The sequence below is a fragment of the Thunnus maccoyii genome, chromosome 16, assembly GCF_910596095.1.
Source record: "Thunnus maccoyii chromosome 16, fThuMac1.1, whole genome shotgun sequence".
Lineage (NCBI taxonomy): Eukaryota > Metazoa > Chordata > Actinopteri > Scombriformes > Scombridae > Thunnus > Thunnus maccoyii.
The window spans coordinates 27441352-27585530 of record NC_056548.1 but is presented as its reverse complement, the minus strand read 5'-3'; the positions used below and the strand labels follow the sequence as shown (position 1 = coordinate 27585530).

The following is a 144179-nucleotide window of genomic DNA, read 5'->3' as shown; positions in this document are numbered from 1 at the left end:
CCAGGGAAGCTCTGATCTTCCTCTTCTGCTGCTGCTGAGGTGTCCCTGTTCATTCACCGGTTCAAGTATGTGAGCCGCTTTGTTTATCCATTCAATTCATAAGTTTAAACATCGTTTCAGACTGAGGTTCCTGTGTGCTTTGTACTTTGTACATGTTAAATGTGCCCCCGTTAAAGACTTGCAGGTATGACAGCAGGTGGGGGGAAAGCATTGTTACATTTTCTGCTTGGTTTAATCACTGATGTAAAGTGAATATTATGCATTATATTACGCCGTGTAATAAACTGACTGTGGGAGTGTTTTGTGCAGCCAACGTACCCTCTCTTAATTTTCTGTTGACATAGTATAGAAATATTTTGCAGCCACTGCAACAAAGGGATTTGTTTTTCCTTTAGTATAGATATTGCCACTGTTGCTTAGCATTTTCTTTATAAGTGCTTTGTTTCTAGGTAGTTATCACTGCTTTGCCTTGCCTTTTTGATTTGCTACTATCACACATTTTGCCTCTGTTAGGAATTCTATTGCATATTGAGGTTCCATTTGAAATGTTTTGCACTGTTAGACTGCTTTTGTCTGAATTGTATCTATATTGTTACTGGTAGAATCCCTCTTGTTTTGAGGCAGAGAAATGAAGTCTGAGCTCAGCGTACTTAGTGAGTCTATATATTCTTGTTCAGCCTGGTATCACCAAATGTTGTATGAATAACATGTCAGTCTCTTAAGTCATTTTGCGTGTCATCACTACGCATTTTTTGCTTTTCGCGTGTCATTTCACATCATTTAGTCTCTACTGACTTATATTGTGCAGAGGCGACGTGTCCTTTTACACTCAAATCTCACAGAGATAAAACTCCATGTGTTTGGTTTTCTCCGACAAATTACACAAAAACACCAAAGTGTCCGTGATAACTCAACAATACGATAGCTTAATGTTAAGGCCATCAGTTTTCATTATTTCTCCTTTGATTCTGAGAAATAAAGGGTTTTTTTTGTTAGTTTTTGAGTGTGGTAGGCTATACAGAGATCATTAAAAGAAAACCTTAATACAGTGACAGTGAGATCCTCCTGTCAGCCAATCACAAAGCTTCAAATTCTGGACCTTATATTAAATTTTATTGAAAGAACATGATCAAACAGTTTCGTAAAATGACACAAATAACAGCCAGCTCAAATAACTACACAATGCAAAGACAATGATTCCAACAACATATAACTCTGTGGTGTCAGTGATAGTAGCGTCCAAAGCAACCACCATAGCAACGATATACAGCCTGAAAAAGCATCATATACATTCACTGAATGAAGATTATGAAAATAAAATGCATATTTCTCGCTAGAAATGTTATCAAAATACATTTTAATGCCGCAACTATCTTAAAATATTGCATTTTCCACTGAGAATAGAGAGAATGTCAGGCATTTTTTTAGTTTTCACTGAAAAAAAACTTCACGTGACGTGGACTGCCATGATACTGTGCTGAAATGGAAGTCTGCGGGGACTAAACAGTGTTAAATGACATGCAAATAGCTTCAAATGTGTAGACATGACACACAAGTGGTGTGCTACTTATAAGCCATCCCATGAGATCACGTCATTTGTCAGTGAAACTAGGCAGTATTGCCCTCACCCCCTACAGTAAGTTTCTTAACATCTTAGTCACTGTTGACATTTTATATTTAACAACCATGAAACTTTATATGACTGTTTATAATTGCCTCAAGTTTAGGATAGCTCAGATGTTCTGACATGTAGTAATATGAGTTACTCGCAGAAGTTATTCTTGAATCCTTGTAATGTGTATTAGCTAAGTGATGTAACAGAGCACAGACTGGATGTGTGTGTATGATCAAAAAAAACAAAAGAAAAACATTTTCATTGCTACTGATTTCATATGCTGCATGTAGATATCTTGGAGCTCCGGGTTGTTCAACACTAATTGGTGAGTGTTGTTACTGGTTAATGAGGCTTCATATTGGCTGCAATTGGCTGTTAGACATTCTTTACCGTGCTCTAAGGAGGAAGAGGAGGTAGCAAAAGAAAAAGCGTCTTTGCAAAGCAGCCGATCAGCAGCTGATACCTCATGGCTCAAATGTCTAACTCTTTATTTTCTACAGTAGCATATTTGTGTTGGTTGAAAGCCAGCAAAGGATCTCATCCTTGTCACCACACGAGTGACTCCTAACAGGGAAGCTTATCACTGGCAGGTGGAGAGAAATGGCTGATGACATCATGTGTCCCTGTCCTCTCCTACACAGCACAGCAGTGGAGTTAACAGTGACAAGGACTGCAGTGGTGGAAGAAATATTCAGACCCATTACCTCAGTTTCTCTGTGCTCACGTTAAATCTCTGTGTCACACGTGTGCCTATGAACATGATTTGTGACATCACAACTAGTTTGGAAGCCAATCGTGGTCCAGTATGCAGCTTACACAAGTGTTATGTGGAAACTTGAAGCCTCCAGTGCACAAACACTGAGAATGAACTTCACAGTGAAGTAGGAGACATCTTTTGTCGGACAGGAAATGTTTTGAAGTGAACAGTATTTGCATATTCATAGAGAGAGAGGAGTAGATGTCATTTAAAGAATTCCTAATGGGGTAAAACAAACGTTTTTGTGGAAAAACATATAAGACAGAAATAATTATTCAAAGAGTCTCTTTCAAAGAGTCTTTTTTATGTCTTAAAACATGACTGGAGGGGATCTTTAAATATTTCATATACTGGTGGGTTTAGTTTAATCTACTGTTTCTCACCTGGGGCTTTGTAGATCAATAGTGGTCCATGGCAGGATTGCAGTGGGTTTGTGAGGACTTCTGAGGTAAAAGTGCGCATATATTAATTTTTGCTAATTGAAACCATTCTTTTCCTCATTAAAATTACTATCATTAATTTTTAGATCACAAAATTCAGACACATTATATAAGTCTGGTGCTAAACCTACATGTCGTCTACACAGGCCATGTAGTGAAAGAAGCACAACAGCAAGCAGCTGGAGTCCTCCGTCAGCCATGGTACCGCTGAGTACTCACAGCACTCACAGTCCCAACACAAACAGTTTAGTTACCTGTGTAAGTTGGAAGAAAATAGACTTGAAAAGCACACTTTGGGTTGCAGTTCTTCACATAAAACATTACGTGGCCAATATAAACAAGATGATTGTATTGTTTAAGACTGAAGCACATCTGTTCGATCAGACGTAATTCTGCTCTGACTTTATCAATAAACAACATATTCCATCGTTTTAGAGCAAGATTGAAGAAACACAACTGGCTGTCTTCTGAATGACTTGATTGTGGCTCTGTGTCTGTCCATTAATGTGATTGTTTTAAGTAGTTTGAGTGCGTATGATGATTATTTTGTGACTGTGATGTGAATGAACCGTCTTATTGTGATCCTGTGGATATGTAACCTGTTCTCAGGTCTCTCTCGCAAAAGAGATTCTCAGTGAGAATCCCTGAATAATTAAATAAAGCTAATGTACAGACGGAGATGGAATGTCTGTCGTTTCCGTCTGGGAGAGGATCACTGAGGTGTCAGCTCATCATAAGGAGTCAAGAACTCACCACTGGTCTATATATATTAATCTATTATGATACATAATTTCATAAAGTGACGTGTTTGTATGTAAAATTTTGATAATGCAGAGTTTTTAGTAACTACATCTGTCAAATAACTGTAGTGTAAAAAGTGCAATTTTTCCTTCTGAAATGTAGTGGAGAAGAAGTATAATGTAGCATCAAATGGATGTATAGTAGAAGTGAGGGGTGTGCCCAAATACAAATACAAATAATTTTGCTGCCTCAACAAATACAGATACAAATACAAATACTGGGCTCTCTGCACATCCCTAGTAGAAGTACCTCAAAACTGTACTTAAGCACAACTAGGGGAGTGGAGCCAGTTTCAAAAGGATATTTTAGACTGATCAGTATTGTTAGGCCAGTCTTAACTTTGCTCTTAGATGAGTCTAATGCAAGTTAGACACTGTCACAAAAAATAATAATAATTATGTTTCCATGGCAACAATCAGTTACACATGCTGACCAGTGGTTCCAACAAAAAAGAGCAAAACATGGCTCATAATTTTTGGTTTGCTAACAATTTGTGATGCAAACAATAAGAAGGGCAAGAGCTTTAAAGAGCACAGTAACCTGTTGGAAATGTTGACGCTACAATGATTAGTTGATTAATCAATACGTTGATTGACAGAAAATTAATTGGTAATGTTTACTTGTTTTAGTCATTTCTAAAGTAAAAATGACAAGCAACAACATTCCCCAGTTCCAGCCAGTCATGTGTGAGGATTTGCTGCTTTTCTTAGTCTTACATCGTAGTAAATTCAATATTTTTGGATTTTGGACTGGTGGTTGAACAAAACAATACAATACAAAACAATTTCAGGACATCACCTTGGCTTTTAGGAAACTGTGATGGACATTTCTCACTGTTTTCTGATATTTTATAGAACAAACAAGACTCCATGCCACTTGAAGTGTTTTTGTGTTGTTAAACTCTTTTCTGAATTTTCCCAGTAAAATGTCTTTGTAACTGTTGAATTCTTTTATTTTTTTTCTGCTGGAGTGAAGTGAGCTTAATTTACCAAGGATGCATAGCAAAGTAGTCCTCAGGATAGACCACTTTGTGCAACAAATTTAAATGTTTATCTGAGCTCTATCAGTTCGATTTTCTTTTTTAAACCAACCTCATACAGGCGTTGACAAAGCTGACAAAGCTGTCTAGTTTTTTATATCTATTTCCAACAGGTTACTGCACTCTCTAAAGGCTCTTTCCCATGATTTTGCTCTTTTGTGTTGTACCACTGGTTATTTTTTTGTGAGACTGCCATTCGATTAATCTAAAAGCAGAGTTAAGACTGGTCTAACACTAACAGACCATCCTAAAATATCTTTGTGAAACTGGCCCCATGAAGTCTGACTATTAGTTCGATCTAATCCATAGTGAGAGTCTATCTTTGTAAAATCAGTCCCGTGGGCATTCCAAACTGGAAGAACATTGAGTAAACAATTCCATCCATGCATCAGTCTATGGATCCTGTAAATGGAGATATACACACGTGACCTGTGTATTGGCTATGAGGTAAATGTAGAGAGTTGTGCATATCCATGCCTCTTGCACATTAGTGCCACTCCAGGTCCTCCTCCCAGCCTGATGAACATGTTTAATAGATGGGGCACTTGAGATGAGACAAAGACACTCTGATTGGACAAGCAGAGGTAAATAATAATTCCATTTCAGAGCTCTCAGGAGCTGAGGAGACTGTAGATGTGCTTTGTCTCCATCAGTGTGCAAATGTTCCATATTGACTACACCCTTCTGTCTCCACATTAACACTATTCTTTTATATTATCAAAGCAATTAAGGCCACAGGCATAGTTTTCACTTAATGTAAGGACCTTGTAAGACATCATCATCAAATAATGACATCTTTGCTCTAACACTGCAGACAATAAAACCCTCCACAAAGAATGCAAGGCTGAAAAAGGAATCCAAGAGTGGAGTTTGATAGCCCTCATAATCTATCTAATCCAGCCAACTTTAGTGAGTCAAAAAAGGGCAGGGGATTAATTTAAACGATGGCTATTGATTGAGGCATTAGACCTTCAAACTGTTTGAAAGGAATTAAACTGTTTGGAAGAGTGCCTAAAATACCAAGTGGGTCTCTGCAGTGGGATGTGGAGAGGGAGGGAAGGAGGGCGGTGGTGGTACTTTACCGTCTCGGCAAGGTAAAGTGAGCCTCCAATTGGACGCCTGAAGCGATGCCACGGCTCACGGCTCACACAGCAGCCTCAGTAGCTAAATCACAAGCAAAAACAGCCAGAGGAGAGGTGAGGAGCTGTTACTACTGGGAGACACACAGGAGGCTTTGATGTAGGATGTATGTTTGATGTCAAGGACGTGCTCCTGTTCTTGCATGCTGTTGTCAGCATTGATATGATAACAGCAGCAGAGTATAGAATCCTGTATGTGACAGTATAACTGAGCAGGCTGTTATCGAAAGAGACTGAAGAAAAACTGTTTGGTAAAGTGTTTATATGGCATTATTTTAATTTTAAGTGAATTTTATGTAGTAAATATTCACACATCCGCTGTGAATGTTATCACTCGATTGAATCGACGTTATCAGTGGTTATCAGCCTCATAGATATGGGTTAGAAGGGGCTTGCTACACCGACTAGTAGGTTCAGGAGGGCGTTATCATCGATTGATAAGGTGGAGGTCACCTTTGAGTTACAGACGCTATCTAGGGGCCGTAGTAATTATGACCTGGAAAAGTGACATACTTCAGATGACGTCAATATAAGATGACTTGATAAGATGATTTTTTTCTCTTGCTAGGGGGAGGCGGGTTGGGTGGATGGCTAGAAAGTTAGAGACGAGGCAAGTAAGAGACGAATTTTACGTATTTTACTGCTGTTAAATCTTTTACTGCGTTCATAATCGACAGTCGCCAAATTTAACCATATTTCAAGAGATCATTTTAACTCAAACCATGATCTTTAACCCTAACCAAGTGGTTTTTGCACCAAAACCTAACCTGACCTTAACCACAGTGTTGTCACATCATAAAACATCATTATTTTGTAGCATGATGTAACATAGCGGCATATTACCTACTGGTAGATGCCACGGTCCTATATTAATGGGTTGATATGCACCTTCTATTGGGTGTAGCAAGCCCCTTTGAGGCTGATAACCACTGATAACACCCATTCAATCATGTGATAACATCAGTAATGGGTGTATTCACATCATATTGTAATATATGTGACATGGCAGAGTTTGCATTGCAACACACTTTAAGAATAAAACATTTAACTTGTTGGAAAGGAGGCCATGGCATACAGAATGAATGAGCCCTGGTACTCTGACATCACCCGTATAAACCGTCAGAGTTATAACTTGTCTGTCTGATGTGTGTAGAGGTGTGTGTGGTTATCTTATTCTTCCATTCCTCTTTCTTCACATCTCTCCTCTCATTGTAATCCCTCCCACTGAAGATGCAAGTGAGGGAAACAATGAGATAATTAAAGGAACTAAGACGCAGCCATTGTTTCCTGGGGTGCATCTCGATTCCCTAAATTGCATCCACATTTCCCTCACTTGCATCTTAGTCCCTCTCTGTGAAGACATAAGGAGATATATCAGGGAAGACTTTTGATGATTTGGACTTAACATTTGCACAGATAATGTGATGTACAGTCCAAATAATAATAAGGGTGCACAGTTACCACCAACAGCTTTTTTAAAAATTATATTTCCCTCCTCTCTGCATGTCTCCTTTAAAGTAAAATGTTTAACAAGCATCGACACATTATTTAAAAACTACGTTAAGTAGCTTAATTATATTTTCCAGCCCACAGAACACTCAAACCACAGTGTGACCTCACTGCTGCTATTTTTACTGGCAGCAATGTGTTGTTTAAATGTACGAATCAATTAGTGTCTGCATTTTTTAATATTCTGTTTCTGTAAATTCATTATTTAATAATCCAAGTTATTAAAAAAAAAGATTTATTAGCTTATTAAAGTATTTTCCACTAGACACATAGAAACTTTCAGGCTGTCAGTGTGATAGGGAAAAAAAATAATAATTTGTGTGCACAATTAAATCATTTGTTCTTTCCAATTATCATCATTTTTGGTGATACATATCTCACAATAAGTAAGAGGAAGCCACAAAACCACTCTGATGAAAAATATGCATACATTAGCTGTACAGTTTAACTTGGCTTCTTCCTCACGCAGGATAATGTCTGAATATGTCAGATGATTATGTCCTGAGATTGCTCCACACATTTTACAGAGAGCCTAAAAGCCATAATTTGTGTGGCTTTAGTAGACAGAGATGCACACACAGACCTCTACAAAATCACAAAGCACCTTTTCATGTATATTTAGCCTCTTTCACTTTGCTACAGTTTTGGCCATCATACAGCAGCAGGCATGATACAAGTGTCTCCAAACTGAAAGCGGGGCTGTCTGCACTTTAATACACGTGCCACAGCAGCAGAATTTCATTAATTATTTAAAATTATTAAATAATTATCCCATCGTGGTGACAGAATCAGTCAGGATAAATGACATTCTGTATCAGACAGATATGCTCTAAGTTTATCCAGTCAAATCTTTAAAGCAGCTGTGTTTATTGCTGAACTGGACTCTCCTCCTCTCCCTGACTAACCATGACACAGATTAAAGGGTGGTTCTTTTGTTAATCAGATAACACTGATCCATATGTTTTAACTGGAGTCAGACAACAAAAAAAAATTAAATGAAAGAATAAATGAAAATAATACACTTGAATTGAATCCATTATGTGTCCCTGTATAAAAACTGCAGTCATGTTTTGATGTGGTTGCAGAGCAGTCTGATCAGCTGCAGCATCCAGGCACTAACTGATTTCCAATAAATGGGTGTGTCTGTTAGATAAAAGACTTCTGCAAAGGCTGCTCTAATGTATCCTCATTCATGCCTCCTTAGGGATCCTCTCACTTCTCCAGAACGATTTCCGGGTCAAGCGAGGAATGATCAGATAAGGGAATTAGGATGTCCCCCTTGTCTGACCCCCAGTCAATAACTTGTATTACCACTTAAACACCTGGGCCTGTATTGTTAAAGAAACAGAACAAATCAGTGATTTATGTTAGTCCCTTTGTATGTCTGTTTTGTATCAAGTCTCTTTTTTTTTTCAAAACTACTTGCACATCTGGTTCAGGTAAGCTTTCCAGGGGTCCGTTTTGAATCAGCCTCAATGTCCAGATGATTACACTAATTATTGTGTATGCACTGCTGAATGGACCAAAATACTGCTCAATCAAACATGAAATTCACAAATCCCTGCATCATCTGAAATGGTATTCTGAAAATGACCAGCAGCATTAGAGCTGAAAGATGACCATGTCTGATAAAGTCTACATCTACCACTTGAAAAGAGGGAAAAATTCCACACATTATGGGTTTGTTTAAATATTAAGAGGCACCATAAGGGGCTTGTGATAATAGAAAACTCAACATCAAAGTGTAGCAAAGCTTTTGGGGCTAAAGGCTACCTGGGGAAAAAAAAGATATCCAGTGAACAGTATGATTACCATGTCATACAAGCTCTTGTGGGTCAACTCAGCATCGACCAAGCGCTTTCCTGTGTCAAAATCCCACCGCATGCATACATTCATGCTTCCCCTTGCATGCATAACAGTCATTTCAATGCCGCCCTGACCTTTGGGTTTCCCCGCACCCCGCAGGGGAAGTGCCAAAAAGGCAAAACCTGCAGATTAATCACAATGCCTCCCTGACACTGAGCTTTGATTTCAGCCAGAATGGGGGAAAAAAAGCAGAATAGAGGAGTTTTCCTGCAGTACTACCAATCGGATTAAGTTTCCTCCTGTCCCTGAAATGTGCAGATTGAAGATCAAAGTGTGAAGATTGTCAAAGCTCAGTTCTGCAGCTCTGCTTCAGCACAGCTTCCTGCTGTCTCCCTGATAAAAACGTCTCTCCCATCTGCTCAATGTCCTGTATGTGTTATTGAGGCTTTTTTTTTCTTCTTTGATTGCACAGAAAGTCAATACCTTCAAGAACATTCCATGACGCCACTAGGAATGATGTTAAAATTACATTTTCCTAAGATGACATTTCTTTAATTCAGCATGCCAGTCATGGCTCCAGCTACAATATTCCAACACAGCCATGTCAGAACATAACAGTGTGTCTGGGCCAAAGCCTGTGGCCTCACACTGCTCAGCTCATTTACATGGAGTGAAGGTCAGCTGCAGGCTCGTCTTGCTAGACAGAGCCTCTGTGGAAGATTTTAATTATTTACACTTCATTCCCCGCTCGCGTGCAACCTGATCTCACAGACATACATGAAATGACCACAAACTCTTCACACTATATTACGTGGTGGTGACACGTAATGTGTTAAAAAAAAAAAAAAAACTGCTTTAAGAGGTTGTAGACATTTCACATCTGTGAGATCAGGCTGCATTTGTCTGTGCTTTCCAAAACTGTTACAAATCACTTTTAAAAAATAATGATGTGCTATGATATGAAAACTTTGTGGTTACGGTCTGGTTAGGTTTAGGCATAAAAACCATTTGGTTAGGGTTAGGGAAAGATCATGGTTTGGGTTAAAATGATGTGGTTATACTCATGTTATACTATCACAGTAGCGCCCCCTTTGGGTAGAATTATATCAAATGTTACACACTTGTGCAGTGTGGTTGTATGTACAATATTCCCAAATTTGGTTGCAATCGAATTTAGCATTTAAGAGTTATGGCTCGTTATGTGCATCAGGCCACACTTTCAAAGGTTTGGTAACCAGTTACAAACTAACAGTAAATGATACCCAGAAACAAACTCATAAGTTTTATTCAGTGTCATCTAAATATGGTAATTATGAACTTTTGTGAAGATTAGATGAAATATGTGCCAACAAAAGCAAAAAAATATGTTTACCAAAAAATCAAAAATGGCTGCAAAGTTTTCTTGGAAAAAAGGGTGTGGCCTATATCTGTCGAATCGGCATTGTCCAAGGAACACACTGTGCAAATATTGTTTAGATTGGCCTTATGGTTCATGAGTAATTAGCCAAAACGTAAAACACATTGAGATATCAACTTTCAAACATTTGTCCCCTAAACCTTCCATTATAAATTAATTAAATTAATATTTTAAAAAATATATATAATCATTAGAATATGCTACAGAGAAGAAAAGTAATAGCATTAATTTCCCTAAATTAATGTCTTTATCTGAATGATTTCTGTGATTGAAAGTTTGCAGAAATAGTTAGCAACTGAAAAACATACAGAAGAGGAAAACAAAAGTCTGAATGCTTGTCAGCATCCACACTAATAAAGAGTGAAGATAACTACACAATTAGCTTTGATGGAAAAATAGAATAGTTGACACAAAGCTATTGTTAAAACTACAAATTGGGAAAGTCTGGCTGAATGCAGCCACTCTTCATTTAGAGTATGGAGTAGAGATGTCTAAACTCTCATGCCTAAACAAAAAGTTTTGCTTGCTGGAATACAAATGTGCTCCTTTCTGAGTTTGACCTGGTGTACGTCATTAACTACAGACTGTCTAACATTACAATGATGATGACATAAACATTTAATTCTCCACAGAAATCCCTACATGAGGTGTGTTTATTCACATTACTTGAGTGAAAAGGAAACTCAAATATGTTAAAAGCACAAACCAACTTTACATTCTGCAGATTCATTTAGTGTGGGGGAAAAACACATTTCTTGGATATTTGATTCTGATTTATCAGCAGTTCCCATTACTCATCATCCTATGTACTAAACTTTAATAATTTTCCATTTTCTCTTTTAATTTTCCACTCTCTTTTTTTTTATTTCATTTTCATTTCCCACCCTGAAAGTCCTGAGACTGAACAGAAGCTGCTCACTGACAGAGATCAGTGAGTGACAGGGATTGAGGCATTGCTTTAAATTGATCTGTACAACTCTTTCATTCTGCTGCTCTGTTTGGAGCTTCAGAAATGACTGATTGCCTTGAGCTCAAAGACAATGTCACATAAGGTCTGGGATCAAAATCGACTGATGTCACCAGCCGCAGAAAGTTACTCTGTACCATTCCATCAAGATGGCTCAGACAGCATCAAGAGCACACCTGGAAAGTGTTGCAGAAAGTTGATTCCCTTATTTAAGAAGTTTTATACATGTAGCAGCTTGCCATCAATCTAAACATTATTAGCCTTTTTACTGAATCTTGCATTGTGAGCCCCAGCTTGGATGACTGCTACTCTGCCTGTAGAAGTACACCAATGGTTGCTAACGTATTTCTAAAGCCAGGGTCTTAATGTAATGATGCTGAAGATTTTACAGATTTCAGCCATTCTGAAGGCATGGATGTGTGGATGGCAATGTCACTTGATTGGTCAGGCCACTTCTGTCCAGACTGAAATATCTCAACAACTGTTTTAAATATTTCATAGACATATTCCCCAGAGGATGAATCGTAATGACTTTGGTGATCCTCTGACTTTTACTCTAGTGTCACCATGACAAGTCCTCCACATTAAACGACAAATATGTCGTTTGACCATGTGACTCCAGAACAGTACATATGAGTGTTTTCTAATCTGGCTCCCCTATCAGCAGTAATCAGCAGCACAACATCATTTGTCTTTGCTTTCCAAAACTGTTACATATCACTGTTAAAAAATAATGATGTTTTATGATGTGACAACGATGTGGTTAAAGTCTGGTTAAGGTTTGGCACAAAAACGACTTGGTTAGGTTTAGGGAAAGATCATGGTTTGGGCTTAATTTCATTGGGTTAGGGTTAGGGGTTAGTGTGTGGGTTAAAGTTACTACTTCCTTAGGTTAGGCCACCTTGGTCATCATGGCTACAATACAAAACCACAGGGCTCAGGCATGATCGTAGTTACGGATTTTCAAAAAACTGTCCCGATTCATAGTTGGAACTGTGACATTCAGGGTTGGCGAGAGGAAACGAATAGCAGTCTCTTGTGGCAAAGTGGCACAGTTTGGGTTATACCTTCCACCTAACCCGCCACCTCCACATGAGGAAATCTGTCAGCTTATATATACAGTATGTCATCTTAACTGTGCCATTGCTCCGGGTCATAATTACTATGGATGCATTTGTCACTCAAATGTAACTATGTGTCGTTTTCTGGTGATTGAATCATGACCTATTAGGGGTGAGTGAGTACACCATTATCTGTATCTGTTCAACTATCTAAATTATCTGTATCTGTATCCCTACTCGGAACGGGGGGCGGGGGTTAAACCAGAAGTGGGCGAGCCAAGCCAAAAGTTGGTATTTTAAGCCTGAAATGGATAGGAGTTGAAGCAGTGAGAGTTGAGAGCTGTTAATCCCTGTGGACAGAGAGGCTGTGACGATGGCAAGATTGTGTTGTGTGGTGCAGCAGCAGTGAACTTTCTATAGGCTCTGTGTAGGGGAGGAGCTCTGTGTGTGGCTGCCTGGCCTATCATGGAACGATGTGGACACAGCTATCCAATGAGGATTTTCCTTCATCATGAGTATGGATGTTGACACAAACGGACACGAGTGATATTCGTGTTCATAAAAAGTACATTATCCATACCAGATACCTGTTTGATCCAAGTATTCAGCTCAACCCTACAACCTATTGTGTTGTTTTTCTTGGGAGGGCAGTCTCCACCATGAGGTTGACATATTTGCTTTTGAGTACAGTAAAATCAGTTTTACCAATTATTCTCCACAAGTATTGGATGGGTTGCCATGGAATTTGGTATAGACATTCATGTTCCCTTCACGTTGAATTGGAATAACGTTGGTGATCTCCTGACTTTTCATCTAGCGTCATAATCTGGTCTAAATTCCATTTTGTCAGGCACTTTGGTTTATGATATAATAATATAATAAATTTATCTGCAAAACTAATGACTACGTCCAATCAGCCTTAGTTGCACTTTTTGTTTAGTGCATAGGAAGTGTTAGCATACTAACAAGTTAAGCTAAGATAGTGAACATAGCAAAATGTTACCTTTAAAAAATCAGCTTGTTAGAACTGTCATTGTAAGCATGTTAGCATTTAGCTCAAAGCACCACTCTGCCTGAGCTGTAAATGCTTGTTTTTGTTAAATGTGTTAATCTGCATGGAGGAGTACTGTTAGACATTAACTGTGCTACATATTCAGCCTTTTGCGTGACAATACTAATTAAGTCTAACTACAGTCTAAACTCAAACTAATGCATCTGCACACAAAGAGACGTAAACGTAAGTTAGTGTGAAATTACTTTTATATCTCAAAATCTACCTCATCCCATGCTACTTTACTGTGTCATTTTATTACTTTGGTAAATTACTGAGGACATTACCTGTCAGTTTATCAGGGATGTAACAAGGATTTTAGAAACACTAACGTCATGAGTCCAAATATCGCAGTTGTGGCCGTACGCACAGACTTTTGTTTGAAATTTTCTTGACTAGGTAACAAACAACAACATCTACCAGAATCAGTCTTCAAGCCCCATAAACATCCAGTCAGTCACCAACGAGAGGCTCTGAATGGTCTGCCATATTTGTTGTAGTTAATGTTCCTCTCACCACCAACATGTAGACAGTTACTCATTTCAGATTTAATGATCCTGTTATATTGGTCATTCTTGACCCTGTGATACGATAATGTGATATTGATGTTTATATTGATGGCTCCAGTACATTTACTACCTGGACCTTGAGGTGATTGTTTTTTCATCTTCAGTTCAATTCGGTCTTTTGGTTTGTTTTCACTTTTTGCACTTTTTTCTTTCATTATGTAAGCCACTTACTTGTAAAACAACCTCCCATAAAATGAATTTATCTATTTAATGAGTGACATTGCTCAGTTCAACATCACTGCATTGCCTTTAGAGAACAGGAACAAAACGTCTGAGGTAGACTAAGCGAGCTAATTGCTCCCATCGAAATATTATGCATCTCCAACACCATTAGCATGTGGCTAGGGGGTACTCAGACATAATAAATAAAAAGCTTTGTCTTTGTGGAGTACATTTCAAATAAATCTTGTCCATACCAAGATTATCTGAGTGAACACAGAGAGAGAAAACACACAAGGTAAGTGTGAAGCCCACAGAGATCAAACAGAGCAGAAACAGCAGTGAGAAAGTCATCTGAAGGTAGACGTGCTCCCTGCTCTCTGTTTCTATTTAATTTCTGATTATCGCACAGATATGTGGTGTGATCATTACAGAGCGACGCCAAATGCCTATCGGCCTGTTTGCTCAGGGCTCCTTTCCTTGGCAAGGCAATTGCTGATGAATATTTAAAGCTCTCGTTAACAGAAATAGATTGTCAGGGTCATATGAGGCGTCTGGACAAAGTGTCCCCCCCATCCTGTTTCGGTGCCCACAGTCAAGGACTCTTAAAAGCTCATCAGAGCTCTGATGGTCGACGTGCTGATCTGAGGCCAGGTCTAACGGGAAGCAAACATCTTTCACAGCTATAGCTATAACACTCTGAGCAACATGATCAACAAGTCTGTTGATGTTCATTTATTTCCCTAGAGTTACGTGACCAAGATGCTCAGCAAGGTGTGGATGGGTTAGGGTTAGGGTTAGGGATAGGGTTAGCCTGACAACTTTCCTTAAAAATGATGTTAATTTTGTTAATGAAAACTATGACCAAATATGTTTGTTGAACTTTGTTTCCATGACTAAGATGAGGTGAAGACGAGACAGCCCTGACGTCATTAAACACTAACTGTGACAATATCAACATGCAATATTGTTGACGAAAAAAGTAGAGACTAAAATGTAGTTTTAAAAAAATTTACCAAAATCTCTCTTTATTTCTGTAGACAAAAAACAGGAGACAAAATATTATAATAATAATAGACTCAGAAGAGTTGTAGCTTGAGCAGCATGTTAGCTGAGCAGCAGCAGCAGTGACCGCTCCGTCTGTGTGTCTACATGGGAGGCGTTCAGGTGCAGTGTTGAGTGTAGGTCACCCACATTTTGGAAGCGCTCAGAGCCTAATAAACAATGACTGCAGTGACACACATAAAACAGAGATAAATAGACTTCAGGGCATGTTTATGTGTATATAGTGTGAGTGAAATGCGAGCCATTATACGGCCCCTGTAGACAGCTGTATTGATTAAAAGAACAGTGTCCTTTATCATGGTTGTTGTTATTCTAGCAAACCTTGCCTTATTTAACCTTTAATATGCCATGTGAACTAGCTTGCTAGACAACAATTTTGTTGACCTTGTGTTGACCATTATTAAGTCCATGAGACACAAGTTTTTTTTGTATGTTTGTTTGTTTGTTTGTTTGTTTGTTTGTTTGTTTTTAATGCAAGCAGATTACAGTTGGTGTGTGTAGAGTATTCTTTTCAATTTGATTAGGCTAACTACTTTTATTTCGGTTGTTCAGAACAGAAAGGTAAATTTTGTATTTACAACCAAACAACTGGTTTCAGAACGTTTGTAACGTCTGTACAGCTCTTTCATGTTTTATAATAGTTTTAAAGGGAGTATTGGGCCCCAGTTGTTGAATCATGTTTGTTCAAAATAAATATGCAAATCAGAACATGTTCCATGTCTGGATGTATTCCTTAAATTGATAGCATCAGACCAGACACTTCCTGCAAAGCTGCATTCAAATCTTATGTGAAATAAATTGGACTAAAATGACAAAAAATCTTGGTTGAAAAGTCCAATATAATCTGATAGCTGAAAAAGACTAAACTGTCAACAGTTTTCATTGACTAAAACTAAACTAAAGTAGTTATGGTTTCTTTGACTAAGACGAGACTAAAATGTCCAGACTTTTGGTCAACTAAAACTTGACTAAAAAAAATGATGAGTTTGACTAAATATGAAAAAAACTAACAAGGGCATCTGACACAGAACCAAGGCTAAATAAAAAAATAGCTGACAAAATTAACACTACTTAAAAACTAACATGCAATGTTTATTAAGTTGTTGATATTTATACTCATAAGGAAATAATAGTACAGTAAAGGGCAACATAAATGTACAGTTGGAATATATTTATGTAACACATTTACTCTGTTTCAGTTTTCCAGTTTGTTCGGTTAGACTGGACGAAATTCAGTGAAGAGTAAAAAGAACATTGCAGCCTTAGGTCTTTATTGGACGACATGTCTAGTCTGATACTGGAATGTTTTTATACATTGGCTTTTGTGTGCAACAAAGAAGATATTGTGTGTTATTTGAGGAATGTAGAGGTGCCAGAGGTGAATTTTGTTACCTTTGGTCAGAGCCAGGCTACCTGTTTCCCCGTTTCCAGTCTTTATACTAAGCTAAACTAACCATCTGTTGCCTGTAGTTTCATATTCAGGGTAAAAACATGAGCAGTATCCATATTCTCATCTAACTCTGGACAAGACAGCAAATAATATTTTTACTTGTATATAAGAGTATTTCCCAACTATTCCTTTAATGGACATGTGATCTCAAGTAGACGTGTGAATTCTGACTGTTATCTGTCAGGAACAACAAAGAAGTAGTGTGACTCTGTTGTAGAGCCACAAAACCTCTTAGCATGTGACATTGACCAATGTTCATTTTCCCGTTTCTTACAAACAGTTAACATTGGTTTCTGGCAACCATGACTACAACCTTTCCCCAACCAAATTGTTTTCTGGCTCAACCTTAAAATACCTTAACCATAGAGCTGGCGGATCAGGAAATGATCATATAAATCATTGAGATGGTAATTTGCAGCAGTTTTGGAACACACTGGCAAACATCCTGCTACCGATAGGGCATCAGATCAGAAAACACCATCAGACTAAAGGTCAAAGGAAATAAATTAAGTTAATACTGTATACTACTAATTTGTTTGTGTGTGTTTGTGTGCATTTATGTGATGCACATGAATGGAAGTAAGGTGGTGGGGCTGGATGGTACTGATGGAAGTACAAAGTGCAGGACATTGACACCTGATACTGTACAGTCAGTATCAACATTTTGCCAGATTCAATAATGAATATTGTGTCCTTATGATGTTGACAGAAAACATAAACAACAACAAACAAAACAACATGGCTTTAGGTTTACTACAAAATTTAATCGATGTTGCGTATTAGTTCTATATAAATGTAATTTCCAGAGGACAGGGTTTCTTACATCCTCTGTACAGTGGACAAGCCTCTGTGGCACTGGAGAGACACTTCTGTCATTGCATTATGAGAAATGGTTTTAGAGCTTGACCTACACTAAGGACTAAACGTCAGGATGTCAACCTCTGCTCCCCTGATCATGACCATACTTTTTTTTATTCTGTCTCTTGAGAGTTCTATACTTTATGGAACTGCAATCCTAAATTGCTCACCCTGAAGTGAGTTTGAGAAATCCTTGAGAAGTGTTGATTGCTGATCATAAAACCTGTAAACTTAGAGCTATATATCCAAAGTTTCCCCGTGCACTGTCAAAAATATACAGGCGAAAGCCCAGTTAGATGGCGGCTGTTGGGTTACAATAGCATTTTGCTAAAAACTTACTAGTATGTTTTGTCTGATATTATTGCTTAAAACTATACATTAAGAAGCAAAAACCAAATAAAAACATGACACCTCATAGCCACAGACAAATATATCGATGTGATCTCAGCATCTCACACATTCACTCGGAGAAGAGAAACCATCCACCAAGTTGTGAACACATCTGAAGGCTTAGCTTACAAGCTGTCAAACAACCGCGGGAGAAGCGATTGCATCACCTTGACAACAGAGGGTCTTTATCGCTGCTTTTCTAAGCAACTTAAACAGGCATCGTGCTGGTGCTGCCCACTCTGTCTGAGGATAAATCAGGTTAGCAGTGGATTAGGCTGAGGCACCTTGTTTGTGTAATGTACTTTATTTTCCTCAGAAAGCCTTCACCAGTGTCAGGAGGCATTAGTGTAAAATTGTCAATCTTCCTCCCTCTCCTGCAGCGGCTATAGCTCGCTTTCTCCCTGTCAGACTTTCTCCTTGGAGATTTGGTGAGGCTGCAGGATGATAGTTACTTCAAGTGTATGTCTGAGCTTCTGAGAGCTGATATGGGTAGAAATGAACACTGCAACGGGGAGAGACTTTGATCTACTTAGGGTGTCATAATCCCGGCTGTAAGGTCCTGGCTCGAGCAAGTGACAAATTGTCAGCTGCTAATCATGTCATCGGGGCAGCGTAATGGAAAAGCAGCTCTTTTCACCTTGAGCATGTTGTCTGCATTCCACAGACAACATTTTTTTTGATATTTTTCAGAGCCTCAGAGAACTGGAAGACAAAGCAATGAATCCACAAATGACATGTAGGACGCTGTGTGATTTGCCCGCCCTTTCATTTGAGAAGCTTTTAATAATTTTTCATTTCTCCGTTTTTTTGGGGGAGAATGTGTTGATGTGAAGCCATTCCAAAACTGGAACAGATGTAAATTGAGAGTGTGCTGGCTCAGACACTGTTTATCTAATGAATTCATGTAATGCAAAAATGATCCTTTCCCTGCCAAAGCAACTGTTGCTGTATGCCAACACAACCATAAAGTAACTTTCCTTAAAATCCCGATCCAGCATCATCTGGTTATTTGCACAGAGATGTTTGCTTTTGTCAGAAATAGCTGTGAAATCATCTGCAATTATGCCGCATAATCTGTGTTGAAATGGCTGGATAAGAGAAATCCATTCACTCTTCCTCTTCATTCAGTTACTTTCAAGTCATTCACAGTACTGACTGGAGCAACATGTCTGTATATTTGGGGGGGGGGGATTTACACTCATTGCTGTGGTGTTTCTGCATTGCATTTTCCTGAATGTCAATGTATCTGTAACTGTGATTTCTTTTTCCTTAGATTTTCTGATGATGAGGTTGTGTAGATAGCACTCTTTGTGTCTGTACAGCTACCCGGTGTGTATTGCATTTACACATGAATTTAAATAAATCACAGACGCTGATACATCAGTTTCTGTGCACCACATGATTTTTCCCAAGGCAGACCACTATCCCAGTCCTATTGCAGGGGAAATTTAGTAGGAAAGGCAGTTTATTTCCATGAGTATGTCCCGATTTTCATGAGTGGACCGTATAATGGTGAGTGTGCTTAAGCCAAAGTGCTTGTCAAATGGTCAGTGTCTGAACCCCCCTCCCCCCATACCTTTCCGATGTCAGAGTCTGCGTCTGACATTTTTTTGTGCCTTTCTGAAACCAATCCAATCCTAAAGAGCTCCCACATCACACACATTAGCCAGGTGTGTGAAGGATGAGAAGGGTTTGAACTTCTCTCTCAAGCTTTGTTTTTGTGGTTCTTTACACAAGTTCTTTTCTCACTTCCCTATGTACAAACACTGTGAATGCCCTCGGGGCGGGAGAAAGACTGTTTGTAAGTTTGCGCTGTTCCTCATATGTAAATTTCATTGCGTCTCATCCCTCTCCATGATGGCAGACTTCCCTCCAGCCTTTCAGTGTGGCCTTTCAGAACACCTTCAAACATTTTTGTCTTCCAACATGGTCAGATGACACTCTAGCGTGTCACACTTTTTAACAGTCACTTTTTTTTGTGTGTTTTTGTCTTCCGTAGCAGTGCTTCTACTACCTAGGGATTGGGACCCCCAATGGATCACTGTGTTTGTATGCATCTAAGTAACCAGATTACAGTCAGCTTTCTGCAGTAATCTGATTATGCCAACGTAAAGTGATAGAGAAACCCAGTTTCAGTAATTTGGGAAGGGGATTAGACAAGATTCCCCCCATCTAGATGTCTCCTAAAGAAAGCTGCATTCTTGTAGACATAACCTGGTTTCTAATTGGTAGATGTGCAGATATAAAGATTTCAGTCAAGGAAATTCAAAATAATTCCTTTCAAAGGCTTCCTAAAATTGACACCTGCCAGGTTTCTTGTGTGCACAAATGAATTACATTAATTCATTTCCTAAATTACTAAACTACTTACTCCTCTTTGAATTGACTCCCACACATGATTATGAGCACAACTTTGGTATTTCTGCAAAGTGGTGACACAACACGGTCATCTGTTCGCTGAAGGACTGGATATAGCTATGCTGAATAAATGAAATGAGTTCTGACCTGCAGTGAATACAGGGTACATTGGAGTTGATGTCCAGGCAGGACGAGAGGCAATGTCATGAGACAGTTTGACAGCTTCTTGGCATCAGAGTTGTGGTCGACGTATGAATCGAGAAGAGAAGAGAAGAGAGGGAATGTTAAGTATTTTGCTGTTCATACTGATGGAGAGGGGGGGTAACCATGTCTGAAGTATGCACGTACCAACTTCATGAGCCATGTTAGCTCATTATTTATTAAAAGAGATGAATTATATTACAACAAGATTACAAGTTTTAGTCACATTAGCGATATTGGTGAGAATGATGTTCATTACACACCAGGAAACAAAATAGTTGGATGTAAAATGGAGAAGCTACTTCATAGACGGCCAGTAAGCGGGGCAAAGAATGTCAAGTTTGGCCTGAAGGTGGCTCCAGCTTTCATTAGTTCAACCTGTGCTCTGTTAGTGTCAGCTCTGCAGTTAGGCTAAATTTATATTTGAGATTAAAGCCCAAACGTATTTTTTATAAACAACAGGACAAATGTATACAATGTGAGAAGTGTCACTCATAGTGGCAAAGTCACAGAGAATTATCCCACAGCTCTGTGTCTGCTGGATATGTTAACATGCAATAGTTCGCTAACACTTCACATCACAACACTTCACCTCAACTTAACAAGGCCAGAATATGTTAAAGGTGTGTAATTTTAGCTTGTTGTGGCCAAAACAGACTGATTAATGAAGCTTTAACATTGCAAATGGTATACTATGTCAGTATTAAAGAATAATTGAGTCTGGGTTGTATTTTTGTCGTTTTGGTCGCCATTTCTATTGGTGATAAGAAAACTGAACTTCATTTCTGAGATCTAGGAACACAGAAACATTGCTACAAAGAGTCCGATGGGGTAAGAAACACGAGTAGATCAGACGCGCTGTAAACAAAACCTCATGTTAGCCAAAGTTATTTTGAAGAGTAAAATTTGTAGTAGAAGTAGTTGTGGTTGGACACAGTTTTCCTTTGCCATGAGGGATCATTACTGACTGGATAATCTAAAAAATCTAATGCAGGCCTATCAAGTAGCTGTCAATGATGCAAGAAAAGGCTTTCTTGCAAATGTAGTTGCAGACCACTGTCATAACCCCAGGGTGTTATTGGGTACCATTAATCATACTGTGAAATCCTTCTTCACATTTTACCCCCACTAAATATGAAGAATGTCTTGCAGACTTAAATAAGAAGATCTCAGACATCAGAGCCTATTTCAGTCCACTGGTGCAGTCTACTTCTGTTATATCCGCAAATGTGGCTATTTTTTTTTTACCAATTTTGAACTAATTTCAGCCATGAATTTAAAGGAAATAGTAAGAGATAACACCTTGTGTTCTAGATGTTCTCTCAACACTTTCTCTTAAGCTCTTCTCAGACATAGAATATGTAACATTGCTGACTTAATCTGTCTGTTAAGGTGATGGCTTTTTGTCTTTCAGACATGTAAGGACATATAGTACTGAAAGAGACAAGGCTTGCATGATGTTTGGCACCAGGTGCACAAGAGGGAGCAGAGAGAGAAAAAAAATATGATACAGTTGCAAGGAAAGTGACTCTTTTTGTCCTTCAACAGCAAAAACATATTTTTCTGTTGAAGCCTTCATTATTGACCGTCGGGAGTGAAAAGGACAGTTTCCCTGCTCCTCACAGTGAATCCACCATAACAGCTACTGTCGACTTCACCATCTAATGTCGTTAGAGAGCAAACTCTCCAGCCTGTTTTATAAATCACTGAATGACAAGATGTAGAGTTGCTACTCTTTAATTCCTATTTCATCATATGTACAGTGTGTATGTAACATGTTTCACTGGATATTTATTCAACAGTTTGCATGAATGGAAAATTGTGCTGGCCTGATTATTACAGTTGTACCAGGGTTTTTAAAGTGCAAGGGGGAAATTAGTTTTTACAGATCTGATATGAGAGGAGCAATCCCCTCAACGCCTTGCAATTGGCACAGTGTTTCCCAGTTTATTAAACCAATTTTGTGCATAAGAGATGATGATTAAGATATTACATTTATTATAGTGATGTTAGAAGGTGAAACAAGATGCAGATTTCTCTCTCTCTCTCTCTGTACACGTTTTTCTTGTGCTGCTACAGCCTTTACATTAACCTTACAACTTAAAATTCAGAGTTGTGTTGTGTTGAAAGTGATACAGAAATATCCCACTGAGTAAGACTGCTGCTGTGACTTTTACACAAGGGGAGGGAAGGGAAATATAAAGAAGGAATTTTGTACTGAGATGGAAGATTCCCACTTCATTTGACTGATTCAGACTTGATGCCTCATTTTAAAATGAACTTAATGTATTTTTGCACAGAGAGAGGACTGTGGGTTTGTCCCTCATCACTTACATTAGAAGTGCATTAGGAAGAGGATCTTTTATAGCCCTCGTATGCCAGTATGAACAGCGGGAATGATTACAGCGAGGAAAACCTCTTTCACTGTTCATTTAGGCACCTGACAGTCTTGAAAAATTGTGAGCATGTCCTTTAAGTTCAAAAGTACAATTGGGCAATGATCATTCATAAAAAAATCAATGATTTTGAGTGTGTTTTTGCGGTTTGACTGTACTCATAATATGAAGCCACTGAAGTTAACACCAAACTCCAGAAACTTCTGAAACTGGCCTTGTACTGTATTAAAACTTGCCACCCATAAACCATTAACATGATTTAAGATTTTTGATTATACTGACAACACTGTTTCTCTGCAGCGGCCAACTCAAGGCAACACAAGGTAACAAACATGATTGATGTTTTCAATCAAGCTATGGTGGATTCTTTTTTGGCTGTTGGCAATGATGCTGTCAAGAGGAAGGAGGACGTGTTTGCGAGGCCTCTGGAGGCTGAGGATGCTGGCTGCTTGACAAGTACAGGGGAGGGCTCACTGGAGAGTGCACAGGAAATGAAATATGGATCGAGCAAATCTATTTACTGTCAGTACACTTTAACAAAGTAAGATATCAACACAGCGGGGTACCTCCTAATGGTCGTCCTCCTCAAGAACACGGCGTTCAGAATGGCTGTTGTCGCAGGTCATGACGCAGAAAGATTCTTCACTGGTCTCAAGGCTTTGAGTGTATTGATGGGTGTTAAATAGTGGGGCTCACTGAATGAGGAGGTGGGTGGGAGTTGACAGAGCGTGAAGCGATCAAGCATTGATCTGTTTGCCTTTCACAAACTCATTGTCCTCTGGTGTTCATGGGTGGCCAAGTAGAGAGTTGACTTTGTCCACTACTCTGTGTGCCAGTAACTGAAAACTATTGAGACTTTTTGTTTGACCTGAGCTCTGTTCACAGGGGACCAGGAGATGTTGAGTGATTCGTAGGAAGCGAAAATGTGATGGAAAGAAGAAGAAAAAGAAATTCAAGGCAGATGACCCACTGAGCACCATCGATTTGATGTTGATGAAGTAATAGTCTGAATAGCTTTTAGATGTCTGGGCTAAAATAAGGTGATATAGTGTTTTATTTACATGTGACATCACATAAGGTGGTTTCTTTAAAATTGCGTAACTAGGGAAACTGCACAGGTCTGTCAAATAATAACATTAGCCAACACTTTTCATTATTTACAGCTTGCTGTACAGTACATACCTTTCAGCTGTACTTGTTTAGTGTTGCATGAACAATTTCTATGATCCTCATCTAATGAGAAAAATGAGACTGAAGTGGAGTCTACAGGGGGAGGTTTTGATGAATTTTCATGACAAACTTCACACTTTCCTTTGAAAGGTTAGGAACTAACAAATTGTAACACCTTAACTTAAATTTACCGTCTAGCAGATATTGTATCCACGAGTTCGTCACAAAGTGGTGGTAATCAAGGCTGGTATACAGGGGTCCCAAACATGGAGGCGGCCCTGAGTTAAAATCTAGTTTTAAGGCCTTTATTATTTCATTTAATACTGTGCTTGCATGATGATTATTCCTAAATAAAGTTGTACTTAATCAAACAACCAAAACAAATTAAAATGCATTAAAGATTCCCTTCAGTCATGTATTAATTGTTCATTTTAAAATTTGAACTGCTGGAGATAAGATGTCTCTTGCTTCACTGCTCGTATGCCTGCCCCTTAAACTCACAGATTCAATAAACACAGAGAAACTTTCCTCCTTCAGCAGCTGAATGTGGAAATGCCTCTGCACATACATCATCCTGCACAAACATCCAACTGAAGGAACAAAAGAAAAACACATTTTGGAGTGGGGGGGGGGGGGTTAAGTAACACACTCACAATTCACAGATAGTGGCAGAAATGGTTGGTCAATAGGGGTCGGTCCCATAGAGGTTAGATGCAGCCTTGGTGGGTGTATAATATCATAGAGCTTTTGTTAAAGCATCTGATTGATGTTTATCAGCTACTGGTATAATAAGCTCATGAATATGCCTGCAAGGGGATATACACAATAGCTAAAAAAGTCTCTTTGAAGTCCAGCTTTCATTCATTCTAAATGTTGCAGGTTACAAATAACCTGCAGTGGAGGAACTTTTATTTCCTTTCAGTATAACTGACAGTTTTGTGGATTAGACGCTTTTGTGTGCTTTAGCTTCCCTTCATTATGCAACAGGACGCGAGTTGGAACGCGAGACAGCCAAGACATTGGCATGCCAGACCGCTCGTTGCTCATCTTCTGGCTGACCCCCCCTCTGCATATCAGTATATTTCCACAGCACATTGGTATGCTTTTGGCTCACAGCACCAATTGGGCATAATCGTCGCCTCATTCTCATAATGGCGTGTGCACAGTTCTCTCCCCTGTGATGCCAAAGCCCTGCCCAGCAGCAAAGCTATGAAACATTTTCCTTTGAGAAACCTTGAAAATCTTGGAGTTCTAAGGTCAAATCCTTCGTTTTGATATGTAAATCGAAATGTTCAACATAAGTTCTTATGAGGGAAAAAGCAGTCCCACAAATAAAATGATATATAAGTAGTCAAGAGAGAGAGAGAGAAAATTCCTCTGCTTGACAGAGGCAGCGCTGAAGTTCATGGCCTGTAATTATACTATTCCTTACTGCAGAGGAATGGCCTGAATTCCTTTCAGAATTGTTGATCTTGTGAGTTGTCACCACAAAGTTAATTTCCCCTGGGAGTGCCATATAAATTGCATGCCACTGAACAGAGGTAATAGCTGTGGTCTTGGAGATATGTTTGGCAGCAACTTCCAAGAGGCACGCAGAGGCACAGTATCTGCAGAGAGTTGTACTGATTTTTTTTGTTGTTCACAGCACCACTGTAGTTCCTGCTCATTATTTAGCAATTGGGAACAAGTGTTTTGGCAACATCTTTGTATATTGCCTTGTGGTCTCTCAGCAATTTGTTGTTATTATGTTCATATTTTTAAGAGGTGAGGTAAATTTTGTGGTAATCGAAGCTGATAAAACAGTTCGGAGTACATCTGTTGACTGGTGACTGAGGGGTTTGGAGAGTTGGAACCTGCAGTACTGCCACACAAGCTAATTGTTGTCAAGTTTATACAGGTAGTTTACAGCAGCTGCCCCCACAGAATCCTTACAACAGTACAAAGTAAATAGATTCAGCCTCAGTTGAATTATTTATACAATCCATCATGGAAAGTAGGTTAGGGAAATATTTTAGCACATGCTACTGTGAGATAGTGTACAGACTTAGTATGGGAACCATGTAATAACCACATATGTCTTTCTCTCCCTTGGTACAGATTGACTCTGGCTCTCTGCTGAAACCAGTACCAATTAAAACCACTTCTTAAGTCAAGGGGTTCATACATCCTTCTCAGGCTTATGCCAATTTTAATGTTATTGCTCTGGAGGGTTTATGAAATTGTATTTTTGTAAAGCACCAACGTCATACTGATAGACAGCATCATAATCATCATCAAGTTCAACTTCTTTAGTACATGTAGCAGCACTGGGATTGCTGGTGTTGTGTGACATTAGAGCTGAAATTAGAACTGAGCTGTTGTGATTTCTGAGGAATCTAAGGTATTGTTGACACTTCCTGTGTCACGGTAAACTGAAAAAATAATTAAGTTATTCAGTGTGGATCGGTCAAGCCTGGCTCGGATTGGCTTATTTGCCTGATGAGGTCAGTATTAAAGCTTCTAAATTCAACAGATCAGATTGCAGCCTATTACTTGCAAGTTTCAGAAAGATTTTCCAATATAAAATCAGCCTCATAGATATGGGTTAGAAGGGGCTTACTACACCTATTAATAGGTGCATATCAACCCATTGGAATAGGACAGTGGCACCTACCAGTGGGCAATATGCTGCTACGTTACGCTACAAAATAATGATGTTTTATGATGTGACAACACTGTGGTTAAGGTCCGGTTAGGTTTAGGCACAAAATCCACTTGGTTAGGGTTAGGTAAAGATCATGCTTTGCGTTAAAATGATCTCTTGAAACATGGTTAAATGTGGCAACTGTCAGTTAAATGCAGTAAAATGTGGTGAGAATGTCTTGATGGCGGCGAACGGTTGTCTATTGCTTGCCTCATCTCTTACTATCTAGCCATCTACCCAACCCGCCTCCTCCTAACAAGGGAAAAATTGTCTTATCAAGTCATCTTATATTGACATCATCTGAACTATGTCACTTTTCCGGGTCATAATTACTGTAGTCGCTAGATGGCATCTGTAACTCCACCTGTGACCTCGACCTTACCAACAGATGATAACACCCTCCTGAACCTACTAGTAGGTGTAGCAAGCCTCTTCTAACCCATATCTATGAGGCTGATAACCACTGATAACGTCTATTAGGTCAAGTGATAACATTCGAAACGGGTGTCCATGGAATGTCCCGCTATCCATTCTCTGTTTTTCCTTGATACCTCATGATGTTTCTTTGAGTCCATGCAGCCTTAAATTGGGAAGCCATACGGAAAAATGCTTTTCCTCAGTTTACTAATTATATATTTATCCATATATTTTATGTAATTTGTTAACTGGTTGACAGTTCATATGTGCCCTGTGGGTGTAATTAGAACATGTATGCACATATCTTATGACTGCTCATATAATCTATAGACTATATTATTTCTATTCTGCATAAAACCCTTAAGCTTGGAGCTTGCATGCCCAGCCTTCCTACCTCTTTTATATACATATATATGTGTGTGTATATATATATATATATATATATATATATATATATGCATATTTAACCACTTCTAAATTAATCATAATAATAATTGCAATTATTAATAGTAAAGTTTTTCAGCGTAACATTTTCATAACGATAATTGATTTACATGTGGAAATGACGATGCAATCAAAAAATTTCATTTTCATCACAAACATGCTATTAAAATTTCAATTTAACTAAATTATTTAATTTTAATTTTGGCAGTCATGGACTTCCTTATCAATGTGTCATTATTGCATAACAAATTTTCTTTACTGCCTATTGTAACTATTTTAGAAAACTAGATCAAATATTTTGATAGAATGATATTGATAAATGGTCTATTTACAAGCTTTTCCCTGAGCTTTTTCAACCACACCTCATGGTTTCAGTGGGTTGGTTTGATCTGATGTTCAAACAATGACACAATATTATTCACAAAAAACACAGAAATGTTTATTTCATGTCTGCAGAATGTTAAACAGTTCTAAGCAGACAAATAAATTCATGGTTTGAATCTGACGTGCGCGTACGTGTCGTCATGGTGTTCCTTAATAATGCAAAATAGCAAATTGGATTTTTCTTGACTTTCACATAATTAGAGCGTTGAGGAGGGAAAGGCGACCCATATGGTGTCATTCATAATTCATGGCCTTTTGATAGAAGTGGCCCTCATGTGATGCTGTAATGTGCAGTGTGAAATGAATCAATCAAGATGGTCTTGTTTGGGTTTATCCGCCTAAATATTGTATTTTTGGAATGGGCAGACATAACACCTTGTATACTAATAGGTTATCATAAACTTGCTGAATGTTCCATAACCAGGAATTGTATCTAAATTTTGTTGGCAACAATTAATCATGGTGGGCATTAAAGGAACTTTTCACGTAGGTGATATATTTGATTTTACACATCGTAATTGTGGATGCCGATTTATGAGCAAAGCTTGTAACCTTTTTAAATATGAGCATGAAGATGTGTCATTAATCCTGAAGGTTAACCACAACAGCTGTGTGACGGATATCTGATTGTGTTCATATGGCTCTGTGATGGCACATGTGCCCTACTGAGACCAATGACTGCTTTATGCTTTGGCTGCACAATAATTCACCATACAGACTGAAGTGCGTCATCCATCAAAGAGCTCACTAATTTCCCCCTGGATGTAATAAGGCTTCTTTTATGAAAGTAACAACTTTCCTCTCTCATTCTACTTCACCCTGTGTTCTCTGTCTGACTTTGTTGTTTATGTCTCATGTCCACAAGCAGACACACATCTAGTGGAACACACCTACACACATCTGGACCCATATTTATCAAGCAACTCAGAACAGGAAATCAGTCCTGACTGGCCAGAAATTCACAGAGACTATTTAGTCCTACTTTCAGGACAAGGAGTAAAATCACTTTTGAGTCCTATCTGTGCTGATGTTAAGGAGAGTTCCAGAGGTGTCCTAACCTGTAAGGAGCTGCTGGCTTGCACACATCTGTGGAAAAAGAGATATTGTAACTATCCTTGTAGGCTTATAATAAAATTCAGCTTCACAACAGTAATTATATGAGTCTGTCAGAACCTACAGTTACTGCAGTGAATGATCACTTAGTTCCTCAGATAATGCACAAATTCATTCATTCCCCCACCACTCAGTATTAAATCATAGAAAAATAAATTAAAATTAGACAAATCTTGGGTTTGTTTGTTTTTTTAGTTATTGATGGCATGAAGATACTACATATATATTCATATTGTTACGATGTGTTTCCCAACACTGGGTGACATTACAGACATAACTCATTTTGCCCACCTGTGTAGTTAATAAGAAATGTGCCAGTGTCTCCTTTATCTATGAATTATTGGTAAATATTATGAGATTAAAAGTTATAATATTTAAGATTTCAGTCCTGGTTGACCTGTGATCACGGGTGGCAACTTCAAGTGTGGCTTAATACTACAGAAGACACTCTTAGAGCAGATACTTCTTAACAGAAGAGCAACAAGTGTATCTGTTTACAGTGCAGCCAAACAAACCTGTGTTGTAGGTAGGCGTAGTTAGACAATTTTAATCTAGTCAGTCTGTTTAAGATGCATGCCAGATAACTGCAACATCTGCTGTTCAGATCCAGTCACAGACCTCTGTGCCATGTCATGGCCCTATCTCTACCCGTTTTCTCTCTGTGCTTTATCTGAAAAGTGAAGGCAAAAAATGCCAACACATAAAGAAGGAAAGTAATTAAAAATATAAGTAATTAATGGTAATTGCTTAAAAATGCTAACAATAAAGAGTATAAACAGGGTTTGATTTATTGAAAATGTTTAGGATCATAACTTTAAGTTCTTAATTAAGCATACATTTTTTTCATGGAAAAGTATAAATAACTACTCAAAAGTTCTAGACCAGCTACTGCTGTGCCCTGTTTTTATTGTTTTCTCATTATATTTTTATATATTATCTAGATAACTTATATTTCTTATATTTGTGCATTATTTTGTTATTCCTTACATTCTATGATGCATGTAAACATCATTAGTGATGTAACCTGGCTGTTTTGGGTCTTTTCAACAATCATACACCCTCACACAGGCGACCCAGCCAGAGTTGATCAGACCCTAGCTTGTGTCCAAGTGACCTTGGTAGTCCACGGATTCCTACTCTTGATCCTCGGTGGTGTTTTTGATGGCTTTGTTACTGTGCAGCAATGTGATACAAAGGAGCTTGAGGACCTCAACAGGGACACATTGTGCCCACCAACCCTGCTTCCATCCCTCATATTTGTCCCTCTTCCTTTCGTAGGCCCCCTCTAGCCGGTCTTGTCAGGGGACTGTCAACTCCTGAAGGACTATTTGCCTTGATGTTTCAGACATTAGAAACATGTCTGGCATCAGTGTGGTCACTCTGATGGTTTCTGGAAACTTGAGTTGCTTCCCCAGGTTGACTTTCAGCTGCCAGTCCTGTGCGGTGACGAGGAGTCTGTCCAACACCCTTACCTGAGCCTGTGGTTCCTCCCCTGCCTTGGCAAACGCAATGGCCTGTTTTGCTTGGTGCTGTTGTTTGGCTTGGCTGATCCCCTGGTAGATGGCATCAGTTACTGCCTTCAAGACCTGGTTGTGATGTCAGTGATAGCATCCCTCTCCCAGAGCCTTCGGGCAACAGCTGAGGATGTGTTCGAGGGATCCTCTTCTCTAACACAGGAGTCCATCCCCCCAGCAATACTGGTTGGTTGGGATGGAACGAACGTCTTACACCAACTAGGCTAGACCAAAAAGTTGATCCTGAGCAGCTCTGCCTTCCAGAGCTCTGGTCACATGGTCTTTCTTTCCAAATATTACTAGTCTGCACATGAAAAAGTGGTAAAAATTTCCACATTTAAAATTTTGCCATTGTCTGCTACAAATTGCAAATGTCATCATCAATTGAATCAGTAGAAGAAATGATGATGATTTCCTGACAAGAACAATTAAACACTGGTAAAATTTGAAATCCAGAAAATAATATTTATGTGTTAGCATTCTTATGTGTACAAGCGTGACTAAGCAGGTTATATCTGCAAAAATATGGTGCCAAAATGAATACACCTCACAATTTACCAATTAACTATTTGCAGTAGGCTGTCAGTAAATACAGGCAAGCTACTTGCAACAATAAACATACATATGTACATACACAGTAGATTATTGACTTAATAGAAATAATAGATTATTATTAATAGATTATTAGTTCCTATCCAACCACATTATTTTATAATACCTAATGATAGTGCCACATCATGCATGTATTGTGCAGTATTGCACACGCAGTGATGATGTTGAAAACCTTCTGTGAGCTGTGGTCACCTCTACATGGAGAACATGAATCTTGTCCTCCTACAGCTCCTGTCCACTTATGTGGCCTTATATTATAGAAATATTAGCGCATTTACTTTCTCCAGCAAAATACGACACCTCTCCTGGAACTGCATGTCCTGCACAGGAGAAATCCCTCTCAGATGGTGTCAATGAGGCCTGTACACACAGGTATGTGTTTGAAAGTGCAGACGATATGGGGAGGCTGCCCCAATTCCCCCACCACCAGGGTACAGGGCCCTGTCCTGATGGAATTGAAGGCAATCTTTTGTAGATCTCAATCTCTTTCTGGACCTGTTTGGCAATGGAAAGGGCACTGCTTTTAGTGGTCATTACCTGAAGAAGCTCTCAGCCCTCATTCTCAAACAGCTCCTCAAGGGATGACTTCTTGGCACACTTCTTGTGAGATGGAGGCTGAAAAATACATAAAAGTAGTGTTTAGACAAACATGCCTCAAAAAATGCTTTCTCCAACCTGTCCCAGGTATCAGCAACAGCACATCTAAGTTTGCCTTTGGAGCGAGGGTCCATCAAAGTGGCTCCTGGAGGAAATTCTTAATGTCTTCACCCTGTAATGAAAACATTACAAACTATTTAGCGTCTAACATTGAAATTTATGTGGTTTTCCCTCTTTCTTTGTAGGCTTTAAATGGAAATGAAAAATAGATTTCCAGATTTCCACAGACCTCTACACACTGGATACACAGAGGGCTGTTTATCCAGTGAACATAACTTCATTATGTTAACAAACTCCTCTGCTTTCTGGAAGTTGTCATCTGTGAGCCTTACCAGTCGGGAAAAAAAGAAGATATGAAGATAGAATAAAATATCAACTATTATGTTGTTCCTCATTGTTTAACAACTGATCTCCTTGTCCATCACCCGTCTTTCTCCGTTGACTTCCTAAGTTGTTGGTCAAGTGATGCTGCCTGGATGGCTGCGTAATGCTCCATAAACCTCTCTACCATCAGGAAAAGGGAGTTCCTCCATGTTCTGACATCCAGAATCATGTTGTATACAATGTTGTATGCAATCTACATTGCTGAAGATGTTTGAAACAAACATAACTGTCTGAGATTTATAAGGCTACGCTACTTACTGAGAAGTCGCTGCCTCTCCCGCAGGACGGTTTTGGCCATGGTGGACTGTTGTATCAGATTGTTGAAGGAAAATATACCAGATCAAAAAACTATCTTTTGAAAATAAAAAGGGAGTCAGAGGTCCAAGCAGCAAAGTGTTCTTTAATGCCGGCAAAAAAGGGGAGCAAATTAGCACTTTTACAACGAACAAAATCGCCCCGAAGGTTTTTCCTTTTATACCCTTGGGTCGGCATAGGTCACACCTATCGTACACCCTCCCGAATTTTTGGCCAATTATTCTGTTATCTTTATCTCCGTCACTCGTTGTTGGTCAAAACTCTTCAAAACAGGTTTTGAGTTGTTTGAGGATATGTACTGGCATATTCAATTCTACCTGGTTATATCCAATTTTTTTATATAAGTATTGGGAATCATTTTACATCATTATTGCCAAGTTGTCTTCTGGCCTTTTATTTTTTTATAAGTTATTCTAGTCATTTTACACCCTTATTTCTTGATCTCCTCCAGAGAGTATTTTTTTAAAAAAAGGTGAAGACTTTAATGCAGACCCAAGCAAAGTGACATGTAATACAAACACACTCAAATTTCTCCAATGTATGATTATGATTCTTCTACCGTGCCTCTATACGTACATTGTGATTAAATATGGTTCATGAGGTTATAACTACACCAATACAAATTGAATCACACTAGCCCTTATTGCTTGTAAACTTATAAAATCAATCTGCATAGCTTAATATTGTCTTTAAGCACACCAATGACATTTAATGAAAATACACCACAGGACCTCTTCAGCCACACCATGACAGCTCCAAGTCTGGCACACCACTTTGTAATGGCACTGATGCTGTAAACCTTAGTGTATGGGCGAAACACCCAACCTTTAAAAACTTCAGATTCTTCAGTGCAATATCCATATTGCTGGTGTTGTCTACTGTGGCAGCTACAACTTTACTGTTTATCTGGAATTCCTCCAGAGTGTCATTTATCTCATCTGCCACCACCAGGACTATCTGTGACTCATACACAGCTTTGATGTTTAGCACCTTCTGCTTAATGTGGTCATAAATGGTGTAGTGCACAGTTACTGTTAAATAGTGGTTCTATGCCCCTATTAAATACATTTGAGGATATTTATTACTCTTTTTGACTGCTTTTGACAAATTGTCTTAATGGCACAGTTTCAAGTAAATGAATATTGTTTTCACATCACTGTGGAGATTCCACAGTGGAAAAAAAATGCAGTCCCTTTACCAAAAATTTGGTCACATCGCACATCCCAGTGTTGGAATCCTCTCTGGTGAAATACAGCCACACTTTAGACTGTTACGTGCTGACATCAGAGCAAATGTGACATTAACTAGCGAAGGCATGTTTGGTGTGTGATGCTTCTGTTGCCTGTAACGTCTGTTTCTGAGCACCGGAGGACAATATTCGACCAACATGAGACACAGAAATCTGCGTTGTGATTTGGTCCAGTAGGTACTAGTCGTATAGGAACTGGTGCGATATTGGCACTGGGTTTCAGTACTCAACCCTAATAAATACTTTACTAATGTAATCAGAATGTAATTGTTATCATCAGCTTATCAGCTATGATACAGTTTATAATTTATAAACTTATATTACACAAATTAATGATAAAATAACATAAATTATAGCATTATTCATAATTAGTAAACATTATGAATTGGGGAGGGGGAGCATTGCTGTGTGAGGCAGGAGTGTAGGAGTTGGTCAGTGACATATAATGACAATAATAATAATGATAATAATAATGAGAGGAAGACAAACAGTGCAACGACATTTAAACCAGCCAGAAGTCAGAGCTGGCAGCCGCAAAAACAACAGAAATCTAACATCTCGCCCTGCAGCTCTTTAACTCTCCAGCTGTCTGTTTCCTATGGGTAATACTCTCCCCTAATCACATGCACACAATCGCACACTGAAATTTGCATGTACATAGCTGGCCCCCCATCAAACTGGTTAGCCGGCTTCTAGCCAGAGAGATGAGGTGCCCGTGGCAGACAGGTTCAGTTGACAGACAGGACAGACAGTTTTGGCAGAGCTCCACGATTTAACATTTTAAAACAAGATTTTACCAACTGATAACTGCAGGAACAGACAGTCGGAGTGTTGAAGAGCTGCAGGACGAGATGTGAAGAGAATTTCTGTTGTTTTTGTGGCTGCCAGAGAGACCCCCTCCAGCAGGCCAGCACCACTGTAGCTGCCGTTAGCTCCTGAAGCTAAAACTGCCTCTTCATCAGCATATATTTGAAAATGAGCGAAGGGCTGGCGGAGGTGGGTGTTATCATTCTACCATTTATATAAATGTATATAAATGATGTAAAGAACTCCCAAATGGTCGACTGTACATCAGCATTGGCCCCACTTTTTCAGGGCCAATTTTAAACAGCAGATGACAGGTTGAGCCATTTTCAAACCATGAAATGACGATTTTTTTTTTATAAATTTGGTGTCAATGTCAATATTAACACCAGCATGATGTGCTTCATTACAATACAGTCATATAATTTAGTTTACAGTGTGCAGTACCTCTTAACCCTTAACTATCAATTTACTATTTTTTAATGAGAGTTATTGTAAAGTGTCACTGCTGTACTGACTAACATAGAAACATACTGTACTGTCAGACACATGTGAGACAGACGACTCAATACACGTGGCTGAAATGTTATTTGCTGAGGTGCCTTATTACAGCTGACGGTGGTGACAATCATCACTGCGTCAAAGCTGTATTTTCCCTGTTGCTATAAGGGTCTGAGGACTTTGGTTTTGGTAGAGAGAGAATATGCTTTCTTATACTTCCCACTTGAGGTCAGTCACAAAAGTTATTCAATCTTTGAAACAGGTTAGGACTCCTATGGAGCCTTGCTACTTGGCAGAGATAGGAGTCATTGCCTAACTTAAGAGAGCTGATAAAATGCTTCTATTTCTAAAGGTAAGACCAATTATGCTGGAATGTTTGGCAAGTTATAGAGCTGATTTCCTACTCTGAGATGCTTGTTAAAAGTGAGTCCATTCAAGGCCTCTTTCACCACAAGACATTGTTATGGAAGCCATTTTGCCACTGTGCATACAAACTCCCCGCCAGTCTTTCTGCAGTCTTCGGTAGAAACACAAAAGGCTGAGATTCATAGCTTGTCCTGGGCTGCGTGGCATGTACACAAATCTTTTAAATTAAAGCTTTGTTACTGTCCAGGCTGGCCTACTTCTCCTCTCAGATGCATGCTGCCCTTTAGCGTGGGGCTAAATAAAGATCCAGCTTGATTAGGACATTTTTAGTCTTGTTTGTCTTGTATACATGATGGAGCGAGAAAACTCTGAATCACTGATGAACATCAGTAAACAGGTTTTTATTGTTTTTTACTGTGAAAGCAATAGAAGAAACATCAGCAGATCTCATCTAAAGTGATAGTCTCCCTGAAGGTCACACAGCTGATTTTTATAAGCTATTAAGATTTTTATGGTTGATAGAAATCTTCCTCAGAGATTATGGAGGATTCCTGTGGGGACCTTTTAGAGCCAGCTGATCACTATCTTGGCCTCTGAGCACACAGAACCTCCATCATGCTCGAGCTGGGATCAAATAAAAGTTTCCTCCTCATTTTAACTTCTGTACAAAGTTGGATAGAGGCCAGGGACAAGGGAACATTCTGTGAAGTGACGGTTTGAGGAGCATTAAGCACACACTATTGACAAGTCACTGACTGATCAGGGGAACCCAGTCAGTGTGATTCATGCTCACTGGCCACAGCAGCCAATCAGATTTCAAGAGCAAGTTACACCTACTGTTCCAAGTGTAAAATGGAAGTTCTTTCCAGGTTTTAAAAGCTTCCACTTCCTTGCATGTTTTATTCAAGCAGCAACCTCTGAGGCTGTAAAATGAAGCCAATGCGGAAGTGCCAAGAAACTGCAGTTCCTTGAATGACCACTTGAGGCTCCAAAAGCGAGTCATTCCCCTTAGACCCCCATGTTAAAATGCCCAACTTTACAGCAGACACAGCAGTTTTGGTCTCTGTAGCTAATTTCCCCTTCCATGACAACTGTACGAGGGGTGAATTTTTTTATAATTCACCCGTTTAAGTTTTATTAAGCTGTAAAGTTATGCATAATGAAGGACATGGCTGCTTTGAGTGACAGATCAATCAGCCGCTAGGTGGCTTGTTTCAGCCATTCGGCCCGCCTCTTTGCCCATTTTTGATTGGCTGGGAGTTAGGCAGCATCACGCACTGCCAAGATGGCGACGGCCGGAGCGGCTCACTTTGAGCTTCAAAACCGCTCTTCAGTAACCAACGGGTGACGTCACGGTAACTACGTTCGTATTTTTATACAGTCTATGGTTTTATTCCATGGACATAATGAGTAAACCTCACAAAACTGATGTTTGGAAGATGGTTGCAAACATGAATGTTTTGAAATATAATTAACAAAACAATGTTATGAACCATGATGTCTGTAGTAGAACTGGAAAAACATAACTCAATACAACGTTTTCTTACTTGCAAGTGGATTGCCTTTCCATGCGATGCTAACATTACATTGTGCAACACATAAAAAGCTCACCATAATGTTTGCTTAGGCCTGATTTCATGTGTGTAAATGTTGAAAAAAAGAGAGATACTGAAATGTACACTTCATTTTTATTTGTGACCAAACACAGAACTCACTGGATGTGCTGTAAATAGTGAGAACACAGTCTGTTAGTAAGGCTCATAGTATTGAAAGGTATTTTGAGGAAAAAAAAAAAAATCAATCCCCACTATTAACTCTTAGAGAGACAGAAATACTAAAGCTGTGAAAAACTTTATAGCTGCACTCCACCACATAGATGCAATCAGATCGTCTCTCACCACCCACCATGTGTCAGAATGGAGCGATCCATCAGCCTCTCTGCTCACACTGTGAACACGGGGGAAGAGCTAAAGATCCAGGGACAGGTGCAACAGCACCACTCTCGGATTCAGCAGAAAGTTTGAAAACTTAATTGTAAATGGGTCTGAAATCTAATTGTGGGATTTACTTCTCCTGTCTGTGTGAAAGCCCACACATCCTCGGATGCCCAGAGGAACCTCCCTGATTGGATGCTTTACCCCTGCAGGGCTGCATCCGCCTGACCCCTGGGCTCTGTGATTGGTGTGTTTGCTAATCAGAAGTGGCAGCCTGATTACACGGGTGGTCTGGGGAATAAAAAGCCACACAGGAACCTTGGAGTCACCTTCCACCATATGAGTCCGCTGGAAAAAAAAAAAAAAAAAAAAAAAGCTTGGTGTCAAGTTGGATGTATCCCTGTCACTTTATGCCTACACATACACCTGAGATAATCACTGCAAGCCCGAGAGTGTGGATGGTACAAGGGAATCATGGTGCAGTCTCTGTTTCATTAAGAGATGGAGTCGATGAATCAACAAGCTATTTCCAGCTGGAGGAGCATTTAATGAGTTCAGGTTTGCATCGCAGAGATATGAATATAATTGTAACTGACATTTTCCTTCATGTGTAAATTAGATTTGCTCACAGTGATGCAATGCCCAGCAAGAGTTCTCATGGCACGAGTGGAGAAGTGAATTCATGAACAATGAGTTCCTCTGACTGTAAACAAATTATGCTACAAAGTTGAGGAAATGTCAGACCTCTATTACACTCTCACTTACCACACAGATGGAGTGACAGACAGCCATAACCTCAGAATCCAGAGATGACTGATAAGGAGAATATTAAGCACATTCAGCTCATTATTTTTTCCTTTGAACAAACCCTTAGCATCATAACTTTTTCGTATTCACAGCTGCTGTTTGCAGTGACTGAACGCAGCATTTCAGACAAATCCTTTTCATAGTGGGACTGCCAAATATAAAGGAATAGTACATTATTCTGGGAAATATATAATTTCTACATGAGATGATTGATATAAATCTCAATTTGTGTATTAAAAGGTTCAATGTGTAAGAATTGGCCACCTGATCCAAACAAATAGGCAGCATATCACCAACCCCCCACCTCCCAAACACATCACCCCACCACCATTATCACTCACTGAATATAGTGTAAAGCTTACTGTTTACAAGTGTTGTCAAGATGTCAAAATGCTACAGAGACATTAGAGCCAACGGTTCATTACAAACCAGCTGCACAGATCAGAAAGCGGTTGCACCACAGAGATAAGTTACAACATAACTCGAAGTAACAACTAAATATTTACACACATGCCCCTAGGGTAGGTGTAAATCATAAAATGTCACAGAACTCACTAATGGTAAATCAGCAGTTTTTCTCCCACACAGCATCATTTGGCATAAATTGCTGCCATTTTACAACACAGTAATCCAGTATTAATTTATTGATATGATATTTCAATATCAATACAGCTTACTGCGATGTTCTAAGATGTCAAATGCCCAGCTTAAACGTAGCTGGTGCAACCCAGTGCAGTTCGTCGTATCAGCTCACATGACCAGCTGATGTCTCCACGCCAGTGACAACGTAGGTACAACCTTCCAAATAGGTGTTATTTGAATAAACTGACCACATATTGGGAATCCATATGGTCACTGTCTCACCTGAAAGAATATTAAAACTTCTTAAAATGACATATTAACAGTCCTACAACAAAAATTAACAGCCTGGCTCCACAATTGCTGCCAGTTGCTCTGGGCAGCACTACTTCTTCTTCCTGTCATGTTGGACTGAGGGTAGCCTGGACACTACAGTGACTCACCATCACCCCTGCGGTACAAAGTGGTATTACGTGACAGTACACGCTGGACCGGGCCGGAGCTAGTTAGTTAGATATCTCTGCAACACAATGTATATAGGTCTTTGACATAACATCACATTTTATTGATAATTTTATTTAATTTTTGAATGTTTTAAACTAAAATTCTGGCCTATTCTTACGCATTGAACCAGCTGGAGTCAGGATGTGGTTAGCCTAGCTTAGCATAAAGATGGGATGCAGGGGGAAACATCTAGCCTGATGCTGTCTAAAGTGGAAATGAAAGCAAATACCAACACCTCTAACATATCAGCTCACTTATAAAAATGTACCTTATTTGCTGGAGTTATGTGCCAGAATTATTCCCGGCTATCACAAGTGAACATACTGTGGCGAGCAGCATAGAATAAGAGACAGGAAGCAGCTCTCAGTAATGACAACGACACAGGGTACAGGAACTCAAAAACATAGTAGCAAAATACAGCTGGGGTCAAGAAATTTAGCCGCCACCTCACTCGTGGTTAAAGCTATAAACCATTTATTTTTTTGCAAACAGATCACTGCAGATGGTCTATAGCTGTGACTTGTTAGCTGGAAATCACAATGGGACCACAGCATGGAGCCTTACCTAGTCCAAGTTCAAATTTAATAACAATACCACAGAAAATGAATATTGTACATGTTTTTCTAAGGGTATGTCTAGGTGTGGGTCAGTGGGTCATAAGTGATGACTGAGAGGGATTACTTTTGTATGAGTCCATACATTATTTTGTTTTTTCAGGAAAATCTGCCATAGCATACCTTTAAAGATTTACCATCTGAAGTGAATGCTATTTGAACACTGTAAAAACACTACCATAATTCATAAATAATGATTACAAGTTGCAATGCCTTAGAAATACAAGAAAACCTGCTTTTACAATAAAGATTGAAATTGTGGCAGCAAAACAAGCTAGTCTGATAACTAATAATGTTTAACTGTGATTTATTACAAAGTTAGAGACTGTCAATTTGAAGTCAGGTCAACTTGAATAGTCCATTTATCACCTTCTTAAGTTAAACAGTTAAGTATTGTTAGCTAATTAGCATACACTTCCCAGCATGCTTTGTAATTGGGTTAAAACTCTCCAGAAAGCCAATTCTTTTTTAATTTGAAGTCACATAATGAAGGTTTGTTTTGTGTCTTTCTATACATGTGTCTCTAACTATGCAAACATGATGAAGAAAGGTGCATGCACTAAAGACAGTCACTTGCCAAAAGTTGAAAATAAACTGACTCAAAATTTTAGGAAACTTTGTTGCCAGGTTGTTTGCTTGTTTTTAATTGCCTTCAATTATAGGCTCATGGCAGAGTCATTATGCGTCAACCAGGCTGCCATATATTGCTTTTTTCAGGATAAGTTAGGTTAATAAGAGATGTCATCATTTTGCATGTGAGTATACTTTTTATGGAAAAAAAACAAAACTGTCGATTTTTTATTTATTTATTTATTACATTCATACATGAATGGATGGAATCACATGGTTTTAAGGGATGGATTGTGGTGCAGGACACTTGAAAGGATCTTGTTGGCACAGTTGAAATATCGTTTAGCATATATTTTTTTTATTCAATTATGATACATCATACATAAACAGAAAAATACACTGTTTACTGTATTTTATTTGTTTGATTTATTTTATTTTGGCATTTTAAATCTTCCATATAAGGGTTCCAGTCAACACTTAAAAATGACATTAGTTTCCTAATTGAAAAATCAGCTCTCATCAATTTGTTGTATACTGCTTTGTAGAACATGTCAGATAAGCCACCACTGACAGTGTACATGAAGAGATGTTTCCTCTCAAAGGCCTGTATCTCTGCTGTAATAAGCTAACCATCCACTCACAATAGTGTAATCTACAGCTTGACTGCTCTCAAGGGATCACAGAACCGTTAACAGTTTATTACCAGACCTTTGAGGCCACAGTGATGAATTCCGTTTCATCAGCTCGTGCTTTAACACTTTGGCTCCCTGATGTCTTTTTAAAAGGCACTGCTCAATAGAGAGTATATGAGGTGCGTCCGCATATAAAATGTCACTATTAAAAACGCCCATAAAGAGATCGTCTCCCATGGTCCCTTGCAGCTGACGTCTCTCCTTCTTCATCTCTACATCTCTGAGGCTGGCAGACCTTTCATACTTTTTTTTTTTCCCTCTCATGCCTGAGTGAGGTGAAAAATGAAAGGCAATAGTGTCTTGCTCCCGGGATGGCAGAAAGGAGTGAAGTGGAGCGGAGCCGTGAAACTCCCTATGAGGCCGACTGATTGGCTGATGAGGCTATGCAAAAGCTCCTGGGAAGAGATGAGGAGCGTTAAAAGTAACTCTTTGCTGCACGCCACTGCGTAAAAGAGACATGGTGTTTAGATAAGCGTGATTGCAGCAATTTAGATTCCAGCAAAGGAGACGAGGGACTTGAGGTCACTGAGGAGGCTCAGCTGGTTATGCACATATCATATATTTACATCCTTACAGGGAGGAATCCAGAACATAATCTTTAATACTTGTCATAAACTCTCTGTGTTATGTGTATTATTACTGTAGTGCCGGGCAAGAAAAAAAAAAGTAAAACTAATAATTTTCAGCTTGATATGTATTGAGTCTGCAGCTTCCAGCCTCCACCTCTAACTGAAAGAAGCTTTTCTGGCCTCCTATGGAAGTTTAATATCGTACATATCATATGAACGTTAATTTCCTCCACCATCTTTGATTGAATGTTATCATCTCATTATCTCATCTTAATCATTCACCCTGCAGTGAAATTATTATTCCTATTTTTTATTTTATTTTATTTAACCAGGAAAAGTCTCACTGAGATTAAAAATCTCTTTTATAAGCGTGTCCTAGCCAAGACAGGCAGCAGTACAATTAACAGGGTTGCAGACATGAAAAACACAATGAAAACAAAGAATAAATTACAGAATCGTAAAATATTAAAATATTCATCAGTAGTCGTTTAAGTCATCAACATCAGGGTTCAATGAGAGGCAATATGAGTCAGTCAAAACATCTACAGCCAGATTTGCCTCCAAGTCATTTAGAGTCACTTTAAATGCATCCAGTGAGACCAGCTCCTGAAGATTCAGGTAGCACAGACATAAAGGTGGCAGCAGCAAGTCTGCTTTTGACCTCGAAGGAAAACCCGATTTCAACTTCACTTGAGATTGTGTTTGGTATTACTATTGGTATTATTATTATTGATGTTATTACAACAAAGGTAATAATTGTAATGATGATAATCACAACAACAACTGCAGTGATAATCATGAGTGCGTAATTGATTGATTGATACTGCTTATTTTGTCAGAGCTTGCCTTTGTGTGTGTGTGTGTGTGTGTGTGTCGTCTGGTGATGGATCCTTTCAATACGTTGTACTGTATGTATGTCACGTCAGTCTGGAATGATTACAGGAATGTATGTGTTGACTGTTGTATCATCATTGTCTGTGTCACTGTGGGTTGTTACCAGTGATGTTCATTTGTTTTGTCACTGAGTGTTAAATAGGAATAATAGCTGGTGTGATGCAGCAGCTAATGAGGATTCAGATAAACATGCTGTGACCTCAGTGTGGTGTAAACAAACTCTATATATATATCATTTTAGTTTATAATGAATGTAATATTGCCATTTGTATCGCATGGCAGTGACAATAAATATTACTAATGAGGATGATATTGTGATTGATTATGTTAACATATCTTTATCTTCACTAGTTGTCTGTACATGGGGCAGACTGTTATCCTCCATGTATATTCCTTGTATTTGGCAGTACTGGTGCAACAAGCCTAATAGATGTAATGTTTAAAAACACACGTTATAACACACAAAGAATGATATTGTACATGATAAACATCAGTGTTGGAAAGTAATTATGTACATTTACTCAAGTACTGTAGTTAAGTACAATTTTGAGGTCCTTGTACTTTACTTGAGTATTTCCATGTGATGCTACTTTCTACATTTCAGAGGGAAATATTGTACTTTCTACTCCACTACATTTATTTGACAGCTTTAGTTACTTTTCAGATGAAGATTTGACACAATGGATAATATAACAAGCTTTTAAAATACAACACATTGTTAAAGATAAAACCAGTGGTTTCCAACCTTTTTGGCTTTTGACGTCTTACAAAAAGCAGTGTGTAGTCGGGGTCACATTTCACGTCTATGAGTTGTTAACAGCTCCACCAAATAGTGATTTTTCCCTCTAAACTTCTCACATGCTTTCATTTCAATAAATGATCAAATAAACTTTGTTTTTCCTTCTTTCCTCTCCCATTAATCATCTCAAGTTACCCTTTGGAGGGGCCCGAGCCCTTGGTTGGGAACCATTGGACTAAACTAGCTATTTGTATTTAAAGTAGTGTAAACTAGCTCCACCTCCAGCAGCTACAACAGTAACATGCTGCTCTAACACTGATGCTTCACTATTAATAATCTAATGATGTCATATATAATAATATATCAGTCAGAGGGACCAAACCACTACTTTTACTGCAATACTTTAACTACATCAAGCTCATAATACTTATGTACTTCTCTTAAGTTCAAATTTTCATTCGTTATTTGATGGACTACTTGCAATGGAGTATTTTTACTTCAACACAATTCAATTTTATTTATATAACACCAAATCATAGCAAAAGTTATCTCAGGGCACTTTTCACATAGAGCAGGTCAAGACCGTACTCTTTACATTTATATTGCTGTATTGGTACTTAAACTTAAGTCAAGGATCTGGATACTTCTTCCACCACTAATAGAAATCCCCGAAGGGTGTGTACCGCCACATGAACATGACTGAGAGGAGAGCAACTGAGAGTGTGTGGAAAAAAAAATCAATATTGCCAACCAATCAGGTGACACCTACCACTCTGCTGTTTTCTACCAAAGTAATGCCTTCACATTTTCATTGTAGTGTAACACTGACATGTTCAAATGTGATGCATATTTATGGATAGGAGCTGTATAGGTGAGCTACTGTATATAAGAAAGACAACTCTGAAGACACCTGCAGTATCTCACCAGGTACACCTGCTGGTAATAATTTTGATTGACATTCATAAAAAAGATTCCATATTAAAGCTAAAAAAGCTACAAGGATGAATGAATTAAAGGACCATTCTGCTAGATTTTTTTGTACTTACGACACTATAGAAACATAAATGTAAAAAGGGCGTTAATGCAACTAGGAACTGCATTATTCCTCTAAAATGTAATGCTGGAACAGGTGTAATGATAACTGTTTGAGATAGTGAATGCTATGTGAAAAGAAAAAAAATAAGTTTATTCATAGTAAATGCTGTTATCTCCTCCGGGTATTTGACACAGTTTGAAAGTAAACGCTGAAAATCACTCAGCTGGCTAGTCAATTGAAATAGATTGCAATGCTTAACACTGGGCCATTATGAGAAGACAAATAACAGAATAAAATGCAAATGACTCCGAAGCAGCCTAATGCATTAGTGCTTTGAAGTTATTTGTGTTGACTCACCCTTTCATCTGTTCATAATGAGCCAGTAAGAAAATCTGCTTTTACATAATAGTTTGGCAGTAAAATTATATTTATGAAGCTGATTAACATGCAGTCACAAATCTTCAAGCTGCTTTTAAGATTGAAGATGATCCCATTTTTATTATCATCCACGATGAGTTTGCTTTGCAATTCTAATTGTGTTCAAGTTGTTGCAGTGTGCAGATAATGGTTGGATAGCGGCATGATAATTCAGTAATTATGTTGTAGATCTTTTTTTTTCACTGCAGTATTAATTCTATAATTTACTGTTGCTGTTCCTCAAAGTACTGTGGGTGATGGTCAGAAAAGACTGTTTCCATGGATTGTGTTAGAGTGCTTCTTTAGCTGTTGTCAAGGGTCCACACTTCATGAACAATGTATTTTCATTCTCAAATAATGGCCAGAGTAGTTAGAAAACCAGGTCTTAATATGAATTAGACTTATATTAAAACACTTTCATTACCCTATTGTTTAAGTATATTTAGCCATATTTTAGTAAGACATGTCCACATTAAATTGGCTGTTAATGCAAACTCAGCTTCCTTCATGTTTATCTGTTTGTCTTGATAAATTCAGTATAACGTCCACAGCTCCAAATCTACAACAGCAGAGTTATGACCAGCTCAAAGGATATAATCCAGACTTTTAATGTGAAACATCTGCAGGAAGTGTGGAGGAGCTTAACAGCAATAGTAAAAAAAACCTGTAAAAGTAGACTTGATTGGCATGGGTGGTGCCAGAGCTTTTTTCTTGCTGGGGCTAATTATTTACTGGTAGGGCTTTGGAGTTTGTGGTATTTACATGAATCAACAAGCAGAATACCAGAAAAAATATTGCGATTTTAGCGCATTAGTCATCACGCTGTTGTCCCGTGTTCAATCGATGCCAGCTTGTCCAGGGCGAAGTCACAGCGGCAAGGTGAGAACATCAGACACCCCCGGACCAGAACTGATGATCAGACAGAAGTCAGCCACCTTGTGTGCTGCCGACTCTTCTGTGGATTTCAGCTTCCATTTGCCAGTGTCCCTCAGCTCAGCAAAGCATCTGTCTCAATCAATGAGGCCAATAACCACAGGCTCCAGGCAGCTTGTCTGTCTGCCACTGTGTTGTCTCTGACATTCACTCTGCCTCACCGTCTGAAGTTACCAGCCGCTGAAAGCTCCCACTCAGCAGCGGGTCAGCCAGCAGAAATCATTATTAAAGGCTGCGGGCCGATTGCATCTCCACACAATGCAATTATGTGTAGCAAACACATGCTCTCGTCTCGCAGGGATAGTAGATCAAAAACAAGTACGTGTGTGTCAGGATGTGTGTGCATCTGCATTGGGTGGATCTCACTTGAAGCAGAATGATGACTTGACACTGCCTTGTGCACAGTTACAGGAATGATAATGAAGATTGTCTCAGTAGAGTAGCATGTGTCTAATCCTTCACATAATTAAACAGTACAGTAGAGAAAAAAAAAAACAAAGGCAGAAATTCATGTTTACCTGAAGGATTATGGGTCCACTCTGAAATTCCCCAAACAGCAAAGAGGTAATTAATTCTTTTATCCTGAATAAAGAAAGGTGGGACTGATGGGAATGAGGACGTAAGACCTGAAAAAGCCAGTCTGACAGCGATTTGTGATTAAACAAAACGCAGAGAGAGAAAGGTTGTCAGCTCGCAGGGCGGGCATGGAACAGACTCAGCTTTGAAGCAGATGCCAGCTTTTGGAGCCCGCGAAATCCATCAGGCAGACAGGATGGAAGACGGTAAGCTGCTGAGAGGAAGTGAGCACAGCAAAGATAAATGCCTCCATGCTGGCTTTTGGCTCACATAGGCCCTCCCATTGCTTCTGCAGCGGTGGCTGCACAGCTGGGGAAGGAGCGGGACAGAGGTGTGGAGAAATCAATGTGAGTACATCTTCTCCCAGTTGAGGTGGAGTAAATGATTAGTTTAAAGGTGAACCCCACCGAATTCCCACATCTGTGTGTTTCCAGGTGTTGGGGAGTACTACTGCATATGTGTAAAAAGTAGTGTAAAGCCTTTTGTGTCTCCAGAGGGAGATTTGTGAAATCTGATGTATTGCCTCATGTGATATCACTTGAGTCAGTGTTGGGGCTGAAGACTACAGGTTTGAAAATGAGACAAAGCTGAGTGTGTGGAGTTAGAAAGAAGCCCCTCATCTCTAGCTAGCAGCTCCAGACTACATTACTAGCATAACACACCACAATCTCTGACTGAACTGTCTGTGGTTGAGTTGCATTGTGGGTAATGTAGGTGCCTGGTTTTGACAAGGAAGAGGAATGTGTGGAATAAATAAAGTGTTGTGTTACAGGAGTGCAATGCTAAATCGGTGGAGTACTCTTTTAAGAATAGAATGTATGATCAGTTAAATGTCAGATTATGTCTAGCTGTGGTAACACCCTTAACAATACATTTTTAAGGTCATCATCATGAATCAATGTGCAGTGGAAACTAGTAAATAGTAAACTAGATAATAAAAATATTCCCATTTTCATAGCTACACTTTGATTTTCTCACTAAAATCTCTCTAAACAGGGTCTGACTGTCCAGCTGCTAACATCCAGCTGAGAGAAGAGAGGAGTTGATAAAAAAGGTTGATTCCTTCAATTATTGTCATGAGCTCACTTTAAGCTTAAGCTTATAGCTTTTTTCACCTTCATCTCTCAGACTACATACAGGCTGCCCTCCAAGATTGCTGGTAAAAAAAAAAAAAAACCTTATGAATCTATATTTTGTTTTACAATTCACGCATACTAATATTGAACATCAGTCAAAGATAAGGCAGTAAAGGACAGTTCTCTTTAAAATACTACACTCAGAATAACAGCTTTTCAAAAACATTCTCCAGAGTACAGCATTTTTTCATCGTGTAGCAGAAGAAGAGAATATTTTGCCTCCAATTCTCTCTGCCCTCACTCATCTACATACAGTATATATGAACATACTTACATTTTCATTTTTTGCTGACATTGTCAGAAAGGTGATAATTATACTTCATGTTGATTATTGAGTTGTTAGTGGGTGGTGGTGTACTGGAGTACATTATATTGAAAAGTCTTCTTAATATGTTGACAAAAAAAGGGTTGAACAAAATATTAGGAAAACATTTCAATATAATGCACTCCAGTACACCACCACCCACTACCACCTCAGTAATCAACATGAAGTATAATTATCACCTTTCTGACAATGTCAACAGAAAATGAAAATGTATAAGCTAAGAATTTATGGCAGAGCTGTTGTATTGGGTTGCATTAGATTACACAGGTGTTCCTAATGAAGTGCTCAGTGAGTGTATATACAGTACAACACCTGGTGGCCAATTACAATCAGTTGCATCATCAACAAGTCAAAAGTTCTAAATAACAAATAAACACATCCCATCTTGTGCTTCAGTTGGTGTTGACTCATTCAGTATGTACATAAGAACATATAGTGAACAGTTTGCAGATACATTCAATATAAACATTTCCTAATTATAATAATGATGAAAATATACTAACCAGCATTATATTTCTTACAAGAAGTTAACGCAGGAGGCAGGAAAATAGGAGACAAGGCTGAATTTTCTTGAGGCAATAAAGTTTGTTTCTCTGTTTTAAAATTATTCTTGATCCACTGGTGTGTAGTTATTAGATTTAAAAGTAAGCTGTACATACTCCTTTAAATAAATAGCAGCAAAATAAATAGCAGAGAGTAGTAAAGCTGGGGAGAGGTCAGCTTCTCACTGAGGCAATTAGCTAAGTGCAAAATAAGGCCGCCCGGGCACTCTGGGCTGTTGGACGCTGGATGAAAGGAAACACTCTCACCTAACATCCTGATCGATATGTGTGTTCTCTGGTTGGCCGTGTCCCACAGCAATTATCACACGCGCGCACACACACACACACACTCGCACACATACACGAACACACACAGGGCGACATCACCGTTTAGGTCGAAGTACATTTGACCCACACCCCCTGCAAAGTCAAATAAAAGATCCACTCCAGCTTCATCTGCTCTCACCGCAGTGTGCTGACACACACACACATAGCACAGCTGTTCATGTGATGACTCACACTCATGGATTAACCAATTACTGTAACAGCAGATTGGAGGTAATAATGTAATCACCAAATCAGTGCAACAAAGGTTGTATTCATTGATTGTGACCTTTTTAATACAAATTTTCCTGTCAATTTTAACATGAAAGTTAAAAAAACATCGTTTTTACAGTTTATATCAGTGCTTCACAATGACTCAGTTAAAATATGCTTTTTAGTAAATGAAGCTGACAAATCAGCACATACACAGGAGAGAGCTGATGCAGCAAAACTAACCGTCAGCTTCATATTAGAAAATCTATAGAAATAATAAATAATAGACTTCAGAAGAGCCAAGGGAGAGAACAGCTAATTTCTTAACATTCTCTGCTGTTGTTTAAGGAATATTTAAATATTTTGGGAAATACACAAATTCACTTTGTTTATAAGGATGATAATATCTAGTTCATGTCTCTGGGTTAACTACAGAGCTGGAGTCAGGACATGGTTAGCCTAGCTCAGCATACAGACTGGAAGCAGGGGAAAGTCTTCAAATATTCACCTACCAGCACCTCTAAAGTTAGTTAGATAATAATTCAGATGAACCCAAATACTAACGGATAAAAAAATGTCAGGTTATGCTTAGGAAGAGTTACGCGTTGGAGTCATTTTTTAGTGTACAACAACTGATATCCAGTTACTGTGAAACCAGTACCTCAATGTTACTGCTAAGCTAGGCTAACAACATCCTAGCTTCAGTTCCATACTTAAAGGGGAACTCCACTGATTTTACATATCAAAGTGTGTTTCTGGATGTTGGAGAGTACTTCTGCATATGTGAAAAAGTAGTATAAAGCCTTTTGTGTCTTTAGAGCTGTGTGAAATCTGATAAATTGCCTCAAGTGATGTGACTTGAGTCAGCGTCGGTTGGAGATGAAGATGTTTGAAAAGTTTGATAAAAAAATCTGGGGGTGTGGAGTAAGAAAGAAGTGAGGTTACCAGACCTCTGTAGCCCACTCCACATCTCTGCTGGAGGCTAGCAACGGTCAAATGAATCAGGTCTACTTGCATTGTGGGCAATGTAGGCACCACGTTTTGACAAGGAAGATGAAATTAAAAGACAATAGTTCTTGTTCTGCTGCATCGATTTGTATCCTTTTTCTTACTTTGTGAGTGCAACAGTGTTATAAGTGTAATTTTAAATCTGTGCAGGGCTCTTTTAAGGCACAAATAGTGTGTTATTATGATATTGTGAGATGGAAGGCAGTATTTCCCTTAGGTTGACTGCTTTGGGGCAGCAGCCCCGGAGAGCTTCAACAGCCAGACATTTCTCCGTTATTGTTTAGGAGCAGCTGAGATTGACACACTAAAATGAGAATAGCTGGTCCAACTTAAAGGTCAGTCCACCTTAAGTGAGCCTGGTCAGGTTAGGCTAACCCATTGCTGCTAACTTCAGGGCTAACCCCCTTCCCAGCAGTTGGGGAAACAACAGACAAGACTTTTCTTAGTCTTGAGAAGCTGCAGCATTTATTAATTGACACACTGTCGTCTGTACTGTACATTTACTGCCAGACTGACAACTTACTGCTAACCTTTTCCTCTGCTCCACTCACATTCACCATCACTTTTCTGCCACTCGCTCAACTACACACACATTACACACTGCTCTATTCCTTAAAAGAGCTACACCACTCTTATAACAGTACTTTTCACGTTGATGTCCTTTTATAGAATGAAGAGAGAGAGGATTCTGGGATTTGATGCACTAGTCGATGAGTCAAAACAATTCCATGGTAACGTAGGGCGTTATCGTGCTTACACAGTGCATTTGTGAGAATCATTAGCAGCCCACTGATATTAATGATTGTGTGAAATTTTAGCAGTGGTGCTCATGAAGGTGGTTGCTTTAACTGCCGTAGCCTATCAACTCCTTGGCAAAGATGCACAGAGAACATTTGACTTCTACTTAAGACGAGTCAGTGAAGAATCTACTTGGTAAGTTTAATGACTTTGACGAATGCTGTTAATGCTGAGTTACTATTATTATGATAATAGTTGCAAAACTCCATTTAACAATCACCTTCGAAATGAGGGCTTCTAATGTGTGTGTGTGTGTGTGTGTGTGTGTGTGTGTGGTAGAAGCCTAAGCATGTCTGTTTCCAAGGTGAGGACACAGTGTGCTGTGTTCATCAATCATGCTTTTAGAAACCATTACAGTCTGTCTCCGTAACCTCATGGGAACATGTAGGATAGGAGAGTCAGACACTCAAGGCTGAACATCCAACTTCACCTCACTGTGTTGTGTGTGTGTGTGTGTGTGTGTGTTTAGCAGTGTATCTACACAGAATAGAAATGTCTCTGTTTCCTGGGTGACAGGTGCATCCATCGGTTGGCTGCAAAACAAATATCCATTTTTGACTAAATGAAAATGGATTAAAGCTTTATAAACCAAACAAAATACATTGGATCATACTTGAGAGGCGATGCGATGCTTTGACTTTTTCTGCATTTTGTGGTTTTGCAGCCAGAACTCACCACTGAAAACAAAATCCTCCATGATCACGAAGTTTTAAAAGGCTTTATTTCCTGAAGGATAAATACATTAGTCAAATTTAGTAAAATTATGCTTGATTCTATGAAGACATTCTGTATTTTCTTGCTACAGCTGCTGGATATCAAGGGAGGGCAGTTTACTCATCACCAGATGGACAATGCACTTTCACATGACTAGCCTCAGAATCCTCAGAAAAACAACAGAATGGGTTGTTTGTTCATACACGAGTATTTCAACATTTTGGAAAAGATGATTATTTTCTTCATGGATATCAATCTCATGTCTGTGTGTTAGGTACGGAGCATAAATCCGGATGTGGTTGACCTAGCTTAGCATAAAGACTAGAAGTAGAGAGAAAGAGCAAGCCTGGCTCTGTCCAAAGTTCAAAAATAATTTAATCCATACACAAACAGAAAAAAATAGGAATTACATGCTGGAACTATTTTTGACAAACGACAGCTGGGCGTAGTGACTGTAAGCATCTTCCTGGAGTCCTGTCGTCAGTAAGGTTGCCAGGTTTGGTACAGTACCATTGTGCCTGTACAGAGACCAAAACCAAAATGTGCTCTCAGATCTGGGACGCTATGCTATCACTAGGGAGGTTGCACAGAAATGAAATGGTGGTTGGACAAAATGTTGCTGCACAAATCAGACTTGTCAATTATACTTCAACATTGTGCCTGTTTATTCAGAAGATGATGGCTCACCAGAGCTCATTATTTCTGAGTGTCATAGAATCCTCTCCTAAGGCAAAAGTGGTCTGTCATGTTCTACACTTGAAGTATTCTGTACACTTTAATTAGATGACTGTATTACAAAATAAAAAGAACATCACGGAATGACATGATCAGACTTTAAATATCTCCACAAATATAGAAAATAGTACAAGCCACCATCTGGTGCTGTCTCTTGTCATGCCCCACCCCGAGACCAGTAATCTGACTGGCTGACTAATGTATTTATTGATCACCACATCTATCTGTATTCCTCCTCTCCCGGTCCTTGTGCACTCTGCACTGTTGCATCTACAAGTAGCACAATAGCAGGTGGAGACAGTGGAGATGGTCCGTGCACCCCAGACCTACCACTTTGCACTGGTCATTCAACCTGATATCATGCCAGCGCATTTAATACACCGCCAATCCACTAGAGGGTACCGTGTCAGTGTTGTGTTTTGCCTCGCCTAGGCATGAAAAGTACACGAGTGTGTGAAGGTGCAGCACCAGCTGAATATGGAAATTTGTCACCTTATATAGACGTCATCTGAACTGTGTCACTTTTCTGGCCATTAGAGTTGTTGGCATTGAGTAAATTATACACGTGTAACTTTCACACCTAGGCAAGGCAAAACGTGACACTGACACAGGATCCTCTTGTGGATCAGCAGGTGTATTATACGCTCTGGCATGATACTGGGCTGAGTCATTGTGGTTGCGCCCTTAAAATAAAGGACCCCATGTTGTCCAGATGAAAAGGGCATCAGATCAGAAAAACGCTTATGTAGGTCGTTACGGAATACAAAGACAAATGACTTGTAATGTTTTTTGCTTGGATGTCTTCATTTGTGTAGCTCAACGCAGTTCAACAGGTGCACAAAAGACACACAGATATAGTTTCAATATATCAATAATTTATCTGTTTGAATATGATATGAGGTGAAAACATTCATCTGCTGCCTGATGCTGTTACTTTATGTAATGGTTTAAGTTGGTGTTTTAAAAGCTTACATATATAGCTGATAGACCTTTAAAGCTGAAATACAGAATTTAATTAAAAGTAAAGTAAACAATTTCCATTAATGAAACTCATTCCTCTACTGCCTAAAGAGAAATAAAAGAAATTTAACTCACCGCTTAGAGAGAAATTCAGGCCGGCATGTTTTTACATAAATAATTTGTCAATGTGTTGGAAAAAAAATCACTACAGGAGGACTCACTTCTACATCTATTCTTTTTTTCCTGTCTGAATAAAGCAGAAAGCTGCTTCACAAAGGTGTGTGATCAGGAGGGCAAGCAAAGCTTTCATTGCATGCTGACAGACAGAGGGGATACTGAGCTTTAACACACTGCAGATATGATAAGAGAGGATCTGATATAAACCACACATGATGATTGGTTTATCAATCATATAACTCACATTATTGACAGATAAAGGCAGACGCACTGATCAGGGCAGAGCTGCACGGATAGACACGACAGCACACTGGATTTTATTTATTTATTATATCATTGATTGAATAACAAGAATGAGACATCCGGGGCACATATATACTGGTCAATAAACAACATAGGCAATAACTAGAACTCAATACAAAAAAATCATGATCCCCCTTCAAACTTGAAATTTTCTTGCTTCCGGAGGGAGCTCAGGTCTCTCCTGCGGGAGCTAAGACCCCCTGTCTCCTCTGTGGTTCGAACACTGGTTTAAGTGTAAAATGAGACACCTTTCAGGGAAATGTACCATTGTACCAGGGAGGGGCATATTATCTGTTTAATATGCTCTCTCTTTCTCTCTCTCTCTGTCTCTCTCTCTCTCTCTCTCTCTCTGTGTTGAAAAAGAGCAAAAAAAAAAAACAGGATCACAGTGAAACTACCTGGTGAAATCAGGATAAATTGAAACTAATAAGAAAATGACATTTCTAAAAGCAGCAGTGTTGTTAGTGAAAGCACATTTCTAATGAACATGCTGCTGACTGACTCATTTGGAGATGCAGTATGATCTTAGTTAACATATACAGATGCAAGTGGGTTTTTTTTTTTCCTTTGTTTTTTGGATTCCTTATGTTCACTTGGTATTTTGTATATTTTTTTTTGTCTCTCTTGCATTGTTTTCAGCTTTTATGTTGTGCTCACATCTTCACATCCCTGCATCTGTTGAGGAAAAGCGTCTGAGAGGAAGCCTGTGGGCTGTGACCTAGAATTTAAATCAAGAGAAGACCATATCTGCAACAATCAATATTGTTTCTGTAGCACGGTCTTTGTTCTTTTTGCGACAGCACATTGGCAGTTGAAACCAGCCGGCTTTACATAAACGTGGGTTCTATGGTCTGAGAACAAAGATGATGCTGGCTGGGATAAAAAAGCACGGGGGCTATGTGGGAGTAACCCCTAAGGCAAGAAGCAACAATTGTTCTATACGGTGCTACAGTTTTACGGATTTATGGCCAGCTGGATTGGTGACCTAAATGCATCTGAAAACCGCTGCAATCTCCATAACATAAGTAAAGATGGAACTTAAATGATCTCCATGCATGAACCGCAGCACAAGTTATAAGACTCAGCCGAAGAAAAAGAGGACATGTAGTCATATGACAGGAGTACGAAAGAAGTGGTCCCAGTATGAATTTTAATTAATATCAGGTCAGACAATGAGGGAAAGATGTCGAAACTAACAAGGTCAGAATGCAAATTTATAGGAGTTGATGAGTAGAAGTGCAGTGGATCCATATTATTAACTCAGTCTACAGAGGACCACAGCTGCACAGATGTGTATGACATATTTACAGACTGTGATGATTTATGGAAGTTCCTGTTTTACAAAGATATAGGAGCTATAAGACATATGTCACAGTGTCGGAACAGTTCGGGGATATGGAAGCAGAGGACTGTAGTAGTTTCACGGTGGCAGGCACAGCTGGCAGAAATTGTCTTAAAGTCCAACTGAAATCACATTTAGTCATCCCTAAATTTTTTTTTTATTATTATTATTATTAAAAGGAAGTAAAAATGCCTTTGGAGAAATATCAGAACGTTCCTTTCATAGAAATCAGAGAGCTACAGGAACATTTCCCGTTAATGCCAACATATTAAACTTGTCTTGGACAGAAACTTTTTTTTTTCTTTTTTTCCAAATATAATATAATTTAAAAGTTATCAGTGACAATTCATTTCAGTTCCACTGTATTTACCCTGAAATAGCATCAGGATAAATTAAATGAGACAGAGGCAGACGTTTGTGGTTCATTTGACAACTGTTATTCTGCATCTGGGCGAATAAGGACACAGCAGAACGCGTCATTCTCTCCCAGGTCCCGAAATGAGGCCACACCACAGAGGACAGCAACAGCTGAATCATTTATTGTAAATGATACCTTACAGGAAGCTTTATGCTTCACTACAACAACAAAAAAGACCTTTGAAGTGCAAGAACTAAACTAAACTAACCTACAGACAATAATTGAAGTCAGAAATACAGCTGGCTGAATCTACCGCACTCTGACTAACATAGAATAACACAACCAGTTTTGACAACGGTGAGAAAACACTGCTGCCAACGTGAACTGACAGCTCATGGAGGTGATGTCAGGACCCAGTCAGCAGCAGGCACTCCTCCTGCTGCTCACTCACTCCTGGCCAGTCCATTTTAGCCACATACACACAAGAACATATCCAGGCAGGACACTCAGAGGAAAGCAGGAGCTGCTTCCAAGAAGCAGGTTTATAACACACTACCAGGAACCCAGAACAGATCTTGCCTCAGAGCTTATTCCAGGTTTGAGGTGTTCTTGGTTTTAATCAGCGAGTTATCCAAGAAAACTCAGAAAAGCTGCTTCCTGGAAGGTGTTAGTCCTCTGCTGAGGAGAAAAGAAAGAAAAAGAAGGGAGAAGTCTAAGCCTTTTGGGTTGCTACATGTTAGCTCTTCACAAACTTATTGATGAAGTTTGGGTATGGACAGTAGAGACATGTCCCTTCCGATGGCAAGATGCTGCTGAATTGTCCGCACCAATATTTGAGCAATTAAATGTCATTTTAACTTTATATAGGGTTAAGCAGTAAGCTCTATGCAGAGTTGCCATGTCTGTGTGTTTGCTGGAGAGAAGTCGGCTACTTTAATGAAGAATGTAAGAGTGAGATATGGGGGACACCGACGCCATGATCTGGCAACCCCCAGATTGAACAACACTGTCGGCTAGCTGCAGCACTGAGTATGAGTAATGATGAGAAGTTCCAAGTGGATGATATTTATAATTTAAAGATCCCCTCCAGACATGTTTTCAGATATAAACAAATATTCAGCCTTGAAATATAATCTGTCATGTCATTTGACATGTTTTTTTTTTTCCCCAGAAAAGTTTAGTTACCTTTGCTGGCTCCAGTTGCTGGAAATAAGATGTGTCGTTATTCACTGTAAAGTCCATACTCAGTGTATGTGCACTGGAGGCTTCAAGTTTCCATATTTTACTTGTGTAAGTTGCATACTGGACCACGACTGGCTCCAAATAAGTTGTGATGTCACAAATCATACTCATAGGTTCATGCCTAAAACTCAGATTTAAGAAAAGTGTGAAATCATTGTGCACAGTGATGAGAACAACATCCAATGGAAGGAAAAAGAAACACACGTTAATGTCTTTGCAGAACAGAACTAACACCAGTCAGCTGATTTTATATCTAAACTTCATGAGTAACGTTGGCTAATGTGTTCATTCTAACATCAACTAAGTTTGATATTTTGATGTTCTGCAAAAATGCCACCAAGGACATTGAGTTCTTTTTTAAAGAAGAGTTAGAAACTGTATGAGTTATAATAATGTTCTGTATTTAAAGCTGAGCAAACAATTATCTTTTGCATCAGTGACATGTGTTGCTTTAAGGTTTATTAAACTAACAGTCCCTCCTCCCCTTGTGTGTGTATGTATGTGTGTGTGTGTGTGTGGATCAGTTATTATTGCATAGGTCATTATCACAGGAACATTATTTATATGCAAAATTAGCCACAGGATGCTCAATCGGTCAGTTTGTTTGTGAAGGCCATTTATCATTTTATCAGTAAAGTCATGTTGTATGGACATGAATAGACTGAAAGAGAGGACAGACCTGCAGGATCTCAGGTGATGTTTGAACATGACTGAAAGCAGACAGTTGTGTAAAACACAATAGCATGAAGTAGGATGAAACTATACTAAATTTCAAATATAATAATAATACATTTAATTTGTACCACACTTTTCATTCGTAGTTAATCAAAGTGCTACAGCATTAAAAACATACAACACACAACACAAGAAAATAGTAATAAGATGAAAAAGCCTTCCTGAACAGAAAGGTTTTAGGCCTTTTTTAAAAGAGTGTAGTGTCTGTGCTGACATCAGATGGTTAGGAAGCCTGTTTCACAAGCGTGGACCATTTTCTCCCAAATAAAACACCTGCACAGTGCATTAAAATTATTAAATCAAATTTAAATATGTTTTACTACTTCAAAAAAATGTAACCTTCATCACAGGTGTCCTTTGATGGTGTCCCTTAATATTTTGCATGGTATGACTTAGTATTTTGTATCCTTTTTATGGAGAGTACTTTCAGGCGTGGGCCACTGTGCAAAATCTATCCAGGTGTACGTCCACTATCTACACAGACCATCTCGTTATATAACTTTTATGAAGTAAAATGTAGAATGTAACACTTCCTCTAGGATTTAAACAGAATTTCAAGGAGACACTGTACTATCATTTATCTTTTGTGGTTTCCACTCGGAAAGTTTTACTGTCATAAATGGATGCATGTACAAAGTTTTTATGCAATAATATTTCAGACTGCAGACGAGAGTCACTGATAGAAAATTATTTAATTTAAGGTGGTTAAGTATTACTTTAAGGTGTGTGTATTCACTGATGTGTGTAAAGGAGGTTAACTGATGTCTCGTTTGCCTGATCTGACATGTTAGTCAGGTTACAGTATTGATTCTTCTTTGCCATTTCAACGACGGCACCTTTCACATGCTGCAGCTCTCCCTGTTCTCACTTTGAATAAAACCATTTACAGCGACATATGGCTGCTGAGGCTCAGGGGAGGACAAATACAGTAAAAAAGTTTGCAAAAAGCAGTCATGGGAGCCTTTCTTGTGTCTCAATTAACAACCACCAAAGCTTCAAGCCCCTTTTCTGAATAAATGACTCCGAGGTTTATGCAAGCATGCATGTGAAATTAAAGCCAGTGTTCTATTAAAAATATGATTTGCCGCTATAATTGTGAAGGGGTAGCGAGAGACTGGCTCAATTAACTGTGTGAAATGATCAATCTGTGGATGCAGGTCCAGCCATGGGAAGTCAGAGATGCTGATCTGAAACACAGTCAACATCATTTTATGATCCTTTACAACCTAATAGTCCCGAGGACTGAGCTCTAGTGTAAAAACAGAAAACCAGTTATGGAAGGTGGAGAAACAGCTCCAGGAAGAAAACAAATAAAAAAAGCAATAAAGTCTAATAATGTCTTGTTCAGTCCATATTTTGTTAGCATTAACATTCCCCACTTCTTCACATTGCTTTGCGTGTCTTGTATACTGTGTTTCTGTGTCGCATCTTTTGATTGGCAGCTGACAATGTAGTATTATGTCCTGCATATCGTGTACTAATATTATTATTCTCTTCTCTTTTCATTATTGCTCTTCATGCATCTTATATTCTTATATAGGATGACTTTGTAACATCTGCCCAGAGAGAGCCTCTTGGCTAACTAAGACACAGGGCATTTTTAAGTATTTATTAAAATACAGTAAAAATCAGGAGGAGTTATAGTTGTTGACTAATACATTAATAAACTAATACATTAATAAACAAACAATCAAATTTAATTAGAGGATAAACCCCTTGAGATGCACGATCTCGTTTTCAATGGGGTCCTCAGGCACAGAATATAAAAGTTACAACATTTAAACGAAACAAAATACATTAGTAATAATAATGATAATGAATTAAACAATACAATGACAGAAAGCAATCAGCATCAACATGGATATACACGTAAGGGTTCTCCCACCATCCCAAACCCCACCCACTACATTTGTTACACGAGTCATCTGTACAAAGAATGAATGAGAAATAAAATAAATGAATAGATCAACTAACATTTTGTCAAAGTACAGAGTCCACTTGTACACTAAATTGAGGGTACATACAATCAAAAACAAAAACAAGTAGATTTAAGGTAAACAAGCATAGAATTCTTGAAGTCATGGAAAGGAGTCATTAATCAGAGTGAAGGCTTAATGACTCCTTTAAAGGCTGAACATAGGAATCAGAGATGTTCTGGTGTATGATATCACCATAATCAATAATGGGAAATAAAAGCTGTTGGACAATTTGTCTTCTCACTTGGAGAGTAAAACAATTAATTGACCGATATAGTGGGTCTGAAACGGTGGGTCAATTATCTAAGAAAATAGAACAAGATCGCTTGAGTTGCAAAAATAGATTGAGATGCTTTTATTTACAAAAAAAGTGAAAAAAAAAACCTTGGTATGAACATCAACAGCAAAAACAGAAAGACCAAATATATATAATGGGCAAAATTATTGTGACTGATGAGATGAGTTGTGTCAAAGTTTTGGGGTTTAGGGGTTTATTTAAGGTATTTGACTTTAATGTAAGAACTGGCAGTAAAATTGCAGATTGTGTAAAATGGAAGATAATTGATTTGATCAGTGGTTGGTTGATATATGCACAATTTGTAATAGACACAAAGTATTTTCCTAGTCACCTGTCTGGTTTACATCCACCCTCAGACTGTTAAGCTCCTCCCCCTAGATCAACCAACCACTGATCAAATTATCATCCATTTTCCACAATCTGCAATTTTACTGCCAGTTCTTACATTAAACAAATATAACTCATTATAGGAATTACCACTTCCCAGTCAAATACCTTAAATAAACCCCAAAACTTTGACACAATTTCATCAATAAGGTAACATAACCTATGATCCAGTTAAACATGTGTCACATGCCTCTGGATAAGTCAGCACTATGCATCAGCTCTGTTTCAGACCAAGTGACTGTGAGATTGATTTTTTTTTCTTCCCAACATACTATATTACTGCAGTGGATGCATGCAAGTTGTGACTGTGCATTTATTCTGGTGCATGCACTCACCACATTGACAGTAATATACTTGCAAACGGTCATCCCAACACACTTCTTTGTCTTCTTTGCTGTGTTCTGTCTGCAATCAGAGTCTTTGTCACACATTGAAAGACCAGTTAAAAGGGCACTGCAATAATCATGACTTTTAATATACAGTACAGTCTGTATACTATTAACTTGTAGTATGGAGTTTGGACACTACTAAATTAGTTTATTCCTGCTTGTGTATCCACTGTATCTGAGGAAGTGAATTTGATGTGGCTTTGTTGGAGTAGCTCAAGTAGAGATGAGTCAGAAGGTTAGTGAATTGACTCTGTATCTGTATCTATCTAAAGCTTTCTAACATGCTAACATATGTTAGAATATTCATTGGGAAGTGCTTTTTCTTCTTTCAATAGTTACAAAGTCTCGCTTTAAATGCCAGTAGCCTAAACATTAAAAGAAAATCTTTTGTCATCCTGTGCTTGAATGGATGTTGTTCACATGTTGAAGCAGCCTTGAGGTTTGTGTTTGACCATTCAGCAGCAGTGCAAATAACTCCTATATATAAAGGAGATAGCTCCTATTGTAGAGGCACTATACTGTTACACAGAAAAAAAATAATAAACCCTGGTTTCTCTGTGAAGGTTCAAAGCTCCTGACAAAGTACTACTATATTATAAACTCAAGCAGACAGGTCTGTGGGGCCAGGGACTTTGTTCAGTGATGTATATTTCATCATCTGCACATGTCCAGTAGACACTGAAACTATTAAGTTTCAAAACTTTTCAGACCAACATTTGTGACCACACAGACTGTACAAGTGCGCCAACTGTACATGTACCAGAAAAGCAATATGGACGCTTGTTTCGAAGAGATGCTGTGCGAAGAGATCCACCGGTATCCACATCTGTATAATTTGACTATGAAAAGCTACAAAGACACACAAATGGCATTAAAGTCCTGGACAGAAATTGCTCAAACCCTAGGAAGAGATTGTAGGTTAATGAACCCAGGACTATAAAAGGAAAAGTTTAATTCTTTCAAAAACATTGACCTAACAGTGTGCCTGTGTGTGTCTAAAGGCACAAGGATGTCAAGGAAACATTGGACAGAAGTAAAAACCCAGCCTTCTCACCACCAGCCATGTGAGGAAAATGGATTGATGACAGAACAAGTGAGTATTCAATTTGAAAGTGTGTAATTTTCATATATCTGACAGGAATAAAATTATTCCCCTTAAAAGTTGGAGGCCAGTTTTCTCTCCACGCAAAGTAATTAATTAGTGATCAATGCGGTCCCTCAAAAGAGCACCAAAGGATCCTTCTTGTCCAAAAACACACCTCCTAGCTAGAAGTTTTACACTGCTTTGTCTGTCTCTTCCTCTTTGCTCATGCTCTTTGGGCTGTTGCTCCTCTTCTACTTTTTGCCTTCCCGACCACTGCTGCTTCTTCTGTTACTCTCTGCCCTGCAGCCAGGATTGCATCTATTTTTATCATGTAGTAAAAAGACTTTTCAAAGGACTCTTCTTAGTTTAGAGCTCCATGCATCCAACTCTGCAGCCTGCCGCTGAATGCACTGAGACACTTCTCTGCTGTGTTTTACTGAACCCACTGCAATGGTTCTCATCTGGCTGTTACTCCGGCAACACAAGGGCCACTGAGTCTGCTTCGCCTTGCTCGGCACTTTCCGGGCAGCTCCTCATCATCAACCCTTCATCACCAAGGAAACAGTAGGAAAACCATCTACCATGCTCCTGTCTCAGAGTTGATGCAAAGAGCTATTCAAAAATTGAATTTTTTTTGGCTGGAGTTAGAGTCTTGGCCCCTCATCGCGTTTGTGACTTGTTTTTGATAATATTCATTTATTCATGCTGTTGGCAATAACTTCTTAATTTAATTAATCCATTCATTCATGCATGCATAATTAATTATTAATTAATTAATCAATGGATGTGGTGCCCCCATTAATTTTATGAGTGCTTAATATTAATTTCCAAGTGTAGTGTTATTCCTGCAAGATTAAATCTGCGAGACAGGTTTTTAAAGGCCAAGAAACAGCTGAAGGGAAGGAGCCGGTGATGCAGGCAGGAGTGGATACATACCTCCCTTTGATTCTATGCTGGATTGGCTCTCTGGCTTCATAAATATCGTACCACACGCTAAGTAAGGTAGTGTCAATACAAGCTAGCCACTTCTTAGCAAGGTAGCTAGTGGTTAGCAATGTAGCTACAGCTATAGCATGAGTGTACACATGATTAGTTTGGCATGGAAACTATTTTATTTCTCTAAAATTTGACAAGTCTTTGGAGGGTAGGTTTAACATCAATTTTCAAAAATGTTTTAATTTTCAAAGACAACACAACTTTTGTTCCAAAACAAAGTTTTATGATGCACTTCACAAAGTATATCACAGCATGTAGCACAGCAAATATCAGCCACCCAAAACTTCTTGTCTCATTAGTACATGGTGATAGAGTTATTTAGTGAAATAGACCTCTTCTAACAACAACAACCTGCCATGGTACACTTCCCACAGGTGCTTGAAAGAAAGTCATGAGGTTGTCATGTGTAGACAGCTGCCTTGGATCCAGATGGTCGCTGTCCTCTTCCATGTACTGCCTCCACTCTCCTGGCTGGATGTCTCCAGTTGGGGTTGTACTGTCCATATAATTAGCTGAAATGTATCTTTAGACTTAGAACCACCAAATTATCTTTAAAAAGGTCAGTTCACTCAGGCACTGTCTTTGTAAGTAGTAAGCCTGCAACTAAAGCTTTTCAGACATAGAATATATAACATTTCTAGATTCATCTAACTGAGTGATGCCGTTTTGCCTTTCAGACAAGAGTTTTGCTGGATATTCATTTATTCATCAGCTGGCATGAATGAATTGATTATTTGAATATATAGAGGGAGATTGGTCTGATCATTACTGTGAGAGGGTTTTTTAACACTCATTTGCCTCGGTCACACCTTTAGGGGAAAATAGTTAGACTGATCAAATTTGAAGAGAATCTCCTCAACAACCTAAAATTGGCTCTTTCACAGCATTTCATAGTTTATTGAACTGATTTTATATTTTTTGGGGGCATTAAGATTGAGATATTACATTGATTACAGTGACCTTAGAAGATGCAGATTTAATGTCTCTCTATGCATGTTTTACCTTGTGCTGCTCCAGCCTTTATGTTGATCGGATGGAATTCAAATTAGACTTTGAAAGAGATACAGAAATGTTACAGGTTTGACCTCCTAAGATTGCTGTCATGACTTCTAGGTAAATGTGACTCGTGTGTAGACCAACGTATTAAATTCCCATCACATTTACAAGGTACATGTCTGAAAGGGGCATAAGACAAGCCTTTTCAATTGGGGAGTCTTCTTTACATAACCAACTAATCAAACTAGTCAAGAAAAAGAACTAATAGTATCTCTCTTATGCAGAGATTATTTTTAGTGGTGCTGGTAAGGAAATAAACCAAACATCAAAACTACCCAAGGATCAAGGAAACTTTATTGTCGCATGCAGCAGGTACAACTACAGTGAAATTAAAACTGATCAACTGATCAACTGTGCTGATAAAAACAGTATGACCTTTCAATAAATACACAATAACATTTTCTAAAAAATAGAATATAAACAATACTTTAAAAAGTATAGAAATAATTTTAAAGTATAAAATTGTGCAATTTTGCAAATACACTAATTAAAAACAGCTAAAAGTAGTCCTTCCCTGAGCCAGGATGTGCAACCAGACAACCATGCAGCAAAAGCTGTGAGCAGAATGTTAAGAGTTTATAGCCTATATATGGTTTATAGTTTACAGCCTTATAGTATAGCTTGGGGGAAGAAACTTCTTCTCAACCGCTCAGTTCTTGCTTTGAGGGAGCAGATACATCTGCCAGAAGGTAATCATTGGAACATACCATGATTGGGATGTTGTGGGTCTTTGATAATCTGGTCTGCTTTGGATCTACACCGCCTGGTGTAGATGTCCTGGAGGGAGGGCAGAGTAGTACCAGGGATGCACTCTATGCACCTTATCACCCTGTGCAACGCCTTTTTGTCCTGAGAGAAGCAGTTACCAAACCAGTCTGTGATACAAACAAAGAGCACCAACTCAATTGTAGCAGTGTAGAACGTTTTTTGCAGCACTGAGCAGATTTTCTCAGCCACCTAAGATGGTACAGGTGTTGACTTGCTTTCTTCACCAACATAGTGGTGTGCATGGACCAAGTCAAATCCTCTGAGATGTGCACACCCAGATACTTATAACTGCTCACAGTCTCCACCTTAGTCCCATGTATCTCAAGTGGTACGTGCTGTGTCCTCTGCCTTTCCCTTCTGAAGTCCACCAAGTCTCCTTTGTTTTGGAGACTGAAGCTAAGGGTGCATATGCTGGATGTACAACTGCTGACCACCTGTGGTCTGTCTGTTATGAAGGTTTGTATCCAGGAGCAGAGTGAAGAGCTCAGCCCCAGGCTCCTGAGCTTAGTGTCCAGTCTATGGGGGACTATGGAGTTAAAAGCCAAGCTGTAATCAATAAACATCAGGCGTACATAGTTCCCCTTACTGATGTCCAGATGGGGGAGGGTGATGTAGAGTACATGGGAGATAGCATCGTTTGTACTCCTGTTTGGGTGGTAAGCAAACTGCAGGGGATAAAGGAAGCTGGGTAGTGATGATACCCATTTTTACCATTTCCCATTCTTATACAGGTAGGCAGACAGTGGTGACCAAGACAAGTCACAATATGACCAAATTTAAGATGAGTTTGGGTCTGAACTGGACGACTGCCTTCAGCTCTGGTGAAATGACAGCTGAGTGTCTTGTGGCTGTGTTAAACAAGCAGATTAAATCAACACTGCACACATTTACTTCAGTGCTTTGCTGGAAATCTGGCTCTCCCAGTGGACCTAAATGAAGCTATTCAGAGAGGGAGGATGAGATAAGGCAGGAGGAGGGGGAGCTTAGCTTGAGGTTTTGCTGGAGGATCAGATTTAGGCTGTATAGAACTCTGTGGAGGCACTCAAACCTGAAGGCCATACAATGCATTCCTGCTTTCATTTCACTGACATAAATATTCATGATGTTTCTATGACAGGTAGGGCTGTGGGACAGAGAAGGTAGGTCAGACTGTCACTAGGTTGAATATGATTTTTCATCATGTTCTTAATACATTTCTTTCTGCCTGTAAGACATATGGTGCTATTTTACATCATATGAATGCTGGATCGAAAGCATTTTAGAAGACCTCTGGACTGGACGTCTAGACTGATTAACCAAGTAACACCCGACTGTTGAAATGTGAGTATAAATTTAAAGATCTGGTATTATGGCCCTTTTGGACTCATTTTTTAAATAAATACTGAGTCTGTTATAAACACATCTATGACATTTTATTCACCTAAAGTTGTTCAGATTTCTCTAAATTAATCTTTCCTTACAGCCCAGATTCCCCTCTGTACTCCAGCAGACTCTTTCCAAAGCTATTTATATAAAAATATGACACAGTTATATACACATCTGACTCTGATATAACTAAAATTCAAAGCTCTCTGCAATCAGAATTTTCTTTTGTTCAAAAATGTTTTTTAAATAACTATCTTATAATAAACAAGCAGATGTCTTGCAGCATGTTATTTCATATTAGTTATAATCTTAATCATTCACCTGCTGAGTTGGCTATTCATTTTACGGATGGGTCTCCACTTATTAAAGTTGATAAAATACTTGGGAATGATTGTGAATTTTCTTTTAGGCCTCATATTGATTTTATTAGGAATAAAATAAATGCTAGTTTCAGAACACTATATCGGTCAATTAATTGTTTTACTCCAAGTAAGAATACAACAGCATTTATTTCCCATTATTGATTATGGTGATATCATATACCAGAACACCTCTGATTCCCATCTTCAGCCTTTAAATGTAGTTTACAATAATATTTGTGTATTTGTCCTGATGTGTCCTTACCCCACATGTCATTGTTTGATGTACGACACACTGAACTTGCTACCATTTCATTCTAGGAGACATTTTCATTGATTACTATTAGTTTTCAAATGCATTTATTTTCCCTTTATTTTCCCTCATACTAATCATCACTTAACATCTTTTGGATCATCATATTCACTCAAACACACTCAACATCCTTTTTTTATTGTGCCCAGAATCTTTAAAGAAATTGGAAGATGTGCTTTTTAAGTTCAAAGCATCATCAAATTGGAATAATTTGCCTAACTCACTGTGATTAATTAATTCTTTACATGACTTTCCTTGTTTACCTTCAATCTACTTGTTCTTGTCTTTGATTGTATGTACCCTCATTTTAGTGTATAACTAGAGTCAGTTCTTTGACATAATGTTATTTGATCTATTCATTTTTTCAGTACTCTTTATTTGTTCATTGATAGGATTTATGTATCCTCTTCTATCTCACATCAAAGAGTCTAGCTAGATTCCTAATCCTGTGATTCATTATCTCCATTTTATAGATTTCATTAATTGTGTCTTTCCATTTGCTTAGTTGTGATGCCTCTGGTTTCAACCAGTTTTTGTTATCTGCTCAAGTGCAGCTGCTCTTAAATTTCTTAAAAGATACTTATCAGTTTGCTGAGAGAGTGGCTGTGTTGTTCCATCCAGCAATAACTGTTTGGGCCCCAAAAGTAGTGTGCACTGAAATATGGTGTCCATAGCTTCAGTTATTTCAGTCCAATACTGCTGCAAAATGGTGTGGTTGTCTTCTACTTTTCCATATCTTTGCCAACAACTTGGTGTTACCTCCTTAGAATACTTTGCTAGAATAACAGGTGTTTTAAAGAAACATAAGAGAGTTGAATTTCCCAAGAATACTCTCTCTTAATTAACGAACTTTTGGTTTTCCATGTTTGATTGCTTATGTCCTTCCATATTTCTGGTGATATAATTAAATTCAGCTCCTTCTCCCAACTGATGATTGCTTTGATTTTCTGACTTCTAGATTCTTCTTCCATAATGCACTAAATCTGACCTAGTATGTTTTATGTCTTGGCTCTATTAGATATACTTATGAAACAAGCTATTAAATGATGTATCTCCTTTACTGTTTTTTAGTCCTATTTCTTTTACAAGGTAACTTCTCATTTGTAAGTGGGTTCTTGGTAAATTATACAGTTTTGTTAAATTCTCAAAAGTCTCTACTCCTAACTGACTGACTACTAACTAACTGATTATACCGTATCAAGCCTATAAAACAACTATGATGCCAATTTCTGTTTCTGCCCTCTTTAATAATTCTGAGGTTTTCTCAGATTTATATTTTATATTATACTGACAGTCCAAGTTTACCAATTATTGTTGTCCCCTTTGCCTCTGGAGTAATCAATGCCATCATTCTGGCCATTCCAGTCCCTGCTCTGGTGGATGATGTATGTTTAACAGTGTTATTTCCATCTTTTCTATTTTACCTTTAACTAAAATATAGCCCCCATCTTTATCTGCAAGAATTTTCCCAACATGGGATGTTTTTTTCAAATTAATATTGCAACTCCTCATTTTGCAGAGCAATAAGACGAGGAAAAGACTTAAGCAGAAGTAAGTTCTAATTTTGATAAATGGGTTTCTTGAAGAAATATTATATCACCCCCCTTTTTAATTTTAACTTTTTCTTTTTTCTTTTAATGAGATTGTTTAATCCATTCACATTGAGTGAGACTACTTGTCTGTCATCATTGAAGGGCAGAACTTCCTTATTATCTTGTTTTATACCCCTAAATACAATCCATGACTTTAACTGATTGATTGATTTTATTTGATAAACTTAAATACAACACACAGTGTGGGCATACAGTACTAAAATTATTCAGGATATTGCAATAAAATCACATAACTTATTTCCATTGCGGTCCTGAAGTCTAGGCTAGAAGGCAGGTAGGAGAAGGGAGTGACATGTATACGTTACTTATATCCCATTTTTATATAAGTACACTAGTCCTAAAAAAGATGTTTCACTATGCTAACTTACTCTGCATCCATTTTTCCAGTTGTTTTTTAAAACTATTCAGAGAATGGGCAGATTTAATTTCATTTGGGATTTTTCATTTGGAAGTAATAGAACACTTGTCCTGTATCTTTGTTCCATTACATTCAACAGAAAAAACTGGTTAGGTCCCTTAATTTAGGCCTTGATCCAAAAACAATACATTCAGATTTGCCTAGTGCAAGAATAACTTATTGTCATATAACCAACTGCTTTATTTTTGGAGTTCTTTACAAAGTGATAATCTAACTGTTTCTAAGCACTCTCCAGTTACCAACAAAGCCAAATAATCAAGCTGCCTCCATGTCATGTATATTCAAAATTCAAGATTTAGCTTATTGACATATACAATAAAAACAATAAAGGACCAATTATGCCTCCTTGAGGGACACCACAGTTAAGGTTTTTGGGCTCTGAGAGCGTACCTCCTACATCTACCATTTGGACTCTTCCGGAAAGATATGACTGTGTCCATCTTAAGGCCCCCCTATTAAAACCTATTGCCTTTAGTTTATACAACAATATCTAGCGATCGACTGTGTCAAATGCTTTTTTCAGGTTGAGCATTACCATTCCTCAATACTTGCTTGGACTTTCGATTGGGAGACTGAAAAATTTATAATGTGTGTGTTAATCATCATTATGTTCTTCTACCTTTGTCCTAAAGTAAGACTTCTTGGCCTTGTCTACCATTCTTTGCATTTTATTTCCTCTATAATCTTTTAGTACTTTATTTCTTAAATAGATAGAGTCTATAATTTATTTATTTGTCTCAGTTTAATCCTTGCTACTTTCAATGGAGCAATTTAATCTAAAACATGAAGAAAAATACTCCGGAAGTGATTCCATGCTGTATCTACAACTATCCATAACATTTGACCAATCCAATTTGACCAATGTTCTTAAGCGTATCCTTGAATTTGTCAATATCATACCTTCTAAGTGTTCTAATTTTAATAGAATTGTGACAGGTAAGTAGGGTCCTCCTAACTTTCCTTGTACAGTAGGTTAAAAAATTATCACTGATTCCATACACAAAGATTTTGCATTTGTCTGATACCATAATAAGATCAACAGCAGTTTGATTGTGTTTACTAATCCTAGTAGGCTCATTTATCAATTGTGTGAGACCAAATGTCTTCAGGAAGTTTAACAGTGCATTACACAGTGGACCATATTCACATCACTCAGTAAAATTACTTCACAGTTTAAGCACACACGTTTTCCAGGGTTTCAACAAAGTTTCTCTGGTCGCTAGGTTTATATAAAGCGCCAATCAGTATTGGTTTACTTTTAGTAGGCTAAGTCTTTGGCCTTGGCTACAAGTTTGGCTATCAGCAGTAATTAATCATTATCAAAGATAATGATTGATTATTGAAATCAATAGAAATTATTTATAAGAATGAATAATTACGGGGCACCACCCTGGACTCAGGGAAAAAGAGCCAATTCAGTCTCATAAAATTTACTAAGCTATCAATTTGGAACTCTGATAAATAATTAATTTAATAACTATAATCAAAATGACCATAACAACAGCTAGTTAAGGTAGAAGGATTTTGGAGTTCTTTGCAGAGCAGAGGTTGGCAAAATTCACTCTTCTCGCAACATTAAACAGACAGCATGTATATCCAAAAGCATTTATTCAAAAGATAAAAGAACAGACACAATACTAATCTAGCTAAATGTACCTATATACAAGTGTATGTGTGCGTATGTGTTTGTGTGTACGTGGAGGGGGAAAACAATATCAAAGTGGCTGAAGTCACCTGGTGACTGAGCACATGGCATGCAGACAATATGGCTGACAAAGAGAACCAAAGAGACAAAAGGCCAGACCATGTGGTGTCTTGAACCACATGTGCTGCCTGAAGCAAAGTGTGCAAAGCTAGGTTTTAAACCTCTTAAGGTGCCAAGTTAGGAAGAGGTTAGTTGCATGCAAGGCCTAGTTACTGGATGTAACATGTGTTAAGCATTAACTTAGCAGTGTGACTATGCAATAACCTGACCATCACAACAAGGACATCACAACAATAATTCAATGAATAGCATTAACCAAATCAATATATGTACAGAGTCATTGATTGAGTTAAACAGTCTTGCTTAGCTGTGCTATACTACACTATATGTTGCAAGGCTATGCCCAGTTGTTACTGAGTCCATGGAGGGAGAGAGATGCTTTGTGGTGTTCTGCTTCTTAGCTGGTGAATCCGTGGATGAGTCAGGCTGAGATGAGTTTGGCTCCAAGGCTGAAGGATGCAGGCTTTGTTGGGAAGTCGGTGCTTCAGTTGTGCGGGTCAGAGGGCCCAGGTCACTCCTTTGTGCAGTCCTTAACAATGCAGAGTTAGCTTGCCGCTAACTCTGTATTGTGGCTCCTGTGCTTGTTAAATCAGCCGGCAGACTTGTGTAGTACTGCCGGCTGTAGTCTGCTGGCACTAGATAACTTAGTTATTGAGTCTTAGGCAGGCTCTCACGTCTTCTGCTGTAAAGAATAGAGTTCTGTGTGTGTCTGCTGTGAGCAGGCCACACCAGAGAGCAGAGAGCTGAGTTGCTCCTGTAGCAGCTATGAGGGGGAAAAAGAGGGAGAAGAGGGGAACCTCTAGTTTTGTTAACCTGAGTCCATGGGTGGAGTTCACACTTGGGTGTGAACAACCACGGACTCTTTGTTAGAGTCTTGAAACATGTGGTCAGCTGGTGAGACCCAACATAAGTAAAATATCAATCCAAACTGCTTCAAAGTTGTCATTATTTAAATCAGCTCTTATGTTAAATTCTATATCCAACCTCACATATATACATACTCCCCTTCCTACTCCTTTTGATTGAAAAGTTTTCAATTTCCACTTCAATGTCTCTGATGGAAAAGTCTATCCAGGTTTCAATAAAGCACAATATACTGACTTTACCTTTACTTGCAAGTACACAAATTTCATCTATCTTTGGTAATAAGCTGCAAACATTAAGGTGCAAGCAGTGCGGACCCTTAGATGTGAAGGCAGTCATCTACACTCCCGCAAAGTCCAAGGTGTTCTCTGCGCCAGCAGCTGGCAGTGGTCCCCGAAGCGTCTCCTCCGGTGCGCTTGCCATCTCTGCACTGGCCATGTGCAGCAGTCCCCTTGGCATCTCCTCCAGCATGTGCTTCAGGGTTTTATGCCTTCCCATGAAGTCCAGGGTGTTCTCAGTACCAGCCATGGACAGCAGTCCCCGTAGCGTCTCCTCTGGTGCACGCTCACCATCTCTGCACTGGCCGTGTGCAGCAGTAACTTCTGCATCTCCTCCAGCGTGAGCTTCAGGGCTTCATGCAAATCTGGTTCTCTACAATGCAAACAAATCCAATCCAATGTATATGGGATACCAAGCTTCTGTAGAACTTGCCCTTGATATAAAAGTTTATGGTTAGATGTTTTCCATTGCTTGTATTCCATACAAAACCATACAAACTGGTGTAACTCCAGTAATGTCTTAACAATATTTATATTTTCAAACCCACTACAAGTATCTTACTCCCTCTTCCAGTTTAGTCACACTTCTCCAAATTCATACACCCATGTAGATCTGTGGGCTACTTATACACTTCACAGTTCACAGCCCACTTCTATCTCAATCCTCACGTTGTAAAGTCCAAATAAAGGCAAAGTCTAAGCAGTCACTTGAATTCAAGTCTATTGAACAACTTAGCCTGTGACTGGGCAATTCCACGAGTACAGATTCCACTTTCAGACAGAGTCCCTCCTGTCATGTCTTTTCTCTTCTCTCGGCCAGTGACGCTCCCCCATGGTTATCATTTTCTCCCACAAGTCTGTTTTCTGCAGTTTCTCCTCCAAATCAGTCGTATAAGTCCTTGGGACCTTGTAACCCAGGGCCTGTCCTGCAGCATAGGCATCTTCATAGATATCCACACCATCTTTTCCAAACATTTTGAGTTTAGCTGGGAATATAAGCTTATATTATTAATTTCTATTTGACATTGTGAATGTATGTGATGTGTTACTGTGTGTAGCTTTGTATTTTGTGTGTCCTGTGTGTTATTATTCTATTATATGTTTTAATTGTGACCTGCCTATGGGACTTCAGATGAAAATGAGCTATAAGCTAACTCTAGTACAGTAGATCAGATGGTAACATTTATGTTTAACACTGTACATGGTCCCAATAAATAAATAAGACAAAAAAAACTACATGTGATTTCACCTGCTTTTCCTGAAGATGTTTTAGAATGGGATACAGATGTTTTCTTTTCTGTTGCACCTTAGCAGTGAAATCTTGCTCAAAGTAAAATCTGTTTCCCTGAAACATTATTTCTTTTTTTCCCGCAGGCACATTTCAATACCTGTTGTCTCGTGTCCCAGTTTAGGAAATTCACCACAATGGAGCGTGGCCAGGCTCCTGCATTACTTGCACACATAGGAGAGGAGCAATGTGCTCAGGTTATCTTTAGCTGGTCTTGACATATTCCCAGTTTGTCGAAAAGAAGTTCTTCCACAAATTCATCCATATCGTCCCTCTCAACTCCTTCTTTCACACTGAATATTCTGATTGAGATTTGTCGTGATTTGCTCTCTAAATAGTCCATTGTATTAGTTATGTCTTTCTGATTTCTCAGTAGATGGTTTATTATTCCCCAGAGGATTGTCTCTTTCTTCACAGTCTCTCCTCTGCCTCCTCCACCTGTTTTCAGGTATTTTTGAGCTCTTCAGTTCTTTTACATCATGACTCAAATAAGAAAAGCCTTCTTTCGTTTCAGTCCACAATATTTTAAAGTCTTTCCTGAAATTTTCCACCTTGTCTGTGATTTCTTCCATTAATCTTTGAAGCACGTTCCATCGTTCCATCAGTGTTTTATTTAACTGAGGGTAGTAGGGAGCTTCTGTCTTATGCTGTCATCACCTGTGTGCTCCTGGTTTCATTTATTATTATTATTATTAATGTGTTTTGTTTTGTTTAAAAGTTGTAACTTAATGTTTTGTGCCTGAGGACCCCCTCGAAAATGAGATGATGCATCTCAATTATCCTCTAATTATTTTTTTTATTTTAAAATAAATAAAATTGACATTATTAATGACCACCTACTCAGATTGGCTAGAGAAGTGGCCCCCACCTTCAAACCCAGCCAATCAGAATATGACCTAATGAATAATGTGAGTTTACCTGGAGTAATGTCTGCAGCTGGAGATGTAAGACAGTATATAGCATCTATGAACAGGAGTCTGATCCTGAATGAAGGAAAGAACCTACTGTTGCACAGTTGAGATTTCAACAGGATGTTTAATAACATTAGATCATTTCTAACAAAGGAAAAGGTATTTTTTCAAACGTAGCTGGAGGTCGCTAGCTTAGCTTTAGCACAAATATACTGTATTTCATTAGCTGAGAAACAGAAAGACACAATGTTTACAAGTGCGCTTGTTTTAAAACCTGGTCAAAAGATTGAAGATGAAAAAGTTGAAAATCCTGCAGCGTACTGAGTCTCATTAAGCAGACAGACGGCTGTAAAATGTACCAAACACACACACAACCACTTGATGATAACTGAGGAAAGATTGTCTCCAAAAATGAATTTCAGCCATTCCTGAATTTCCATCCTCTGGAAGGCTGTAAAGACTTTTAGCTGCTGAACAACCAACAACACTTCCAGTGTCCTGCTTTGCTCGTCATCCAGTTCAAATGCAAACTCCGACTACAGAAGTTACGTACACACTCAGCATAGTGCTGAACAGTGGTGGGCTCATGCTGAAGCTTTGCTTTGCACACTGCTGCACACTTGCTCTTGAGGTGCGAAATTCAAAATTTCAAATAACTTAAAATGAACGAGGAGATAGCATTGAGTAATTTTACAGCACAGGAGTACCCCACCATCACCTTAATCCATCCTAAATATAATTTTCTTGTTTTCCACAATTACAGACCTTTAACAAATATTGACTTTTTTTCAGTGGTGGGAAATGACGTATTTAGACTTTCAGGTTACTTTGTGTTCCAGTTCCAGTTTTAGTTGAACTTTGGATGGAATTGTTTCAACATGAAGACGCATCGCTCTGTGTAATTACCTCTCCTGTCAACCAGCCACTCCACTGTGCTTTACCTGTCTGCAGCCTGTTGTCATTTGCATTCATATGTAAAAAGCCAAAAAGAAAACCGGTTACTCACATATGGCAGAGAAATTTGCAAATCTAGCTGGAGAAACCATGTTTCTTAAACCCCCTATCCCAATAATAAAAACTAGGTTTCTCATTTATACGACAGTTAAGTAACAGGGTTACAGTGGATTTTCTTAAGTAAGTTGATTTCTTAAATGTATGTGATCACATGGAAGTGAGATGAAATGGTGCTTGTTCTAGATTTAGAACATTTCATCACGCACAATTTGAGTTTATTTTTAATCCTTTGTTAGGATTTATTCATTCATTTGACAGGGATGGTGCACCATAATGAAAATTACTGTAAATATGCCAGAGTAAGCCAAAAGGCTAGTTTTCATCTGTAGTCCCTGGCCAGATGTTACAATAGGTTCTCTAAAAGTAAAAAACAAACAAAAACACTCATTGAGATAGAGTGCAAGCAGCAGCTCATGACAAAACATTGATTAAATTGACATGTTACATTAGAGAATGTTAACGTTGATGTTAATAAAGCTAAAATGATGTGACAGTATTGAAGCAAGCAGGCAGTAACCAAAGAAGCATATAGTACACGAAGCAAGCAACAGGACAACATTAAGCATATTAGTTCAGTTAAGCAGGCAGTACAGAGGCATATAGAACATAAAGCAGTCAACACATACAGTACATGTCCATGTTAGAAATCTTACAAAGAAGAACTCTGTGATTCACAGTATCAGATGCTTTCCTTAGATCAAGAAACACAGCACAGACAACACCGCCTTTATCCAACAGTGATTTGGCTTCTTCTAAGAAGATACAATTGGCTGTCTCAGTTGAGTGGTTGGCTCTGAAGCCAAATTGCATTGGGTGTAGGGGGAAAGGAGCTATTCAGGTGGTGGTTGATTTGCTCCGCTACCCATTTCTCTGCAACCTTAGACATTACAGGTAGGATGCTGATGGGCCTGTAATTACAGGTAGAATGGGGATCCTAAGATTTGAAAATTGGAGTAACAATAGCAGACTTTCAGGCACCTAGAAACTTTCCCTGGGATATTGAGAGATTAATGATTTTGGTGATGAGAGTAGCTAGTGATGAGCTAATATCTTTGAGCATTGCTGTGTCCATCCCAAATATATTCTTTGCTCTTGATGGTTTGAGAGATCTGATTATTCTCATAACCTCTAATTCAGGGACATTTCTTATGCTGAAGGCTCCATTGTGTTAGTTGGACATTCATTAATATACTCAGCAGAGAAGCCCTGTGCAATAGTGGCCACAGAATCAGCAAAGTAGTGATTAAGAGCCACTGCTAGTTCAGCTGGGTCCTTTGTGAGATTTCCATTCAGGTTAAGTTCAGTTGGCTTTCCTGCTTTGTGATGATCCCGTCAGCTTTTTTAATTGATTCCAAATCATTTTGATATTACTTCTAACCTCACCATTTACATATAACAATCTCCCTTAGCTTTCCTTAGCTTCCTTATTACCTTATTCCTTAGCATAGTGAAAATGGTATTTGTCATGGAACAATTTTTTCCTAGTGGCAATTTTTAAAGCAAGACCCCGTTCTTTCATCAGTTTTAAAATGTCTGCATTTATCTACGGAAGGCTGTTCTTTTTATTTCTATACTTAATCTTAAGGGAAATTCTACGGTAATACTCTGTACTTTATTTGAGAATATCTGACTGTCCTCCTCCAGGTCTTCTAATAGCAAATCATTCTAGTTCTAGTAGTCAGATTGTGATCAGACAGCCCAGTTATCATATTCAAAGATTTTGATATTCTCTCGGGTCTGTTACTGAACACTAAATCAATCTGAGTTCTGATGGAATAGGTTATCCTTGTTGGCCCTTTGATCAGCTGTGATAGGTCTAACGCCTGGGCCACACAGCCTCTACCTGTACCTTAGCAGTGAGTGTACATCGCTGAACTGCTGCAGCTCACACGTGTGCAGTGTCCACACAGACAGTGTTGCTGCTGTGGCGCTGCTACTACCAGCCCTATCTGCATAGAATATGACTTTGATAATAGCAATCAATAACAGAATGTTTTATTTAATGTCATTATAAATTTCATTTATATTTAGTTTAGGTAGAAAAAGGTTAAGAAGTGAAAAATAAATAATATGTGAGGTGAAAGCGGCTTTCTCTCTGATGGACATGCTGGAGTCTGGGGGCTACTTCTGTGTCAGCCACCTACACTCCTCACACAGGACGGGGGGTTTTTATTGATTGATTCATTGATTGATTGAGCTGTCACTGCTCCAAGTGAAGAAAATCCCTCCAGACGACACCAAGTTCTCCAAACAAGCCAAACGCACTCCAACAAACAAACCTCCAAACTAACTGTCAGGAGGGAAACTGACAGCAAATGAAGAAAATAACACCAAATTCCCATCTGGTAAAACAACAGGCAGGAGTCCTGATTTGAACTAAAATCAGAAAGTGAGCCGGAGGCACGAAAAGAAGCTCACCGACTCTCAGCAGTGGAGTTCCCTGCCAGAGAGCCTCCCTGCCCCAGCGTGCACCATGCAGGCTGACCCGCAGTGGTGACACTTTATATTTTTTTCATGTCTGTGTCATATTCTACATAGACATTGAAACAATAGTGAAAGATGTAATGTTGCTGATATGATGTCAATATGACTATCAATAGATCATCTGTTTTGTTGAGAACGGTGTGCCTCATGTGGAAAAAATGGGCTCCGAAATGAAAAGCAAGAGGTCCCGCAATGCACACATGCTGCTCATCTGCTGCAGCTTCTTTCTAATTGGTCTGTCTTCCCAACTGATGTTAAAATATCCCATAATTATCACCTCTTCTCAGAATGTTTCAGAGTGTCTCATATAAACCATTGCTTGATGAGGGTGGGCAGTGAATTACAAGTACAGAAGACATTTGTGGTGATAAATTGATATTTATACCAAAACATTCCAACTCCTTTCAGTTTGATAAGCAGATTTCCTTACATGGGATGCTATCTTTCACATAAATCATGACACCACCACCATTTGAGTCCATGCTATCTCTTCTATAGATTTCATAACCAGGTACTTTTAATGCTGTGGGTGGCAAGTTTTTATGAAGCCAAGTCTCAGATAAACAGAGAAAATCTAGATTGGAGTCCAAAAGATGTTGGATTTGATCACTTTTTGATTTAATACTTCCCATATTATTCTGGAGTGATTGATAGTTTGAAAGACCTTCCACTTCTATTTTTTTTTTTATGATCAGTTTCTTGTTTGAAGTGATTGTGTGCCCTCCAGCAACAATGCAGGCTGTCCATTGGATTACAATCACCCGTGGGACTGTTTTGTAGTCTTGTAGGTGGATTGTCACCTTTGTTGTTTGATGCAACTGGACAACTATGATTTATCGGCATCCTCACAGCCTTCTTGGGCATCCTGCCGGCATCCAGATACCTCACTGGCACTGACAGCTCTGCTGACACATTTGGTCCGGCCTGTGGATGTTCGTCATCCCCTCTCATAGAGGCCCTTGTCAAGTTGGTTGCTAAGCAAACTGGACTGGACTCAACATCTTGGGCAGCCTCCAGATCCTCCATGGTGCTCAGAGAGCAGACACGACCTGTAAGGTTAGTTTGTTGTTCATAAACAAAGCTTGACATGTCACTATAAAAAGTGCGTACCTGTGAGAAAGTGGTGTTGCATCTGGTTGTGACCACGCTGGTAGAAGTTCCATGTTTTGCTTCTATGTAGAGTGGATCAGAACATGAGGATCTCCAGATATTAGGAAGCAGGTAGTAATGATAAGAGTGTCATTTTGTTGGAGTTTGGATGTGGTGTTTTTCTTTACCTGGTTGCACAAACACTGGATAGATGAACGTGACAGCTAGGGCATGCCTCCCATGACCAAAGTGTTTGTTGGCTTGCTTTGTGGGTTGGCTTAACAGAATGGTCGCATAACTTGGCTTTTCATCATTGTAGTCATCGTAGTTGTTAAAAAGAGGGCAGATGTGAGGAGAAGATTTAAAAGTAACACATAAACTAAAAAAGCTGTGACTACACCTACTCTACCTGCCGCCATCTTGCCACCTCATCATGTTGGTGAAAGTATTTTCTGGTGTCTAGTGGTTTCTGTGAAGACTAAAAGTGTAACACTTAACAACAGGGTAAACATTTTACAGGAAAACAGAAGAACAAATGGGGAAATAACTGATAATTAAGGAATTGCTCATATACCTGCCTGATATCCTCTAACACTTTCTCCAGTATTTTGCAGTTTGTGGAAAAAGCAGTGGATGCCAGGAACATATAAGTATGTCTTTGACTTAGTTTTCATTCATTTGAACGTTCATCCAACAGTGCAGAGGGACAGAGAGAGACGAGGGAGAGAAGAGACACAGGATTATTTACAATGATCACACACATTAAGCTGCTATGGTTTGTGGAAGGACTTATTCTTGTAGTAAATGTGTTATACCCCCCAACAAACAAACAAACAAACAGAAAAATCAGTCATTCAGGAGGTTCCTATATTCTTCAATATGTTGCTGGCCAGAGTTGATTTGGGGTTTCATTTATAAGTAAATGCAGATTATTATGTGTGTGGGATGTTTATGTAAATAAAAGCGAACTTGCAGGTGGTTTGGTTTTATTTTACAGGTTTGTATTTTCCCAATGAGCCCAGACGTCTCCTGGAAAGAACTATTTAACAAATAATGAGCATTTATTAGAAGTGCACCAATACAAACATGGTCTTCATTTTCCATGTCATTCGTCACACATGACCTTGAGATGTTGTTTACAGGAACCTTTATGAATTACCAGCATCAGTTCCCTTCTAGGAAATGTCAACAAAATGTCACTGTCAACAAAACACAGGGGTTAAAGGAAATTCAGTATATTTACTTAAATAGAATTTTATGTGAGAGGTCACTGTACTTTGAACTTTGACCTCTGGCTCTATTGTCATGTGATATGAAGCACAGCTCTGCACTGGTGAGGTGTTATTTTCTTGAGGAGCCCTTTCCTGGCCTGCACCAGTTTGATGGTTTGATGACTCACTTTGGGAAGGTTTGCTGTTGGTGTCATGGTTGACCTTCTTGTACGTCATCATTTATTAGGTAAATCTGTTTCCATTGCACTTTATCACATTTTGCTTTTACTGATACATCAACTTTTCCACCTCATCCAAGCGTAAAAAATTGAAAAAAAAATGCATAAAAAAGGGTGGATGAGTTCAGACAGAACAAGAGGCAAATTTTAGAGACATGACTGTATACAAAGCAAATGGAAAGATGTGATTAAACATGAGTTTGTCAGGAATTGATGGGAAGAGTTGGAAGTATTCAACTTGAGCAAGTGTACAAATGACTGGATGGAAATAACAGAGAGGACAGTAGTCTTGTGAGTTCTGAGTTCAGTCACAAACACATTCCCCTACACGCGGTCAGCTTGTCAGTTGCTAGCTATCTCACAGTTTAGCTGTTTGGGGTGAACAAACCCAAATGGTCCAGTGGTCAAATTTGAACGTCATGAGATGAAAATTTGCTTCACTTTTTGTCTGAGCAAACTTTTATACTATAACTATACTTTTACACTATTCTGTCACTTGAAATGGTGAGCTGCTATGTTCATACTCTCCACTCCCCAGACAATAATAAGTTCTATTCACAGGATTCCCAAACAGTCTTGCATCTTTAAGGGGGATGAAAGTAGCAAATGTGATTGGCCGTGATTGTCACAGCCTTTATCACCCACCTAAAATTTATGATTATGTAATCTTTCTAATCCAACCTGGTATCTAAGTACAGTGCGCTCCCCTGGACACAAAATTACCAAGAGTGCACTCTATTTTCATGAGACTGGAGCCCCTCATGTTATTTATGTCACACCTTCAATGAAGCAGATAAAACAGACAAGAAATCAATATCCAGTTAGACCAATAAAGAGCTGTAGGAAAGTTAAATTTCACCTTCCTATATGCTTTTGTAACAATTTTAAGAAATGTGACAGAATCCAGTGTAGTTTTACTGATACAAGTGTAAGTCACACAACACAGTGACTGAGCAGAAACTGTTGAAGCAGAGAGGGTAATATTTTCTTATTTTCTTTGATAGTGCACTACATAATTGCATAGGCATTGTTTATCTCATTTAGTAATGCAGAACAACTCAACTTGTTGTTTCTTTGCGGTCACAGTCTTACTGAAGCAATTAATACCTCTAATTTCTGTGCATCAACACCTGGAGTGTGAAACAGAAGCACAAAGGCAGCCACCATGTGAGCGATGACTCTATTTTCCCTATCTCCTTGATTTCTCCGACCCCTCCAGCCTCTGCTCTGTCCACATCTTATATCTAATTCCTCTACAGTCGCGGGTGCAGCGGAAAAGGTCAATGCCGCCTCACTAACGGCCGGCTAGCCAAGGATAGCTTCTCTCCAGAGGCCTTTGTGCTGATGCCCTGTTTGCGTCGTCAGCTTCCTGCGTGTCACCGTTCTCCGCTTTGTTCTCGGCCTACCTGGGGGGAAGGGCTTCCTGTCAGGTTAATTGCATGGAGGAAAGCACTTTGTTGCAAAAATACGCTGTGTGTTCGTCAGTACATTACTAACACGCCCGTTTCATTCACGACACTGTGGTGTGCTGTGGGTCCCTGCCAAGATTAGTTTTGCCTACTGGAATGAAAATTGGAAATTAGCACATAATCAGTGTAGTTTGAATGTTTCCAATAATCAAAAGACTAGAGGGGAAACTGCTTTGTTTCTACGCAGTGTCTCAAATTGACTGATTAGGGACAATACTAGGTTTTGAAAACAACCTAATAAAACTGATAAATTGGATCAGACAGTAACTAAACATTACCTAGAAGACACTTTCCTCACACTCCATTCCCATATTCAAATCAGTCATAATCAATAATCCTGCCTCATCCAATCTTAAAGTTAATGTTGATGCTGGGGAGGAGGAGGAAGAATCATTAGTTTCTCAATGAACGCATTAAAAGCACCTCGGTCAGATTTATGAGTGTAATTTACTATGGGCATGCCTGCGTTATCAATTTAAAAGATGATGTACAGAACCAACATACATTTGCATAATGTAAGCTCACAGCTTTGTGCTGACTATGAGGATGCAAGGGTGGAGGAGCAGCAGGTCTACATGCATGAATGCAGGTGTACTTACACAGCAAAAAACTGCATGCACAAACATGACGGCTAAGATTTCTGGATCAGAACTGATCACTGATCGGGCTGAGAACATAAAATCTGGATTCCCAGGCATTTACGTTACACTCTATTAAAGGGTCAATTTACCCAAATCACAAAAAACTTTTTTTTCACTTTCCTCTAGTGGTATTTAGCCATGTATATTTTTTTGTTTTATGTGGCAAGGTTTTAAAGATAGCTGACATTGGATGACTGTCTGTGGTGCTCAAATCATTTACAAAGAAATTGCATTTGATAAGCTCAGTAGTAACATGACTTTACTCTGGAAAACTGGCATCTGCCAAAACGCATTTTACCAGCAGGAGATGTATGTGTTTGTATGTTTTTTTTTCCTTTTTGTTTTCCTTTGTTTTTTAACTGTGTAGGTATGTACTTGGGAAAAGATGGCAACCAGGAAGCTATAAACAAACACAAATATATTCTTTCCTGATTGCCATCTTTGTACAACTTGTGATCATTTAGTCTCTACCAGATGAAATGTATTTGGTCCAGCAAGATATAAGAGTCTTAAAAGCTGCACTAATTATTTGTTTTAATTAACAATGAGTCAAATAATATGTTATGTGAAAGGAGTCTCTTAGCGTGATGACTCAACAGAGAAATATCACCAACTCTGCAGTTCCCCTCAGCTCTACAGAGATTTTTGGCATCTTTCAGCTCATTCACTTTGTTTTGGTTTTTATGGCCTGCTCCTTAACTTTTTTTTTTTTTTTTTTGGTTCAGAAACATTTATTATCAGACTTATAAGTTGTACTCATTTATTAAACACTTTTAATTAATTTGATCATTTCTGTCATTTTTTTATCTCTTAGCTGTGCCCCTAGTTACTATGCCAGTCAGCTTTGGACTGTTGAGACTTTCTGAACTTTTTTTGGAGCTGGGTGAAGAACTGTTGCAATTGTTGGCCTGTAAAGCCCACTGACACATTGTATACAAATAAACTTTACTGGATATTTAAAAATGAATATGGTGGCCATGACTCAAATGTTCAAAAATCCATTTTCTATACCTGCTCATCCTGTTCAAGGTAGTGAGGGGCTGCAAGCTATCCCAGCACAACACTGGACGAGAGGCAGGGTACTGGATATACCCTGCACAGCCTCACATAGACACAACACACACTTTCACATTCAAATCTGGTTAATTTATGTGTTATCAAATAAGTTCTTGTCTCAGACCAGCTCTGCTTATCTAAAAGCTGTCCCATATCAGTCTGCTTTTTATTTTACATAGATATGATTCACTGAGCTACGCTGAGATTTATAACAAGAAAAAGCAGAAATTCACACTAACAAAGTGAGAAAGCAGTTTCTTCATCTTACATCATAACAGTGATAAACAGTGAATATTCGATGGTATAAGCAGACTTAAATTTACAATAAAAAGATATATAAAACCTGTCTGCTCCTGACAGTCTGTGCAATTTTATGTGAAAACCAGAGCAGTTCAGAGTTAATGTTCTATTATGCCACAAGTCACAATGTTCTTTCCTGAATATTGAAGTAGGCTGAATATTGGAGAAAACAGAACTTAAGGCTCTGAAACTGCATTACCTGTCAGTTGTTCTGTTATGTGAAGACACAATGTTGCATCACAAATCTGCACCATATACTGGCAACAAACATCATTCAGTAGTAAAAATGTCCAAAATATCCACCAAGGCGATAACATTTCTTATTTTACTGCATTCATTGTACCCCATTACTGAAATCACCGTAAGATTTATTCGGCACAGAACGAACTGTGCTCCATGTGCTGGCCTGAGAAGTGCATCCCTGTCCTCCCACTTCAAGTCATCACCATACCAGGGGCGTGCACAGACAGCAGCCCCAGCATGTACTCTGCACAGTCACAAAGTCATAAGAACACTAATCACGCTGGAACCTAAATAGCTGACAACAGCAGGTGCTCTGTTTCTAACGAGTTGAGCCTGCTGAGTGGACACTCCTCAGCTAAAAACTGGCCTGACTGGAGGAGTTTCAGTAATTCTACACAGAGGGCAGCCAATTAAAGCAGGTCCAGTTAGGATGCATTTACAGACAGTAAACCATATGTAACATTTTCACTTTTCATCGGCTCGTACTGTGTTAAATATTACCATGAGAGAGTAACAGAAAGAGAAGTCCTACATGCATAAGGATGACGATGAAAGGGCCATTAACTACAAATAACAGGGCCAAGGGCTGAAGATTTCCTCCAAAGGGATGGAAAATATAGCATTACATGCAGAAATACCCCTGTGCAAAGATATTTCACAGCCACTATAAATCAGCCAGACACATTCAAATACAAGTTTGAATTTCAGTGTATTAACAAACCTTTTTGCATATATTGACCAACAATATGCATTAGGCCTACAACATGTGTGTATAGTATGCGAGAGTCAGTGTAGCATGTACGTTGGATCTCAGGCGAGTGAATTCATGCAGCAAGAGTTCTGTTATTTACAGTGCTGCACCATTCTGTCCGAAATAAATCCACAGCCAATGTGTCACAAGGTTCTTCTGAAAGATATCAATAAATCCAAAGGCCAATGCCCGGAAAAAAAACCCAACATGTTCTGGGGTATCCACTGGGTCCAGAAGCAACGCGGTGACCTCCTCACTCATATCCTCTCTTGATCCCATGACCAAGGGTAACTCAAGTCTCTTAGCTAGCTAGTCGCTAGTGAGCTCAAAGTTCAAACAAGTTATTCCGGGCAAGGCACCAGGTAAACAACTCATTTAACAATTATGCACCGTTAATGAACCAAACTGACTCTTGTCAGCACGCTAACCACTCATCCTCTCTATGCTACCATCTCTTCTTTTCTGCTGCACTCGCCTTTTTTTTTTCTTTACCACTGATTAAACTTAAGAATGTTTACCTTTTAAGGTGCACAATTCTAATAAGTAAACCCTGTCTTCAAAAAGCTACAACAAAGTGAAGTAACACCCTTTAGAAAACAAAAACGACCTATAGTTATGTTTGAGTGACAGACACCATCTAGTGGCTATAGTAATTATGACACGGAGAAGTGACACAGTTCAAACAATGTCAATATAAGGTGACAGATGTCCATATTCGGAAGTGGTGGGTTGGGTGGATGGCTAAAGAGATAGATGGCAAAAAGCTGACTTAGCTGCAAGAGACTGCTGTTCGCTTCCCGTTTCCAACTGTGAGTGTCATGTTTCCAACTGGGAGTCAGGACAGTTTTTTAAAAATCATAACTATGATTGTTGTGGTGTTTACTGCTGCCATGACAATGAAGGTTGCCTAACTTTAAAGAAGTAGTAACTTTAACCCACACCATGTTTCAAGTGATCATTTTAACACAATGATTTTTCACTAACCCTAACCAAGTGGTTTTTGTGCCTAAACCTAACCAGACCTTAACCACAGCGCTGTCACTGTCACACCCTCCGCTTCTGCCTCCTCCTCCACCTATCCTGCAGCCACTCTCTCTCTCTCCCCTGACTTGTGTGTCTGTGTAAGTGTCTAATTGCAGGAGTGGAAACAGGTCTGCAGGAGTCAGGCAACCAGCTGCCACTCATCATGATTCATCAGTCATGTTTTAGCCTTTCTTCACTGGTTACCATTGAGTTTTAGAATTGATTTTAAGATGTTACTGATCGCATTTAAAGCACTTCATGGTTCAGCTCCCAGCTACATTGCTGAATTGCTGCTCCTCTATGAGCCAGAGCACAGCCTCCATTCCTTGGGCAGGGCTCTGCTGGCTGTTCCTAAGTCCTGGCTCTTTTTCTCTTTTTTATCTTTATTATTGGGGATTTTATTCCATTTTATTTTTGATTTTAGTTGCCTCACTCCTGAAATGCTTTAATCCTGGTTCAACCATGTAAAGCATTTTGTTTGAAACTTTGTTATGAAAAGTGCTGTATACATAAAGTTTATTATTATTATATTATTATGATTATCCTTCCTTTCCCCAGCAGTCAGCTCTACAACCTCTCCCGACCTGAGCGTGAGGCAATGGAGAAGTACATACAGGACTCCCTTGCTGCAGTTATTATCCAACCTTGCTGGCTTTTTCTTTGATGGAAAGACAGGTGGAACCTTGAGACCTTGTACTGACTTTTGTGGCCTGAATATTATGACTGTTAAAAACAAATACCCTAGGCCTCTCTTCAGCTCTGCTTTTGCCCCCCTCCATGGAGCTACTTTTTTTCTAAAGTGGACCTGCACAAGACATACCACCTAGTCCGCATCCATGATGGTAACAAGTTCCACACTCCTGTGGGACACTTTGAGTACCTTGTAATGTTGATTACCTAACTCTCACACTGTTCTCCAGGCTCTGGTCAACAACGTCCTCCAAGGCATGATCAACTGGTTCATCTTTGTCTGTCTGATCTTGATTTTCTCCCAGTCCCCCGCTGGGCATGAGCAGCATGTGCACCAAGTACTCCAACATCTCCTTGAGAACAAATTATACATCAAGGAATAAAAGTGTGAGATCAACTCACTAATAAAGCAAGCCTAGAGTCAATAACAGGTAATGGTTCCCCCAGTTGCCTGTTTGTCCCTGACTCTGTCCACTCCCAGGTTCTCCAGTGGGCTCAATCAATGCAAAACAAAAGAAGCCGTCCATGAAACCCAGCTCCGGTCTTCTCCGCCCTCTGCCAGTCTGCCAGTCCTTCGTCCCATAATGCCTTGGACTTAGTCACCGGTCTCCCTCCATCTGAGGGTAAAACATTCATACTTTCCATCATAGTTTGTTTAATAATAAACATCAGGACATGAAATTTTAATTCTAATGAATGTGAAAATGTATTAGTTAATTGACAACCACAAACCTATTTTAATTACAGGTATAAATTAGAATTAGATCACATTCTATTATTTTCTTTGTAAAACAAAAGCAAATTCATTCTTTCTTGCATCTTAGGATACAAGAAATTATAAAAAATATCATCAATATGAAGTGCGCTGCATAGTAAAAACCTTTATGGACACATATGAAATGCATATGGCCAAAACAGTCAATCTGACCATCACATGAAAAGAAAATGAAAAATTGCTAAACTGCGGGAAAACAAACTGATTTAGAAAGCAATATTTGTTTTAGTGAGCTAAAGAGATCATGCTGTAAAATGATAATGAAAATATGCTCTAAAATCATAATGAAAGTATTCCCCTCAAAATGGGCCTACTTGAACAAGGCATCAGGTTGTTTTGGGGGCAAACACCATGCATCAATTTCACTGACGCTTGAGGATCAATTACTCACAGTCAACACAGGCGATCTCTACCTTTCACATGCAGCTCCCACACACTATCTTGTGACATTTGTCACAAGTGTCCTTTGTTTTTCCTGCCTGGGTCCTGGCTCTCATATCATCAGTTGTGTGGCTTTTGCTCTCATGTGATCAGAGTGAAGTGACATCCTCTCATTGGTGCATTTCTTGAACAGAATGGAAGCATTTATTGCAGCCAGGTCAAGGATATTATAAAACGAAGAGACTGGCCATCTACCTGTGGGTGCTTTCACTGAGTATTTCCTCGCCATTTGATCTAGCACATCTACTCCGACCTTGGTTCTGTTGTAGTATGTGACTGACTCTGGTCTAGCCTTTTAGCCACTCATAATGGTAACGGCCTTGTGTACAGTACTGAGAATGCAATGCTGAGAATGCACGTTTTTCTTTGCTTTGCATTGATAGACTGTTATTCATGTGGGGAGCTCTTGTCTGCTCTTATTTACTGTGCCAACCAGGCTGGTTTTCTTGGCCTCTAGTGCCTTGACCAGTTCAAGGGAAATAAAAAAGTTGTCAGTGGTGATGTTCCTCCCCTTCCCTTGATGAGGCTCAACCATTTTCAACACTACAAGGTTGTCTCCTAGTCACTGACTTGGCCTCCGCGTCTCATCCTTACCCAGATATGGTACACCATTCACCATATATCTAGTATCAACGACAGCAGCGAGCCAAAGCTTTATACTGAATTTATCGGGTTTGCTTGCTATGTACTGGATAAAGCTGCAACCTTGCTTTTGTCCGAAAGAGCTGCTCATCAACAGTTATGTCGGTACCGGGCTTGTAGCGAGCGATGCTGTTCTGGATGAATCTCTCCCAAACCTCGGTCACCAGGGCAAACTTGTTATCTTGCAGGAGAATGCGTCTGGTCTCCTTGTTGTCAAAATGCAGGAATTGCATTCATTCTTGGAATCTGTTTTGGGACATGGTCTCCTTGAAAAATGCATAGTCTCAGCTGGCTAGCCAAAAGCTTGCCAAGTCCATCTTTTTTCCACCTTGTGTGCCACAAATGTAGTCTAGAACAATGAAGGCCTTTAGCTCACTGTCATATCCCATGAACTGTCCTCCTTGACTCTGTGTGACTCAGCTACAGTGCAGTCCCTGATATGCTTCAACATACCATCATCAACCAGACACAGAAAAGTGGTGAGGGCAACTTCAATCCTGCGCTTGGCATGCACTGTTGGTCTTGCATCTTCTGTCATGACATTTCGACTTTGTCACCTTCCTCTATTTTCACCCGACTGCGTAACAGTCCACACTGTGCTCTTTTTTTTGGCCGTTTCATGCCTCTCTGCTGAAGGTGGATTTAGTGGGACAGCTTCTTCATCCAGTGGCAGCCTGAGTGCTCTTGTAGTTGGAATAGCTGCCACAGCTGATGATTCAGAATTTTGCACTGTCACCAAAAAAATTATAACCAAATTAGTTTGTTTTATTTCATGAAATATCAATCTTATCACAGTTAATATTAGCTTATGTATAAGCCAAGAAACTCACAATATCTAATAAGGCCTCCAATAGCTTAACCTATAGGCTTACACTATAATGGTATATAAGACTAGCCTAATAACAATAATAACAATAATAATATCAGCCTAATATACCTGGAAGATTAGCAAATGTAATAACAGCACATGGAGAATTGGAAGAGTCCAGCCGGCCTTTTTTTATGAAGGGGAACTATCTCTGAATCACTGTCTGAATCACTCTCAGAGCCAGTATCAGATGAACTTTCAAGATACCAGAAGACGTCACTTTCCGAACCTGCTCCTCCATCAGACTCACCCTCATCAAGACTCTGAAGCATGGCTAAAGCCTCTGTGGCAGTCATTATCCTCCTTGCTGACATTTCGTTCTGATATTGTATTTCTGTTCAATTTCGTCTGATCAAAATTTACTCTATCCTGCCCTTTTCAGTGCCATTGTTTATTTGATTCAAACGTTTTATCTTCAGTTATTTTGTAAAACAACAACTAAAAAAAATAGTTCCTAGGCAGCAGTGACACGCATTTTCAAGAGTAGGAAAAAGGAAAAACACTGAAATGATACACTGTCTATAATGCATACAGTTAATATGACCATTATGGCCATTCAAGGTAGATATGCACACATTTAGGAAAAGTCAGGGTCCTATAGTTACATGGGTTTTATCACATTGAAAAATTTAAAAATGGTCAAAATGACTGCCATGGTAGTTCTATTGCTTTACCAAATCAATTTCTTTATTCTTTTATAGCTGTCATCATTATAGTAACTAACTGATGGAAAAAAAATACTCAACCTGTCTTTGGGTGCAGATTTGTGGTGATGTGTGTTCATGTCGTGACACTCTGAACCATCCAGACATTTCCTGAAGAAAAGCTTTCTGTTTGCTGAGCTGTTATTATCACGTTTAACTGTGATTCGGTCAGCTGTTTCAGAGCTATCAGAGCAGTAATGTGACAAGCTGAGAGAGTATTTAATAATCATCACACCCTCTGATCTATATTCACCTTCACTCAGCCCTTTTGCACGTTGTGCTGCTGTACATACATGAACAAAAAGAGCGGGTGTGCATGGAGACACCAACACAGTCTGTTGCGCCTAAGACCTACTATCTTGCACTTGTGCAGTTAAAATAGGGCCCCCTATCCTTGAATCCAAATTTGGTCATTTTTGGACTAGCTCCCTCCATGAAAGCTGCCTTGTGAGTTGGTCTCTGCTGGTCTGCCGTGTCCTAATAGGTTACCAGGTTTACACACATTGCACTAGAAATCACCCAATCATGTTTCAAAAACAAAATGTAACTTCTCAATATCTAGAAAAATGCAAATATTTAATTTAAAAAGTAGAGTAGTCAAGTCAAGTCTTTTATGAATGTTAGTCAAGCAAGGTTCAAGTCCTCCAATTTTTCTCGTGTGACTCGAGTCCCCCAATTCTGGTTAATATAAATAAATTTAGTGCACTATATATTAATTAGGGATTGATTTCAGACACAGTCTATGAGGCTCAAGTGTGCCTTTAAGGGTGTCTGAGGGTGTCATATTGGTTGAACATTGGATGGGAATCATATTCCTCCAATACATGAAATATGGACATTTGCCCCCATTCCCTCCCATTAATTGCCTAGTTGGGTCAAAATCCATTTAAAAGCCAGACGAAAAAAAATAGTGACTGTTAATATCCAGCGTCAACCTGACAACACTGAACACAACAGTTCTGCATGCAGCTTGCAAGCAATCACCAAGCAATCACTAGTGTATCCTCCTCATGCCATGCACAGATGTCATCTGCACCAAAAACAGTCTGTTCAAATCATAGCATCACCGATGCACATGATGATAAATCTACCAGTGTGTTAGTGCTCTTGTTGATTTACACATCTGGATTGGTGTTTTTCAAGCTTTATCAGGCTGCAGGCTAGTCTGGATTTAATTCACTTGGTCGCTTGCCTCTTAAAAAACTGGATATGTTATTGATCTGGTGCTAAACTGTGTGTGACCAAATCGCAGTGTAGAATTGTTGTCAAAATGCAGATACACTCACAGCATGAGTGAATACAAGCAGAAATGCTTACTGTACTGAAGCCATATGGACTGTGTGCTAGGTGTGTACACAGTTGTATGGAAGTAGGAGCCTGACTCAATGACATGGTGATAGGTTCTACCCAGATAATGTCAGGTTACCTAGAGAGAGCCAATTAACCTGACCGACTCATGGTAGTGGGGAATTCTTTGAGTACAGACACAGGCAAAGCCTTATTTCTGGGCTCTTCCACTTTTATTACAATATAGTGAGATAATGATATAAAACATAAGGCAATGTTGTTTTGTTATGGCCAAACAGTTCATTATGTTCATACTGGCAACCTCAGTCTAATTGAGCATGTTTTTCTAAATTCATTAATTCAACCTTTATTTATAATCGAGAGATCACTGAGGGGTGACCCTCATTTATAATGATATCGGGTCAATTATAAAAACAAAGAAAAAGAAAACAACAACTAAGAAATATACTAACAGATAAAAGGCAAAACCACAATTAGCTCATAAAACACCATTAAAACATACTGATTAGGGAAGATAAATTCATAGATTAAGATCATTAAAATGTAAAATAAAATACAGTCATGTAAAACAATTGCAAGTACAGTTTGGGAGGTTAAAGATAAATTTTCTAAAGTGTCCAAAAAGTATAAATGTATTGATTTTGAGGAGGTGGTGTATTTTGTACAAGAACCAGTCAGTAGAGTAGATCTGAGAGAGCACATCTGGGTAAGAAAGCAGTTCTGAAAGGTAATATGGTAGTTTTCCAATAAGTATCACATCTCTCTTGAAGAGAAGACCATCCAACCCTATCATATAAAATACAATGATGTGTACCATAGACATCACCAGTAATAAATCTCAAGGCAGACAGACAGAGTCCAGAGGTTGAAGAGTAGAGGAGGATGCATGTCTATAGATCACATCAATGTAGTCAAACACTGACATGAATACTGCATCAACAACCCTTTTTCTACAAAACATTGGAAAAATGAATTTATTTCTATAGAAATAGCCAAACCTTTGTCTGAATCGGTACACAAAATTGTCTATAGAAATCTGAATGTGAGGTTTTCATAAATCCAGATGCCTCTCAATCATAAGTCCATTCGTAGTAGAAATATTAAGGTCATCATAGTATATAACGCTGGCTCTGGAAAATAGTATGAATTTTGTTTTATCAGCATTCAGTATAAGTCTTAGGTCTTTAAAGGCACTTTTGCAGAATGTTAAAGGAACACCTTTCAACTGCTAGATTTACAGAATCAGCAACATAATATAGTACTGTCATCTGCATACAAATGGGCATGACAGTTTGTCAAAGATCAATATTGCTGATATAAATAGTGAAAAAAACTGGACCTAAAATTGAACGCTGTGGAACACCTTTTGTTAATGATAAAAACTCAAAATAATAACTTCCCAATTTCAATTTCAATTTATTTATTTATATAGCACCAAATCACAACAAAAGTCCTCTCAGGGCATTTTTAGTCATCTCTGGGCACTTAATTTAACAGATTGTTGTCTCTTTGATAGGTAGTGCCTGAGCCAATTACATATTGATATCAAATCCAATATTATGTAGCCTCTGCAAGAGCAGGCAACGGTCTACAGTATCAAATGCTTTGGATAAATCAACAGAAAGTTTTTTTTTATCTAAAGCTGATATGTCATTTAGGACCATAGTAACAGCAGTTATAGTACTGTGCCCCGCTCTAAAATCAGATTGAAATGGGCTCAAGATGGAAGCTCTGGCTTCAATTGATCATTAACTAGAGATTCAAGGACCTTTGCAAGAAAAGGCAATTTGGATATTGGTCTATAGTTGTTAAGATTTCTCTAAACTCTGGAAACTATATTGGAGGAGATAGAAAGATTGAAAATATGAGTTATTCAGAGATAATTTGAGCTGAGAGCTTAAGAAAAAAGAGATCCAAATTGCCCTCTGCAGTACACTTCCTGGGATTGATGGCAAGGAGAGCATCTTTTACTACACCTAAAGATACAGGATCTAGGGTAAACAGAGGGCTGTGAGAAACAGAGTAAACTGTCATCAGTTGGAGAGGGATCCAATCTCACATCCTCAAAAAAGTGACTGGCTGCTACAAAATGTTTATTAAAAGCAAAACCAACCTCTTTACGGTCAAACAATAAATAGTCATTGACCTTGACCTGAGAGGAACTGAGGAAAAGTTGATATTTTTATTGGAATTTACAGTCTTCTAAAATGTGCAGGAGTTGAGTAAGAGCTAGAGATTAAATCCAGAAAATACTTCGATTTGGCTTTCTTCACCATGGATGTACATCCGTTTCTAAGTTGTCTCAAAGCAGTCCAATGGGAATTTTTTGTTTAACTTGTGTAAAGTGTCTTTGAGTACCCTGAAAAGTGCTCTATAAATAAAATATTATTATTATTGTCATCATCATAACACAAATATATATTGTTCTTTTGGTGTTCTGTTCATGAGTAAGGCAACATAGAAATTAGGCTAAATAGCCTGTAAACAATAAAAGGCAACATGGCAAAACAAAAATGAATGAATAATCAATGAACTAAAAATTAATAGAAAAGTTTTACACACAATGAATGTTTGTGAACAGCATAAATCATCTTCATTTGAACATGTGATTATAAGTGTCCCTCAAACACACTTTGAGCACACATTCAGCTCCTTGACTGTTCATTTTCCACAGACAGCTTTCCTGCACTTCAGCCACTTGGTGAGGTTTTTTTTGCAGGTCATTCTCCTCTGTTCTATAATTTTATAAAATTATGACTTGATGTAGTTGTCAGATCACACACTCCAACAAATGCCGTTGCCTAGCAGTGCCTACAACACTTACCACACAAAAATAAATGCATTTCATATACAGGTAAGTTTTACCCAGAGGCGGTTAGAGGTATAAATGCCTATAATTAAAAGGCATTTAATCTGGATTCATCTTCACTATTTTTAACAATAGGGGTGCTACACAACATTATTTTAGGGAAAGTCAAAGACTGGGGGACTTCAATATTTTATCAAAACATGGTAACGTACAACTGAAAAACCACCATGGGTAAATTTTACCCTGTGGAGGTTTCTAGTGTTAAATATTTGCTTCTCCTCTTCGCTCTGAGTTCCCAGCTTGTCCGCTGATGACCTGCAGGACGCTGCCATTTCTCTCAGCTCTGTTTGGCAGGCTGCCTCAGTGAAGGAGGTTAAGGAATACAGAGGTTAGTGGTAACACACGCAGGGCTGGCATGGGGCGGCCGCTCCTTTATCATGAAGCAGCTACAAGCTGTCAGCAATGATAAAGTGGGAAGAAGCCACTGGTACTCATTCAATAAAAGACTTTTTTTTCTGCTTAAAAAATAGAGGGTTGCCTGCTGCAGCCTTGCCGCATGCTCCGAAATGTCACAGCTGCCGTCACAACAAGATGTGCTTTGTCTGGTACAGCTAACAGATTCTTGTCTAAACATTGTCCAGTAGATTATCCCCCATGAAATTCCAAAAAGATTATCATGTCAAGTCATTGGAAATGTACAGTAGAAACACAAAGACCAATCTGTTTTGGTGATTAGATGGGCCTTTGCTTCTCTAATTGTATCTTCTGTCAGATGTGGCCCGAAAAAAATCCATATTGATAAATGTCTTGCTTGTTTCCCTTAAAGTTTGCAGGCCTGAGGTCAATACTACACTCAGGATGGATGGGGATCATAACAGACATGGTGTGCATATCAAAAACAGCCTTGAAGACAGGCAGAGTGTTACTTTACCTCCCTCAGTAATAGAAATTATTGATCACATATTAAATGGAGTTACCACAAATGAAACTCAATTGATTTTGGTGTTATCTGACAATTACACATCTGTCATGTCAGGCTGCTGTACTGTTAATAGCAGTACAGTTATAGCATATACAGTTAGGTAACTTGGTCAAATGGTTCCCAATCTAGGGGTCGGGCCCCCTCGAAGGGTCACAAATTAAATTTTTGGGGATCGTAAGATGACTAACGGGAGAGGACAGAGGGAAAAAAATATGTGACAACATTTTTAATTTATTTTCCCCAATCTTTGCTTTTATATAAGTAACAGTTTAATCTATTTGGCTTCACTTATTTAATTAAAAACATCTGATGGGAAATCACTATTTGGTGGAACTACTAACAAGTCAAAGACATCTGAAATGTCCCCACATAGAAACTGCTTTTTTTCTCAAGCCAGTAATTATGAGTACTCTTTTTTAATATTTCATTACATGCCCTCCTATATTAAGTTGTGTGTCAAAATGACAGCTGAATCCACTGAGTCATCCCCCAGGACAAGTTGTACCAACTATGACAAGTACTAACAACTAGAGGTTGTCCATCCTTGAGCTAAAACGTTTTGAGCCAGAACCCAAACTGAGTTTTTAACATCAGGACTCTGTAGTGCAAAACTGTGAATTGAGTGCAACAGCATTGAAGACGCGTAAATTGTATATCAGGTATGTTCCATCCCAAATCTTAACCCCTATAGGCTTCAAAGCTGAAAAGTTTGTATCTTGGCCCTTTTTTTTAGGGGACAGCAGATATAAGCTTGAATTCATAGCAGTGGATTCCAATGAAGATGTAGAGTCATGGCAAAAAACTAATTAAATTGTTCATGGAAACTTCTCAAATTGCTCCTGTGGTATGATCTACTGTTTTTGATTCATCCAGAATTATTTATCTCAAAAAAATTGAGCAAATGTTTTTGCTGAACCGTAGTTTCACACATATTTCTGCAGCCACTAATTAAAACCTCTACACAGGTGTGTGGAATTACACTACTTATTGGTGTGGGTTAATTGTGTGTCAAGTGTGTCAGTACATGTTGGTGTACTTTCATTAAGTGTTCGACCATATTATTAAAGATCTTTTATTTTTAACCATCCATTTTGCCTGAAATTGGATTTTAATGCCACACCTAATCCCATGACCAAAGGCATGCTAGCCTATTTCTTTTTGAAATTACAACTATTAACAAAATAATACACAACAATTAAGCACCTTGATAGCATTCTGTAGACAAGTAACCATGGAACCAGTTAGGTTATTTGTATTGTGAAAGCAGGAAAAATTACCAGTCTACAAAAGGGTTGTGGGTACATATGATTTGAAGAGGATAAGACCAGTTCATTGGTAAAAAAAAAAAAAAAAAAAAAAAGGCTCTGTCAAGATTGTTAGTATAAGTGAAAGGAAGGTTTTGTGGTTTGTATTGTCTGGATGGATCTAGGATCTGCAGGAAGTCAGCACGACAGAGTTCATTCTGGTGGACAGATCATTTATATGGATGTTATGTCCTCAAAGTGGACTAGGTGAAATAGAGACACTAACATGACAACCAGAATGAACCTGAGATAATGTAGTGGTGAACAGAAACACACAGTCTGTTTGGACAATTGGGGGGGGGGGGGGGGGGGCAGGACCAAGTGGTTGTGCCAAATTAAATGAAATCAACAAAACCTGGCCTAACTAACCTGTATGTCTGAAAATAAAACCCACACCAAGACCTAACTTACTTATCTACAAAATGACTTTAAACCATTAAGGCCTGTACACAATAGGATATAAAATGGTTAAATGTGGGATGAGGAGAAATAAATCTGCGCAGATTGCTCAATAGCAAGCCATCTTGACAGTGCTGACCCTTGAATGAACTGAGAACCAAGGAGTCCAAAATGGAGGAAATGTTGCTTGTTAGTTGTGTGTCACCATCCAGTTTTATTTAAAAACAGTTTCAGATCAATGGTGTGCACACAGTTATGAGACAGGAGTCAATGGTACAAATAAGTCGTCTTAAATAAACGTGCGTTATTGTTATTGTGAAGTTATTGTCCCATTAACTGACAGTTAACAAGCTTGTTACAGTAGCTTTATTTTCCCTCTTGAAGATTTTTTATTGAATTAGGCCTATGCCAGGGGTAACAGAACTGTAGAGAGAACTATTGTGACTGATTAGCACTAGCAGTTAGTTTGCCAGCCACAGCAGTTCACCAACTAGCTCTGCAAGTAGTCACTACATCACCAAGCTGCCGGCCCCATCTATTCTACGTGGATGAGTGAATATCACTGTGTAGTGGTGATCAGCACTTTAGAGTGGACGCACCACCCAATACGTCTAGTTTGTCTGATAAAAAGTTGCCAATATGAGTGTACTAAACACAGTACCAACAGCTCATACAGATAAGTGTCTAGCGTAGAGATGAGAGAGCCTCTTGCTCGACATCTGCTCTTATGTAAAGGGCTCTGGTTGATGATGTAATGCTTTTTACAGGGCTTAGAATGTAATACTGTAACGTGTTATGATTTCTATTCTAATATTAAACAACTTCTATTCAAAGGTAAGTTGGTTGGTCATTTTTTCCAACCTTGGTCAAGGAAAACAAAGAAATGTAGTGATATTACTGATGCAAATGTAGTTTTTTCCTCCCTCAATCTACTCCAAAATCATGGAAATGTGTCTAAAAATCAAACGAAACGAGGACACCAGGAGGAAAAAATTTGCCTCCAAAAAGAACTGTATTATTTTATTCTCTGTACATTGTGTCAGACTCCACCACCACCCCTGCCCCACTCCACCTCAGTTTAAAAGCTCTCACCATACGTAATTATGAAGGCATGAAATACAAACTAAAGGGAATGGTCCCATGGGAAAGGGCACAGCTCGCTTAATAGGATTCTCCCTCCAACAAGATTAGAGTTATCAATTTGCCTGGTGTCACATTAATGAATCCTCACCAGCTCAGTCCATGATGAACCAAGGCGGGCTCCACTACCTCGGCGAGATAATCAAAGTGTGGATCATAACAGTCTGGGGAATCCGACTCACTGCAGATACTTATACAGGCACATTAATTGAGACAGTCGACTAAAACCCTGATAGAACTTCACCACTGATACACTTTAAAGAGATAAGATTGTGAGAGGTTGATACTTTTCATCAATCGCTTTTTATAATCCACTGTGTTTGTGTTTAAATTTACATAAACTGTTTTCATACATTTTTTCTTTCTCTCCTTTGTCTTGCTTTGTTTTGACTGTTTTCTTTTTTTTTATGCATAAAGTTATGTTTATGTTTAAGCTGTTGGTCCGAATCTTACCTACAATTTATTGCCACAAGGTTTGAAATTTGCAAACCAGTTTGTTTTGTTTCATGACTAATACACTCAATGCTGAGTTGTTATAAAAGTTATAAAAATGTGTAAAAATGCTGTATCAGTTAGCATATGACTCGCTTAGCTCCTGTTCAGACTGGGTTCAGCCAAACCAGAGCTTTCAGGCGTTTAAAAGACTGCTGCATGCTAAATTAAACCTGACTGTTTAACTTACACTGCAGGTAAACCAGATGTGTGATGAGCTTAGTTTATTAACCCTGCCACTGAGAATGTGACTTCATGATGTAATAGCAGTTAAGATAACTGGTTTCAGCTGTTGGTTTTGTGATTTTCCATTTCAACCAACCATTTTATTCAAGTGCTGTAGAAATAATTTAGAAATACATCTGGAACAGTGCAGTGTGTCTTTTATCATGAATAGTCTTGTTAGACTTTTTATAATCACAGATTTATTTTTATTTTTTTTACTTCACTTTACTTTTTAAATACAAATGGTAATCATATTCTCCCTTTACAATCTACTGCAGGATAAAATAATCTGTCAAATATATTAACTGGCACTAAATTGAAGTGAGAATCCGTCTTACAATACATTTATCATTTTTTTGTCATGATTATGTCTCATTCATCTAATTTACTGACAAACTAACCTCATTTTCCACCTGAGGGTCAAAATAAATTTAGATGGCCCATGTACCTTTTGAATAAAATGACCTGAGCTGTAGAAATCTGTCCTCATACTGAACTCTGTGACCTTAGACCTCAGTTAAACCAGGTCTGCAGCTACCTTGGATACAATGCTCTTTGGTGGCATTTAGGGGGTTTCTGGAGGACACAGCAGCTGGGTTTAGACTGAAGCACATGTGCAGTTTAAACTGCAGATGCTGAGGACACAACAATCAGGTTTAAGAGACCATGTGATTTAATCCAACACTATAAAGGTTCAAACCTGTCTCAAACTATAAACTGCAGCTAAACAAATGAACAGCCCCAAGATGTCTTGACACATAATGAAACCAAACCAATAACTACTGTAATTCAACTCACCTGTTTAAAGGTGTAAATTTGACCACAAAGGAAGCAATAATGCTTACATACTGTTCGGGTCAAATTTGACCCCTGTCGCATTTGAAAGCAACAAAATCACCCTAAATTACATTCTTTAAGCCTGAAATTTTGTGACTTTTCCGTAAGTGGCCCAGAATATAAAAAAAGGACATATATCAAAAGTATTAATTTTTGTGCAGCTGGTAAACATTTTTGCACATAGACAGTGTTCTGGGTCAAATTTGACCCATATTTAGTCAAAAGGCATTTTAAGGTCACCAGAGGCGGTTAAATCAAGGTAAAGAGTGGTTATGGGGAACCTTGAAACAGCTAAACTACAGATGGGCATGTTTGTGTATTTTTTGTCATTGGGAGAGTGGGGACAGAGCTCAAGGGGGACCTTAATACTGTCACAGTACCCTGTTTGTCAGAAGTGGCCGTGACCCCACCATATTGCTACATTTGCCAAGGCTCCCACCCACGTTTTATTCCGAGATTAAAAAAAAGGAGACAGTGAGTGGAAGAGAAAGTATTAGAAGCGGAGGACAACATAGAGGAAAGGTCCTTGTAACTTCTACCAAAGGTGACGCCACCATGCTCACACACCAGCCAAAGCAGCTCAGTAGTCCGAATCTTACCTACAATTTATTGCCACAAGGTTTGAAATTTGCAAACCAGTTTGTTTTGTTTCATGACTAATACACTCAATGCTGAGTTGATTGTGTACATTCTGCACAGTTGGAAAATGACACAATAGTCAATATTTCTTGTAAAAATTAATAATAAAATGGAAATGATGAGAAAGTAACTGGAAGTCATCCGCATGTCCCCTTTGTTTAAATCAGTCCACAGTAAACCTGTCGATGTCCCCAAACACTCGATCCAACTTGAGATGTAAAACTTATGACTCCAGACAACAACAATACCCTGAGAGCATTATTTTCATCCATTATTTTCATCACAAATACTTTCATGTTTTATTTAATATAATTTGCTGTTTTGTAATTCAAAGTCACTGTTCAGGCTGTTTGATGTGTGAACAAATGGATGTTTTGTCGGCTTTGATCCGACTTGCACATGCACTTGATGTGATAATACTGCTTTTAACCTCTCTCAATTGCAAATATGCCTCGAGTCTTCCCCATTTGCATATTCTAATTATTTATGAGTGAGCACTTCTGTCTGCGAAGGGCACCCAGGGTTCATTATGCACTAAGAGGAATATTAAATTATATCCACAGTCGGCGGCAACAGCCTCACACTGATTTGGACGATCAGAAATCACTGTGACTGGCTGATCTCTGCTGCCCATGACACATTTAATTAGGACACTTCTTAGGTTATATTTTCCATTTTATGAATTCATCTAGGTTCTACAGCCAGGGAACGAATGACACGAGTTGACATTTCCTTTTTTGTCTAAGTTTGGAGGACACTGTTCTATCCATCACAGCCTCCAATACCGCCCCACAAAAAGACAAACCACAGTAATTAAAGTTTTGGTCAAAACTGAAGTATGACTAAAATTGAACTTTTAATTTTTTTTTAATCTTGTGACTAATTGTCTAATTTCAGACTTGCTCTATCTCAGAGAAAACACGAAGTAAAAACTGCAGACCAAGACAAAACACAGTAAGTGTATTTACTGCGCTCTGCCTTGGTTTCTCTGAGCTTGTGTCTGAACCAGCCGTCCAAATTGTAAAAGAATGAGGCTTCAGTGTCTGTAAATCCCATATTCTAACCAATTTCAGGACAATCCAAAGAAAGGAATCTTAGTGTTCTCCACTGGGAACTTTAACTTACTTCATCTGTGTATTATCAGCTAACCCGATCGTAGTAGTACTAATAGTTTGGATATCACATAGACTGTATATAAATATGGACGATGCATCTCCACTTCCTACAGCTATGCAAAAGTGAAGCCAAAATGTCTCCTTTCTGGGAGCTGCCATCTTGCCTGCGTGACGTCATTTGCAGCCAGAGTCTGCGGCGACAAGATGACGGCCCACGGGACATGCCCCCTCAGCCGTTCCGCGGACTGACGGAGGTTTGAGAGAGGCTGTCACCGCTGTCAATCGTGATGTCAGACCCCCTTTCTATATCATCAAATAACTAATTAAAAACAAACTTATAAGAAAAATGAGCACTTGGACAAACATCAGCATGATAAGAACTACCTGAAATGACAGAAACCATCTTTGGGAAAAATTTATTTGACGTGTACTTTGATTTTTCAGTTTGGCTCATGTCCTATCCACTAACATAGAGTGGGCGGGACTTATGACCTATACTGCAGCCAGCCACCAGGGGGCGATCGAAATGTTTTGGCTTCACTTTTGGGGAGCTGTCATGACGTCCATCTTTATATACAGTCTATGGGCACTGTGCTAGCATTAGCTAGCTAGACAGGACAAGACAGTACACTGACATTAGTTTACAGAGTTACAGCCCCTCCCCTTCTTTCTCTGGTATATTTTAGTGGTTACAGGGACAGAAACTTGTTTATATTCTATAAGAGCATATATCTAATTCTAAAAATAGGTTTACATAAATTTTACAATTAAAATATATATGTTTAGCCATCTTAATAGGTTAAACCCTGCAAAATAATACTTGAGGATTGCTTGAATTTTTCTAAATTACTCATCTATTTCAACTTTTTAAACATGCAAACAATAAAACCATTAAATGCAGAAATAATGTAATAAGAAATCAAGTTGGATTTAGACACTGAGATTGTAGTTACTGCACTTTGCCTTCACACTATATATCTGTTTAAGGTCACAAAAAGGCAGAGTGCAGTATCTGCATTTTTGGGGTCATAGGTCAAATGATTTTTAGCCATGAAAATTAGTTCAAGAATACATGTTGAATCAGCACATTACCACTTTTCTACCTATAACACATTTAGCTGGATAGTCAAAAACTTTGAAGCCATTTTTCTCAGTGTCATTGTTAGCGTAGTTGCTGCGGTTTGTCTTTGTAGAATAGGGTACCATAGAAAGAGCAGCCAAAACTGAAGCAGCAGAAGCCAAAATATCCTAATGTTGTTCCTTAGTATGGAGCAAGCTCCAAAGGTACAGGTTCTAACATTCCTCATGCAACAGTTTGTCTATGTTAAACCCCTGCTGTTCTTCTATAAACTCACTAGACCTAATTTAAATTCAGTCCAGAGCAATGTCCTCTCAGTTTTTTCCACATGAATAGCAGCTTGTCCTCCTCCTTTTTTTCTTTTTTTTTCAGCTGAGTGTGAAATTTGTCTTATGTGTGAAAATGGATGAAGTCAAACCACATAAAGCCATCAGGAGAGCATGAAAAGACCGTAAATGCTCATCAAATGGGCTGTTATAATGTCAGCTACAGGTACTGGTCTTCTCTTTTGAGCCCTGTTTTCAGCCGATATTTGTTTACATTTAGGCAAACTGTCTCCATTAAAAGTATGCTGAATTATCTATTAGCAGCTCCTGTTTACAGTGTAGCCATGGATATACAGGCATCTATCATTGGATTACTTTGATACTGAAGAAAACTTAAAAATGTTAAGATGCAAGTTCTGAAGCCTCTTTTTTAGGTTTGTTGGCAATAGACATTGGAGATAATATTCTTCAGAAATGTAAGTCACACTGAATGATATCAATATGTGTTTCATGTTCATGTGTTCAGATCTGACTGAGTTATGACTCCAAGAAGGATTTTTTTCTCTACCTCACCTCACACAGTATCTTTGCCTCACCCTCAACTCTCCGGTGCCCCCTGGGAAGGTTTTTTGCTTTCTCTTTGGGTTCTGTTCTGCTGAATGTCCATGTCTGTTACAGACCAGATCCTTTACCCATGGTTAAAATGCCATTCCCCACCTCCTCCTGTCAATCCTATCTGAATGCGGCTTTAGACCCAGGCCTTCTTTTAATAATTTGTAGTTTCCATGACATCACTATTACATCATCAGGGTTATTATCTTCAGACTTAACAGAACTCCTCCCGAGCCACAGAAGACATAATACAACTGTTTTCACAGGCTGAGTACTTCAATGACTATCACAACTATAGACTGTATATAAATATGGACGTCATTACAGCTCCCCAAAAATGAAGCCAAAACATCTCGATCGCCCCCTGGTGGCTGGCAGCTGTGACCGCCACTCTCAAACCTCCATCAGGTGGCAGGACGGCTGAGGAGGCGTGGGCCGTCATCCCACAGTCCAACTCTACTGAGCAGACTCTGGCTCCAAATGACATCACACAAGCAAGATGGCCGCACCCGGAAAGGAGATGTCTTGGCTTCACTTTTGCTTAACGGTAGGAAGTGGAGACACATCGTCCATATTTATATACAGTCAATGGAATATGCTTTTCTCCGGACATTATATCCTCTTCATCTTTCTTTCTTTTCTTCACCTCTTGTCTGTTTGTTGCAAACTTCATCCTACTAACTATATTTCTTCAGTTAAAGCTGATTTTTACTGTTTTCCCTCCTGTGTATGGCATTATGTTTGTTTGAGCACTGAAAAATATAGGCTATGTTTTGAAAGCCCATGAATTAATTGTTGCCAAACAAAGAGCAATTAATTTTGAGAAAACCATAAAAATTCTGTGCTTTATAAAAGTATTTACTGTTATCCACAGAAGTGCACAATAACAACCTCTCTGACTCAGTTTTATTCATGCCCTCTCTCAGATTCCCTGCTCTGTGCACTGTCAAACCCCTGGAAACTTGCTCACAGTGTCTCTCCTGTTCTCTCAACATCTCTGCTGTGTCACAAGGGAAGCAGCTATAGGAAAGCACTCAGAGAATGGTAACTGGATGGTGTAGAGTTCTTTAACTTAGACAAAACTGGATTCAAACACATTTTGGTGAGTCATGTTTTTCTATTATTGAGTTGTATTATATAATGAACTATTTTGTCGTGTTGTTTTGAATATCCCTCCATTCTTTCTGAGTGACATAGCCTGTTGTGTGACGAGACTGACAAATCCTTGTGTTATAGTCCAAGGACATAACAGGTAGTGGAGCACCAGACAGTATTGTCTAAACAGAAACACAATTCAGTCAGAAAACTCATGTTTGAAATGTTTATTACAACAGCACACCAGGCTCTGACCTCCTCACTCCCCGCAGATGTGTATACATAGAGATGTTGGGGAGTGATGAGTGAATATCTTTCCTGCCTGACACTACTGTTGTGAGGATCTTCTATGTGTGGGCCTACATACCAGCCGCAGTGTGGCCATTCCTCATAAGCATCTCAGCCAAAAAGGGAATATACTGTCTAGAAAACCCATATTCAAACCAAATGTAACATGGAGTCTTACAACAAAGTTAAACAGAGTTAGCTTCAAATTTATAGTATTGTTCTATTGTGGCGACAGATTTATGTTCTCATCAAAAACAGACAACATATCACATGATTTATATGTGTTTCCTGTGTATTTTCTTAGTATACAGAAATATATAAAGTACCACAAAGCTTATAATGTGATACAGGTACAGATCAGTGCTGAAGACTAAAAGATTGAACAGTAAAAACATTCACGGATCTAAAAGCATAGGTTCACATCAAAAAGTATTAATGCATGTATCAAATACATGACTTACACACTCTTATCTATATGCACGACAAAGCTGAAATATTAATAGTTATTCTAGTTATTTCTAGTATTTAAAAAGTCTTAATTCTACTTACTTTAAGCTTATTACTCAATATACAGCTCAGCTTAAAAACAAAAAAAAAATGAAGAAATTCTCACAAGCAAGCAGCCAGACCTCCTGCACACTCATTCTTAAAAACTGGATAAATTCCAAATGAATCAGGCTTTTTCCATGTGAGTCCAGGCAGTTTACTGTAAGTCTTTAACAAGCAAATTACCTACAGCACATTATATGATCTCTTTGCTGCATACTTGCCAAGGAGATAAATTCACACAACAGCCACAGAGACATTTAACCATCAGAGAAGAAATTGGCAACCAAAGAGACAGAGAGAGAGAAGCTGTATCTGACTCATGTTATCTGATGTCTTCTTTCTTTCATGGAGATGAAGTATCCATGTCATAGCGTCCCACTGTATTTATGGCTGTTAATCATCTTGTTTGTTTATTAACAGAACTTTGTTGCTGCTTGTTGATCAGTCTGACATCATTAGCAACAATGACAAACAAGCTAACTCTCCCTGTTGTTTCATTTAAATTATATTAACTTTCTATTGTTCATGAGAGGAGTTCACTTCAGAGCAGCAGCATGTCAGTCCGACACACACCACCGTCATCCCACCATATGACCAGCCTGGACAGCTGAAATCCATTCTCACCATTAGCTTAACAGTCCTTAACAGTCCTTCAGGGCTTCTACGTTGGCTACCGGAAATAGCTATCGCCTGCTCAATTAAAAAAAAGGGGGGGAACGTAACCGCTAAATCTGAAAAAAAGAAATTTAGACTCTTTTGAAAAGGCCTAAATAAAACGTGATTTTTTGTGATGTGTTTAAAAGTAGTTTGCGATTTGCATGTTATAATTTATTTTCTAATATGCTTCTGTATGAATCTATTGCTTTACCGCATGCAGTGGTAGAGATTCAAAGATGAAATTTGGAAACTGTCATTGGACCAATGCAACGTCAATATTGTATTCTGGTTGTCGATTAGTTTGGGAGGATGTCCTCCCTTGCAGCATCATTTTACGTGTTTTGGCCAATCATAGATTAGCATGGGGAAAAAAAGTACATTAAATTGGAATGATAGAGCCCATCCTAAGGAGGACAGCAGGAGCCCGTACTCCGCTGCTTTCCTCTCACGGCTTCACACACACTGCCCTTTCCCAACTTGCCTGCCCTGCAGGTGTCGCTGTTTTTCAGCATTTAAATCAGAATTTCAATAATGGATTTTTTCCAAAGAAGAGACAAAAAATATTTTATAAATGATACTAAGATTTGGTAATGGTTTTGATAGAGGAACAACCTCCTCCACATATATTAATACTTTAATATCTTAAAATTGTAAGTGTAATAAAAACAAAAACAGGATTGTTACACCTATTTCCACTTTTATTCCAATACAAATACAAATAATTTTGCTGCCTCAACAAATACGGATACAAATACAAATACTGTGCTCTCTGCACATCCGTTATACATACAGACATAAAACACATAAAAACAGAAATAAATAGAAAATAGAAAAAATACACAAAGGCAAGTCATGAGACCTTTGGGAGGACATTGTCAAAAGTTTAGCAGCAGCATTTTGGACCACTTGTAAACGATCCAGGGATGTTTTGCTGAGGCAGGGAGCTGAGAGATCAATGATAGTGACAACTATGGGGCTTACTCTTAAGATGGAAAAGGGGGATTTTGACAATGGACCATTTATCCCTTTTTAACCTCTTTTGATAGGACCTCGTCTACTACTTCAGGCTTCTTAAGGTCAGACATGGGTCACTTCTGGGGGCCAGCATAGACCTGCTAGCAATCCTGGAACTAAGCTGGTGATAAGGTACTTAACAAAGCATCTATTGGGTGATTTGAAAGAGCTGGGACATTCACTGGAGTTGAGGGATACTTCATGTTTATTGCCCCGATTTTGCAGGATGAAGCCTCCTGGGATACACAGAGTTTAGGTATCTGCACACCAACTACACAAATGCATAAATTTACAATTAGGAAATGTACAAACATACTAATTGACATTAATGCCGATCCTGAGGAAAAAAGTACTGCTTTGGAGGGTGGCTTACAGAATTAAACACTGGAGAGAGGGAGGTTGTGTGGGAGAAGGAACCACAGATGGGGCAGGCTAGGGTGTTATGCCCACTAAAATGTCTGCTGATTAGGGGCAGGTCGACTACAGGCCAATCTAGTCTCTGATTGAATTTCTAGATATACATGGCAGCTTTGGCAGAGAAGGATTTATGGTATTCATAAAAGAGAGCCACTGCAGGAGAGAGCAAAGTCTGAGATTACAGCCAAATAGGTGTCAAGCCTCTCCCTGTGTTGCAGATAAACTTCACATATGGTGTCTCTAACGACACTGAGGGCAATGTTGAATTCTGTCAAAGTTAGAGTTTTTGACAATCTGGGATTGCTACCTTTCAGAACTACAGAAAAATCCCCACAATCCACAAATCTGTATTCAGCAGATTCGGAACAGCATAACAGAATCTTAACCAGATTTATGTCATGGCCTGTCAAAATGAGAGCAAAGTATTTTTTTAATATAAATAAATAAAATGTCTATATAATTTCCCTGAATCTTAAACTAGTAACATTTGCAGAACAGGTATTTCGCAAATAAACAATGTACCCTTAATTAAAACATATAGCTCTTAAGGCAAAGTATTTTTTGTTTGTTTGTTTTTGCAGAATAAGACAACAAAATACCTGTTTAAATTTGATTCCTGAGGGAAAATTTGGTACCCGCGGGAATCGGGAATTGCTGCTGCAACCGAGAACCCATGGTTTGAGCTGTGACTGCAGTTCCCCGGGTCGTGTGGGTTGTGATGTCAGCAGGAAGCAGGGCAGCTTGAGCCATCTCAAAGGTTGAAGAGGACGAGCCCCCGGTTGTTTAGATTATAGGCAGAGGAATTTGTGTTGTTTTTTAGGCAATGTATTCTGGCATTCCTCACAATTCAGAGCTGATTTCACTTCGAGAAGCAAGGAGAGGATGGATGCTTCAGGAGAGGTACCGGGTTCTGATCGCGTCAATCTTTTTGAGGCAATATGGCCCACAGGTCTGAAGCTGTGCATGATGTTTTGTGAACAAATGAGAAAGATTTGCACAATGTGTGAGATTGGAAAAGGTTGGCAGTTACACATCAGGTTTGCAGTTACATATCTATCAGTTTGTGGGAGAAAAAGTTCACACAGAACTCAATTGTATGTATGAATCTCAAGTTTACCACTACAAATCAAATCTACGAGTACAAATCAAACCTATGAGTACAAGTACTTTTTTCCCACATTTGATGCTTCCTCCTCTAATGGGAATGCTCAGATTAATATATCATTTGACTATCCAATCAGGAATATCATTTCACTATCCAATCACGGAGCCTTCTTTGCTGTGAGTCTGTGGCTGCAACCAAACTTTACCTTGTGGAAAATTACTCCTCTCTTACAAGCATGACCTAAAGTTACCTTCAGCTTCCATTAGTTCAGCTAGAGCTCATAGACCGCAACTAAGTCTGTTTTTTTCTGTATTTTTTCACATAGAACTGAACTGGGTTCTATGTTCTGACACAGAATACATCAAAAAAAGCTACAGTCACAACATGGAGTCAGATTGATGGATCACTGCTAAAAAAAATTACAGTGACAAGAAATTCTCAGATTTTTTTGTCTATAAATTACAATTGCTAATAATGCAAAAATGGTGAAAAGTTATTTAAAAAATTACAAGACCTTGTTAAATCGTATGATTTCATGCTCAGCCATTTCTGGTCTGGTCAAGTTTATTTTTATAGCACCTTTAAACAACAACGCAATTCGAAGTGCTTTACGTTAGACATAAGAGGGCATAAGAGAAATCACTGTTGACTGGCCATGTACCCTATAAGATCATGTATGATCATATATAAGCTCAGAATATTGTGACCCAGAGATTAACTAGACATCTGGGAATAGAACTCTGCAGTGTATGAGATGAAAAGTGACTTATTCTGTTGACACATTTCCACCACAGCAACAGATCTGTGTCCTGTCAGAACTCTGAACTCTGCAGTGACCCACAATACAGAAATACCAGCTAGGTCACATCAAGAGAAAATTGTCTTTCAGACATCAAGTATTTTGGTCAACAGGCTGACATCAATAATGTCTCTTACAAAGATCAGTAAACCTGATTTCAAATGTGGCTGTCACCCCAAGAAGAGGTTTTGAGGTGTCTTCAGAGTGACCAGCTTATTGCACCAGGTCCCTCTGACCAGAAGTGACTACAACACTGATGGTTAGCTGGCAAATATATTTCCAGCCTGCTAAAATGATTATAACTTACCTGACATCAGCCATCTTGATATGTATTACTATACGGACCATGTCTATTAATGTTGTAGAGTTGTTCTGAATGTTGGATTAGCAAAAAAGTGAACTCTATTGGCTGACATTTATGATTGATTGAGATCTTTAACATGAACTGTAACTCCATCACTGACATTTTCAATGTTCCTGTCAAAAACAAACATATTTCATTTAAACAGATGGGCATTTGCTACTCTCAGCTAATTTATTCTTACAGGGCAAATATTTGTATATGAATGGCTAAAGGAGTGTCAGTTTTTGTCACTTCTATTATTCTTTGCTCCTTGTCTCATTTCAATTTTGGGGATGATCATGCTTTCCATTTTGGAACTATATTTCCCATAGTGCTAAACAAGAAGTATAATGTTGTCATGGATTCAGTGAATTAACTGTGGACTACAACTGAATAAAAAAGGGTGGGAAAAAAAAGTACACACATTCAACCCTAGCTGGGTACAGGAGCAGGACAAAAATAACTTGAGCCCCATGTCTTTAGCTGTATTTAATTACAGTTTGGCAAATTGGCTCTATTAAATGTGTGCAGAATTAGCTATTAGCAGTTCTTGTTTGCATGGATGCACAGACAGCTATCACTGGATTACTTTGATATTTAATAAAACTTCAAAACATGATGATTAATGGCCTTGCGTGGCACCGTGGGGATGCGTGCCATAGGTTACTGACCCCTGCTCTAAATTAACTGGTGTCTGCTGTTGTATTACAGATATCAAAATGCATCACACTGGCTGGGAGCTGGGTTTGCCTGGTTATTAAATGTTATTGTGCTGTCTCATATGGTATCATATAAAAATCTGTCACGGAGGGTCTTGCTGAGTACACCATCCTACTCTGTGTTATGTATCCTCACAATTTACTGAGGCAGTGTTTGAGTCGATTGTTAAATGTAATATTGGTTGTTTATCAAGATGAGGGAGCAATTGTTATAGCTTTGTCTGTTAGCCCTGGAGGCAATGCAGTATGTATATGTGTGTGTGTGTGAGACAGAGAGAGAGAGAGAGACAGACAGAGAGACAGAGAGAGAGAGAGAGATTTCCTAGGCTACATATTGTAGCCCTACATCCATGTGCACAAAAGGACATCTGTAACATGCTTTATGAGACTTCTCTTCAGAATAGGTTATAGTTTGGTGTTATAGTTTGGTTTATTTAGTCCACACCAAAGAATACAATTATGAAGTATTGCCTTTCATTTTTCAGCTGGTTCATGCTTTGTTTTGTTTTTTTCTACAAATGAACCAAGGGCTAAAAGCGTGCAGTCATACAGACTGACAAGTGACTTATTCACTAGACAGTTTTGTGATGTCATCCTGCATCATCGGTGCTACTGTACATGGACCCACATGGGGAAAATCTAATTGTCCCTGAAGAAACAGCAACTCATTCAGCATTTTACTTGATTGTATGTTTTATTTGTCCTCTTTCATGTCACAAAGAAATCACAAATAAGCAAGAAATGATCATAATTATACAAATGCAATGCAAATGGTACTCATTTGTCATAAGTAATGTCTAATAGAAAGAGACAATACAAAGACTAAGCGTCTTTTACTGAACCTTAAAAAGAAGAGCAGGATCAAAGCTGTCAGCAGGCTTCTTATTTTAGATTCTATAGGCTATATCAACATTTATTTGGTGGGTCAGTCAAACTACAAAGTGAAGCTGTTGGCTATTATCTGGTAAATGTGCATCTCAAAGCAGTGTCAGTCTGGATGCTCAGTTTCTACAGCTGTCTACAGGATCGATTTAGATGATATCTGATATTTTCAGCTTTTGACTGTCAGACGTGACTAACAGCAGTTTGCCATCATTACCACGCATGGAAAACTACATAACAGTCATCACTAAATATAGTGTCACTTTTCAATTTAATTAACTATAATGAAAAAGTCATTTTATTATCAGTAAGTATGTGATGCAGAGTAAATGTATGGGGTTTTCTTGATACAGATAAACTTTGAAGTTGACATCAAGTAAATTACTGATAAAATGTTTGTCAGTGGCAAAGTTAACTTCTGATGAAAGGAAAGTTACCCTTTCATCTTATTTTCCATCTATATGATTTTATCATTTCTTTAAAATGCTCACCTCTTTAGTGTAATAAAAAAAAAGCTTTATGTCTGATATAATATGTTTAATATCAATCCTTAGATCATTTAATTATTTTGTAGCACTCAGTGGGTGTACAGTTTTCACAGTATTGTTTTATGGTCTGCTTGGACGTAGCTGTGACCTGCTTCTAAGGTACCTTATGGTCCCTTTTGACTCCCTCCCAGACAATCCTGACTCAAACACTGCTATGCTGTTACTATTAATAAATGTGGTTTAATATTGGTCAACAGTTCAAATTTGCATGTCAGACACACCAAAGTTGAACAGACATGTGTGTGCATTTACTTTTCTAATGCAAGATCCACTGAACATGGCAATTGTGTTGAAATAAATGAATACTGCTCTGAAATGCTGTTCTGCTCCATCACAGACAAATCTGCCCCAACATCCGCTTTCAGATTTCAATCAGAATGATAATGGACCTCTGACAATGTGATGTCAGTGTCACCTTTAGAACACATGAGAAGCCTGCCAAAGTCCACATTGACAGGTTCTCCTCCCCACCTGCTCGTATAAGCCACTACAAAGTGGTGATCAGTCTAAATCAAACTCTTGATGAAATATTCATCCTCTGGTCCACTGAAGGGGCCACAGTAGAGAATGACCCAAGGCTATGAGCCACCATTGATCAAACCCTCGGGGAATAACCTGCCGCTCATGGTTACTGTGTAAACCTGAGGAAGTTGTCTGCAAAATAAGATAGGTCACCCTCATCAACCCCCATAGTGGGATTAGGGAAAATGGTAAAAAGGGCTCCCATGTGCTGAGGCTGTGTGCCTCTACTGAAGCAGAGCAGGTCGCCGTCAAAACTGAAAAAAAGTTTTTTTACTTCTGAATCCTGAGTAATGACACACAGCCCACAGACTCAATGAACCTGAGGGGGTCATCTGAAAGACAAGATACGAGATTTATCTTTGGTGTGCATAAATGTGGGAACAAAAAGAACCCTATTGGGTAGGCTTTAGCAGGGAGTGCACCAAATCATGTAGTTGAAGCTGTAGATTATCATAGACAATTCTGTCATTTCAGGTCTCCGGGCACTAAAGAAGAGCAGATGCAGAGGTGAGATGTGAGGAACTTTCTTTGTGTCAGCCTGTGGGAAACGGTGGAATGTCCTGATTGGCATGCAAGTGCATACTGTATGTAAAGGCCCTGGGGCTTCTAGCTTGTATGAAATGTGACAGAATTTTGGGGTCAGGTTGTCTACTGTGGAACTGTGATATCTGATATAAAAGGGTATGAGACCTCCATATGACATGCAAATGGGCTGTCAGGCACTGTCAAAACTTCAGCGCAAGACTTTCTGATGTATAATCAGAGTGAATCGGAGAGGACATGTCACTGATGCTGTACCTCAGTTTGATCAGAGAAGCAGCTTTTAACTGAGATCTACTATTAATGTGAGAGATAATGTGACATCATCATTATGACCTACTCTATAATGCCTTCAGATTAGTATAGCCTCTTTTGAGTTTAGCCATAATGAAGATAAGCAAACCAGGAGACTCGCTTCTCTCTATTATTCTCTATTTTGTCTGACAACAGATCAGCATGGAAACAGCAGCTTTGTAACTGGTTAACTCAGGTTATACAACACGTAGTTCTGACCATGCAATCTGATTGGTCAACTAGACATTTAGAACGTGCTCAAATCAGCATGACAGCACACCTAGCCGTGCTCAAATGAAAAAAGCCTCATCACTAAAAATATTACTCCGCCTATAGACCATGGCGTCACGCCAACAACAACAGTCACTTCTGGGGAGTCCACTAGTGGTTGATTTGAGTTGTGGGGATATGTGAACTTGGCAAACTTGTTTTTTCTTCTGTTGTCATTTTTAGCCGTAACTGTAACAACTGAAGATATACAGTTAAACACAGTGGACGTTTCTACTGGCTTTATTTTATGTACCGTCTTGCTTTGCTAGCGTCTTTGGTTTGTTTTGTTTTGTGTGGGGATTAGTGGTGAAAAACTGAAGCGGAGTTTTGAATCGTCTTTCTTTTATGTTTGAGAAACTGGATTGAACTGAGCTGATTAGGAGTTGTGGGGAAAACAAAACGTACCATTTACCAAGTGGATTGAACTTTGAGACAGTGGAACGAGTTACACATGCACACATCCTCATACACACTGAAAAACCCGAACCCTTCTCCACTCTTTATCGTTACCCGGCACCCCCATACACAACAAGACTTAACCATTTTCCCTTTAGTTAGAGTATATCTCAGCTCCCACTCCAGCATTCTCCATCAGCTGTGCCAGTGAGTCAGTGACACGGCACTACTAGCTTAAAAAATGTTGGACGTAGTAGCTAAATCTGTCCATGGAAAAATGATTTTTTCAGTGGTTATCTTAGTTACAGTGAGATTGAGCTAGCAAAGCAGTTTTGTGTTTATATGTGAGGTATTTATTCAGTTTGGGAAATGCAGCAATCTCCAGAAAGCATTAGCTGAAGTTGGCTGGCTGACTCAACAGGGACTAGAAATCGTCTCTGTTGCTAGGTCGTTACTAAGCGTCAGCCTACTTGCTGGAGTAGTAAACTAGGTTTCATTACATAGGAGTCTACTGACGTGAGTGATTGTTTTCCAGGTATTAGTCATACCCCATGTATTTCCATGGAAACGGAGATGACACAAGCAAGAAGTTTTTTATTTTTAGAGTGAACTGCCTCACAATGTGAACACATTTTGTTTATATCTTTTATTTTGCTGGTAAATGTTGCATAATCACAATATTACATATTGCATAATGAAGCTGCCAGTCCCCTCTCCACAAATTGTGACAGTTGAGGTTTTTTCTGTATGTCCACTTACTTTCAACACAGGGCAAATATCTGTATATAAATGAATAGAGGGGTGTCAGTTTTTGTCACTTCTACTATTATTCTTTGTTCCTTTTCTTACTTTGATTTTGGGGATAATCATGCTTTCCATTTTGGAATTTACATTTCCCATATTGCTTTGGGGGGATCCATGGAAGTGAATTAGCTCTGGACTACAACTTGAGTAAAAAAGGGTGGAAAAAAATATGCATATCCAACACTAGTCGGGTACAGGAGCAGGACAAAAAGAACTTGGGCCCCATTTCTTTAGCCTACATTTGATTAGAGTTTGGCAAATTGGCTCGATTAAATGTGTGTAGAATAAGCTATTAGCAGTTACTGTTTGCAGTGTACCCATGGATGTACAGACAACTATCATTGGATTAACTTTGATATTTATACTTGGATGAAAATTTAAAAACATGGTTATTCTCAGGCAAGTTCTGCATCTCTTTTCCTGTGATTTCCAAGCAGATCTATGGATGTTTATTAGCGATGCACATCAGAGATGATGATATGTTGAGAAGTGTAAGTCACAATCTATAAATCTATAAATATATGTATCATGTCGGTGCGTTCAGATTTGAGTTATGACTCAAAGGTTAAGTCTGAGTTTCGATGCAAATTGGTCAGCTGATCTGATGAGACTGTGGAAAGAGCAATCCTTGAATGTTAATGTTATTACATCATTGCAATACTGTACATCAGGCAAAGTACCCATGGTTACAGGAATAACTAATGCACTCTGATGTTACTCGTACTTTTTTAAGACTGGTGAGGGAAGCTCCAATGTTAAAAGGTACTGGTTCAGTCAGACACTGATGATTCAATATGCTCAGTGCAGCATTAATTCAGTGGATTCAGTGTTAAAGAAGTGTTTGTTTCTGTCAGAAATATTGTAGCATTTGGAGGTGAGAACTATTGCTTCACTTGTCCATCTGATTAAAACACCAATATAAAACTTTTCACCTTGAGGCATACAGTGTAACACTGCTTCTGCCTCCTCCCCGTTAGTCAAGTTCTCACCTCCACACTTGTCACTCATGTTGATAAGCTGTCATCTAGCCTGAGGCTGGTGTAAGCAGCATCTGTAAGCCTCCACAGGCAAAACTGCAGCCAGTCTGAAATAAAAAAGCACAACTAGTGCTAGAATGTTGAGCTCCATCGCTCTTCTTACTCTTTCTGTTTAACAATAGCATCATCTTCAAGGTCACACACACACACACAGAGAGAAAAAGATAAAGTATAGACCAAGGTAGGATGTTTTGCAATAGAACAATAAACTTATCAATATTTGATTCATTATATCAATTCCTATATGTTGTTGAAGATGACAGTAAAGTACATGGATGGATTCTTATCTGGTCACCCTACTTGTGCCGCTGTCAGGCATATCGTAGCAATGCTGTCACTCATGACCAATGAGAAGAGCATTCTTTGCTTGGGTAGTGGAACATAACATGACAGATAGGCTGAGGGATAACGGAGCAGGACGGTTTCCATCTATCTCATACAAATTGTTCTGTCTTAATAGTCTTACCTGTAATATTTATCTCTCATAGACTTGCACTGAATTGATTCTCAAAAATACTGAACAAAGCGAATTTCATAACAGTTCAATACAGAACATTCTTTTTAGTTTCAAATTACGGGACAATTACTTATGTTACGGGAGGGTTGGTAACTCTAACGCCATCTTTTCCGTTTGGCACCAGGACCGTCTACATAAGGAGTGCAATGTGTTGCCTTTCACACTCTGGAAACACACCCCACTACCTCAGACCCAAGCTAATGCTAGCTTACTGGGAGCCGAGCGATGCACACTTGGGTTAATGTTAGCTACTTTAGCTAAATTGTGCTAACAGGGCAGATATCGTGATCAAGTAACATTAAACTTACCGAAACATTACAACAATACTCTGACTCAACTGTTAATCACAGCTGTCAATCAACACCTAGAAGTACTAGAAGTCTTCAAATCCTATTAATGGAGCAATAATTTCCAAAATGACCACCAGCACACTTAGAGGGCCTGAATTTAAAGATTGAGACCATGATGACTTGTTGGAAAATTGACTTTTTAAATGGGAGTCAGCTGAAGCATCTAGTGGCCATCGGTGGCATTTCACTTTAGGGTACCTCTGCATGGCTTGGTTTGACTCAACTGTTTCTGTTTTTTGTTACTGCTTGTATAACATAACCTGATACACTAGATGGTTTGTTACACAGAACAATCTGAGAAATCACTCTTGGAAACTGTTTGGAAAAGGGCCAGCACTTTCAAAAAAAATAAAATTCTTAGCAGGTGATTGGATGAACCATATGTCTATCACCAGCCATCACAGGTTACCTTCTCACTGTCATCACACCTAAACCATGCCTGTAGCTACTAGTAGTTCCTCATAGGACACTGTAACAGGTGCACAACTTGAAGCCTGACAAGAATTCTTGTGTGATCTTGCAAATCCAGTTGCCTCGCAAGGTAATGTATGACATTAAATGTACAAAGAACAGGATTTAGAATGGCATTTCTGCCTTATATACTGTATATATCTATCTCTAATATCTGGGTACATGTCATGTACCATGCAAAGCATTTGGTGTGACAGAAAACATGAAATAACGGCTAAAAATCATTCTTTATTGGAAGTACAAACTCCACGACGGTATGGGTGTCTGTTAGATATGAATCATGAACACAACAACAGATCCACATAATTACAGTTGCTATGGCAAAATATAAGCATACCACAGCCACGAGTCTGAGCCAGAGGAGCTCTTGACAACCATAACTGAAAATATCACAGAGAAGCTTCAACACATTTAACCCAACATGAAAACAATTGGAAAGTTGGTCTGTGTTGAACATGTTACATGTCTGGCCTAAGCTATGGCTGTAACAGTAAGATATCACAAACACAGTATTACTGCCAGTTCACTATTACTTAATAAAAATCTCAACTGTTACGGTAATTCCAACAATGAAGCCATAATGCTCCATTCATCCTCTGGGGACCATGAATGTCTGCACAGAATTCATGCAATAGTTGTTGAAAATTTTCAGTCTGGTCTGAAGTTGTGTATCAACTTGAAAAACTCCATATCCAATTCCAAAATCTCATTAAATATGTTAGAATGTTTTTTGTTTCTGTTTTTTTTAGCTCATATAGTAGTAGACTTGGTTCAGATTTGTGATATTTTATCATATCATTAGGGTAAAGAAGGTAAAATATGGTGCAGCAGTTACACTTTCGCCCAGTATGGAGCTGTCAGGGTATTTGTGTGTACAGTATGTGTATGTGTTGTGGTGGTAGGGTATTTCACCTTGTCTAAACTGTAATCAGAATCCTCTAATCCTGTTACATGCACTCTGCAGCTGCAGCATGCGCCGTGTTCCCTCACCTTCTACATCCTGACAGTGTGGCATGGGGCTGAAAATTGAGCTGTATGTAATGCAAATGTCCAACCCCCCACCCCTTCCCTCCATCTTGAGATATGATTAGGAATTTGCATAAGCAACACATGCAGAGGCTGGCAAGGAGAACCTTGAGGGAGGGAGGATTTAGTTTTAAGTTTGATTTGACAGTTGAGGTGATATTATTGGATTTTACTGTGAGTTGAAACAGAAGTGAAGTATAATTCAGACAAAGTTTTGAGAAATACTGTAGTGCCCTAATTATGTTCTTTGAAGTGCTTTGCTGAGAATGCTACTTTGGATTATTGGCAGCAAAGATTCACTCAAAGATTTGTACATGTTTTACAACTAAATAATACTCATGAAAACCCAAATATAATAAGTTAAATGGAAATCAAAAATGCTTGTAACTGAAATTGTAAGGAAAATTGGAGGATCTTTAATGTCAGGTAATTCTTATCTCGAGAAAATTCACTTACAACAAATGTTCATATTTCTAGTTCTTGACCTGATATGTTAACTCTGTCACCTACAAATTACCAATTTATATATTTGCCTATGCAAAAATAATTTGCATGGCTACAACATTATAGGTAATAATGTAGAACCCACATTGGTTGATAGTTATTGTAAAAGTTTTATGCAGTAAAAACGTCCAATTCCTCAAATTAGAAACCAATTAAAATAAGTCTGGGACTTTTAGGTCTAGCAGTCTAGCACCCTGAGACAGTTGCGCAGCTGGTAATCAAACCTTGATTTTGTCCTTCTAATGAGCTTTTTCAACATTAAACCAAGACCACACCCTTCCCTGAACCTTAAAGGACCAGTGTGTAGGATTTAGTGCTATCTAGTGGTGAGGCTGCAGATTGTAACCAACTGAATACCCCTGCCCCTCCCCATCCAAGTGCGTAGGAGAACCTACAGTGGCTGCAAAAACGTGAAAGGCCCTTTCTAGAACCAGTGTTTGGTTTGTCCATTCTGGTCTACTGTAGAAATATGACAGTGCAACATGGTAGGTTCCATGGAAGGGGACGGGCTCATTCTAAGGTAATGAAATCAACAGTTCTTATTTTCAGGTGATTATACACTGATTAAAACATACTTATGACAACAGAACAATTTTTAATGGTTTTGTTGTTAATTAAAAAAAGAAAAAGTAGTCAGGGCAGCATTACATTTTCCATGAAACGTGTTATCCCATGCAAAGTACAGACGGCTGACAAATTAAAGGAAAAACTGGTACAGGTCTGAATGTTTGACCCCTACTGTGAGGGGATGTGGTGGCTTTGTTATGCTGTGGGGGGCATTCTGCTGGCATGGTTTGGAGCCACTTGTCTCCTGAAAAACAGGACACACTCTTGGAAGTCTTCCAACAAGTTCTCCAGACTAAATGATAAAATATGTTGTTCCCAATAACCTTAAAAAATGACTCAGATTAAGTTTTTATGATCTTGCTCCCTTATTGGCAGGGTGACATCATTTGTCAGGGTGTCCCAGTACCATTAAACATCACTGTTACAATTATGATTCATATGAACAGAACCACTTGGTGAGGGTTAGGGAAAGATCATGGCTTGGGTTACAAGCAACTACTTTGTTAAGGATAGGAAACCTTTGTCATCAAGTTTAAAAGAAACATGTTTTTCTTGGGAGGGCAGTTCTGAGTCTTCCAAGAACTTCATGACAGTACGAAACTGTAACAAAGAATTTGTTTATATACCTCTTACACATCACATTCAAAATGTTGAACCAGAAATAGAAAGAGTGATTTTCACTGTTTAGTGTCAGTAATAGCTCTACAAACTCCTGTGCAGATATAATGGTCCCTACATTGAGTTCCATCCCACAGTCATCGCAGTGGCCTCAGTCACCGAAGATAACCTCCTGACTTAGCAGCAGGAGTGGGCTCCGAATAAAGATCATATCTTTTAATTAAACTTTCACTTAGTCGAAAGAGAGAGAGAGAGCGGAAAGAAAACACCTAAGGTCTTCATTCTGCACCCGTCCTTGGTATTTTATATCTTCAGGAATTTTATGGTTGGCCAAACCTGTAGAATTTACATTGCGCTGGCAGATTTAGAGCTGCTGGAGTGTTTCATAGTGTCTCATAACATTACCAATGATTTTCTGAGAAGCCCTAGAGCAAATTAAACTACTTTTACAAGACTTTTTTTCCTTTATCACATTTGACAACTTGTCAGATCGGACGAGTCAAACTCCAGCCATAGGTTTTATATCTCAATCTCTCCTGAAATGTTATTTCTGGGTAAATGCAATGCTTTTGTTTCTAGAGTTTATACTGCAACATACAGGAGTCCTAACTCTTTGGAGTTGTCCTACCTGTGTCTCTGCTATTTGTTTAGGTTTGTTTTGATGATTCAGAAGTTAATACCCACAGTGTACATGATGTTGAAACTTTAAAGTGCTGTTAATCTCTGCAAACCCCCTTCGTCCTTTGAAGCTCTTCAGTGTAATACTGTCTGACAGCCAAAAAGACATGCTTTGACAATAATGAAGTGTAAGTACAGCAGAGTGTTTCCTCTGGACTGCTCTGCTCCTCGTTCTCTACTTCCAGCAACTCCATTAATCATAACAAATTAGACAAGTACTTTCTTGCCTTATTATTTATTTGATCACAGTATACAGCAGTGTTCACCTTTATAAAAAGTATTGGCTAATAAACAACCTTGAAATGGAACATAATATTACACATAGTATTTTTTTTTAAATGTTACCCAAATTTGCTATGTTCAATAAAAGGAGACAATGCATGTAGCACTTAATGTGTGTATGTACAGTTTCTAAATTGTTACTGTAGGTAACTGCAATTGTTTGAATTCATGTTAAAACCATATATCTACAGTCACACAGTTCTTTGATTTGTCTGCTTTGCTTTCACATCACAAATGGACCCCACCAGAGTTTGCTTGAAAGCAGATTGAGACCCAGTTTTTAAGGTGGTCTCAGTGTGGTTGTTTAGTCTGCACCAGATTTCTTTTGTCAGCTTTCAGTTGTACCAGAAATAGTTTAAACTGAACCAAACAGGTTTGAACAATCCGTATCAATTTTGGCCTACACACGTGGGCAGATGACAAAATTTACATCACGTGGACCCTCAAGGTCATGCGTGTGCCTATAGTATAATTTTAGCTTTAGAGAGAGCAAGGACCCTGGACAAGAGACTGAATGAACACGAGAACAAAACCACTCACAGCATCCAATGAAAGAGATCAAAGGTCATTGACCAGAAGTTAGTTCTGGTGTTCACAGACAACGTTAAATGTCTGTGAACACCAGAACAAAACCACTTACAGCATCCACTGAGAAGAGCTCAGAGGTCATTAGCCAGAAGTCAGTGGATGACCTGAGAAAGATCACGGAGGACATTAACATCTGACACCATAGACCATCTTTGAACAGAGACAAGGGTTAACATCTCCCCACCATAAACCACTATTTATTATTGCCTGAGCCAGTACTATTTGCTGGTTAAGGCCATGCTGCAGTTGAAAGCTCTGAAAAAGATAGTAAGTGGACCTTGAGACAAGATAATTTTGTCAACTTACTGATCCCAGCGTCACTTATGAGCTTCCATGTTCAAATTGTAAAAATACATACAGTATATATATATATATATATATATATATATATATGTGTGTGTGTGTGTGTGTACATATATATACATATATATGAAACTTGAAGTATAAAGTTTGTTCTTGGTCGTTATATTGCATTAACAATAGCATGCTAATGTGTTAATTGGCACTAAACACAAAGTACAGCTGAATAAATGGAATGACATTGGTGAACCAACGTATTGGACAAATTTAAATTTTGACATGATGATGGCACTAGATGAAACCTTAAGGGCTCGTCAAAATTATTACCTAGGGAAACAAGAATTGGATGAATGAATCCATCCAATAGTTGGTGAGCATTTTTACTTAAACCCACAAATTTTTACTTAAACCTATTGCTGGCTCTAGAAAAGTGAGGGGAACACCAAAGTCATTAGGGTTTCATCCTCTGGAAACCAGAAGTTGCTGTATCAAATTGTGTGCCAATCCATTTAGTTGATGTCAAGATATTCACTGGATAAATGGAAACTTTGATGTGTTGATGGCTCTAGACGAAAAGATGAAGTCAGAAGTAATTAGAATTCATCCTCTGGGGCACCATGAATATTTGTACCAAATTTCTTTGTAATTCATCTTATAGTTGACACTCTTAATTCAAGTGGTGCACCAACAGACTGACTTCACTGCCATCCCTAGAGCCATGCCGCTTGTGTGGATAAAAATCAAGTGTAGGCTAATTAATCAGTACACATATTTTCCCATACGTTAGCACAAAATTTACAACATGCTCTGTTGGTCTATTGATGCTATAGGTTACAGCTACACAGCTGCAAACCTCTTTCACTTACACATAATTGTATTGCCGCTACTGCAGAAAGGACGCCTCTGTTTTACAGTTGCTGCACTCGCTGCCGATCAACTTCGAAAATCACTACCTCCTCCTGGCTGAGGATAAACTCTGCTGACAAGCATGACCACAATTAAGAGGCATTTGTGTCCCAGCAGATAGTGCCAAATGAGCAGATATTGAAAACAGTTGGAAACGCTGCACTGCTGTATTTTCAGTCTCAGTCTTTTTCCAACTGTACTCACTCATTGGTATTCCTGACTTGTTCACTGCTTGTGTCTTGTGGGAGGTCTGAAATTAGATTGCACCGTCTTCCAGAGCTTTCCAGCTTTCTGCAAAGTTACTGAGTAGCCATTCCACACAGCATACTGTAAGCCACTAGAAATCAGGGGTGTTGTGGAAAATTCAGTTTTGGACTGACAGGTCTGAAAATGCCATTTAAAAAGTCTTTTGTTAGCCTTCAGTGATGTGGGATAGCCAGCAGCTGCTGAGCTGCTCAGCATCTCACCGTCTCTTAGAAAGAACCAATGTTAACGTCTTCCTCTCCCCTGATATTTACAAGAGAAGTAAATAGCTCAATTGTGGCTCTCAGGCTTTTTAAGTACGTGGTCCACGTTAGATTTTGACTATTATGGAGCACAAAACAGCAAAACAATCTGGTAAAAACTCCATTGCCAAAACAGAGAGTGGAGAGTGGATAATTCTTTCTTGTCCACAAATGGTGTTTCACAGACCTGCTGGATTCATCTGTTCTTGTTAAAATGCCATTCAGTGCTGGAGGAAAGTTGATAAGTATGTTCAAATATTTTATTTAAAAAAAAAAAGAAAAAGGCAGGTGCAGTTTAAGACTGAATATGGTGCTTTGAAAATCACATATTGCATTTAAGCCAAACGAAATGCTTCTGGGATTTGGTAGACTCTGAAGAATATGCTTATCGAGTAAACTCCCATTTTGAAAAACCTATTTGTATGCAAGAAGCACCGAGTGTGTATAAAGTGGAAAGAGGCAGCAGAGACTGAGAGAGAGAGAAAAGAGAAGGCAGAGAGGAAAAGTTTAAGATAGGGGTAGAATTGTTTATTAGTTATATGAATCTCCATTAGTTGTTACTTTGGCTACTACTTGACTACTCTTCATGTGGTGCATATTAAAACAGTTATCTGTCTCATATACATATACATATATTTTGTATGATAATCCCCATAACAAGCAATGTTGCTAGTGTTCTTGGTCCAGGACCATTCCTCCTGTCCATACTGGCTGTGAGGTCACCTCTTCCAAATGTGATTACACCATACGAAATGGGGTACAATATCCACAGTGCTTGTTCTTTGCAAATGAGGCGATAGCTGTCTTAATTAGACAAATCAAGTGAGTATCTTCCAAATTTACACTATTTATGGACCGAGCCCAAAAGGCAGATGACTACTGTAAAACAGTAGTCCTCGCCTAAGGGCGAGGACCCTATTGTTTTTCGTGCATTTGTTTGTTTCTGTCTTTATTATTATGCCACTTAAACCCTAAATTTAACCCCTTAAACATGCTCAAAAACTCACCAAATTTGGCACGCACATCAGGTCTGGTAAATTTGATAAAATGTAAAAATTAACCTCTAAAGTGCCAAAATGTGCTCTTTAGCGTCACCTATGTAACTAAAATGGCCGCCACAGCCTGTAGGAATGTTATGGAGAGATCAAACCAAAACTCAATTATTTGTCTCATCAAGACCTACAAATCATACGCTGACACCCTTGACCTAAATCCACCAGGAAGTCCGCAATCTAAACTTCAAAATAAGACTTTGACCCAATTTTGGACCCTGAACAAACGCCAAAGTTGTTAAAAACTTTGTAATAACTTGAACGGTTTGGATTTTATAAGCCTTGAAAGTTGTAGTGCCACATCACCCTTACAATGTAAACCAAGGGGGAGGCAATTTATGGGCATGAACTGTGTGTCAAACAGATGCCTCTGACGTCTAAAATATAAGTCTGACCATTTTCAAACCTGTATCAATGGATTTGCAACAAAATTTCCTACTACAATATGATTTTTAATGTAAGATTTCGCCAAAGTAAGGGGATTTATGAGGATATTTCACAAAAAGTGTACTCTAAAACCCTGCCCTCCAACTGCTCCTGGTGATGTCACTCCCTCGGTGCTGTGAAACATTCCGCAATACACACTCATTATAAAATCACAGGAGGAGCAAGAAAAGACTTTAAAACTCACACTCTAATATCTCAAAAACAATAAAAGATAGAAAACACATGTAAATTGGTTTCTTGTGACTCATTTAAAGTTCAAATGAAGTTTGTATCTAAAGCTATGTGGAGGCAGTAAATGATCAAAAAGGTGTGGGTTCGCTCACACTCTGGCCCATCGAGATCACTGATCTGATCTCGATGGGCCAGAGTGCGAGGTCCTGACCAACGCTGCTTGCAGCTTTAATTTGATATTAAACCAGTCTGTTGTGGGGAGATTGCGGTAGCCTGTTTTACATTTACATTGAAACTACCCACTGTACCTACAAATTACACATATTTATTTAGTTTAAAATACAAAATGTGCAATACATTTCACTCACTACTGTATCTGAACATACATTATCTAAACATACTGTATATCTGAACAGTACACTGTAGAGCCACTAAACCGGAGTCAAATTCCTTGTATGTGTAAACATAAAGATGATTCTGATTCTGATTTGCATCCCTAATATAAAAGAGAATATAAAAAAGAACCATGCAGAAACACACACCTTACTGTTATTTTTTTGCACCATGAACTAAACGGCTTGCCGTTTTCTCCCGTTTCGGACAACCAAGTCCATCTTCATTTATTTTTAACAGTGTTGTCAATCTCCAATACATTGGAGCCCTCCTTCATTAAAAGAGTCCATGCTAGCTAAGCAGCTGTAAACAATCCAAGAACAGCGAATGAATAGGAAGTTACTTCTCTCTCTCTCAACACCCCACCCTGCCCCCCCTTTTTTTATTCTCCTCAGATCTACACTGATCTCATAAATGGCCTCTACAGACTCCAAATGACGGACATTCATTCGTCCTCCAAATCAATTCTAAGATAGCAAAGAAACAAAAAATCACTTCCACACTCTAAAATAGGCATGTAAGTTGACAAGATGTTGTGATATGTTTTCCACTTACACGCTGTTCAGAGGGTTGTTTGCCGGTTCTTCATCCACTAGCACAGTCTCTCAAAAGGTCCATGGATTTGATGAACTGCCATTAGAAAATCTTTCCTCTTGAGATAACATTTCAGTGTCACCAATGAATCCTGTGTGCGCAGCAGGACTATACACATAATCCAGCTATAGAATGGAATGTCATGAGACAAATTATGGGCATTTCATGTGATCTGATATTATAATTTTTTACACCGTTGTGTGTACATATTGGTAATGTTGACATTGGCACTGACTCATCTTCAAAATTAGAAATTGAAAACAAACTAACAGGTCACATTCTTTTCCATTTGCTGATGCTGGATGGTGCAAAAAACCTGCTCACTTACTTGGTGTCGATGTAGTTGGACCCTGTCTTTGCTGTGGTTGGCTTCTCCTGATAGCTGGGAAAAAATACAATCATATTTAGAATGCTGATGACATTAGCGAGCAAGCAAGCTAAGGTTAGCAAGCTAGCTGTAACTTAGCTACTTGGATATGTTGGTTGCTTTGTAACGTTAGCTGATAAAGTCATTTGCAAACAGCAAGCTAGCCAATTTACCAGCCAGATCACCCCCCGGGAGTCTTGATGAATTAGTTAACGTTATCCACTCAAGACAGAACTTTACGTTAGCTAGATAGCAATTTGTCCACGTTAGCAAGCAAACTAATGTTAGCTAACATTAGCCAGCTAAACCCACAATGTCACAATGTATTTCACATTCTTTGCAGTAACATTAGCTTACCTGTCCAATAGGAAGAAGGCCAGTTGATTATTATCAAATAATTAACTTAAAAACCACTCTTTTATTACACTTTTCAGCAGACTTTGATCATATCTGCTTTATGAAATAATTTGTAATTTTGAAGTTTTTTTTCCGTTTTTATCCCGTTCTAGACACACATTTGATCACGTTTTCTCAATCTGTGTCATCTATTGATTATTATAGCTCATTATCAGCTGTTACAAGTACTGTAGTTTATTCCTACAGTGATAAGACACAGAAGGAAAGTGATAAAAGTAAATTATAAGAACCAAAAATGAGATTCAAACAACCAATTTATGCAAATGAGATTAAAGAATCTGATGTCCTGGTCTGTCATTATCCCGAACATTGTGAAATAAAATATGCTAATAATAATAATAATAATAATAATAATAATAATTCAGTGTTAGATCTCGAAACTTGAATATAAGTTCACCACCAGTGGCAGATTTTTCTGAGTGACTTGTAATGTGGGTGAAAGGTCAGAAACATGTCTTTTAAATCTGTTGGAACAATGGCATGGAAAAATGCTAACACCAACATACTGTATTGGCCTGTTTGGGAACCGATGTGGACAGTAAAACATAAAACCATCAGGAGAGAAAGACCCAATAAAAGCTCATGAAATGGGCTGTTGTAACATCAGTTACAGGTCTGGACTGGTACTGTCTTTGCTCCCAGTTTTCAGCCAATATTAGTTTACATTTTGGCTAATTTACACCATTAAATGTTTGCAGAGTTCTCTATTAGCAGTTCCTGTTTGTTGTGTGTATGTTTACATGTAGCTGCTTCCTATGAGGACTTAATGTTGATCTTCACAGATAACACTGTGTTTCTTCCCAGCATGAATAACAGAAGTCATTTGACAGCCAGCTTATACTTATACTACAATGTTAGTCTGAATGATTATGGTTTCTTTTATTTGTAATCACCATTATTGAACTTTTTGCACAGTTTCACATTTGCTTCCAGTAATTTATTGGAAGTGTGTTTAACTGGCTGCAGAGTTGTGCACCTACACACATAGTGAGGGCAGAAAAAGTCACACTGAATAATAACAATCAAGTGTTGTGTTATGTCTGAAACATGTGTTGATATTCATGCTTAGGCTTTGTCCAGCTGGATATTCATGTCTATTACAGACCACATCCTGTCTTTTCTTCATGGTTAAAATGGCGTCAGGAACCATGAGTTGACTTACAGAGGAGCACAGAGATAATTTGATTCCCCACCTCCTCCTGTGATGTTCATCCTGTCTGAATGGAACTTTACTCTTGTTTAAATCATAACATCATATTTGACAGCAGAGCTTCTACTTCCTAACATTCACAGTATAAAGTCATACAGTTGTTGTTTTTTATTTATTTATTTTTTTTTATTTGTATTTTCATCAGGTATTTGTGATCAATTGAGGTGTAATTTAGTAGTTTCCAATCAGCCTAATCTGCATGTCTTTGTGTTGTGGGAGGAAACCCGAGAGCCGGGAGAAAACCCACGCAGACACGAGGAGAACATGCAAACTCCACACAGAAACAAGCAGAAACAGGCAGGTGGAGGTGTTTCTGTGAGGCTGCAGTGCTGATCACTGAGCCCGCGTGCCGCCCTGAAGAGGGAAGGAAGGAGGTTAGAAAAGGTGGAGGGGGGGTGGGGGAGAGGGAGGAGAGGTAGAGGGGGAGAGGAGAGAGGGTAGGGGTGAGGAGAGAGGTTGACGGAGAGGGGTGAAAGGTAGAACGGAGTAGGAAGAGGGAAGGAAGGAGGTTAGGAAAGGTGGAGGGGGGGTGGGGGAGAGGGAGGAGAGGTCGAAGGGGAGAGGAGAGAGGGTAGGGGTGAGGAGAGAGGTTGGCGGAGGGGAGAGAAAGGTAGAACGGAGTAGGAAGAGGGAAGGAAGGAGGTTAGGAAAGGTGGAGGGGGGGTGGCGGAGAGGGAGGAGAGGTAGAGGGGGAGAGGAGAGAGGGTAGGGGTGAGGAGAGAGGTTGGCAGAGAGGGATGAAAGGTATAACGGAGTAGGAAGAGGAGTCGGGGGTAAAGGAAGACGAGGAAAGGGGGGAGGGTTGGGGTGAGTAAGATGGAGGAGAGGAGGGAGGATGGAGAGAGGGAGGGAGGGTGGAGAGAGGAAGGGGTTCTGCTTGTTGTTCGGCCTGCGCTGAACAACAAGCAACTTCTTCCACCTTTCTGTCGCTGTCGCTCTTCTTCCTGCGTAACCAGCCCCAAAAACCTGTTTTCTTCTCCTTGTTTTCTCTCTGTTTCTGTGCCATTTTCTCCTCTTTTTCTTGTTTCTTTTTTTCCATTTTCTCCTCTTTTTGTTTCTTCTTCTCTTCTTTTGCTCTTTGTTTCTTTTCCTCCTTCTCCCGTTTTTGTCTTGCTTTCTTTTGTTTCTTGTCCTCATTTTCGTGTTTCGGTTTCTCTTCTGTCTTCCCTTCATTTTCTTGTTTCTCTTCTGTCTTCCCTTCATTTTCTTGTTTCTCTTCTGTCTTCCCTTCATTTTCTTCTTGTTTCTCTTCTGTCTTCCACTCATTTTGTTCTTGTTTCTCTTCTGTCTTCCCTTCATTTTCTTGTTTCTCTTCTGTCTTCCCTTCATTTTCTTGTTTCTCTTCTGTCTTCCCTTCATTTTCTTCTTGTTTCTCTTCTGTCTTCCACTCATTGTCTTCTTGTTTCTCTTCTGTCTTCCACTCATTGTCTTCTTGTTTCTCTTCTGTCTTCCACTCATTTTGTTCTTGTTTCTCTTCTGTCTTCCCCTCATTTTCTTGTGGTCTGTCTTCTGTCTCGTTTTCGTGTTGTTTCTCATCTGTCTTCTCCTGGTTTTCGTGTTGTTTCTGTTCCGTCTTCTGGCTGTGCAGAAGTGTCTCCTCTCTCAGCTGGGCAGAAGCTAACAGTATGACTTTTTCTGCCTCACATCTGGCTGTGACCTTCATACACTCCTCCTTCCAGAAGTGTTCGATGGTGTCGGCCTGCCTGCTCTTGTTTTGGAGACTTTCTCTGAGGGAGGAGATGAGAGAATCTCTCTCAGAGATGTCCTCTCTACACTTCTGGAGCACCTCTGTCAGTTCCCTCTCCTTGGACTCCAGACGTTCCTCCAGCCTTCTCATGGCTTTGTTGCTGGCATGAAGCCTGTAGTTTGTAGTTTGGGACCAGTCGTTCCAGTCAGCAATCTGCCTGTAAGCCATGTCAAGGCAATGTTGCAGATATCCGCAGTCGCGGCAGGGAGGCCTTCCAGCCGGTGGTCTCTGCCAGTTCAGACGCTGATCTGGATGCTGATTAGGATGCTGATGTGGTGCAGCATCAGCAAATCTGCCCTGACGTCTTGGGTTATCTCCTCTGTTCATCATTTTAACAAAAACAATGTCCAGAGGTAGTAAACAGTAAGATGTCTGTCGTAGACTGTAGTGGTAGACGGTAGTTGTGCGTGAAGGATGGCCTTTGTTCTTCGTTCTTTGACAGAATGTCACTCTGGAACACTATACTTGTGTACAGCTGTGAGATGAGATGAGATGAGATGAGATGAGATGAGATGGTCTCAGCTTAACTAATAAACTCCCAGAATCTTGCATCATAAAGCTGTTTGCCTTTGATGTGTGACAGATTAACAAAGGTCACATGTCTGATGACATCCGGAACTGATGACATCATGAGCTCAACCATGGAGGAGGTCATGTGACCTGACAGCAGATATCAGATTAAAAAATAAAAGATGGATTAAAAAATAAAAGATGGATTAAAAAATAAAAGTTAAAAAACAGATATCACATTTAAAGAGACTGAAATCTTTGGAGCAAAGTTACATTGATGTTGACATTTAAATTACTGACTAATGATCACTAAACCAGCTGATTTCTACTTTGTTCTGGAAGCTGATTTATCAAACACCTTTAAGTTGAACTTGCTTTGTGATACAGACGCCTGAATAATTTATCTAGTTAAAGGCTGCTGTCAGTGTTGGAGGGATATTAAAAACAAAAAAACTGTCAGTGGTCATCATAATGCAAAAATGAGTGCAACAATTTCTGTTCGAGACCTCATTGTCACATCAGCTTGACAATATTTACTACAATATTTGCATTGCATATAGTGGCGTAACGCATCGTAGTTGATCCATGATCCGTACGGATCGCCCCCCATGGTTCAGCAGGCATGTGAACCGCGGATTAATTGCAAAATTTAATTCATGTTAGCAGTGCACTTTTCTCCAGTGAATGTTTGTTTAGTGGCTCGTTCAACAAGCTGCAGGACACGACGTGTGTTCATGTTTGTTATCATCAAGTTTTGATGATGTGGACGATGTGGAGGCTGTTGTTTCATTCACTACCATGTTTAAAAGAGGAAGGTATCAGGCCTCATATTGCAATTTAATTTAACAATTGAGTGTTTTATATATTTTAAGATGAATGAATATGAATTTGGTGCTAATTACACTGTGAATAATAGTCACTGAAATGTTATTAACACAACAAAACTTGTAAAAAAAAGTCAACTGACCCCTCCCACCCCACGCCGCCACCAATCAGAAACCAGCTCACATAAAAATGATGTCTGACTAAATGAATTAAAGGTTCCATGTGGAATTTTTTTTGTAAACAAACAAAGCTTCTGTTTGCATTCAGTGTTCAGTTTCTCACCACAACACATTCATAACACTGAGTAACTAACAGCCACTAACAAACATGTTACATTACTTACATCCATGTTCACTAGCTGCAGTCTTCTTCTCTGTCTTTGCTCACACATTTTTGCAGTACTTGGTGTGTTACCACCAAATATTTTAATGTTTGTTCACATTTTGACAAACTGTCTCCATTAAAAGTCTGCTGAATTAGCTTTTAGCAAGTCCTGTTTGTAATGTAAACATGGATGTCCAGACAACTATCACTGGATTACTTTCATACTGCAGAAACCTTTAAAATGTGATGATTCTCAGGCAAGTTCTGCATCTTCTTTTTTCTATGATTTCAAAACATTTTCAAAACATTAAACACATATTCTTAAAATCACTTTAGCACATTTTGAACAGAATTTTCGCTGAGAGCAACATCCTCAAAACATTCTCACAATGTAAACCTTCGTAAACATGCGACATTGCAGAAACGTTTTATAAAATTGTGAAAAGCAGTGAAGCATTCTTTCAAATCCAGTGTTTTCCCAAAATCACAAAATTCATATAAGTCCTTTCGAATGCAAGTAAGGATCAATATTTTATATTTAGGGACCGAGCCCAGAAGGCAGAGGACTACTGTAAAGGAGTAGGAATGTTGTAGAGAGATCAAACCAAAACTCAATTATTCGTCTGATCAAGACCTACAAATCATACACTGACACCCCTGACCTAAATCCAACAGGAAGTCCGTAGTTAGCCTTTCAAAATAAGACTTTGCCTCAATTTTGGCAACAAACGCCATCTCCACCAAGGGTGTTGGTGGTATCGGCTTCAAACTTAAATAGGTGACTTATGACACTATGCTGAAAAAAAGTCGTTAAAAACGTAATAACTCGAACGGTTTGGATTTATAAGCCCTCAAAGTTGTAGTGCCACATCACACCGTACAATGTAAGCCAATGGGGAGGCAATCTATGGTCATGAACTTTGTGTCAAACAGATGCCTCTGATGTCTAAAATATAAGTCTGACCACTTTCAAACCTGTATCAACGGATTCGCCACAAAATTTCCTACTAAAAGATATGATTTTTAATGTAAGATTTGGCCAAAGTCATGGGATTTATGAGGAGATTTCACAAGAAGAGTACTCCAAGTCTCCAACTGCTCCTTGTTATGTCACTCCCCCAGTGCTGTGAAATATTCCACAATACACACTCATTATAAAATCACAGGAGGAGCAAGAAAAGACTTTAAAACTCACACTCTAATATTTCAAAGACAATAAAAGATAGAAAGAACATGTAAATTCAAGATCTGTAGGTCAAAGTCTCGTGACTCATTTAAAGTTCAAATGAAGTCTATCTAAAACTATGGGGAAGCAGTAAATGTTCAAAAAGGTGTGGGTTCACTCACACTCTCCATTCAAATATGTGAGTATTTGCAGTTACTTATTGTCTCTACACACCTGACAGTACACATGTCAATCAAACTTTGACCAAGTCATGTGGGTTAAAAGTCTTTACTTTTCTAAAAAATAGACTTGATGAAAATTAGGAAATTAATTTGTTTTACACACAAACTCATCAAGAGTTCAATTTACTAACTTCAATTTACTAATTGAAATTCAAGTGAATGGGCCCAACATTTGTATGATTTTGATGACACAGGTGTGAGCAAGACAGACATGTCTCACCCTGCAGAAAATTCTCATCCTGTCAATCAAACTTTCAAAATAAAAGCACACCACACTTGTAAGAAATATCCCTCATTTTTAAAAAGCAAAATGATCTGATCCTGACGGGCCAGAGTGCGAGGTCCCGACCAACGCTGCTTGCAGTTTTAATCTTAGTACAAAGTTCTCTTCTTGAAGAGCTATGACCAAAGTAAAAGTCCTCATAATAGTAAGTGGATATGTTACTGGGACAAAAAGGATGATACCCACTTGAATTGGCTAGCTCGTAGCCCATTTAGACTGACAGACGGTCTATCTGAATCAGTCAACACGCTTCCAACAACCATCCATTGCAACCCTCTTCCAAACCAGGGTTGAACTCAGGTCAGGCACTGCTTGGCTGTGGTGACAAGGCATCTCTATCAGAAGAAAATTAATTCAATGATATTGATGTTTAAATGTCAACTCCACAAAAAGAGAGAAGGGATTAAATTTTTTTTACCTCAACAGTATGTAAGGGTTAAACCTGCTGTATGGAACTCTCCACCTTTGAACAAATCATCTTCCTCTGTGGTGGTAAATTGTCGGTCATTGTCATTGTCGGAATGTCAGACAACAAGCTATTTTAGTTGGACACAAGTTAAACAGGAAGTTATTTGTATCTGTAAACATTTAAATAGTCTCAAAATCATTCCATATCACTCAGTACTTGAAAAGTCATTACAAAAGTAAAAGCATCAAGGTGCAAACACAAGAACTGTTTAGTATAAAACTTGAGATCTTCCAAGACACACCCTCTTCTTTGTGCATTACAATTGTAATGGTTTACAGTTTATTTAAAAGCAAAAGGCAAATCTATAAGTGAAATATATCTTCTTGACACTTTATTTACATACAATAGTAAGCTTTTCTTAGTTCTTTCCTTAAATGTAGTTCAGTTTATGAGCACATCCACGGACTCCATATATGAGTAAATACAACAAATTCCATTAGCAACTAAAATCAAAACAGACAGTTGATAGCACAATCGAGGCACTGCAGGCCATCTAAGCAGGTCCACTCAGCAGGACAAATATCCAGGTTCAGTGGAAATCAGGATCTTTTCAAAATGTGAACTGCCATCCTCAATCAGCATCCTCATGGATGATCTCACCCTGCATGTTCACAAGTGCTGCAGAGATTCGGAGGATCTTGTCCATTTTGTGTCTCAGGTTGATAGATACAGTCTGGGAGATTATTCTTAACACCTTGAGCGTCCTGATACCTCTTTCCACATGTATGAGCACATTTGCAATCCCCCTTGTGCCAGTAACATCCTTGTCAGAAAACTGCCCTCCTTTCTGAGTGAACGCTGGTAAAACAAGATTAACCCTTCTCTCAAACAGCAGATCTCTGTTGGTAAAGCCTCTGTCTGCCATCACTTCATCACCAGGATGCAGGTACTCCAGGAAGCTAGACTCTTGAATGATGAACTTGCGCTACAATTGCCTCCATAAGCAGGAGAAATGAACATAACAAGCCCACACAGGGCAACAGCAACTAAATACTGAAGAGCATTGCTTGAATAATGGCTTTATGACTCACCTCTGGAGTCAAGATTGTGTGGTTTCTGCGGGGTGGTCCCATTGCAGTCAATGATGCAGGTGGTGTTGGGGAACTTCTCCCTGAAGCACTGAGGCATCGTGCTCCGGACTGTCTCCTGTGGCAGCCAAGGAATGTAGATCCTCATGTGTTCCCCTACTGTGTCTATCCAATAGGACAGGATCCTGCTCACTACCCCCTGGGACACAGCAAAGTGTTCTGCAAGATCACCCTGGAGTAGATTCAGCTTCAGCTTCATCATTGTCATCAATATTTGATCCATTATGTGCATCTTAAAATTTGCTTTATAGAACTACTGCAGATATTTAACATGATCGAAGAAGACAGTGAGAGAAAGGCCTGTGTACAGCACAGATGTGGTGTCATTCTTCAGGATGGCATGGGCAAAGGGTTCTTCACCACCACATTGTGTTTCTCTGTCGCATACAAGCTTCTTCTTTTCTCCTGATGTGTAGCTGTGATCCATCAGTGCCTGAACCTCCCACCGAGTGTCAGCATCTGCATCACAGTGCCTGTCATCTGCCAAACATAAGACCACAACCAGTTTAGCATACAACATAAAACATATCCAGACTATTTGCAAGTAAGTTAACACACCAGAAGCTAATATCAACGCCTGTAGAAGTGGTCATTCAAATAATCAGTATTCATTCAATAATCAGTAGTGATGAGCGATATAGTGACATGGGAGGATAAACTTAAAGACAGTTTGCTGGACAAGCTTTATGTGAGTTGATATATTAACTGTCATTAGGGACACCAACTGAGACTACTTACAAGACTTGACATTAGCTAGCTTAAGTTAACTGTTACCCATTCAAACGTCAGTTACCTGTGGCTGCTGATCTCTTGACAAGACGTCGCCTTGGAGTTTTTATTGGGGCTTCGTAGCTCAGCCACTTCTCCGGTATTGGGTGGTATTCCGTAGGGCTTGTGTCAATGATATGAAAAGAACAAACATATGGTCGCTTTGGTGGTTTCTTCAGATTTAAAGCTTCACACCACAGGTGAAGGGATTCCTCATTCTTCAGAGGGAGATGAAGGTTGTAGGGCACCTTGCATCCATATTCAGCTCTCGTTTGTGGTTGATGATCAAAACACTCCTGCTTGTTTGTACCAGTTATTATGTCAACCCCTAAATGCACATGCAATTCAGTTTTTCCTCAAAGCCATAGTTGTCTAAAGAGTTATGTTAGCTGCTGCATTGGGTCTGTAGTCTTTTTTCTCAATCTGTCATTCCCATCCCACAAACATGCTCACTCATAATTTCCTTGCTGTCAATCACCTGGGCATCAGTTAAGGCGTCAGCTGTTCACATCAGCTTGTCACATCTAACCAATAGCACAGTAACACACCTTCATTGTAAGCCTATCATATTGCAGCTGTCTTTTTTAAACATGTCTTCTCCCTCTATGCCTTAGTGCTTTCACGATGCTGTTTTGTGCACCCCACCAGCTCCCCATCACCTCCCAGTCTTTGCAGATTCATCAGTGCATCACTCCATCAACCTTATCGGTCTCAGCAGAAGTCATCAGCTACCACCACCACTGTCTGGACTCTATGGAGGTTTTTATCTTGCTGCAGCTCTGGACTGATGTCCCTCCATTTAAAATCTCCCTATAGAGTTTAAGCACCAAAGACTTAATCATCAATATCATCTGTAAAATAAACAGTTCTTTTTTTTGCTTAATTCACTGATTGAAATACACACACACATATACATATACATATTCAAATTTGCGGAAAAAATATGAGTGGCATTCTAGTGGATTTGTGTGTTTATATAAGAGGCCACAGCAGCAGTGCACCCACCTGGCAGACAGACTGTGTTTCCCTCGCTTGCGGCCAAGATTGATCTTTGTCAGAGCTGAGGAAATTCTCATTGTTTCAGAGAGAGGCAGTCCATTTATTTGAAGCTCTGTACATACTCAAGACCACAGAGGGCAGATTTAAAAGGCAACCTATAAACCCACAGAGGATTGAAGTGTTTGTGTGTTTGCGTGTGGAATATGTGGTCAACTGGAGGGGAAATCAGTCATTGTTTCCAGTATCCAGTGAAAATCTTGACTTTACCAAGGGAGCTGGAAAACCAGTATGAAATTTTTAATGAAAGGTGATGGATGATGAGATCATCTATATTTCCCTTCAGGATAAATAAAGTATCTATCTATCTATCTATCTATGAGAGAGAGCAGAAAAACAGACATATAAATTAAGAGCCCAGACTGGAGTCCCTATTGTTCACTTCATAAACCCTGAAAGCAACAGTAAGCTCCATCCCACACAAAATATGCTACTGTCCAATGGTCCAGAAAAGCAGCATTTGTTCCAGACTCACTCATAGCCTACACTATCCTACTGCACCTATTGTTCTTTGTCTTCTTCTGCAGTCTTCTAGCTGTCACAATAGACTGGTAAGCTAAAGCTGACCACACCACTTCAGCTGAGGAATCAAGAGGAAAAACACTCTCGTGAATCCGGGGTAGCACCCCAAACCCCCTCTATGTGAGGAAGATCGAGATTATGATAAAAACGATAATGATCTCAAATCTTTAATCCTTTGCACCGGAGGGACTCGATTTGTGTCAAAATTCATATCCCTTAATGTCAAAATCATAAATCTGTCAAATCAGAATGAACAGACATACACACATTAGGAAAACCAGCTGTTTCTCTGATCTTGTTAAGGAGAAGCATCTGTAAATCCACTTTGAAATTATAGAAAAAGACGCTCCTTATAACTTCAGATCTTGGTTCATAATCATGAATCAATCATCACTTTTTCTGAGTTTTGTACAGCTACATCCACACGTGTGTGTAAACTAGAGGGTCTGAGAAGCAAACGCAGCATGTACCATCATGAGCAGATTCACCATAACGTTAAAAATGTGACATCACAATTCAGAGATCAGTTGATTCCCATCTACTTTTGAGCCACTTTGTTCGAGACAGTCTCTGTGTTCAGTATTGTTTGTTTGAAATTTGCAAACCAAATGTTTTGTTTTATGACTAATATACTCAATGCTGAGTTAACTGTGTACAATTGACAGAGAGATGATGGGCTTTTGGTTTACAGGCAGTGTTGATTGATGGTTTAAATGGTTATAATGCAGACCTGCCAGCCTGTACGCATTTAGTGTAGTAGGTACGCATTTTGACATCAAAGTACGCTGGTACGATTTGTCACTCTAAACTACGCAAAAGCTGGTGATGCCTGTGAGTTCAATTCATAAATCTATGGTTCAGTTGTGCACGTGCAGTACTCAAGTCCAACAGCAAGAGGCAGCAGCTTGTAGCCTGCTGAAAAGCAATAGAAGAAGAATAGTTTAACCAATCATAGCGCCGGATTCATTCCTCCAGCCTTCACCCAAATATCAGCGGGGATATCCATGGGATATGGTTCATACATCCATGATATGGTCATTCTTGACAAATATGTGATGACATTACAAGAGACTGCAAATCGAAAGCAACATGTCACTGACTTTAACCCTCTTGATCCCCCTTTTCACTCCAGCTGGCTATTTCCTCAAGTGTGGATGCTACTTTTAACTCCGTTGTAAATGTAAACGGACTGGAGTGGATGTGGAAAGTTGAAATTGTGAATTGTGTTAAGTTAATGCAGACCTTCCAACTTTGGGAAAATATTTAACGTTAATAACGTTAGCCTAACGTTACGTAATTTGCAAGCTAGCTTGCTTGTTCACCAGGCATTTAAGGTGGCAAAGTAACGTTAGGATATATTGTCCGTATGTCGCAGATTGTAAAACGTGACTTTTTCATAGTGTGTATTCATAATTATTGTTGCAGCTAAACCCGTAACTGTAATGAGAGGAGCAGTGGCATGATGGAAAAAAAGTTAATAATAGAGTTAATATGCCACAGAAATAACGTTAACATTACCTAGAAAGTTACTAGGAGGCATGTATGTGTAGGTGTGTGCAGGCAGAATGGGCCTATGGCCTGCTAGGGGTGTGTGTGTGTGTGTGTGTGTGTGTGTTGGCACTGTAGTCTATAACTTTGCCTACTCCAGGAAAATTTCAAGGAAACACCCCCTCACTGCAAATTAAGTACAATATTTAAGGAGGGATGTAATGACTTCTACAGTTTCAACAGCCATCTAAGTTGCAGAAGTGGTGCTCAAAAAATTTGTCCAGGGTTGGCAGGTCTGATGATGAAACCTACCATTCAAAAATGTTTTTGCATCCTTCACTTTTAATAAAATTCATAGAAATAATAATGGTTGTTTTGTTTTCCTGTTTTAGATAACATGAGATCATAATATAATATGATTGTGTTTTTTTTCTCTATAAGTGAATGGTGTCAAACCTAAAGAAAACACTCTCTCTGCTCTATGAAACATTAATGAAGGATAAATCACCCATTTATTAATGACTGATAAGATACAGTATCTACGCATGCAAAGTACAAATAGAGACTAATTATGAAACAATACTTGAGCCAGATCAAAAATGATCCACTCAATACTTTGAAGTGTCATAGTATTTTTATTTTTATTCTAATAATTGTAAACAAAATCGTGGGTCAACCATTAAAATACTCAAAGGAATGGAAATCTGAACATCTGCAATTCCGTGACAACTGGGCGACTCAGTCTGCTGAGGAAAATCGTGTGATTGGATCAAAAGCTTGTGATGAGATTGTTTTTGTCATCTGCTTTTTCCATGGTCAAGAAGGTCAATCAGTCCATGTCAGGCTCACTTGATATGCTTTATTATGCTGATTATGTTGTGTTGCAGGCAGTGCTGTACCTTTGTAGTGACTTCAACTCATCACAAAGGTAGTGTGTATTTAGCTTAACACACTCATCAGAGGTTATAACATAGACTTGTCCGTTAGAGTATATTTTTTTTTAAATATTTTTTCTAAAAAAAATGACCTGGCACATAGTTGTCTCTGTATTAGAGATTAGTGATATTGACAAAATGTAAGTACACTCAGTAGTGATAACGGCAAACAATCAGTCATCATGATGCCAAAACCAGGCAAGTAAACATTAAAAAATAACCTGAATTACCCTTAAAAGCAGTTTTCCTTACAATCAGATGGCTTTACCCAGGAACTCCTATAACTGGACTGATCCTTTCAGATCAGCAGACAAAGCCTTCCTCAACACAAACCGAATAAAAACTACCAATAGATTGAGTGAGTGTTCCTGTGGAGCTTCCATTCTTGGTCAAGTCCAGTTTATAAAACATAATCTAGCTATTGACAAGCCACGCCATTATGTACAGTAGTATGCCAGCTACAATGGCTGTCGCACCGAGTGTAAAGCGCTATTCAGGTTTGCGACTACGTCACAGCGATTTCACTTTTATTCGTCGATCATTGTGTTTTTCTCTGCTGTCAGTCAGTCTTATCACTAGTGGAACAGTTGGACTTTACAAGACATTCACTGCCACATATGCAAGAAAAGGACACATTGAATTCCGTGAAATGTTAATCCCTCTAACAGAGAGAATGGTTGTGATTGATGATGACTGTAATATGTAGTTATTAACCTATGGAAAACTGTAGAGGCCATGGATGTCATTATTTATCTCTATTTTGTTCACTGTGGTAGTAACATGTTTTCTTGTGATCAGTTGAGTTGGGTGCTTGTTAAACGCAGGCAATTCATTAAAAAAAAAAGATAAGAGAAAGATAAGGGCTTGCTGCACATTAATAATTTGACTCTGGATAAACATTAATATTTCCGTATGTGTAAGAGCGAGCAACGTATTACATACTATACTTCCAACAGGGTATCTCATCAAATAGGAGTATTAATATCACAGGCATTCTATACAATTAATATTGTCATATATACCCATAAAACTGGATGAATAACTTTCTCTCTCTCTCTCTCTCTCTCTCTCTCTCTCTCTCACAATCACACACACACACAACCACTACCAGCAACACCAGTCATTGTATTCCTTTTTAAATTGATAGAGTTGCCACCAGTGGGAAGTTGCAGCTAATAACTTATCATTGTCTACTCATTGATTTCACCTGTTGCCTATCATCTACTACATATATATATATATATATATATACACACACACACACATACATATATATATATATATATATATATATATATATATATATATGTATATATGTATATATATATATATATATATATGTATGTATATATATATATATATATATATATATCCTGTTAGTGTCTTCTGGTTGCTTTGTCTTTATTTCAGCTTTCATGTCTGCATCTGTCAGAGTTAACAGATTATCTTCAGTTTGTTGTTTTCAGCACTGTAGATTGACTGATGGTGAGTTAAAGTAGTTACAGTAGGTAGCCTTGTTGGCTGAAGTGTTTTTGTTTTGCTAAAATAATGTGTGTGTATGTATGAATATAAAGACAAATATACAATGGCAGACATGAAAAAAAATGAGAAAAAGTTCCAAAAAAAAAATACTACAAAAATAATCCATTCTAAAGATCGAAGACAGACCTCAAAGAAAAGGAAACTACAGTATGAGAGCTATGAGGTTGATGAGGAGGGGGAGGGGGGGGGGCAGATTAAACCATGAGCTAAAAGAGGCTAAAAAGCTCAGCAGGACTGAGGAGAACTGTTGAGTTGGAGATAATTAGAAATTCTGTTGTTGAAAATAAAATGCCATAAAATTGCTATTCTTTGGTGATGAAAAAATAAAGCATAAAAACATCCTCTACCTGCACTGGTTCAGGATTTAAAAACTCTCCATTATAACAAAACTGTAACAGCATTTTCTGGGTTATCAGTGTCTTTAAAGAAAGAAGACAAAACAGTCTTAATATCAGTGCCTTACAGACACTTCATAAATCTTCAGACTTGTGATTAGCTCTGCTGTTGCCAGCAGACAGCTCGTCTGAATGTGATTTAGATGCTGTGCAGCAGCTCCTCTGCTCACTCTAAACATTCCCATTTGAGACAGTCAAATGACACATTTGTCGTCGGTATGCATTCTAATTAAATGTGATTAGTCATGCCGTTGCAGATTTCCGGCTCTTGCTGAGCTATCTCATAGCCCGTCTGCAAGGGACATGTCATCTTCACAGTAATAAACCGCCACATCTCTTTAAAATGTCCACATCCTATTTTCTGCACCAGTGACATAGATGGAAAGACATTTGACGGTGAATTTTCTCAGTTTGTGTGCTTATTGTTGCTGAAATGTCAGAAGAGCATGCTTCTTTTGATTCAGATACAATTCCCTCGTCATGCGTTGAGCCCTCCATGAGAACTAGTCATTTTTCTCTCTCTGGACATGTTTTTTTTTTTCTTTTCTCTTTCTTGAGGTGCACTCTGACTTTTTACTAGAGCATAAGCAACGTGACAGCACATTATCTGACTACAGCTGGAGGTAGCGAGGCAGCACAGCTTTAATCGTTTAACAGACGATCTTCTGCAGCTGATCTGCAGTGGGTGACCCAGAAAAACACTTGCTATTTTGATAAAAAAAATATCACATTTTATGCACAGAATTGTTACATCACACCCCATGTTGGAGGAACATTGTCATTTTTTAACACAGATTAGCTCCAAACTGTTCAACATCACATACGGCAGGCCACTCTGGGGATCTGTAGATACCATCATTAAAACAACACAACTAAAAGTCTAAAACTCAGTTAGTGGAGACTGCAAACTTCACTACACCCCATAATTAAACAGCAGGGGATGGAACAAACAACGTACTGAGGATTTTTCTATGTGGTCATTAAAAGGAAAATCGCTGAGAACCTGATGACATCTCTGAAAACAGGTCAGGTTTTAAACAAACAACACTAGGTTAGTCAAACCTATTTGGAAGAAAAAACAAAAAGTGACCAATACAGACTCACTTCCTGGTTCAACTCTGACCTGCCATACTCACTGTACTACCATACTGTGACTTCATTGTGCTCCTGGTTTTCTTGTGCATTGAGGGATCACTACCAACATTTTGGGTGCACTCATTTTCAGTTTTTCCACCAAATAAAGTGGTGGCTATAAACTGTCAGTTTGTTTAAAATCAGTTTGATCATCCGAATGCTTGTGTTTCTTTTCCCATTTATAGCAATGTTGCTCCATTGTGAGATCTTACCAGTTACGGCATATCTACACAGAACACAGTTATTTTTTTCCCACTGCAGCTATACTGGTGCATAATGAATTAATTCATGTGATTCCAAACCTGTTTGAGGAACTTTTACATATGAGTTGGAGCTAACAGCTGAGCTGCTAACAGTTGTTTCCCCAGGAAATCAAAACCATGGATCAAAACAGGTGCAGTTGGTTTTCTCCATGTTGTTGTTCTCGCTCAACAGAGAAAATTTACACGAAGTTGAACTTTTCTCAACACAATCAGGTTACACCATATGTGTGAACAGGAGGTCAGTCCCTGTGACTCATGGGGCAATGAGATAACACTACTGTCTTCATCTATCTGTTAAAGTCTTTTTGTCATTCAGACAGAATAAAAAGTTCTATAATAGCTTTATTTAGACATGATAGGACAGTTACAGAAAGAACAGAAAGAATAGTGCTTGTGATATAAGAGAGACTGGTGATATTACTGCAGGGCCAGTTCTAACTGCCAGTATGTAACTGGCTGTTGCTGAGGTCAGAATGAATGAACACCCACCATGCAACTGGCTCTGCCCTGTTTGTCATGACAGACAAAAACTGTGTCTCAAATCACATACTTCTGTCAGTAAACTTTCATGTAGTACACTGTGTACACTACAGTGTACTACAATTTCTACAGGGTAGTGTCATCTCAAATCAAACATGGCCGGTGTGCACTTACCGGAAATGACGATCACAAATTAGCATTAGCTAGCATTAGCGTTTGTGTTATCGTTCGCGCTACCAAATCATTACAGACTGCTAAATTAACCCAAAAAACATACTGATAGCTTATATCTGACAACAGTATAGTGGTGCTTAGTGCTAAAAAACACATACATTTGTATAATGTGGCGATGTTCACCATAGTTACAACGTACTCGGCCACCATTTCCAGTTTGAAAAGTAGTCCCTCCCCTTCCACTATGTAGCCAAGATGGCGACCATCGAGGGTGAGAAGTGTCCATAGTTCCACACTCAACTTTTTGACTACCATCCTGGTACTCACAGTGCACTGCATTTTTCCATATTTCTCAGTGTGAATGCACTTATGCACTCAAAATGTTAAGTGTAAGTACAGAAGTATGCGATTTGAGACACAGCAAAAGACTTTGTGAGGAAAAATACCATTAAAAGTGATGAACTAGCATTTTATAATAATTTACTGGATTATTTCACAAACTCATGGTTATGTTATATATATTTGTTTGTATTTAAAATATTATCTATTTGTATCATACAGAGATGATCTTCCTTTCACTTTTAATTAGGTGTTTTACTGTTATACTGCAGGTGTTCAGTATGTGCCATTACGGAGGCAAACCCTCTGCTACCATTCTGATTCCACCTTTCTATAAAGAAGACACTAATCAAGGTCAAAGAAAATGTATTGCAACAGTTTAAAAAATACACATTCCATTTAAACTCCTTAATTATAACATTAGGTCATATTATTATATTATTAGGTCATGAAAATCTTCCAGTTTGATTTGAATCTGCAATCCTCCTCTCCTCATCCCCTTAGCAGTGAGTGCATTAATTAATTTTGCCAACTGGCAGACACATATGCATCATTTATTAACTATATGCTCCCATATTTCTGTAATGTTAAGTAACACATGCATGTCTATCGGATTTGATCTAGAGAAACTATAATGTTAAATTTTCCTATTTTCTATTAATGTCAACAAAAATATTCACAAGTTTCTGAAAGTAGGACACAGCTTTGGAAGGCACTGGTGATGGAGAAACAAAAGACACTGAGGCTGAAACTATTCAGGACGGACTGAGAGGTCAAGAGGTCATTCCAGGCTGGGGGTATCGTTGACAACATGCTGACCACACACAAATACACACTGACTCTGTAAGGCTGACAGGCTTGTGTAGTGCAGTTGCTTCTAGCTTATTGTGAGCAATGCAGTAGTGACTTGAAAACTGAAACACAGCTGTTGACATGCTGACACATTGTTGCTAACCTGGCAGGAATTGTTTTAATGAGGCTGTAATGAGACAATGCTGAACACTCATAACTGCTGAAATGTATCACGAGTTGAAATGTATTTTTTATGCAGAACAAACATTGCTATATTGGTTTAACCCATTACAGATGCATCATTTAAAAGGTACCCTGTAGAGTTTCTGACCTCTATTAGTGCAATGGAGCAGTTTTATTTGTATGAGGTTTGATATAATAAAAAGCTTAAGGTTCTCACTCCCCCCAGACCTTGCATTTTTATAAAACTTCCCAGTCCATTCAACCATTCACCACCTGTCCACCAGATGAACTCAAACTTTCCTGCCTTCCCAGTCACCTCCCACCTGGTCATCATAGATCAGCACACCTGCCACTCATTCTCACATCAAGCCACACCTGTTCCTTATCAGCTCTGCTCTTTATTTTGCTGTATTTAAGCCTATCCACCCACCACTACCTTAAGTCACTTAACTCTGCCTGCATGTCTGCATTGTGTCACTTGTCTTGTGTTCTGTACTCAGCGAGCTCAGATGGTGACAATTAAAAGTAACAAGACTAAGAGTCCACAGCCACACTGGATGCTCTGTGAGGCTGTATGTTTACTGTGGAACTTTTGGCTAACATGCTCACAATGACAAGGCTAACATACTGATGCTAAGCAGGTATAATGCATCCCATGTTTACCTATTGTAGTTTAGTGTGTTAGTATGCTAACATTTCCTAACTACCAAACAGCTAAAGTACAGCTGAGGGTAATGTCAGTAGTTTTCTAAATAACCATAGTATTGGACAACTTGAAATTTAGACTGATGGTTCTAAATG

At 38.8% G+C, this 144179-nt stretch overlaps 5 long non-coding RNA genes across 9 annotated transcripts; 2 read left to right on the top strand and 3 right to left on the bottom strand.

The window, feature by feature from the left end:
* The first annotated feature begins 61492 nt into the window (after window positions 1-61492).
* On the top strand, window positions 61493-66046 carry LOC121880525. Its single transcript, XR_006091569.1, has 3 exons — window positions 61493-61580; window positions 65603-65711; window positions 65854-66046. It is a non-coding gene; the product is annotated as an uncharacterized LOC121880525 (long non-coding RNA).
* Window positions 66047-77172: 11126 nt separating this feature from the next.
* On the bottom strand, window positions 77173-84913 carry LOC121880528. 3 transcript variants are annotated; one of them, XR_006091576.1, is made up of 3 exons: window positions 82724-84913; window positions 78341-81008; window positions 77173-78235 (listed from the first exon to the last, which is right to left on the bottom strand). It is a non-coding gene; the product is annotated as an uncharacterized LOC121880528 (long non-coding RNA). The 3 variants fall into 3 exon arrangements; XR_006091574.1 differs by lacking the exon at window positions 82724-84913 and having other exon boundaries at window positions 78341-78455; window positions 78562-82678; XR_006091575.1 differs by lacking the exon at window positions 82724-84913 and having other exon boundaries at window positions 78341-78630; window positions 78727-82678.
* Window positions 84914-102777: 17864 nt separating this feature from the next.
* On the top strand, window positions 102778-106126 carry LOC121880527. The gene is made up of 3 exons (XR_006091573.1): window positions 102778-102958; window positions 103338-103513; window positions 106047-106126. It is a non-coding gene; the product is annotated as an uncharacterized LOC121880527 (long non-coding RNA).
* Window positions 106127-107401: 1275 nt separating this feature from the next.
* Window positions 107402-125290, bottom strand: LOC121880526. 3 transcript variants are annotated; one of them, XR_006091572.1, is made up of 4 exons: window positions 125201-125290; window positions 124989-125042; window positions 124622-124785; window positions 107402-114737 (listed from the first exon to the last, which is right to left on the bottom strand). It is a non-coding gene; the product is annotated as an uncharacterized LOC121880526 (long non-coding RNA). The 3 variants fall into 3 exon arrangements; XR_006091571.1 differs by lacking the exon at window positions 125201-125290 and having other exon boundaries at window positions 107402-113628; window positions 114643-114737; window positions 124989-125078; XR_006091570.1 differs by lacking the exon at window positions 125201-125290 and having other exon boundaries at window positions 124989-125078.
* Window positions 125291-132138: 6848 nt separating this feature from the next.
* Window positions 132139-136027, bottom strand: LOC121880956. The gene is made up of 3 exons (XR_006091659.1): window positions 135081-136027; window positions 134101-134885; window positions 132139-133787 (listed from the first exon to the last, which is right to left on the bottom strand). It is a non-coding gene; the product is annotated as an uncharacterized LOC121880956 (long non-coding RNA).
* Between the last annotated feature and the right edge of the window lie 8152 nt (window positions 136028-144179).